Consider the following 141,120-nt stretch of genomic DNA (forward strand, 5'->3'; position numbering starts at 1 on the left):
CAAGAAACTTACTTGCTCAGTGTCCCATGGTGTCTAAACAGGGAATAAAATCCAGATCAAAAGGCAGTTTTCTTTCCACTATAGTCTGCTAAGTGAAAGTGTATTCTCATTTTCTTCTAACATTCATGTGTTTATCTTTTTTAAACAAAGAACTAAATCATGCTGTTAGAAAAATGAAATCATTGAGCTGTTTTCAGATGAAAATCTAGTAAGAGTCTGTAGGGATGTTAAAATAGCTTTTTAAAATAGTACTATTCAAGAATTCCAAAGATCCTGATTATCTTTTGACAGTAATAATCTCCATCAGCAAAAAAAAAACCCAAAACAACAACAACAACAAAATATTTTATTAAACACCTACTGTGTATAGAATATTGTGCTAAGTGCTAGGGGAATACAAAGTTTAAATTAAATCCTAAAGAATTTACATTCTATTGGGAGATACAACTCATACACAAATAAATGTAAAATAACATGGAGAAGCCAAGAGCTCTACTAACAAAGGAGAGAATGAGGGAAAGAAGGCTTTGCTTAGGCTGCAGGGGTACTTGAGCCAAATTTCAGCATATCTGATCTAAAAGTGGAAGGGGCTGCAAAGGCTGTTTTTCCAACCCCTTCATTTTGCAAAAGAATGAAATGAAGCCCAGAGGTTTGAGGTGCTTTTGGCCAAGGACACACAGGTAGTAATAAGCATCAGAAGTGGAGTTTGCAAATAAATACTCTTAATTCCAGAATCATGATGACGAAGAAATATGTTTCAGCCATAGAAGACTATAAAAAGATGGAAGATGAAATTCTGAATTACAGAGGTAACTAAGGTTACAATTTCAGTGAAATATATTATTTCCAAAAGGGAGTAAGAGGAAATGAGGTTGAAAAGGCAAGTTACCATAGGCAACTGGATGGTATAGTGGTGAGAGCACAAGACCTGAAAGATAGGAAGGCCCAAGTTGAAATACTGCCTCAATCATTTTTTCAGTCATGTTTGACTCTTCCTCACCCTATTTGAGTTTTCTTGGCAAAAATACTGGAGTGATTTGCCATTTTCTTCTCCAGCTTATTTTAACAAATGAGAAAATTAATTAACTGACTTGATCCCAGTCACACCACTGGTAAATGACTGAGACTAGATTTGAACACAGGAAGATGAGTCTTCCTGACTCCAGGCCTGGCACCATCCAGCTGCCTCAGACAGTTTATTAATTGTGTGACTTTGGGCAAGTCACTTGACCCCGAGTCCCCTTAACTGTAAAATGGAGGTAACAATAGCCCTTCCCTCACAGTGTTTTAGTGAAGATGCAGTGAGATAATATATGTAAAGTACTTTGTAAACTTTAAAATGTTAGATATTATTAAGTTGGGGCAAATCTGTAGAAGATTCAAATGACAAGCTGAGACATTTATATTTTATCCTAGATAGGGACACCACTTGAGATTGTGAGAGTTACTTGTGCTTTAGAAGACTATTTTGGCAGTTTTGTGGGAAATAAATTAGAAAGGGCTGAGACTAGGAACAGGAAGACCATTTAGAAGGTTACAATAGAAGTCAAGAAGCAAAACAATGAGTCAATGCTCAGGTAATGTCTGTGTTGAGTAAAAAGATGTGGGGCATGAGATGCAACCAGATGGGGCAGTAATTGTCATCTCATTAAAACACAGAGAGAGAGCAAACATTTAAGGACTGCTCCAAGACTCCAAACCTGGGTAGATGGGAGGGTGCTCAGAAAAGAAACAGCATTTTGGACAATGGCCAGGTTTGGGGAAAAGAGAATTCATTACATTCAGCATAAACTGATTTTGAGATGAACAAAATGCTGTTGATGGCTTTTTTTGTTGTTGTTGTTGTTCAGCTTTCTTTCTTTTTTTTTCCTTTTTTTTTATTATAGCTTTTTATTTTCAAAACATATGCATAATTTTCAACATTCACCCTTGCAAAACCTTGTGTTCCTGTAACGTGCTGTTGTCTCCAGAAGCTGCCAATCACTCTCTGGGAGGAGATCTGCTGTGTCAACTCAAATCTCTCAGACAGATTCTTCTTCCTGTAGAGAACCGTTGTCTCCAGACAGTTGCCGTCAACTCTGGTCCAGAGAAATGATTTCCCTTCCTGCAGAGAGCTGCCTCAAGTCTGGTCTAGAGCAGAGACTCACTTTTCCTCCAGAGCTGCCCTCTTTTATCCTCCCAGAGAATGGGCGTGGAATAATGCAAGGGCTTCTGGGAAGAACTACTTCAACCAATGAACTTGCTCCTCCTAAGCATGCAAGCTCTTCCCCAGAAATTCACAAGTAAAACTCCCAGTAAAGGCTGGAACTAGAGAATTGTCAAGTACTGACTTAGCACTTAGTAAGATCCTAACATGTTCCAAATTTTTTTCCCTCCTTTCCCCCATCCCCTACCTTAGACGGCAAGTCATCCAATATATGTTAAACATGTGCAATTCTTCTATGCCTATTTCCAGTTACAGTGCACAAGAAAAAATCAGATCAAAAAACGAGAAAGAAAACAAAATGCAAGCAAACAATAACAGAAAAAGAGTGAAAATACTAAGTTGTAATCCACACTCAGTTCCCACAGTCCTCTCTCTGGGTGCAGATGGCTCCCTTCATCATCAGACCACTGGAACTGACCTCAATCATGCAATAACCTCTTGCAGGAATACTGCAGAGAAGGTTCTTGTCCCGAACAGGTTGGACTACATTGTATATTCTAATTCTCAAAACCTGAGATGCTAATGGAACAGTTAAGTGGAGACTTCTAGCAGCCAGCTGGCAATATTGACTAAACTAGGGCTGGATACATACTTATCTGTACAGTGATATAAGGGAAACCATGGAAGTGGAGCTCACCAAGGAAGAAAGAAAAGAGCAATCAACTCAAATCCCACTCTCTACAGGAAGCCTTCCCTAGCTTCTCTTAATTCCAGTTTTCTCCCTCTGTTAATTATTTCCTATTTATCCTACATATGTCTTGCTTTTTGTATGTTTATTTGTAAACATACAATTTATGTATGTTTAATTATATTAAATTAGTTATTAGATTGTAGGGGTTGCACCAAAGAGAAATGCAAATTAAAAAAAAAAAAAACTGACAGCTTGCATTGAACAAACGGGCAAAGGTGGCAAAAAGATAGAAATGATGTTGGAAAGACTTCTTTCCAAATCTTTGGAAAAACAAATTAATATAATTATGATGGAATTGCGAATTAGATCAATCATTTTGAAAAAAAAATTGGAATTGTGTAAGAAGTCACTAAACTACTGATACCTTGAACCAAAGAAGTCTACTGCTAGACAGTCAATAAACATTTATTCAGCCCATACTTTATCCCAAACAGTGTGCTAAGCACTCGGGATTTAAAAAAAATAAAAATAAAAAGCAAAAGAAAGTCGCTGATCTCAAGGAGCTAACAATCTAATGGGAGAAACAACATGCAAACAACTGTGACAAACTCGCTATAGAGAGGATAAATGGGAAATAATCAACAGAGGGATGGCACTAAAATTAAGAGGATTTAGAAAAGGTTTTATAGAGGTTGGATTTTCTTTGGGACTTGAAGAAAGCTAAGAGGAAGAGATAAAAAAATATATATATTCCAAACATAAGGGACAATAAATGAAATGCCCAGAGATGAGAGATGTTCCTTTTATTAAAGGAACAGTAAGGAAATTGTTATCACTGGCTCAAAAAATTCTTGGGTACAAGGTGGGAAAGAAAGAAGAGGATATAAGGTATATAATACGACTTTAAAGGTTGCAAGATGAATAACTTTGAACATCGGAGAAATGTGTATTTAAGCCTAGGAGTGATAGGGAACTATTGGAGTTTATTGATTAGGGGAATAAAATGATTAGACGTGAGCTTTAGGAAAATTATTTTGGTGGATAATAGAGAATGGCCTGGAATAGGAAGAAACTTGTGGCAAGCAGACCAATGAGCAGTCTATTGCAATAGGCCTGCTATGAGAAGATGAAGGTTTGCAAAAGAATAGAGCAATATCAAAGGAAAAGAGATGTTACAAAGATAAAATCAGTCTTTATGAAGCGGGTTGTGGCCCCTTTAAGAAATTGATTTGTGATCCTTTCAATCCTTTGATTTGTGATTCAGATTACTCCCAATCCCTCCTGGCTGATGCATTATCAATTCAAGAAGCTAGGACTCTTGATTCTCAAATCCTGGTCAAAAGCACCCCTTTGAATTCCAATAGATCTGGGCTTGTCCCAACCCCACTGGATCTGAGCCAACTTGGGCTCTCACAGAACCCATCTGATCTGAGCCAACTTGGGACTCCACCCACGGGCTCCCATTAGCTAAATCTCTCATTTAAAAGGAGCCAAACTAAAACCCTCTCTTTGCAGAGGTTCCAAACATGCCATGCTAGACACACCAAGGGTCTCTGCCCACTGGAATACTGTTTCCAGTGCCTCTTTACTCTCGTTTATTTCCTTAACTAGACTTTAATCTTACTTCCAATCCCCATAATAAACCTTTTTTTATCAATTTAGGTTTTCGGGTCTATAAATTCCTTTACAGGGGACTCTTGTGCAACCACTAGACCTCATTTAACTCCCTGACCACCAGAAACCCTAACTTCTTTTGGGTACCCCAAATCTAAACCTCATCATTTGCAACAGATTGGATATGGGGACTGAGAGACTAAAGAGATAGATAATAACCAAGTTGGGAACCTGAGAGACTAAGAAAATAGTGGTACTCTCCAGTGTGAAAGGGAAGTTTGAAAGCAAGGACAGTTGGCATCTTGGGGAGGGGGCATGCTTGAAAGTTGAGTTCCTTTCTGCATATGGTGAGTTCAAAATGTCATGATATAATCATCACATCAAGTTCAAGGTATTTAACAGGCAGTGTTGAACATATTAAAGTTTAAATGAGGTAATCTGTAAAGTTCTCAGCACTGTGCTTAGAACATAGTAGGTATAAACAGTTTCTCCCTTTCCCCCTTCCCAGATATAAAACTGGAGTTCAGCATATAGGTTAAAGCTATATAAGGAGATTTGAGAATCATCAGCATAAAGATGATAATTGAATGCATGAGAGCAGATCAGATCACCAAATGAAATAACAGAAAGAGAAAAGGACCCAAGAGAGAGCCCTATAGGGCTCCCACAGTTAATGTGTGTGACCTAGATGGAGATACAGCAAAACAAAACAAGGAGACTTTTTTTTTTAATTAAAGATTTTTATTTTCAAAACATAAGCATGGTTAATTTTTCAACATTGACCCTTGCAAAATCTTGTGTTCTAAATTTTCCGCTCCTCCCAACTCCCTCCCCTATATAGCAAGTAATCCAATATATGTTAAACATGTTAAAATATATATTAAATCCAATACTGTATTTATATATTTATACAATTATCTTGCTGCACAAGAAAAATCAGGTCAAAAGGGGGAAAAAAATGAGAAAGCAAGCAAAATGCAAGAAAACCAAAACAAAAAGAGTGAAAATGCTGTGTTGTGGTCCACACTCAGTTCCCATAGTCTCTCTCTGGGTGTAGATGGCTCTCTTCATCACAAGATCATTGGAACTGACCTGTATCATCTCATTGTTGGAAAGAGTCACATCCATCAGAATTGATCATCATATAATCTTCTTGTTGCCTGTTAAGGACCATGGCTAAGTATGAAAGAGCAGGCCGATTCTCCAAAAGCCTCCACAGCTGTGAATCATAATACACTTGAAGGAATTGCAAATCAGCCTTTGCTGACCCAGATGTTGCTTGTAGATTGGGAATGAAATAAATTGGAGGCAAGAGAAGAGGAGAGAGATCAGAGAATGCAACTGCCTTTCAGTCTCCTTGTATCGTTATCTTCCTCTCACATGAAGGGATCTATTCTGCTGGTCAGAATTAGATCCCCAGCAGCTAGCAGATGGCTCCCATGACAGTTGCCGTGTATAATGATCTCCTGGTTCTGCTCATTTCACTTAGTATCAGTTTATGTAAGTTTCTCCAGGCTTCTCTAAAACCATCCTGATTGTTTCTTATAAAACAATAATATTCTATAACATTCATATACAATAATTTATTCAGCCATTCTCCTACTGAAGGACATCCACTCTGTTTCCAGTTTCTTGATACTACCGAAAGGACTGACACAAACATTTTTGCCATGTGGGTCCCTTTCCTTTCAAGAAGGAGAAATTTGATAGTTAGGAGAACTAAGGAAAAAAAGTGACAAAAAAATCTAAAGAGAAGAGATTATAAAGAGGGAAAGAAGCAGCTGTAGAGAGGTCAAAAAGGATGAGAACTGAGATAAGAGCATAAGCCTTGGCAAATAAAATATCACTCATACCCTTAGAGCAGTTAGATGGTACAGAAGATAAAGCACTGGGCTTAGAACTACCAAGATGTGACCCTGTGCTACTCACTTAGCCTGTTTGCCTCAGTTTCTTCATCTGTCAAATCACCTGGAGAAGGAAATGGCAAACCACTCCAGTATCTTTGCCAAAATAGGGTCACAAAGAGTGAGGCACAACTGAAACAACTAAACAACTTTAGAGAAAATAACTTCAGTTGAATAATATCAGCAAACAGTGTAGAGAGCTAAATTATGAGAGGAAAGTAAATAGTCATCTATTGTGATAAGGGAATTTCAGAAGCATTTGTGAAGGATGCCAAGATCAAAGGTATGGCTATCTTTTTATATGACTAAAGAGGGGTAGAGATCATGGGGAGTGAGTAAATTGAAGAACTGATAGGTTAGGGTGTTTGGAGCTGTATCAGCAGGTATAATGAAAGTCCCCTAATATGAGTACAGAAGTTGAGGAGGAAAGATTAAGTCAGGCATTGAATTTAGTAAGGGGGAAATCCTGGAGGTCCACAGATAATTGATTAACAGGATTTTGAATGAAAAGTAGATATGGATTGTGAGAATCTCAAAGGAGAGTTACTGAATGATGGTTATGGGGGAAAATCTGGAAGTGACAATGGGAAACAAGAAATATTCCAACTCCCCTACTTTGACCAGTGAACCAGCGTTCATACAAGGGAGTATGAGTGAAAGTACACCTAGTGCTGAAAAAGACAGATAAAGAAGCTGTGTCATCAGGCAGGAGTCAGGTCTCAATGAGAGCTAGAAGCTAAAAGGAGAAAGGAAAAGATTTAAAATGAAAGCAAATTTATTACTAATGGAATGGAGAACCCAGAGAGTATAATTTGGTAGTCTGGGATTGGAACATGGTTGGGGATGATGGTGACGGGAATGGAAAAAAGAATTGGATCAGTGTTATATAAAGAATAGCGTTTGAAATGATGATCCCCTGAAATGGGAAGGGAAGAGGTATAACCAGATTGAATTCTGTTAATCATTAAGGGAAATTTTTTTGAAAGATTTTCAATGTCAATAGTGTTATGAACTCCGGGGAAAGTCTTTTCAGATCTCTGGGTAGTTCATGCAAAAAGAGCAACCCATGATACTCTCCTAGGAGATTGAAATGATAGAATGGCACTTCTCTTGTGAGAGTAAATTGGGAGACAAGACAGGAAATGAAGTGGCTGAGATGGAATAACTAGAATGGTACCCTCTCTCCTCATCATAGCAACAGGAGACTAGAAAGTTTCTTCTTTCCTAAGGGAGGCTGGAGATCGGGCAGGAGATGCACAGGACACAATAGTAAGGTACCCTCTTTTCACCCCAATTCAACGAAGCTGGTGACCAAGGAGACTCATGAAGACTAGGCAGGAGAGAATAGCTCAAGATGTGCCCTTCTCTTTTCTCTCCTACTGCTGGTACATGCCACAAAGTAAAAGGCTGAAAGATCCCAAATATATTCAAATATTCATAGTAATTTTTAACATTATAGTCAAGAACTAGGAGTAGACCGGGTGGCCATTAACTGAGGAACAGCTGAATAAAGTATTGCATATGCACATAACATATTATTATTGTACTATAAAAATCACCAAAATGAAAAATTCTGGAAAACTTGGGGACTTATATGAACTAAACACAGAAAATTAAGTAGAACCAGAAGAACAATGATATAAAGCCAACATGACATCAGAATCGACCACTAATGACTGCTAAGAACTGAAATGAAGCATTCAGGATGAAGCACTGGCTGTCAGATATGGCCAACACGCTGATTTGTTTTTGCAGGTTTTTTTGTTTTCGAGGAGAAGTTTTAATAAGAAAGTCTAGGAAGGAAAGCATTATTGGGAAATGACCTGTTTTTACAAAAACAATAAAACATTTTATTTTTCAAATAATGAATTTTTATCCCAAATGTTGGTATCTTTGGGTTTGTCAAACACTAGATTGCTATAGTTGTACCCTTTTTTGTCCTTTGTACCTAATCTATTCCACTGATCGACTAGTCTATTTCTTAGCCAATACCAAATGGTTTTGGTGACTGCTGCTATATAATATAGCTTTAGATCAGGTACACCTATACCACCTTCCTCTGACTTTTTTTTCATTAGTTCCCTTGCAATTCTCGACCTTTTCTTCTTCCATATGAATTCTGTTGTTACTTTTTCTAGGACATTGAAATAGTTTCTTGGGAGTCTGATTGGTATAGTACTAAATAGATAGATTAGTTTGGGGAGTATTGTCATCTTGATTATATTCGCTCGGCCTATCCAAGAGCACTGAATGTCTTTCCAATTATTTAAATCTGACTTTTGTGGCAAGTAAAACATTTTATTTTATTTTTTAAATAAAAACAAAAAAAATCAATAAAACTTTTTAGAGGACACAGTAGAGAATAATGAAATCAGAGACTGGGATGTCAGAGAAGGGTTCATGGAAAACCCTGCATCTGAGCTGTGCTTTAAACCAACAGTCAAAACTGAAGAACATTCACAGGTCAGCATGGTATCAATCCCAACTCCTTCTTCACTTTTCTTTACTTACAGATAAAGAAATCAGGCCAGAGATCAAGTGACTTGTCCAAGGTTACGCTAAAATGCAAACCCAGCCCCCAGAGCTAGCACTCCATTCATTTCTGAATTGTGACGGGCTAAAGAACACAAGACTCATCTCCAGCGCCTCCCAGATGTTTAACATGTGCTGAATGTAGCTTGGAGCTAGAAGAAACCTTCCAGGGCATCCAATCCAACCATTTTACAGATGAGAAAATGGAGGTTGGAAGAGGTTCCCCCCACGTACCTCAGGCACAGCTGGCGCTGGAATTCAAAGCTTCTGATTCCAAATTTGACTTTACCGTGTTACTCATCGGCCAACCAGACGGGGAAATACAAAGCATGTTAGGGGAGAGGTGGAAGTGAATTGTTCATTTTGGCTGCCAGAAAGTGGTGAAATAGGGCGCAAAATAAGGCAGCAGCAGGATGTAGAAGGCCCCACATAAGAGGCAAAGGAATTTAAACAGGAGAGAAAAGGAAGTCACTAAGGGCATTAGGAGATTCATACAATCCCATGCAAGGAACCGCAAACAATGAATCGCAGAACATACGATCCATAAAGAACCTTAGATCCCCCTTCCATTTCACCAAGGTGGGGAAGAAGCCAGGCGGCTTCTAAGACAAAAGACAGTCACCGTCACCCATCCCACTCCCCTGGGCCACTTGAAGCACTTCGCGTCACCTTTCCGGGCTTATTATGGCTTTTCATCCACTTTAATTTCTGGTCAAGACGGTCCATAGGCCATTCCCTAAGGTTGGAGCTTGCTTCCCAGACTCCAGACCAGGGGTTCTCAAACTACAGCGGACGTTTATGGGGCCTCCGGGTTATGGCACACGGGCTGAGGGGCGGAGACAGAGTGGAGGCTTTTGTCTTCAGTCCGGCCTCCCACAGTCTGAGGGACAGTGACCTGGCCCCTATTTAAAAAGTTGGAGGAACACTGCTGCAGACCATCCCCCCTCTCATCACCATCACTCGGGATCCTTCGTTACCTTCAACATTCACTTCAAGTGTCGCGTCCGTCTTTTCCCCTCTTCCTCGTGTTCTCTCCTTCCAGATCTAGTTACAAGTTACTTAGGTGTGTCCCGCGTCACATCCCACAAGCAGAATTTAAGGTGCGCTATTTTTCAGCTTGGTCTCCTGAGTTGCCCATCCCCCCACTTTTAGCACGTGCCTCGTCTTTTACCAAGTATTTATGAAGCCCCTACTGTGTGCCAGGTTCTGGGCCAGTTGTTGCGGAAACAAAGCCAAACAGTTCCTCCTCTCGGAGATTACATTGTAAGCTTTGTGTTTACTTTTGTATTGTCAGTTAAAAATAAATATAAAATATATACATAGTAATTTCTAGAGGAAAAGAACGGGGTAATAGGAAGGGAAGGCATGGGAGGATGAAGAGGCGGGCTTGGGGGCGGAGTCCCGGGGGCGGGAGCTAAGAGTGACGGCCGCCTCTCGATGCCCGCGCAACTCTAGAAAAATGGCAAAATACTGGTTTAACTGACGTCCAAGGTCCCTTTCACCTCTAAAGCTAAATAAACCTTTGGAAAGGGAAGGAAGGAAAACGTTCCGCTCGGAGGCAGTAGGATGGACAGAATGACCCGTCCACATAACCACCCACTCCCGATTCCTCTGGCCCGACAGTCTTTAGTCTTGCACGGTCCTAAGGGTAGATTTCCCCGCTCCCGGTCCAAGAGTAGATCCTGCCCTAGCCTTCCTCCTTCTTCTCCAGCTTTTCCACCCCCGCCCCCTTCCCGCCGCTCTCCAAACTTTTACTCCCCAGAACTACAACTACAGACCTCGTTCGTTTTCGCATTTTCGACACCTGTACAGAAAATCAAACGAAAAACAAAGGGAGAAATAAAAACTGGAAACCAAGCCCCACCTGGCGCGCCTTCCCCCCCAATCTCCTAAGTTTCTCAGAACCACCCCCACCTGGGTCGCGAATTCCTCCCTCTCGCCAGTGTCGAATCTGCGTTTCCGTGTTATAGACATCGGCCACCGGAAGCTCCGTCATCCCTCCGCCGGAAATGGCGCTCCCGCCATTTTGTCCTCCGCCATGGCGGCGGTGTTGAGGCTGCGGCCGGGATGTGGCGCTTCTGACTGACGGGGCTTGACGGCCGAGGAGGGGACAGCGGGAGCATCCGTGCGGCCGCCGGGGGCGCCGTGCCCGCCGCCATGTACGGGGGAGGCGGCGGCGGCGGAGGAGGCGGCGGAGGAGGGGGAGGCCGCGGGAAAGGCGAGCGGAAGACCGGCGCGAAGGAGGAGCCCGGGCCCGGCGGCGGCGGCAGCGGCGGCGGCGGCGGCGGAGGAGGAAGTGGAGGCAGCAGCGGCACCGGCGGCGGCGGCGGCGGCGGTAGCAGCTGTCGCGTGGAGCTGCTGGTGTTCGGCTATGCCTGCAAACTCTTCCGCGACGATGAGCGGGCCCTGGCGCTGGAGCAAGGACAACACCTCATCCCTTGGATGGGCGACCCCAAGATCCTCATCGACAGGTCGGTGCCTCCCCGCCCCTCCCCCTCCTTGTTCCCCGCCCCTCCCCCGCCGCCGGCGCCCCCCTTTCTCCTCCCAGCCCCCCCTCTTCTCGCTCACTTGGTTCGGTCCGATCCAGCGCCCGTCCGCGGCGGGCGAGAAGGGCATGAGGCCGCCCCTTCCCTGCGCTCGAGGAGCCGCCAACCTCGGGACATCTTCGGCCAGCTCTGGCCAGCTGGTCTACCTTCTGCCCCCTCCCCCCCGTGGGGGGAGGGCCTCGGGCCGGGGGGAGGGGGTCACTCGGATGTGGCCTCTCCCTCTCCCTCGCTCTCTTTCTGGTCGTCTTTGTTGTTTGTTTTTTTAAACGAGGCTGGGGGCGCCTCCCGGGGCAGCGGGGGCGTCGGTCGCCTTGTTGTTGAGGGTCGCGGATTTGGAGACTGCGGCCGGAATCCTGCACCCCTCCCCCTTTCCCTGAGTCGGTGCTGTGTGAGGCTAGTGGCCGGTCTGTAGACGGGGCTCGGGCCCTTCGCGGTCCCGCCTCCTGCAGGTGACCTTGAGCCAGTCACTGCCCCCGGGACTCATTTTCCCTCCCTCTCCTCTTTCTCTGGACCCTCACTCTCTCCCCCCTTCCGACTTCTACCCTCCCCCGTCCCTGCCCGTTTCCTGGGCCTCAGTTTCCCCCTTCGTTTTTTTCGGCTTCCGTCTCCCCTTTAAAAATGGAAGGGTTTGCAGCGGTCCTGGCGAGGAGGCGTGAAGGCCGTACGAAAGTTGTGCTTGGTTTGGGCAGCTGGGCCCGGGCGCAATACTAGAGAGAGAGTCCTTGAAGTGGAGGCTGTCTTTGAGGGGAGCCCGGCCGGCCCGGGGCAGTGCTCGGAGCCGCCCTTGGGGGCGGGGGAAGCCGGCGCCGGGGCTTTTCAAATCAAACCTGCCCGAGGGGTTGCGCTGCTCGGTGCCGGGAGGCGACGCCCGAAGGTCTTTGATTTGAAAACTGTGACATTGCATGCTGTAGAGTGTTTGCTCCCCCGCGTCCCTCCTTTCCTTCCCCTTCGGGGGCTCTGAAGCGGGTTTGGCAACAGAACTTCTTGGGCCCGGATTGAAAACCTAACAGTGTGACAACTATTAGACTATGGAATAGTATCTCCAAGGGAAGGAAGCCCATCGTTTGAGACATTTAGAACTGGATTCTACAAAGCCCTGGAAAATGTACTGTAGGGAACAAAGGAGAACTGGCCCGGGATGGACTTCAGTAATGGCCCAATGGGTCTTTTCCATCTCTAACTTGTCTGTTTGAAATTAAATGTAGAAACCAAGGACACGAACAGGGAGATGGTGTGACAAGTGAGATCAGACCAGAATCAGATGTCTTTGTGTTCTGCTAAAACTCTGTTGTGTATTAAACTACGGTTTCTATTTCGTGGTAACGCTCATCCTTGTGAGAGCTCATTCTTCCAATGCTCTTATTTGTTACAAATCAGTTCTTAAGTGTGGTCATTGATGAAGATTGAACTCTTTATACGGTTTTATGCCATACTGCATATGATTTGGGGTAGGCCTAAAATTAATTGGGGAGCAAACTCTACACATGTGAATGTATAATATTTTTAAAATAACAATTTACATTTGTAAGTTAAGGAGGTTTACATCTAAATAAAATTCATTTTGAAATTAAAAGAAATGCAGTAACCCTTACTGACTCTGGAGTTTGAGGTCTTGGGTTCAAATCCTGCCTCTGGTGCTTCTCCATGTGGCCTTAGGCAAGTGGCTTAACCTCCCTGGGCCTGTTTCTTCATATGTAAACTTGAGGTCCATCCTAGATCTAGATGACTTGATGGTCTTGTACTTTGGATTTTTTATATTTTCTAATACTTAAATGATGAACAAGTCATCGTTTTTATTCATGGCAAACTCATTAAAGATTTAGAGCAGACTTTGGTTTGTCATTTGAGTCTTTGAGACCAGAAACTCTGGGTATTTTAAAATTTGCAAACTCACTCATCTTATTTAATATCTGAGAGTTGGCTCCATTAAGAGACTTTGGTGTAAAATTATGCATGGCCGAGAACACTATCTGTAGTTTGCATTTAGCTGGAGTCTTATCTATCAGTTCTTGAAGGTGAACCACATAGGTGATATATTTGTGTGTCCATTTCCTTGGGGTGGGGGAGGCGGTGATCTGTTTAGAAGAAATAAGCTCTACTGCATCTTCTTATAGTTTTGCTGTATATCTGGTGAACCTCCTTAAACTGCATGTATATGTTACTGTTCCTATTGTATGTGTGTCTCTCTATCACATAACCCAGAACTTATTTCCTCAGCCAAATGGCTAGGGGACGAGCCTAGCCAAGATTTTACCTCCAATGGACGCAAGTTTCTTTGGTGAAGATCTCTCCTGAGAGTTCGGGACTAGCAGAAAGAAGCGAGGAAATTTCGACCGTTTGGTTCTTTCGGATAGGTATTTATGTACTCGGGTTTGTGTGAATGTAAGCTACAGTATTTGACTTTTCAGAAAAAAAAAGTTTTTGTTGTTTTTTTTTTTTGCAAGTGACATTGAATGGTTGGCAAAACCATAAACGGTAAGAACTATTATTGAAATGGATCCCATTAAACTATTAAAGGATTCTTTGCCTTTAATTGTTAACTTTATCATCATAGAAAGGGATTTAGACTTTTATTAAGATAACTTGAATTTAACAATAGGCAAGAAGTAATTAGCAAAATTAAATATAAATCTGAGATGAGTGGCTGTGTTTAGTTTAAATGTTTTTTATTTCTTTATTTGTAAAGGGTAAGTATTTTAAATAATCACACACAAAATCTTGATCTTAATTTCTCTACATTGACCAGTTTGTTCATATTACAGATATGATGGACGCGGTCACCTGCATGACCTTTCTGATTATGATGCTGAATATTCCACATGGAACAGAGACTACCAGCTTTCTGAAGAGGAGGCACGAATAGATGCCCTGTGTGATGAAGAGAGGTATTTAGCCTTGCATACGGACTTGCTTGAGGAGGAGGCAAGGCAAGGTACTGCTCAAGAAAAACTTACTTAAGCAACAAACTTTTTTTAAAAAATTAAGTATTAAAAATTTACTCCCACTCATTTTTTATACTCACTCTTTCTGATATTATCTTGACAGTACCCAGTGGATTGGAAAAACAGGAGTCTTTGCGTATCTGAGAGGACCTCAGGATAGTTTATATGTAGAGCCACAAAGAATTTTCCCAGCTTTTGAGGGCAGACTGGGATTTGAAAAAAAAAAAACAAAAAACAAAACAAAACCAAAAAAAACCTCTTTAACTGTTCTTCTTTAACAGTATCGTATCAATTAAACTTGATGTTCTTGTCTTTGCCTTAACAATCTTTACTACAGTTCTTAATCCCCAAGTTTTCTTAGCAGGAAGAAATTTTCCACAAAAGACGTGTATTCTGCTATCTGTGGGTAAAAATGTACTGGCAGAAAGTACATATTAATAGAAGTGATGTGTAAACTTATAAATTCTACACCTCAAAATGAGGTTGAAAATAGTGTTGTATGCTTTATTGATAGCAACAACTTCTGACATTTGCAGTTTTCTGTAGTCAATTTCCTTTGTGTTAATAAAAAAAAACCTCATGTTTTTGTTCAAGAGGAAGAATATAAGCGACTGAGTGAAGCCTTGGCAGAGGATGGAAGTTATAATGCAGTAGGATTCACTTATGGCAGCGATTATTATGACCCTTCTGAACCAACAGAAGAAGAAGAACCCTCAAAACAGAAAGGTAAGAACAGAAAGAGGTAATGGGATAAAAAAAAATTTGAGAATTAAAGAGGAAAAGGATTTTTTCTGTTTTTGGAAGCTGTCCTGTGTACAATAACACTTTTTAAGAAATCTTAGTAACACCAATGAAAAGTAGTTAGAGACTAAATGGCAGCATTTTCTCTTCTGATAAACGAAAGAGGACATTACTTAATTAAAATTTCCCTCAGTCTTGCAATATTAGACCAAGTTGCCATATTAATTTGTCTCTATCATTGCAGATTACAATAATAATAATAAGCTCACTTTCTGAGTTCTGTGTGTTATCTAATGAATAGCACTGAGATGGATTTTCTTGTAGGACTCAGTTTTTTATCATGCCTTTTACTTTTCCTACCTTGTGGTAGCCTTCAGTTTCCTAATGAGAGAGTTATATTACATGGCTTCCAAGATCCCTTTCAGCCCTAAAATTGTTTTGTAGTGGTGGACACAAAGGTGATTCTATCTGAATGCTTTAACATGGCAGAAAAGCCAAGTTATCTGCACAGAAATGGTTTTAATGATACCTGATAATTATATAGAACTTAGTTTAAAGTTCAATTCAGATGCTACTTCATGAGCCTTCTATGATTAAATAGTCATAGTATTTACTTTGCATCTTGGAGGTTCTAGGCACTGGGCTAATTTCTAGGGATACCGAGGCAAAAATGTCCCTTCGAGGCACTTAATATTCCAGAGACACAGATATTCATGTGTGTATACATGTGTACTACCTCTTTGGGGAAGCCACTGGGACCTGGGACTTTCAGGAAGTGCCTCATGGAGGAGCTTTGAGCTGAAATGAGAACGAAACAAGAGCTTTTGAGAGACAGCAAAAAGCCTAGTGTACATTCCAAACCTGGGTAATAACCATTGCAGAGGCAAGAGATGGAAGTCCTATGTGCAAAGCAAGAAGGCCAGGTTGGCTGGACATCACAGTAGACAGGGTCCTGTTTAATGAAGCAGGGGAGACAAGTCGTGAAGCATTTATTAAGCATCTTCCCTGTGCTAAGCTCTGCCCTCTAGAAGCTGACAATCTAGTGGGAAGACAGTACTGAAAAAGAAGCTGAAAGGGAGAGGTAGAGAATATTGAGGGTAGAAAATAATCTGAGGAGGTGAGTGTTTCAAAGTTGATTGATTTCATCTTGCTGGTGAATGATGAGTTTCTGGAGGACATGAAATCCAGGATAAAATGTCTTGATTGTCCTCTTTAAGAGAATTAGCAACTCCACTGTCCATCCTCCACCTTCCTCAATCAGGACATAGTTAGAGCCAAGTTTTATAGGAATTTGAAGATCAAACAGCATAATTTGTGTTTGAACATAGATCAAAAGAAATCACCAGAGTTTATTAAGCAAGAGAGATCAGAACTGTTTAACAGTTCTGTAGAGGATGGATTGGAAAAGAAAGTCACTTGAGGCAGTGAGCCTAATTATTAGACTATTACAATTGTCCTAGTGATATAAGCCTGAACTCAGCTAGTGGCTATGTGAATGGATAGAAAGGGGCAATGGCAAAAGACATTACAGGAGGTAGAAATTGTAAGACTTAGCAATGGAAGATTAAATTACGGATGACTCCAAGGTTGCAGAACAGGACAAGTGAAAGGATGGTGGTACCCCCAACAGAAATAAAAATATTTGAAAGGAAGCAGGTTTGGGTTGAAAGATACAGAGTTCTATTTTGGATAAATGTGACATGTCACATTTCAGATGTCTGTAGAACTTCTAATACAAATGTTAAAATAGTTGTTGAGGCAAGACTAGATAGAACTCAGGAGTTTTAAGATTTTATACACACACACACGTATACACACACATATATACATATAGGTGATAGAGAGACAGACACATCTAGAGAGAGTCAGTGTGATAATTATAAGATAATTATAACCCATGAGAGCTTCCAATGAGGTCACCAGGAGAGATTGTAAAGACAGAAGAGTGCTCAGAGACTTGTGGGGCATCAATGGTCACAGATCATTTTGAATCTTTTTGATGCGCTAGCATATAATACAGCATATTATTCCCAACTGTATTTATTTTATTTTATCTCCCTATCAGTCTTTGAGATCTATGGGGATCTATGAGGACCTATTTCATTTAAATTTGACTTTTTGCCCCTTCTTCCCATTCTCCTACCACAATGTTATAGGTGTAGTAGATACTTGATTAATGTTCCTTAATACTGCCATTTCAAAGGGGTGTCAGTGGATTTGAAATCTGGTGGCCCAAAACAGATATAAATATAATTGGATAATGTTTAACAAGACAAGTGAAAATGCAGTATAACATAATATTTGAGGTTTTTGAGGTTTTCTGAATCAGTATATAGAGGCTATATATTGTTTGACATCACTTATACAGTGTTGATGAGTTTGATGTTATTAGATTAATAGTTCAGAGGTATAGTACATCAATTTAAAATGGACATTTGTAAGGTTTGCAGAACTAGGAAATAGATATGAAAGTTTGTTGTTCTTAGTTTTCTATATACTCACCTCTCTGAATTCTTTCAGTATTAAATATAAAATAATGCTTAATGTAATATCTTAAATATAGTAATACCTTATTTATATGAAACTTAACTGTCAAACCTCACTATTCCTAAAAACTCTACCAAGAAGTACCAAGAAAACAAAGTCTCTGGATAGCCATAATAAAAGTCATATAGCCTATATTCTTTTCTCATAGTTGAGGCTCTTAAGAGCTGATTTAAGGTTACATACAATTATAACAAACTTGTATATTTGGTTCCAAAACCCACAACTGCTTACAGTCAGAAAATTAGTGAAAGATGGGGATGTAGACACAATGACTAGTAAAAATTGACTACAGTCATTCTAATGCCAAATAAGTAGATTTTTAAAAAAAATTCAAAAGGCTGTGTTTTGATATCATGGGGCAAATAGCACACACCTCAATTGTCCTTAGGACATCGCTTTATTGTTTTTGTTTTTTTTTTTAAACAATGTATAAATAATAATTGTTTACAATGATAGCCTTGAGTACCAAAAAAAGGATTAGTTTCTTGATTAGTGTATCTGAGTAGAGAAATGTGTACCATTCTACTAAAATGATGGAAAATGTTTAGTTTTTGTATTTAAGGGTGTTAAACTCTCATTTACCGGGGGGGGGGTCCATCTTTCCAGAGCATTTTATTCTCTGAGGTTTTGTGAGGCAAGGTTCTACTATAGTACCCTGCTTCCAGAAACTACCAAGCATTTTCATACATTTCATTTCTTCTTTAACTCATTATCCTAAGACAGAGACTTAGAAATATCAAATGAAACATGGAAAAAATGAAACAGGCAAGAAGGGAAGGATAGTACCACTGCCGATGTCTTTATTGTCATCTGTAATATTAGCTTCTCACCAATCTAGTTAGCAAATCAGATAAAATAGTGGAATATCAATTAGCCAAAGACAGTTCCTTTGTAGATATGTGGGAATGGCATGGGGTGAGGTTGGAAGGGGGTGTAGGATTACTTCTGGCTTGGGTGTCATTTGGAAACTTTCCAGCATGAAGGTAGGCAGTTGATCTCTAACTTAGTCTTAATTGCCTATGACACTAAGAGATGGAGTAAATTGTCTTTAACTACACAGCTGGTCCATGTCTAAAGCCAAGCTTGAACCTCTTCCTGATTGAGGTCAGTCTCGTAGTCCAGTACAAGTGGTTTTCTAGAGAGGCTTCCACATTTGTGCTATGAATGTATGTTTATATATAGAGTAACAGCAAAAAACATTTTGTGCATGAATGTAATGAAATTGGTTTTCATTGCATGAAGTTGGATTTCATGAATAAATGCACTTCCTCTTAAAAAGAAGCATATTTGGGGGAAAACTGTTGACTTCCAAATTAATTTTTCTTTCATGGTTTTACATGTATTTTAGACCATATCCTTTTGCAACAAGCCTTTTGCTTGGTGAATGCTGAGAAGCAGAAAAGCATTGCATAGCATTATATATAATGACCTTACGTGAATATAGTAGAACATAAGCTTCTTAAAGCTTATAACTGAGTTTTTAAGCTTTATATCTCCAGGACCTAAGCATGGGCCCTGTTAGACAACAGAACCATTAAAATGCTTATTGGGTGAATGAAACAAAATAGAAAATACATTTTAACGCTGGTGGAAGAAGCACAACTCCTTTGATAGAGAACCATTTGTATGGTTACTCCAAATGATCTTTTGTACATAACTGACTATGTGTTATCTGTCATGTATTGTCTGCATCTATCTAAAAACTAAAGTCACACTACTTTACAGCCTGGCTAATGAAACATAACCAAAGCACATACAGTAAAGAACTATATAGAACATTATATAGAAAATACTGAATCCTTTATTTCACATTATGCTACAAGAATTCAAAGAAGGTAGAGATCAGTCCATAGAATTGGGATTCTTAGAAAGAATGGTCTCTAAGGAGAGAGAATAGGCATAAGATAGTCAATGTAAATAATAAGAGAAGTGGCCCAACAAAGGAATATGAAGTTAACTTCTCTTCTTTCTCCATTTGTAGTTTTAAAATAAACTTAAGTTCCATTTTTGAGAAAATTTTAGTGGGCTCAATTAAAGAGTTCGACAGTGGCGAAGTTTGTTTAGTTGTTGATTTATGCATGATACAAAAGAAAAAAAAATTGCTTTAAGTAGTGTGGGCAATGACTTGCTGTTTTAGTTTGTGTTGTTTACTGAATTTATTCATTGTTTTAGATTGATTCAAGTTTTCTTTCTTTTTGCAGTTGAAAAAATTGAGGCAGAAAACTCAGAGGAGAATGAAGAACCTTTCATTGCTCCTTTAGGATTGAATGTGCCTTCCGATGTGGAATTGGTATGTGAACTTGTGTCTAATAAGAGGCATTTGTTACAATATTTTCATAATATTGTTATTATTGTTGTTATTATTGTTATTGAAGAACTCAGATTCCTTGCCTCTCTTTTTTTTAAGAGTGCTTGCAAAAGAATGAGTTTAGGGAAACAAATTATTCCTGTCATTTTCCACTGAAGAAACAAAAGGAAAAGTTGCAACCAAATAACTTGATTTTTCTCTCATTCCCACCCTAGACCCAGGGGATTGGGAGAGGAGGAGGAGTGGAGAAAAGGGAGGGAGGGGAGAACACTTTGTAATAATATGCATAGTCAAGTAAAACAAATTGCCACGTTTTTATGTCCAAAATTGTGTTTCATTTTTAATATTTAGTCTGATACCTCAGTGTGAGGATGTGAATAGTGTTCAATTGGTCATTGCATTGGTTGGAATTGTTAGTTCTTTCAAAGTTGGTTCATTTTTACATTGTTGTTTTTTATAAAATCATTTCCTGGCTCCTCTTACTTCAAACTGCATTACTTAATACCAGTCTTCCACATTTATCTGATGCTGTCTGTTTTATCACTCTTATACCACAGTATGTATGCTATGCAGCCCCTCTATCATATTTTGTTTAGCCATTTCCAAACTTAGATCCCCTTAATTTCTAGCTCTTTGTCACCACAGAAAGAGCTACTATCATTACATTTCAGCTTTTCTTTGATTTCATTCATGTGTAGGCCAACTGAGTCTTATATCATTTAGTAACTTCAGGGACATATTAGCAAGTTTTTTTCCAGCCTAACTGGACCAATTTACAACATATGAACAAGCTCCTCATACATATAATTGCAAAGTACTTCCACTCCACAAAATCCTGGTGTTTCCTCTAGGTAGGTCGACTCCCTGTTTTATATATGGGAGAAACTGAATCATAACTTTTCTACAACAACTGGTTAATGGTTAGATTAAGACTAATCTAAACAGTCCTCCTAAAGAGTTTTCTTTCTATTAAACTGATGCTTTTCAATTAAGGACGTGTTAAAATTGGCTTTTCCGAAATCACTGTATGGAATTTTTTAAAGGTTACATCAGAGTGTGGGCTACCAGATATGGTAGAAACTTTTTGTCTTGCTACTCAAGGTCCTGCTCTGAACTCTAGTCTCCTTCCCCCTCTTCTTGTCTTTGTAAGCATACTTCTTTCCACCTTCTAATCCTCTCTGTGTTCTTCTCTTGACCTTGCTATTTTTATGTCAGCTCTCCCCTGACCTTTCCCCTGATCCCTCTCCTTCAGATTATCCAGGGCATTTCACATCTACCCATTGTATTTTTCACCTGCAAACATTTTGTAGGTAATTTTCCAATAACTTTTTTTTTTTTTTTTTTTTTTTCAAAAAATTTTATTTAAAACCTAAATACAAAATAAAGGCAAAAAACACATTGCCTTGAGCACAGCAGAACATAAAGAAGGATTTAAAATATAAAGCAATAAAATTACATTTCAAGAAAGAATATATAATAAATGTCACACATTGTTTTCAGAGCTATCTTTGCTTCCTTGTAGGTTTTCCCTTGTTCTCTACTGTGTACTGTTTACTTTGTTCTTTTTCTTCCCTTCCCACAAGCTACAATTATGCACCAATATATTTGTACATATATACATACATGCATGTGTGTGTATGTATAATCATACTGTGCTAGTTTGTCCTGTTTCTGTGAAGATAAACTTTCCATATTCTAAATCCACCAATTCATTATTTCCCGTACTGCAGACACCATTCCAGCCTTATATTGTCTAGTTTAAATAGTCTAAAAGAATAGAGTGATATGGCTGACTTAAAGTGTAATGTTCCTGTTTTTTTCTTGTAATTAAATCTATTTTTAGCTTTAACTTTGAGATCATGATTATTTTCGCAGATTTTTTTACCTAATAAATTATATTCCTGATCTTTAGTATTATGTTTGAACTACTAGCTTTCTTCCCTCATCTAATTCCTTTGTCACTTTTTCTTCTTGGACCTCATTTATATAAAGGATTTAATTCTTTTTACCTTTTTTCTACACAATTTTGCTTTTTAGGATCATAATATACTCAACTTTATCCCAATATTTCTTTTAAATTATCCAGTTACTAATGACATATTTAAACATAGGGTTTACATTTCCTTGTATAAAAAGTAAACAGTTTCTCCTTTTTGAGTCCCTTGTTAATTTGTTTTTGATGTTTATACTATATTTTTTGTGTATTAAATTTTATTTTCTATTGTTACAGTCTTTTTACAGGAAAATCATGAAAGTCTGACTAAATGTTGAATGTTCTTTTTTCCCCCTGTTCAAAATTATTCTTAACTTTGCTAAGTATTATATTTTCAGCCAATTCTTTTGCTCTTCAGTGACCTGCACACTTTTAGTGTAGCCATTGCTGAGTCTTATGTGAATCTAACTTTGGTTCTGCGATTTTTAAAATTTTTTTTCTTGTTCCTCACTTCCATACTCCTTCAAAAGAGTCTGAAATTTTCTGTTCTGTGTATAAATACTGCTTTTATTTGAATTTGTCTACCAGAAATCTCCTGTTTTAAAAAAAAAAAAAAAAAAAACTAAGTAGAAATTATTAAAATCCCAGTGTCCCTTATCTTTCAAACTGATAAGCTATTTTTATTAGATTCCTGCTTGCCCATGCAATCTTGTTTAGAGCTGTTAATTCTTTGCATAGTATGGATAATTATGGTAATACCATAATTGCATTTCAAGACTTTTGCTTATTGCTTGCTGTCTTGAGGATGGGTATGGGGAGCTTAGGGAGAGAGAGGGGAAAAAAAATTGGAGCTCAAAGTCTTTCAGAGATGAATGTTGAAAAAAATACATGTAATTGAAAAACACAATACTATTAAGCAAAAAATTTTTTAGAAAAACTTCAGCTTTTGTAGTGTCTTTATCTATAAATTAAAGTGATTAGTTTAGATGACCTCAAAAGTCCCTTCCAGCTCCAAAAAGCTATTTCCTTTTGGAGAAAAAGGTAGTATAGCTGTAGAAAATCATACTGTGATCAGATCAGAGAAAAATAGTGCTAATACTTATGATTACAATTCCGGGCCCCTGCTTTTGAATTTTCTTTTAGAATACACTGTCTTACTATGATATTTGACAGAACTGATAGCATGTTACTAAAACATTCTTCCCATTTTTCTGTCATCCTAGCTATTTTGTAAAATTGCCAATAAATTTTATTTTGCACAGCTGTAGATATATTATAAAAATGTCTGATTTTAAGAATTTTATGATTAATGAGAAAATGTTGGTCAGCAGAAGCTGAATTTACTAAGGAAAAGTGATGGATGTTATCAGAATATGATTGTTCCTAAGAGAGACTTTATCTAACAGCCTTTTGCTGTTAGTCCAAAGGATCTAAATTAGTCTTTCAGTGTTTCATCAAACACAGTGCAAGTTTTACATTAGTAATCTGTTTTAGTGCTGAAATTCATAGAAACAAATATGACAGAATATAAATTGTAATTATTTATCCTTTTTAAGTACAAAACTTGATTGGTTGAGAAATTAAACTTTATTTTATGGAGAATCTGAGCAATAAAAGTTAGCAAGCTTCTTAACTTCCTAGTTTTAATGAGTATTGTTTCTAATTTCATTTTTGAGAGCATACTAGATGTAGAGGTTTAAATTATATTTTGTTAAAGATTTACTGTCTTCAGCTCAGCAAACGTTTATTAAATGCCTTCTCAGCAAGGGAACAGTGGAGAGCATTGACAAAGTATGCCCTTCTTGTTGCACATTTGTGAGCCTCAGGGTCAACCTTCCCTGGTGACTTTGGGGAGCTCAGGATAGTATAGACCTTGTCCCAAGGAGCTATAGTTGAGCTGGTGTGCCCCTAAAGTGCTGCTGACCACACTTGTGAAGATGCTTGTTTTTCTTGTAGCCACCAACAGCCAAGATGCACGCTATCATCGAGCGCACCGCCAATTTTGTCTGCAAGCAGGGTGCTCAGTTTGAGATCATGCTGAAAGCTAAGCAGGCCCGCAATTCCCAGTTTGATTTTTTGCGCTTTGATCACTACCTCAACCCTTACTATAAACATATCCAGAAGGCAATGAAAGAAGGGCGATACACTGTTCTGACGGAGAGCAAAGGAGAAGAGAAGAGAAGTATGTATGCCTCCTTTTGTTTTCTTTCTGAGCTCTAGACTGTTGGTTGGACATTTCCAGCCAGTTTTAGTGTTAATAACTGACCAAAAACAAAACCATTTCAAAGCTCCATGGATTGAACTTTATACTTTAAAATTAAGAGACCGTATTTCCTTAGGTCAGTGTTCTCCAGATTGTTTATTGTACATCCTATTATTTCTAAGAAGCTTGAATGGTCTCTCTAGTATATGTATATTTAGTTATTTACAAGCTACATATGAATATTGCTGTACTGATAATTATGTACTTTATAAAATAAATATTTAAAAAGGATAGGATAACTAGAGAAGCATAGGCAGATCTATGTGTACTAAGGTGTCATTTTGGCTACTGTGATGGAAGGTTTGGGTAAGGGTACTCAAGGCAGGGAGAGCTTACAGAGATACCATGAGATGATGGTGAACTGGAGTGATTGTCATGGATAGAAAAAAACTTGTTTGAGAAATGAAAATAGAATGTTAGGATTGAGCAGCTGGTTAAACATGTAGAATGAAGGGTCAAAGGTGAGGGATTTGGAAGTGTAAAAGAAACTTCAAGAGTAAGAGTGAAATTTTGACTGGAGTGAGTTGGGAGAAATGACATGAGATCTGGGGTGCAGTTCACAGCCCCATCCATATCTGCTTATTCTGGGTGACAAAATGAATCATGGAGATTCAGAACTCCTAGTCACTGATAATTGCCCTCAAGCCAAATCTTACCCTTGGTCAATACTGTGATCCTGCATTAGATAATAGCAGAGAATTGTTCTTGGAACTATCTGGAGGACTGGGGGGAAAACCCCTCACCCCCCAAGTCCCTTTACTTCAGCTCCTTTCCTGATATGGAAGGTAGGGATAATAATAGAACTCATCTTCCAGCATTGTTGTGAAGATCAAGTGAAACACCATACTAAGTACTTTGTTAATACTAGCTATTGTCATTATTATGGAGGTGCAGGATATTGTGTGGGTATGTATTTTCCTGATCTTATTTGCTGATGTGAGCGCCTCATTTAAGTCATAATTGCCCTCAGAATCCATGTTGTTCAAGTGAGGAGAATAGGGGCAAACTGGAGAAGTACTAGGAGAACTATTAGGGTAGGTATAATTGTGGTGACAACATTTGTCATCATGGAGAAGATGGGATGTGTAATCATGCATCTTCCCACCCTCTGATTAGTTGGTTTTTATTCCTCCACTTTAGAGATCACTGCTTTATGATGCCTGTAAGAAATGACATCCATAGGACAGTTCATACTTTATTTTCCCATTGAATCATAAAATGAATTTGACATGCAAGAGTAACTTAAAATTTGATGCAGTATTCTGGTACAAAACCTATTTTCATTAGAAAATAAAAAGGTAATAATTTGCTTCTCTCCCTATTGTAACTACTTACTTTTGTCTATTAATACTGACTGAAAAAAATTGAAACTTATGCTATCTTTAACCCAAATGTTGAAATAAAAAATGGAATTGTGACTAGAGGGACCAGTCTTAGAGTGAGAATAATAACCTTTATACTATTTCTGCTTGTGGCACCTCCCTTATTTACAAAAACTTCTGTAAGTAAAGCTGCCCCACAAACTAGAATTGGCCAGTTGGAAAACTCCCTTTTGCCCTTCTTTCTTTCTGTTCTCCTTCCCTCTCTTCTTCCCTTTCCTCCCTCTGTCTACATAGGGTATCATATCCTTATCTACAGATACTCTTAAAAGCATTCTTTTATTTTGCACCTCTGAACTGGCTAGAGTTCTTTAAAACCATGCTTTAAACCAAAACTGATTCTCATTGGCTACCATTGGGTCCCAGGTCAAGCTCCATTTTGGTCATTTTGGGGGTACTAATTGAGTCAGATTGAACCTAAATAGCAGTCAGTTCTGCTTTGGCCAGAAACCTTGAAGGTCCTCCCCTGCCAGATTCATTTATTTATTTATGGCTTAAAGAAAGTGAGTGTCTCTCAAGCTTAGAAGAACCTAATGCAGTAAAAGAGGAAAGTTGCTAGCTAGCATTAATCACTAAATTAGTACAGCCTCAGTCAAACTGAGACTTGTTAAAGACCTTAGCTTAAAAAGGCCACGGATTGGGGGCAGCTAGGTGGCGCAGTGGATAGAGCACCAGCCCTGAATTCAGGAGGACCCAAGTTCAAATGTGGTCTCAGACACTTAATACTTCCTAGCTGTGTGACCCTGGGCAAGTCACTTAACCCCAGCCTCAGGGAAAAAAAAAAAAGGCCAAGGATTCCCACTATATACCAGGACTATCTCCAATCAACCTGATCTCTATCTGGTCACTGGTCCCAGCTGGCTTTGGAGGAGAAAGTGAGGCAGGAGACCTTGCCCAGCCCTCCCTCACTTAAATCCAGTTCACTTGCATGTCATGGTCCTCTTCAAAAACAAAAAAACAAACAGCAATTTATAATCCTGGACAAACTGCTTAATCTCATGATCCTCCAGAAAACTTTGCTGTAAGATGCAATAGCCAGAAATTTGCTCACGAGTAACTTCCTACATCAATGATGATAGAAACACAGATTTAGACAGAGATTACACACATATATGCGTGTGTGTGTGTGTGTGTGTGTGTGTGTGTGTGTGTGTGTGTGTGTGTGTGTGTAAAATTATCTTTATGGCATCATTTGAATTTTGGGATTGAAATTAAAAATCCTTAAAACTTAAAGACATTTGTTTGATTTATTATTCTTTATTCTGGATTATTTTTGTGTTCTCTTGATTCTAGAATTTGTTTGATTTGAAATCCTTACTGTGAGGGCCAGCTGACTTTATTTTAAATAAAAATTCATAGCAATCTACAGAAATCTTGTTAATTGAAAGAAATTATATACTTTTAAGATGAATTTTTCAACTGGATGGTACTGCAATCTCATTAGGGAACAGAATTTTATTATAGAACATTCTACTATGGTGTGTTGTGCCTCTCATACACTCCCCCAACTATATAGATCTTTGTATTCTATTAGATCTGCAGCCTAAAAATGTCTTTTAGAAATTATGAAATGAATTTGAGAATTGGCCTCATTTATTTTTCAGTAGAATCAGATTCAGTAAAAACATACTCTAAGACCTTTTTGTGTTATAGTGTTGACATAGCCTTTCAATCAATAATTCAAGGCTCTGCCAAAAGACTACACCAGGTTCTTCTAAGCTTGAGAAATTTTAACTCTATGATGTATTTTAGTCCCCAGGCACCAGAAGGGCTCCTCACTAGGTGGGCCTCAAAAGTACAGTTACAGCAAATCTTAAAGATAATAGGCTGCAGAGAGGTTGTAATCTGTTCAATCAGAAATGTTCCAACACTGATAGAATTACCAGTTCTTGAAGTAATGCTTGTGCTCCTAAGACAAACTCTCAGATTCAAGCAGGAGCAGCCCTCCAAAGGTTCTCATTCATCCCAATGATGGCCACTTCTTGTTCCATAAACAAATACCCCTCCATTACATTTTTTCCTAGATGTCTTGACTGCATACCGATTTTTCATTCTGTTATCACCAGACCATCCAGTGGTTTTACTTTGCCAACCCCTGCCTTAGTTGTTGACTTGATTACTTCCAAATCACTCTAGTTTTTTAATACTCAATTTCTTGGCTTCTTTCAGTTCCAGACTCCTGAATGATATTCTCAATGTGGTAGGGGAAAGATGAAATTAATGACAAAAAGATTTGAGCTTCCAAACTTAGGATTTGTTAAGCAGTACATGACAATTGCCTAGCAAATCAGCACCAGTTGCCTTTTTCAGCTTTGGTTCTAGACCCTGAATACAAAAGAAGACAAATTTTTATTAAAAAATATTTGCTCAGTATGAGACCAATTTTTAGATAATAATATGGGTTGCTTGAGATGTATAATTCTAGGGAAACACATGGCATCTATCTTAAGATCTTACTGGGTTCCTGACCAGCATAACTTAAGTCCATAATTAAAGGTCTCTAAGCATCAAGTAGATGTGGGTCCTGTTTTGTTTTTTTTTTTTCCCAGTTTCCATAGTTGAATAAAGTTTGCTCACAAGACAAAACTTGGACTAGACTCATAATTTAATAGAAGGGGGAAGTAAGCTAGCTCCAGAATTGAGTCACAAGATAAAGTCATTTCCCAATTCCTGTCCTAATTCCCCCACCAATGAATGAAAGGGAGACAAATTTCAAATCAGTATGAGAAAGTTACTAGCACTGAGAACTGCTCTTAAATAGAATGGGGACTACTGTGGTAGACAGTGAGTTCTTTCTCTCCAAAGATCTTTGAGCAGGGACTACATGAAACCATCTGTTAGGTATGTTGTGAAAGGGATTCCTTCTTAGTTGTTACTTGGATGAGATGACTTGTGAGGTGCTTTTTGAAAAAAACTTTGAGTTTATAAACTATATAGAAAAGAGAAATTATTTCTGAGATTTTTATAAATTAAGGCTTTATTTTATAAACTTATAAACTCCAGTATAAAAAAATAATATTATTAATTTTATTAATCAGGGCTAACCCTAGTGGGATTTCAAATGGAGCAAATTAAACAGTTTTCCTGACTTCCCATCTTTATAAAGGTGAAGCCAGATTCAAATAAAGTTTAGGCTGTAAAGGAAATAGATAAGGGGAATCATTTGATTATTTGGTTCCAAATAATGTTAAATGTCATTTTTAAGCAGGAGATGGCTTAATAGCAAGGTAATAGGGAATTACTCCCAAATTAATATTCATAACAGCATATAAGCTATTTAATTCATCTACATTTTAATAGAACTGTAGCTTTCTTCAAACTTCGTCAAATACTAAAAATGTTTTTCACTTAAGCTTCAGGGGCCAACTCAGATGATGACGATGATGATGATGATGATGGTAATTACCTGCATCCATCGCTCTTTGCTTCCAAAAAGTGCAGTCGACTTGAAGAGCTTATGAAGGTTTTTAATCTTAATCTTAACTTTTATTTCTGTAGATGCTATTACAAAATTATCAGGGTGCTTGATAATTTGACCAAATCAATATTAATGTTAATATTTATGTAGTTATATCAGTAGAACTATTCATTTTTAGTGGCTTTAGTTTTGATGAATAAAGCCTAATTTTCTTGGGAGTATAGAATACTCTTTTCTTAAATATTTCACATTATTCATAGCACATTTAATATAATACATCTAAGCTTTTTTCTTTTTCCACTGCCTATTGCTCAGCCACCTAAGTTAGTCTTGCAAGTCTTTATTATACATACCTTTTGGGGGACTTAAAAAAGTACTCCAATCCCATTACAGAATTGAGATTAAAAATTTAAGCATTTTCTTGATATTGATTGAACTTAAATATTCTAGGAGTTAAAGAATTTTTTTTATTAAATTTGCTTTGGTCTTAGTTTAATTATTTTAGCACAACATAGTTAAAATGGCCATTTTAGCAGAAGTAGCAATGTAATAGATTCATGTATGGTATAATTAGCTTGTGCATGCTAATGATACCTGAGGTTGACTGAGCCTTTGTGGCAAGGCTATCCCTAGGCTTTTTGCTTAAGATAGGCATGTGGCTAGAAAACAGGAGAATGTAGAAACATTGTTTTTTCTTTGTCTATGCTGTTCGCTACAGTCAAGAATTTGTTTCTTCTCCCCAATCCATGTCATAAAGAAGTCAGTGTAATTACCCTGCCCAAAATTCAGGTCAGGCAATCTGCCAACTATAATCTAAAAGAAACAGAAATTCATCATACATACTTAGGCATATAGTTTCTAGTAAGTCAGCATGGCAGATGCCCAGAGAATGAATAATCCTTATTCATCTTTTACTGATAATACTTTTGAAACTCAATAATTAGAATCCATAGTGATTGGGTTCCTTTAAATGGAAGTTTCAACCTGTTTTACTGTCAAGAATTTTATAAATGCTTATCTATCTCTTAAGTGATTATTAATAAATTTGGAGCCACTTTGGTATTAAATAAATTCTAACTCTAGATAATAACTTTTGTTCTTCTTAACTTGACTTGTTTTCCAAAAACATTTAGAAATTTTTGAGAGATGGGGAAGAATTTTCTCAAAGTCCTTAGAAGGAGCATAGTAATTGAAAGATTTTCTAAACTAGACATTGAAAAAGAGTTAAAGTTGTCATATTTAAAAGCTGAGAGGTTACATAATATTTTTAAAATATGTCTGAAAGTGGTAAATGTTCAATTATTGTCATTTTATCTGTAGCCTTTGAAAGTGGTGGATCCTGATCACCCTCTTGCAGCACTTGTTCGTAAAGCCCAAGCTGATAGTAATGCATCTACCCCTCAGACAGCAGATGGGGCAGCTGTGCAGGCGGGACAGGTGGAGTACACTTCAGATTGTAAGTATATTGCCATGAGGTTTTAAGGGCTATAATGATACTGTTGAACAAAATTTTAAAAATACTATCTGTTGGACTCTCAATAGACAGTGTACCATTCATTATACAAAGTATAGAATTAAGATAGTTATTTTCTCCCAAATTGCTGGGCTTAAATCATTTTTATTATTTCAAGATTATTGACTGGAGTTTTGAAATCCTTTAAAAAGTCTTTAAAAGGTACCTGTCCTAGAGATCTTGGTCTCTCCTTTTTTGGCTCATTTTATTTGGTAGTTAACTATCTAATGAAAGAGGACTTTTAGCAAAAGTCACTGGAAGTCATTTGTGCCATCTGCTTGGCATGGAAATCTGAAACTGAATGTGTAGTGCTGACATCTACAAGGCAAGATTCTTTTCAGCTGGAGATTAGGAAATCAACTTCACATAGTTAAATCTGATTCAGTGTGAAAGTGGCTGTTTATTTGAGACCAAGATAAGCTTTTACTGAAGAAGCCAACTAGACTGTCCTTAAGAATTCTTTTTTATTGGTGAAGAGCAGTGTAATATCATTTGGTTTTTAAATGATAAATTAGTATAGTTCTAGGAGTTTTAGATAACTGAAAAAATCATCTAGATATACAAAAACATTTAAATTTAACTTAAAGAATCAGGTAACATTTTTGAAAATACACACTTTGTAGTGTATCCCAAAACTATAGGACTGTTGATTAGTAGGAGAATTTGTATTCTGTCTTTATTCTCGCATCACTGGATTATACATTTCTAAATCCGGGGTTCTTGATGGATTGATCAGGAATATGGTATTAATTGCATTGTTAATTTACAGTGTTTCAGAAATGTGAAACTTTTAATTATGTCAAAGTGAAGCATGTAAAATTTTTTTCTTTGATTTCTTTGTTTCATCTTGATCCTATTAGGATAGAATGAAAGTAATAAAAGGTAGCATTTTATCTTTAAAATATTCTTACATCAATGAATTGTTGTGTGCAAAAAAATGAACATTTTAATGGTCAACAGATAAGAAATCCTTGAAAATTAATTGCACTGAAAATATAAAGTAATGAATTTTGTTCTTTCACTTGGGAGATTCCAAGTTTATAAACATGAGTGGTGGGTTTCATCTCAAAAAAAATGTCATGTATCTATTTTATACCACTTAGGTTTGTTTTATTGACATGCATAAATACTGAATTATTTCTATCTCAGTTATTTTGAAATCATCTTTGCACAATTCACTATATAAATGTAAAGCGATAATAATAGAGATTGTGATCAATGTTTGTCTCATGATTGTAAAAGATTCCCCATTGCATGATTTGGAAAATGGAATATAAGTACTAGGCTTTCATTTAATGGAAAGTTTAAAATCTTACAATACTGGAGCTAGAAGAGGAACTAGTAGAAAGGATCTGATTTATCCTTATTTTTCATGGAGGAAAATATAGAGCAGAGAAGTTAAAGGTCTTGCTTCAGTTTTCCCAAATACTTCACTGGTGTCACCCAATGAATTAGTGACAAGGGTGGCCTCAAACCTAATTTTCTAGACTCTCACTTCAATTCTCTTTTTACTTATTTTACTTTGAAGTTCATTGAGCATGACTCTGTCCTTATCCTGGTGAGAATTTACTACTGAAATATCTTTCAGAAAAAAACTATGCCAGCTCTCCCTGTCCAAAAATAGGGCATTTTGCTTTGGATGGGGTTAGGTGACCCATCATTGGCTGTTTTCAGTTGAATATAACATAGAAGGGGCTCTTTCTTCCTATCAGTTTGACTTCATCAGAGGTGTCAAATAATTGCAGCCTCAACTAAATGTAACTAAGAAATAATTTTTTGAAAGTTAAAACATTTTAAAACTAAGTAAGCATACAGCTGCAAAAGTCCTTGTGTATGATTTAGACCTCATTTCTATTTGTTTGATACTACTACTAGACTACTTAGCCTCCAGGACCTTTCCAGTTCTGAAATTCTGTTAGTCTAAGAATAAGACAACTTCTTTTTATATGGTATAAGCTTTCAACCAGTTTATAAATTTAAATTTTGCAAAAGTTGAGCTTCTCTTATCAGATTTGTTATATTGGGGACAAAGAGAATATTATGCTGTTTCTTAAGACAAAGACCTGAGGTATCTTGAGATTTGGGTAGATTATAGAGTAAGGAGGGCCCAGATGGTAAAGTGAATAAACCGTATCCACAAGTTTTATACAGATTTTTTTCTTCCTTTTTTATAGCCTATATTAAAGAATTGACTATTATCTTAATATAAAGATATAATATATTTTTTTAAACAAATGTACTAAAACTTACACATCCAGATGAGTTATCTTTTACAACAGTTCTCATAGGAAACCATTAGTTTTATGGCATTGAAATGTAATAATTTATACATGAGCACTTTTAGGTTTTACAAGATACTTGTCTAACAATAGCCTCTAAGGTATGAAAAATGCAGAATACAATATTTTTTCGACATGGAGACTGTTAGGTTAAGAATTTTGTAGATCTGATTTAGCCAGATTTTAGCAAATTATTTGATATTTTTTCATACTTTTTGTGTAGACACGATGGAGAGTACAAGCGGATTTGACACAAGTTAAATGACTGGATCTATAGATGAAGCACAAAATCTCAGGATTAAAGAGGACCAATGAGATCTCTTGATCCAGCCCATGTATAGTAGTAATCCTGTTCTAGGCCAAGGATGATCAAACTTGAAATCATGAACCAGATTAGCTCCTTTTTTTCCTGGAGCTGGGAAGAACTTTACATTTTTAATGTAAAATAATTGGATAGGTGGAAGAACTACCTACATGATGAGGCTAAAAATCCTATGAACTAGGAAATAAATATATTAAATTAAAAATAATAAAATTTTATTTTAAATGTAAAGAAGATAGGATTTTGGGGGTGGGGAAGGGTGGAGATTAAGTACTTGGGAAAGAGTCTCGGTCTCAGAAGGCAAAGAGACCAGTTTGTTTGGCCTGAGCAAAACTTCCTAACAATTAGGGCTTTCCCAAAACCGAATGAATTGCCTTAAAGATAATGTGTCTCTTCATAGACATACACACCAGACTCCCATTAGAAGCAAAAATAAGATGATCATTTTTAAGTATAAATTGAACTAAATGATCTCTGAGATCACTTCTGACTCTAAATTTTGTGACTATTTTCTAGTGAAGGCCGGCCTGAGGGATTAAGAAAATCTCTTCTGTGGCAGTGCTGACCAGGAGTTAAGGAATGGAGTGCTGGTATTAAGGAAGTTCACATTAGAGAGCTTCAATCTTTTCAATATAATAATAAGCCAGGCTTAGTTTAAAATAGTTATTTGTGTGCCACTTTAAAAATTTTCATAATATCTATTGGTAGTTAAGAAATCATAGCATTGGGACAGTTAGTCCTTATAATTTGTTTTAAATTCACTTTAAATATGTATTTTCTTGGGAAATGTTTTTTTGATGTCACTTCAGTGCTCTTCTTTGTAGGAAGATATTATTGTGTTCTTTGTGTGTTCTTTGAATGTACTTTAAACTTTCTTTCATGTCTGTCTCATTCCTTGAAAAATTTTAGCTTTCCCTAACAGTTTTAATTTTATTTTGCTAAGTTTGACCAAGTTGCCTGGTTGAATCAGATATGTACTAGTTACAAATTCCCACTGAAATCAAAGCATTTATTCAAAATTTGTCTTTTCTTCCCCATTCCCCCCAGTCATAAATAAGTAGTAGATAAAGCCATTTCTGATAGACTCTGAATGATGCTGTGTTTTTCTATCTTTCATGTTATTTCTAATATAACTTTTTTTAAAGCTCAAATAAGGTGGGTATATTGACTGTCTAAAATATTTTGAATAGGCCACTGCAAATTGGCAGCAAGCTAGTTTAGAAGTTTAAAAGTATAGATTAGGTTACATTTTAAAGACTTCATCTGGCTTTCAGTGATTCTCAACTACCCTGATATCAAAGCTGTATTCTCTGGTGATGTTATGTGGCTACAAATCCTAAAACACCACAATCCCAGAAGAAACAAAATTGGAGATGATTTAGCAGGCCATAGTAATAAATGTAGAGTGTAAATTAGGTGCTGCATATTGCCAACAAAGACTTAGGCTCAAGACTGTGATGTAACATATCCTAAAAGATATGCCTGACCAGAATAAGTGTGGTCTAGGGTGTGTAGAGAGGGTGAAGGATGAACAGTCTGAGTTTTCCTGGATGAGAAATTTTGCATAGGTGGAAGAACTACCTACATGATGAGGCTACAAATCCTATGAACAAGGAAATAAATAATTACATTTGGACTAGTAGAAATAAGTCTAAAATTGAATTATCTTAAAATGTCTCAGAGGAAGCTAATACACATTTATTGATAAGTTGGTGAAGGAAAGATTGATTTATTAATCAAGATTAAAACTTACTTATGAGAGTATAATGTATGAGATTATGGATTAGTTTCATTCAGATTTTCAAAGAATTCTGGAATTGATTTTTTTTGTGTTTTTTGGGTTTTTTTACATTTTGAACTCATGTTGAGACATTATCATAGGAAATGTTTACTCTTAGGTCTATTCTAGTGTTTTTTATTGCCAAGACCTTATTACACACTAGATCAGTTCTTCAGAGTTTCTGATTTACCTTTTTACACTTAAAGAAACAATAATAGTGTCATTTGAGAATGAAAACAGACATAATGTTATTGTTTTAAATGTTAATTTCAGTCATCACAAAGTCCTCCTATAAAACCTGCACTATAGTGTAAAAGTGACTGGCTACTTAAAGTATTGCCCATGAAGTACATGCTATAGTAGATTCTGCCAAGATAGAAAGACTTCAGGGATGGGCTTGAAGACAGATTGTTTCTTTCCACCAAAGTCTAGCCCAGTTGAGTTCAGAAAGTCTTATCACCAGGAGGCTGACCACCAGATGATGAAATTTTGCTCATTTAACTATCTGCCAAGGTAGGGGTAGTTACTGTAGTGTCTATAAAGTTGGATGGGAGAAAAAACTATGGCTTTACACTAACTTTTTACTGAAATAATAGGATTTTGGGGTTTTTTAAATAATTATTTTGAAATGAAATCCATAGATTTTACTGGATAGTGAATTTGTCTACAACACATAAAAAGTTAAGAACATCTGGCATAGGGCACAGTGAATTGTTACATAGGAAGGGGTGCTTAAAGTCATAGATTTCTGACTTACTGAACATATTTCTTTAGGTTATACATGATTGACTTTTCCACTTTGCTATATTGCATCTATTTCCTCATTATAATTACGTCTTTTCAGAAATATGTAGCATAGCATTCCCATGACCTATTTCTATGATTACTTCAGAATAAGTCATTTCAAACTTCACTTTTATCATTTAAGAGATGATGCTAATACCTTATTGCTTTACAGGGTAAATGAAATTCAGAAGAGATAATGTATGTAAAGCAGTGTGCAAACTTTAAAGCATTATATAAATGTTAGCTGTTTCTACTACCATTGCAGATATCATGACTACTATTCATTTGCTTCCCTTCCCAGCCACTTCAACTATTCTGCTAGTATCAACACCTTATTTCTTAAGTGATAAAGCAGAGAAACTGACAATGATCAAAGTAAAATATATGATATATTAGAAGTACAGTCCTTTTTTAAAAAAAGAAAAAATCATCTACCTAGACATTATCTTGTGAATGCCTGGCAGCAGAACAGTAAGTATGAGCAATTAGATGAGGGAAGTGGATAACAACTAGTTAAGTTGCTGTCCTGAGAACTGAATTTGGATTTCTAGAACAAGGTTTGTACTATAGGATTGGTGGACTTTGAAGCAGAGGTTGATAGTAGTAACAAGAACTGAAAAAATGCAATGGCTGCAGTCTTTAAAATCTAGTCAAAAAGGTTTTAAGTAAAAAAGGAACAGGAAGGGGAAATACTATCTTCAAATACCAGTCAAACTCTATACTGTTGAGAGATTGAGGGCAGCTAGGTGGCTCAGTGGATAGAGCACCAGCCCTGAATTCAGGAGGATCTGAGTTCAAATGTGGTCTCAGATACTTAACACTTCCTAGCCGTGTGACTCTGGACAAATAACTTAACCTCACTTGCCTCAGGAAAAAAAAAGAGAGAAAGAGACTGACCACAGTATAGGGAGGATAGCAGTACAGATATCCAGAAAGTCACAGGTGAAGAAATTCAAGAAAGAAACCAACTTTTCTACTTTCCCCCTCCCCACCCACCCCCAAAAAATCGTTGATCTCAGAAATCTAGAAAGAGATGCACATAATATAAACATAAGAAGGGGAACTAGCAATCCTGATACAGGGGGGCAAATTTGATATCACAACCTTGAGACCTGGTACAAAGAGAGCCATGTTTGGAATAAGACTCTGGAAGGAAAAACTTCATTCATAAGAAACAAAAAAGAATTTGAACTTTGCCAGTGTAGAGTATTTGTTCTTCATTATCCTCTCTCCCCTTTTTGCAATAAAACTCATGTAGAACTTTTTTTTTTTGCTAAGAAATAAATTGCCCTGTGCTAATTCCACACTCCTTACTATACTAATAAAAGGCAAATACCATTGAGCTACCAATTTCAGAAGCAATTTGTTAAGATTTAGATAGAAAATGTTATCATTGAAGAGACATTCTGTTTTGTTTTACTGCATTGAGTTAAAGGTTTAACAATATATATGTATTCGATGTTAAAAATCAATAGAACTAGGGGACAGCTAGGTGGCACAGTGGATAGAGCACCAGCCTTGAATTCAGGAGGACCCGAGTTCAGATGTGGTCTCAGACACTTAACAGTTCCTAGCTGTGTGACCCTGGGCAAGTCACTTAACCCCAAGCTCAGGGGGAAAAAAAATTCAATAGAATTAGAAATTGATGTGGTATGATTACCAAAGCATACTGTAAACTTCCTGTATAGAAAGAAGTAATAAAGTAGTAGTTAAGGAATTTGGGAAACATGAAAGGCTTGGATATAGGTGTGCTGGCTGCAATAGTATGGTATTTTAAATCCTTGCATCTATTGAAATTCCTCTGCTAAAAGCAGAGCAGTTCTTGACTCAATTATAAGGACGGAGGAATTAACAAAGGGAAGAAATTATATTCTAGGTCTGATCTTTTAGCAGCTAGAAAGAGTCTATTCCTTGCACAAGTGACTATAAAGGAAATGTTGAAGGAAAGTAACCATAGTTTCTAATAGAAATAAAGTGGGAAAGTTTGTCAGTCTTGCATGCATCCTAATGTGGAGAAAGCCAATTTTTAGGGGCTTAGGGAAAAGGAAATTAGGATTACATTTATTAAAATTCTGTGAGGTAGGTGGCTCAGTATATAGAGCACCAGCCCTGAAGTCAGGAGGACCTGAGTTCAAATTTGACCTCAGATACTTAACACTTCATGGTTCTATAACCCTGGGCAAGTCACTTAACCCCAATTGCCTCAACAGCAACAAAAAAAAAATCTACAAGGGGACTCATATGTACTGTTATATAAACATAAGCTGTTTATTGCAGCTCTTTTTGTGGTGGAAAAGAAGTAGAAATTGAGAGATTGCCTATACTTTAGGAAATGGATAAACAAGTTATTCTATGTGAATATGATGAAGTATTATGCTATAAGAAAGGAAGGAGGAAGAGAATAGCTTCAGAGAAGTCTGAAATTATGTGAACTGATGCAAAATGAAGTGAGCAGAACCAAGAAACTACAATATCAACTTTAAGGCTTTAACACAGTGTCCAAACACAATTCCAAAGAAATAACAATGAAATCTTTCAGATAGAGAAATCATGTCATATTTCCTTTCTTTTTTTTTTTTTTTTTTTTTTTTTCTTTTAGAACTAGGCTAATTTGGTCATTTCTTTTCATGACTATACATATTTATAATTGGATTTTATTTCCCAATAGGTGGCAAAGTTTTGGAACTGAAAATAAAATTGATTTTTTTTTTTGGGGGGGGGGGAGTTTTTTCTGTTTTGTTTTTTGTTTTTCTTTTTACTGAGGCAGTGGCTTGCCCAGGGTCACATCTCTAGGAAGTATTAAGTGTCTGAGAGCAGATTTGAACTCAGGTCTTCCTGAGCTGCGCCTAAAATTGATTTTTTTTTTAATCTACAAGGGAAATCCCAGAAAGGACAGTAAGCTTTTAAAAATGAAGTTCTGAAAAACCAAAGATAATCAATTCCATTGAGAAACAGATAAAGTTTTTTTTGTTTTTTTTCCCTGAGGCTGGGGTTAAGTGACTTGCCCAGGGTCACACAGCTAGGAATATTAAGTGTCTGAGACCAGATTTGAACTCAGGTCTTCCTGAATTCAAGGCTGGTGCTCTATCTATTGCACCACCTAGCCCCTAGATAAAATTTTGATAAATCAGTTTGGGTTCACAGAAAAACAACCAATTTGGTTTTTCTTTAAGACAAAAGAGTTAAAGACAATTGATAAAGTGAATATAGAAGTATGACAATGACTTTGAAAAAAATACTGTCATGGGATTGCCTATCATCTAGGGGAGAGGTAGGGAGGGGAAAATTTGGAAAAATGAATACAAGGGATAATGTTATTTTAAAAAATTTACTCATGCATATATATTGTCAAAAAATTTTATAATTATAAATTAATTTTAAAAAAATAAATTTTAAAAAGGAAGAAATACTGTCAGGAATATAAAAAGAGATTAGAAGTGCTTCATCTTTTTGTTCCAAGAACCTCTTTGGCAGGATTTAAGCTAGCCATTAAGCCTAGAAACCTTTTCTCAAAATGATTTTAAATGCATAAAACAAAATACATAAAATTATGAAGGCAAACCAATTATATTGAAATATAGTCATAATGTTTCTTTAAAAAAAAAAAGTTTGCGCACCAGATTAAGAACTCCCAGTTTAGAATGAACTGAGGCTGATGAGAAAAGTGAAAGAATAGAACACTGATTAGAATGAATTATAACTAACAGGAGAAAAAGGTGTTAAATTTTAGTTAACTAGCTTTGTTTTCGAAGGAAAGAATGATCTTTGGATTGGGGCAAATAAAACAAAAATGATTGATAGCTTGTTGATTTCCAAAAATAACCAAGAAGGTAGTTAGGGATCATTTAATGAAAGTTAGTGAACATTTATTAAAGGCCTACTGTGTGCCAGGCAATGTGCTGATTGCTGGGGTTATAAAAAAAAGGTCACAGTTTAATGGATGAGACAACATGCAAACAACTATAAAAGAGGCTAAACTGGAGATTGACAAAAAAGGCATGAAGATTAATGAGGACTGAGGAAGGCTTCTTAAAGTAACTGAGATTTGAAGGAAAACAATAGGCAGAAATGAGGAAGAAAAACATTTCAGGGCATGGGGTCAGCCTGTGAAAATGAAGATTTGAGAGAAAAACCTCGGGTCACTGAGAAGAGTATATAGACAGTTGTAACATGTAAGAAGACTGGAAATAAATGAAGACCATCAAAAGGATTTTTTTTGATCTTGGAGGATTTTAAAAACATGGCCTCCCAATGTTTTTATTTGTCAAAATTTTGTATCCTAATTTTTCATTTAGTCTTTTTCAATTTTAAGTTATCTGCAGATTTGATACATATCTTTATCTAAGTAATTGAAGAAATTACCAGGCCAAGCATGATCTCTTGAGGTTCTAGTCTACATATCTCCTACAAAGCTGACATGGAACTACTGATGATTTCATGGTATGTCCAGCCATTTTCATTAGTTTAAAATCAACACAACCACCAGCCATCTAGCCTACCCTTCTTCATCTTTTTCATACTAACCAAAAGGCTCCGGGAATAAGACGATGAAGATCTGGATTAGGTTCAGAAGGTGAATAGACAAGAATTAACAGTTGATTGGCTATGTCCTTACTAAGTTTAAATCATTTGATCTGGATGAAGTGCACCCAAAGATACTAAAAGAACTGGAAGTTGTGATTTCTGAGCTTTTCAGTGTTTTTAGAAAATTGTAAAATGTGGTACCTCAAAACTGAAGAAGGGCAAAAATAGTGCTTTTTAAAAGAGACGCAAATAACTTCAGCTTCACTGAAGTGTCAGCTTCCCTTTACTTCCTTTTTTGCCAATTGGCAAAGTGTTTATAAATTTTGGTTAGTATGAAGAAAAGTAGGCTAGATAGCTGGTGGTTGTGTTGATTTTGAACTAATAAAAATAGCTGGGCACACCATGAAGTCATTAGTAGTTCCATGTCAGCTTTGTAGGAGATGTATAGAATCAAGAGATCATGCTTGGCCTGGTGCTAGTTAGCATTTTCTTCAATTATTTGGATAAAGATATGTTTATCAAATTTGCAGATGACTTGAAATTGAAAAAAACTAAATAAAAAATTAGGATACAAAATTTTGGCAAATAAAAACATTGGGAGACCACCTGTTTCTTTAAATTGTAATAGAGATCAATCAAAATTTTTATCCTTGGATTCAGAAAAGGTTTTATAAGAACTGGAAGTGGCATGGCTAATTAGTGAACTGAAAAGGATCTGGGATAGGAATGGAAGCAAGGAAGGAAACTGAAAGCTTAATGTAAACAGTATAATATGATGTTTACCATTTTTTAACATATATTGGATTACTTGCCATCTAGGAGAGAAAGATGGGGGGAAGAGGGAGAAATTGGAACACGTTGCAAGGGTCAGTAGTGAAAAATTATCCTTGCATATGTTTTGAAAATACAATTTTTAAAAACTGTCATATGAGACTCAAGAAATCAAATTAAATAATGAGTGCCTTGTTAAGATAGGTGCAGCTTCCAGTATTACTAGAGCACCAAGCCTGGAATCAGAAAGGCCTCAGTTCAAAACCAGCCTTAGACATTCTAGCTATATACCCTGGGCAGATCACTTAAACTCCGTGTGCCCCGGTTTTCTCATCTCTAAAACGAAGATCCCCTACCTCCCAGAATTGTTGTGGGGACCAAATAAAATAATAATTGTAAAGCACTTAGCACATTCCCTTGCACATCCTGGGCCTTATATAATGGCTTCTTCTATAGTGTTGAATTCAGTTATGAACTGGTCCTCTTTTTGCCCCCACTCAGGGCGGGGAGTAAGGCTATTAATAAGGTAGAAAGTGTTTAGAGGAAGGACTGGAAAAATTCATGGTATTGAGTTCATTTCATGAGACTTGATTAAAAGAACTGGCATTGTTTAGCCAAGAGAAGAAAAGTATTTGGAGTCATTCACAGAAGAGTAATATACTCATTACACTAGGCCCCAGAGGGGAGAATGAGGTACATTTAGTAGAAGTTGCACCAAAGCAGATTTAGGCCTAATGTCATAAAATGGCTCTTAAAAAAAAAACTAGCCAAAGTGAAATCAACTGCTATTATATGTAGTACATTCTTCCTGGTCTGTAGATCTTCCAGCAAAGACTGCCACAGATGTTACAGGAAGGATTTTTATTCAGGTAAGGTCCTTCCAACTCTAACTTTTGTGGATCTTGGCATCTCCAAAATTATATAAGCCTCTGTATACATAAGAAACCTTATTTGGTAAGGCAAATTTTAGTTTCCTGAGAGTGTTTGGATGAAATCTATCAGAATTCTAGCATATCAAAAACTGAATTTGTAGTCAGAAGACTAGGGTTTAGCTCTCTACGGTGTATTAGGGATGTGACCTTATTTATTTTTTCTGTGATAAAAATGAAGAGGTTGGAGTAAATGTACTCTGAGGTCTCATAGCTTTTAAGTCTTTGATGCATTGCTCTATGACAGATGTAATGAAAAATTGAAAATATTCATTTCATGGAATGTACAAAACATTTTGACTACCTGCTGTCAGCATTCTATTTGAGTAACTTAACTAGAATTATAAAGTCCAGCATTCACAAAGTGCATTAGCTTAAATGTGCTTTATACACATTATCATTTTGGATTCCTCAACAATCCTGTGAGATAGGTTCTAATGTAATTATTATATCCATTTTTGCTGATGAGACACTGATATAGATAAAATGACTTGCTCATGGTCATGCAGTAAGTATTGAAGGTGATTGAACTTTGAGTTTTCTGGCTCCTATTCCAGCATTCTTATCTATTATACCTCATACACTTAAACCTTATCTTCACATGACAGTTCTTTCCATCCTGCTTTGTTATTATTTTGTAAAACCTGAGAGCTATGAAGAAAATACTACATAATAAAACTAGGACATTTTAAGGTCTATATTTTCAAATGGAAGTTTCATTGTTTAATGTGTCGATATAATTAATGCTTTAAAGAGAAAGAAAACTAATTTTAGATCAATTCTAATCCATTGATTGTAGTAGATAAAACTTTTTGTTATTCTGTAGGTTATCAGTGGTATAGCAACCAGACTAGCAAAGGTAGCAGTTTGGTTTTTTTCTTTCTTCATTCTGTTTTGATGGCTACCACTATCTCAGTGGCCTAATGACTTTTTTTTTGACTCAATGTCCTCAGCTTTCCAGTTTTGTGATATCACTTAGTATTTCATCATTACCTAGGAACTCGTGCTGTCGTTTCTTACTACTTGCTTTCCATGATTTGAGATTTTCTTAAATTTTGATTGGCTTGGAGAAATATTTATCTGTTAAATAGGAACATTATCGTACCAACAAATTGTTAAGATAAAAACGTAATACCAAACCAGCTTTCTCAAAAGTTGCATTTTTAACCTGATAATGAACTGTTTTTTCCTTATGCACTGTTATTACTCCGTTTTCCTTCTGCTTTATTGTTGTAGACCTTCACAGTAAAGGTTAGAATAAAGGAAGTGAATTATTCAGGAAGAAGTAATGAGTTATTAAGGCTCAACATACTGCTTGCTATTGTGGCATACAATTTAAAGGGGAAAATGCCAGTCTACATTTGCTTGATGACAAAGCACAAAGGAGCACTTAAGTGAAACATTGCATCTTGTTAAAAGTTCTTTTTAGTTGGTCTTGCCATTCACTCTTTGTGGAATTAGCCTAATTTTAGTGCCTGCAGTTTTAGGCTTAACATTTTAGGAAGACAGTGTTTAAGTTGGAGAACATATAGAGAACCAAAGGTAGGATGACAAGTCTTCAAGGTGTGATGTGTGGACATGTGGAGGAAATTTAGGAATATGTACCAGAGGAAGAACTCCTTTGGACAAGGTCTGCTTGTCCCCAGTCAGCTTTCCTGGAAACCCTAGGTAGAAGCTACAAAGAGGGAAATATAGATTATGCCTTAACCTCAACATAAAAACTATACAAGAGTGGATATCACATAATGTGAAATTGGCAGAAGACCTCAGAGGTCAAATTCTCCAACATGTGAAGATAGTTTACTAAATTATTTAAGCCAGTGATGGAGAAGTTCTAACTTACTCAAGTATAGGGTGGATTCAGTAGCCTCAGTTTAAGAAAAAAAAAAAAAAAAAACTTTTCTAGAACCAGAAATCTATAGGCTTTATTTACCTTGAATTTGGCAAAATATTATTTTGCAATTAAGGAAGAAAAGTGTCATAGTCTGTAGAGTTTGACCCTTGTAGCCAGGGAGACCTGTGACCCTGGGCAAAAAGCACTTAATTTCTGAGTTCCCTAGACTATTCTCTGAAACTGGAAGTTGCCCCAAAGGTGCCAAACTATATAGAGAAAGTTCAGTTTCTTAGACCAATTAAATCACATCATCTCCTTTACCTTCATTTTTAATTTTACTAACCTGTTACAAGAATGTATTTTTTAAAAACTGAATAATCTAATCAAATGTGTATATCATACTAAGTTGGAGAAATGTAGGATTTTTTTTTTTTTTAGCACATCACATTTGCTACTTTTTCAGTGACTCCTGTAAAACACCATTTTAAAAAATTTTTCTTTTTAGATTTTGATCTATTAGCTACATTCCAGTAAAGTAATATGTAATCAACGTCCTTTTTAAAGGACTGAATTGTCTGAATTTTTGTACTTTTTTCGCCTTTTAGTTTATCAGATATTTCTTGGTATGTGTAAATGGAAATCATTTGTTATATAAATATTCTTTTATAATGGCACTTTTAAGACTAAGATTTGAACTGTATTTGAAAATATTTAGGAAAAACTATGTGACATATATTGTGTCCTTTTTAGCATAAGATGCTTTTGCAATGTTTAGATCTTTTTTTTTTTTTTTTTACTTTATTCAGGGAAACTAGGTTAGCTTTTGTCAAATAATTCAGTTTAAAATATTATTTTGTATTTTAGAAATCAGAAAGAGATTTTACATTAGGTATATAACTTCTGGAAGGGAGCCTTCAGAGATTTCAGGACAAAATCAAGAACTTAAGAGGTGAAACTCTTGTCATGGGCTAAGCTATTGCTCAGATAGCAGATTCAGTTAGTCCCTGGAACCATGTCTTACCTTATGTTGGCAGAGAAGCCTTTGGAACCCAGTAAGTCACTTCCTTATTACCATAGCAAGAGGAATTTGAAGTACTGCAGGTTCTTCAATTTAAGTCACTTTGTTCTTTACTATTAATTATGTGCTTAATGATGATTATTGGATTATATGGTCAGAGACCATTACTCAAATCTGTATAATTTAGGTGGGATAAAGTTCTTCATAAAATATTATCACATCAGTCTTTCATTAAATCACCTACTATGTGTCAGCCATTGTACTGGATACTAAGGATTCAAAACCAGAATGAGGAGGCAAAACAATAAAATCTTGCAAATCAAATGAGCAGTCTTAGTTTGAATGTGTGTTAGCAGGCAGCTAGGTGGTGCAGTGGATAGAACACCAGCCTTGAATTCAGGAGGACCAAATTTGAATTTGAAAATTGAAAGGAGTTCAAATCTGGTCTCAGACACTTAACACTTCCTAGCTATGTGACCCTGGGCAAGTCACTTAATCCCAGCCTCAGGAAAAAGAAAAGAAAAAGAAAAAAAGAATGTGTGTTAACCTAATACTAGTTTCAGAGAATCTAGGTTGAATAGAATCTTTAAATAGTAATGAATAACTTTAGTGAACCATATTTAATCAAAGGACTTCTACATGAAACGATGAAATCACCACAAAAGAAAAAGTTTTTGTTTTTGTTTTTGTTTTTGTTTTTGTTTTTGTTTTTGTTTTTTTCCAATTGGGCTGAACAGCCAAAAGTATGGGCAGTAATTCTTGGCAAAAGATCATCCCCCTGATTAACTTAGGAAGGGGTGGCTCCTGACATTTACTAAAGTAATCAGCAGTGATATTTACAGTAAATCTGCATGATTCCTTTAGGGTTTTAAGTTCAAAATTAGACAGGAAGAAACATATCTAAAGTTTAGTAGAAAAGCATGAAAAGATTTTCACATTCTGTGATGTACTACAAAATGATGAATTTGTAAATTAATTAGAAAATTATCTAGATTAATAACGTAAAATGTTAATGTGATAACACTCTCAGATCACAAATGGTCTCAAATTTCTGGAAAATTTTTCACTTCGAATGTTAAGAAATTAAATAATACCTAAATCCTCAGAATGGTAAGAACTACATAAATTCTTTTCCTATATGTAATATTCTTTCATATTTCAAAATTAGATAAAGTAGATCTTCATCCAAAATTTACCTTAGACTGTGATTTTTTTGCAGGATGCATTCATGAATCTCATGATAGTAATAGTCTTAATAGTAGCTCTCAAAAAACCAGGTGGCCATTTATTTTTCTCTAAACTGTTGTAATGAATTCAAAATAATTATAGTAGCATAATACATCCCTCATCATCTTCTGAAGGATGAATTTTCTCTCTAGGTATTTAGTCCCAATGAATTTCTTGTATTTAAGATACTTTGTGAATGATTTTGTTACTCATAAGGGAATTTTTAAACACTCATTAAACAAAAAGCCTGTTAATAGATAGCTGTTTGGTAAGTGGTTAAGGGGTTTAACCTCAGTCATTTTGCAAATATTAAAACCCATATAAAGTTAGCTATTGAAACATTTCAACCATTGATTTCTAAGCAATTGCTTTTACCCACATAGTCCTATTTGCCATTTGCAAATTTGCCAAATAGTTCTGGTTGTCATATCTTATTTCATTTCCAATATTTCTAGCTTTTCTCTTGTCAGCCTGTTTTATTCATGTGGGCAGGGGGTGGTGAGTGTGTATTACTCTCTCTTACCAGAGACCATGTCATTTTTTTTTTTTTTTTTTGTTTATTTGTGAGGCATTTCGGGTTAAATGACTTGTCTAAGGTCACACAGCTATTAATTGAGATCATTTTTGAACTCAGATCTCCTGACTCTAGGGCCAGTGCTCTATCCATTGAGCCATTTAGCTACCTCAGACCACATTTTTAAAAATCACAGATATTTATTAGTATTTAACATCAAACAATGAGGTAATCATTAAGGCTTTTCTTATCTTATCAATATTTCTTAAGCAATTCAGACAGATTTTTAACTGCAGGAATAGGGAATAGAGTATAACTTAGAGTTGGGGAGATGACCTTCCATTTCTGACTTTTTATTGGTTATATGATCTCTTGGCAAGTTACTTAACCTGTAAGTGCTCCAGAGAACTTTCAAGAAATATTACAATGAAACACAGTATCTGATTTGTGTTGCTAGAGAGAATTTCATAGGGAGTTTCTGTACTAATGAAATGTCAGATGCAATCAAAAGATTGTTGGTAGATGGGTACAAAGATAGACAGACAAGTGGATAGTTAAAGTACATGGATAGATTTACTACATCACAATTGTAGTGGTAGACCACAGTAGATGTTTTGATATTGGTCAGAGAATTCACAGTAAATCAAAAAATGTCTTTCTGGCTCATCTGTAAAACCAATTTTATCTAGAACTGATCAAATTATCAAATCAGGCTCATCCCATGGAAAAGCAGATTGATAAAGTGAAAAGGCCACAAAGCTTAAGAAACATGGTAGATTCAAATCCTGGCTTCTACATTTACTAGTTGTAAGAATCAGAATAAGATATTTCCTTTCATTCTCTCATTTTTCATTTATGAAATAACATAACATAACAGTGTCAAGACTACCAAATCAACCCAGAGTTTATATGAAGAAAATAATATAGGATTCTGTCGTCGTATAGCAATAGATGTTTTCTAAGACATTTTTGTTAATTGTTTTTTTCTGTCTCAGGTTTATTTTACAGTTACTGGTTGTAAGAATCAGAGTAAGATATTTCCTTTCATTATCTCATTTCTCATTTATGAAATAACATAACAATGTCAAGACTACCAAATCAACAGAGTTTATATGAAGAAGATAATATAGAAATCTGTCATATAGCAATAGGTGTTTTTCTAAGACATTTTTGTTAATTGTTTTTTCTGTCGCAGGTTTATTTTATGACCTGTGTAAATCAGTAGCTATATCTAATTCTTGTTTGGAAAGAAGTGAAGTCTTATTTGAGAGATAATACCAGTGTAATATATAATGCCATCAAATTAGGTTTCTTCATGTTGCCTATACCAAAGTGACCGTTTTCTTTAATTTTATAGAACTTGTTTGTTTGTTTTTTAATTGTTAAAAAAAATCTTGTCTTAGATTGCAGAAAAATAAAATGATCAGTTTAAATCCTGGTGCTTTCAAAGCAATATTTGCTGATTTTTTTTTTTTTTTTAAGTAAGTTAGGTATTTTGTTACGAAACTGAAGCAAAGCTATATAAACAAGACACTATGAAAAAGAATAAAAGTTTTTTTGTTGTTGAGGAGTAATATATGTCATGAACAAATATGGTTGTCTCCATGAGGGCAGGTATTGTTAGTATATTAAATAACATGCTTATTTTATTTGTACTCTCCACTCAAAGATAATAGTAAAAATCATCATGGGTAGGACATTTGCTATGAAGTACTAATTCTAACCAGAGGTCTAAATTTGCACAGATTTATCTATATGTACCCCTGGAAACACATTTGTGTAACACATTTAGAATAAGGAAGATAATCTAAGTAGAATCAAAACTAATTGACCCATTCAAGAATTGGACTTTTGATTTTAATGTGGGAACATATAGCTTATTAAAATAGAAAGCAGCCTGATTAGAAATAAGGTGAAACTATGATCATATACTTTTCAAGCAATTTATTAGCATGCCTCCCTTTGAACAAGGCATGTCTGCTCTGGGCCTAAGTTTCCTCATCTATTGTATGATGCTGTTAGGCTAGACAATATCCAAGGTTCTTTCTCATTTTTTTCCCTCCATTTTAAGTGGAGCAGGTTGCATTTGCCTTCTTTCTTCCTTACATATGGCCTTGAAAGAACTACATGTGGTTTCAGAAGTTCAGTCCATACTTCTTACTTAAAAGTTCCTGTTGTTTGGCCTCTCTACCCTTTTGGTTTGGGTTGGGAAGGTGGGAATGGGGGAGGGTGGAAATTATTTACATAGAGTTTTGGTTATTTCATGATGGAGATTTTAAAGCTAAATTTAAATTTTGATAGGAGAGTTCTTTTTGAAGGGCTTAAATAAAAAACATTGCTTTTTTGTGCTTTCAAACAGCTCCTTTCCCTCCCATGCCCCAAATAGTACTATCCAAGGACTTTGGTCTTGGCCTGTAGTTCCATTGTTCTTCCAATCCAGGGTCTTTCTTTAAAGATTGTCAACTATGTGATGAAACGAATTATTTTCATGCTGGAGATAAATGTGGTGAGTAAGTTAAAGCTACCCACCTAGTTTTCACAAATAAAAGTGTTGTTTTCCCCATGCACCAGCAATATATTGTGCCAGTATGACAATTAAAAATCCATATATGTATAATTAATAAAATAACTCATTAACAGCTGTGAATTTGGGGGGAGTTCCAGGCTCTTGAGGGAGCAATCTTCATAATTTTATTGTGCCTAGAGCACAGATGAATTTTGCAATCTTTCTAATTCTCAATAGCAAGGATATAATTCTAAATGCTGTTGCTGAGATATGTTAAATTGACATTCTTTTTGATGTTTTGTTTTTCCAGCACAGCAACCTTGCTATAAAAATGGAGAATGACCGATCTGAATTTGTGAAAATGAATATTAAATATCTTAGGTTTTCAAATTATTTACTTAGAAAAATCTTTTTCATCATTCATTTTGCTAAGATAAAATTTAATCTTTTTATTCAGGACAGTTATTTCCAATATATATTTTAAAGTAGTGCTTCCGATCTAAAGTGACCTCTATACTTTGATTTATACTGATTTATAAAATTTTTAATTTGGCCAACAAGCTTATTTTAGTAATGAAGAATGTGGTGCTTACTAAATAAGAAATTATTTTATATATGTTCCTATTAATAACTGGATACTTCTGATTTAAATAGATCTTTTCCCCTTTATATACCAGAATATTTATAGTATTACTCTACAATATTTAGAACCCTTACCTTCTTTAGAAAGAGCCCCTATATTAAATTCCTTTTTACATATGTACCTTGAATGCTTCATGTCTATTCACTTTTGATTGGTTTTGTATGATGAGTCTTCTTTATTTAGCTTTTAGTGATTAGACATGAAAAGCATATGACAAGTTAGAAAAATAGATGACTGGTTAAAAAAAAAAAAGAAAAGAAAAAGAAAAAACAGGAGACACTACATTTTCCAGGGTATGAAAGGCTCCTTACGTTTCCCCCAGAATACATTGAATGTACACTCATTTGGTGGTATCACTCTCTCAGTGAGTTTGTTTTCTTTTAACAGCAACAGTGGCAGCCATGTATTATAGCTACTACATGTTGCCGGATGGAACATATTGTCTTGCACCTCCACCCCCGGGAATTGATGTTGCTACTTACTACAGTGCTCTTCCTGCAGGGGTTAATGTACCTACTACCACAGGAGTAACAACCGTGCCTCCCCCTCCTGGGACTACGCCGCCCCCACCCCCAGCTACAACAGAGTCCAGCAGCGGGCTAGCTTCTGCCACAACTCCATCCAGGTAAATGTTTCTGTTATAATTTTATCGTTTTTGCAACTAACTCTGCATTGTAACTCACTGTACATCTTGTAGCTCTAGAGTTTTACTTATAATAAATGCCTTTTCATCCATTCATTGTAACCATCATACTATGTCAATATTTTTACTAGATTTGTAATGTTCTAGCTTCTATTAATCTCAGCTTAATATTTGCTAATCTTTAAAGAACTTTTTGAAATTATTTTGAGTTCCCTTGTGAATGTAAATAACAGGCATCTAATATTTTCAGTACCCTTGCTCCAGTGGTTGCCATTATCCCTCCACCTCCGGACATCCAGCCTGTAATTGACAAGTTGGCAGAATACGTTGCTAGGAATGGAATTAAATTTGAGACCAGTGTTCGTGCCAAGAATGATCAGAGGTAAGATCAGCTGTTTTTATGGTTTCAATTTGGGTTTTTTTGTTTTGTTTTGTTTTTAATGTCTTTGGTACAGGTTTTTTTGGTAAATACATGTTGTAATTATCCCTAATAGGCTGAATTACTTAAGATGTTTTTGGTTTTTTTAACTATGTTAATATTACCTACAACACAAAGGCCAGAAGTCACACTTTTTCAAGAGGTATTCTAGGAACTGGAGCACAAACTAGTTTAGATTTTAATAGTGAATGGTATTCCATGCTTTAGGTAGAGAGGTAGAATTTTTTTGGTCATTGCTTTTGCTATATTTTTGTATTGTTAACAAATTATTTCGTTATTTTGTTAATAGGTTTGAATTCCTACAGCCGTGGCACCAGTATAATGCCTACTATGAATTTAAGAAGCAGTTCTTCCTTCAAAAAGAAGGGGGCAACAGCTCACAGGTACATATATAATGATCAGTATTAATAAAGAAACTACATTTTCACCTAATTTCTATACACAAAAAATGAATTTACAAATTTCTCAGCACAAGTCAATTTAGGAAGACCATTTTGGTTACATACATAGCATGTAAAGTTTATAATTTTACTTTCTTCAGGATAAAATATAATGAACATTATTTTTTAATGCCTGCTGAGAAGGGATTTTGAAAAAATGACCTTCTACAATGGTAGTATACTGCTGATACCATATCTCAAATTTACTGTATCATCAAAACTTGAACTGGGATCAGGGTTGCTGAAGGAGTCATTTAAGTACAAGCTCTGCCAAGTTCTACCAAAGCAGAAAGCTTGCAAGAATGGGTCAGAGCACAGGTGACACTACTTACAAATACTCTAAGCCAAATTTGAGGTGAGTGATGAAGAGAAAGTTGGCCAGCAATCCATGAAACACTTGGGAAAAAAACTTTTTCTGTGACAGAGGGGCAAAGTCGATTAAGAGACAGTTTCTATATTAACCTAAAATTTAACGATTGACAAACTTAATGTGAGATCTTTGCAGAATGACCAAAACTATATTCATACCTACATTCTAAAGAAACCAGAAAGCATAAAGAGTTGCAGATACTTAAAAGGAAAACTTATAGCTGAATAAAATTCACAGCTAAATAAAAGTTGACAAAAATTGGTTCCATCATACATCTAAATGTAATAAGAAACTTCATTTTAAATGACAGTCATCTCGCCATTCAGTGTTTATATCAAGTGGGAGCAAATTAACATGAAGCCAATTAGGCCAGGGTAAAATCACAAAATCTGACTTTGAAAGAACTTTAGAAACCCTTCAGTCTAATCCATTCTTAACCAAGAGTCACAACAAATGGTTGACCAGACATTGCTTGAAAATCTGTGAGAGAGGGCAGAACCACAGAGGATTAATAAAAGTAGCTCATTCTACTTTTATTTAGCTTCAATTCTTAGGCATTTTTACATTGCATTGAACCTAAATCTAATTCTCTGTAACTGACTAATTGCTTCTAGTACTGTTTTCTGGAGCCAAGCAGAACAAATCTTATCCCTCGCCACATAAGAGCCCTTCAGATTTCTTACATCAGCTATCATTTCTTCCCTATCTCCCTTGCTAGACTTCTCTCTCCAGGGTAAACAGTCTCAATTCCTTAAGACTTATCTTCTATTGGAAGAATCTCAAGAACATACACCCCTAAAAGCTCTCCAACTTGTAGTGTCCAAAGCAATAATAGCTTATTGTTTCTTAAAAGAATTGCAAAGCACTTTGTTCATGATAGTTCTCTCATAAGTATTAGATGTAGCATTATCTCCATTTTACAGATGAGATACTGGCTCAAAGAAGGAAATAACTTATCTGTGGTCATATAGCTTATAAATGAGTGAGCTGTATTAACAAAGTTCCTGATTTCAGTTCTGATGTTCATTTATTGAAGAGAATGAAATATAAAAATTTGTTTTAAGAATCTGTTGTATCAACATACACCTTCACATTCAGTCGTTTTCATGCAAAGGTTGACAGAGGAAGATAACATAAGATGTATTGGGAAATGCAGTCCATGGATAAGAAATTTAAAAAGTCAGAAGTTTATAGAGTTCTCAGAAAATTCAGGCCTGTACATTATGAATAGTTCACTTTAAAAGAATGTTAAGAGTGAATGAATGAGAGAAAGGGTTATTAAAGACTTAGGATGTACCAGGCAACATGCTGAGTTCAGAGAATACAAATACAAGTAAGCAAGAGAGCCCCAACCCTTATGTGGTATTTACATTCTAAGACCATACATTCATGGAAATGGTAGAGAGAAGGTACAATTGACTGGATGAGAAAACATTAAAAAATTATCAAAGCCCAGGATCTCAGGAGTTAAGTCCAGTTTTCATGCAGAAGGAGAATGCAAGCTGCATGACAGAAATATCTGGGAAAAGGGATGGTGGGCCTGGATGTGAGCAAAATAAGATCAGCTCTCCGGTCAGAGCTCTGGTACCAGGAGGCAGCCGAGAAGAGTAGATTGGAGACAGCAAAAATAGAATTGATTATATCTTAATAGGAAATTACTCATTGTAATCAATGCAAGCCTCTTTCAAAATCAACCATATGCAATCAAATCATAAACAACTTAGAGCAAAGGTCAAGATTAACACTGAATTAAATAAAAGATAAACATCAGAAAATAAGTCTGAATACAATACAAAAATTCTGGCACAACCTACTTAAACAAGCTATTGACTAGGAAAAATGAGAATTGAATAAAATTTAAGACTGGCTAATATTTACCAATCCTAAGAGAAATATGGCCGTGTAAATGAGTCACTACAATAAGGATGCTAAAAATGTTCCAGAAACCATCTCAGCCAGCAAACTGCACTGCTGGTCATTGCTTTAGAGATCTTTTGCAAAAACATTGTTGATAACAAAGTGTCTCTTTGCAAAACAAAAGCAAGTGGGGGAAAGTGAGCCCAGAGAAAGCATAACATGAGACCCAATTTAAGTCATCTTCCTCAGAACATTTATATAGATAAGAAACTTAGGACAACAAATTGAAATGAAACAGAACAATTTTCCATTCAGTTCATTGCAGAAGTAATATGACCTATTTGTATCATTAATGGCAACAAATTACCTCCTTTAAATGCTAACATCTCAGTACTCACTGTGCTCTTTGAGAAAGTGGAGTTGACAGGAAGTACTCTTGGACTAAATAGAATCAAAAAAATATAGTCCAGCTGCTAGAATTTTAAAAGTATAATTCTTAAAGATGCCTCAAAAGAGGATATTCCCAAAGAAGAAAATAGAGTGGTATTACTACTCAGCTCTCCACAAATAAACAAGTGACCAAGATAATACCAACAATTATTGCTGTATTTGGTTTTCTCATTTCTATATAATCTTGACAGAAATTGCACATGACAAGGGTGTCCTTGAAACAAAGAGAACAAGTAGGCTTTCTTCAATCATTTCCTACAGTTAATCACTCCCTTCAGAATTAGAGTATTGAGAGGTAAAGAGAGTAAAAATGTGTTTTGATGACTAGGAAAAACAAAACAGTCCTTTGAAGGCCCCCTTCCAACAATGTATGTTCCATGCTTATACACTCTATTTACAGGATAGATAAAACCACAGACAATTTTGTTCAGTGGTCATCTGATAAAGAATAGCAAGTAAAGCATAAAAGAGATGGACATGGGATATAAAGACAAAAAGAAAACTCCTTGCCTTCAAGGATACTAGGATAGGAATTTAATCCCCAAATCAACTGGTCAGCCTGCTTCTGCTTAAAGAATGATCTTTGGTGAGGCAGTACTATGAGGGGAATCCCACCTGTATTGTTGAGCATTAGGAATTGTACTTTACATCACATTTAAATTTGCTCTGAAGCTTTTTAGCCATTATTCTTACTTCTGCTCTTTATAATCAAACAAATCTCTTAATTCCTCTCCATATGACAGCCTATCAGATACTATAAGGCATCTATCATGTCCCTAAATATTCATGTGAAATGATATTAAAGCATTTCTTGTTTTCACTCTTTGGCCAGTCTCCAGATTATTGCTGGTTTTTCCCTAAAATACAGTATTCAGATGTGTTCTGTACAAGGCACAGTATAATACAGCTGGAAGTTCCTATACTTTGAACATTATCTCTCCCTTAATATATGTTATAGTCATATTAACTTCTTTTACTATTATATTGTATTTATTTATTGAGCTTATAGTCTACTAAAACCCTCAGATCATTTTTACAAACTGGTTTCAAAATTTCTGGTACTTATTAAACATATCCATCAATGATCTCAGAGCCTGGTTTGTAGTTTAATTCAGGCCTGATGACTTAAACTCATTAGTTAGTTGGATACTCTCTTATTCCTTATTTACCTTAGGTTTCAGTTCCTCAGAAACTTTTCTTCTGTCTTTTATGCAGAAGATATTAAATCATAGGAACACTGCTTCTATGATCGATTTATTTTTCATTGTTAAGTTATTTCACTTGTGTCCTGACTTTTTCTAAACCCTTTTGGGGTTTTCTAGGAAAGATACTAGAGTGATTTGCTATTCCAGCTTATTTTACAGATGGAGAAATTGAGGTAAATGAAGTTAAGTGGCTTGCCCAAGGTCACATAACTAATAAGTGTCAGAAACCATATTGAATTTTCCTGATTCCAAATCCAGTGACCTTTCCACCACACTGCCTAGCTCCCCTTATAATCTTTAGTCATCCAGAAGAGATTAGCTTGGCAATCAGGCCAGGAAATTGCCCTTGTTAATGAAAAGTACCTTATTGCCCAAAATTTGGTGTGTTGCTGAATGGTCAGTCCATTAAGTAGCCTCTGAATGTGAGCCAAGCCCAGAATCTAATACAAGGAAATCATAGATCTAAAAAGTAACCGACTGCATTATTTTTAAGAAATTGTACTGCATTGTTAAGGATTCCAATTCTTCCTTTTAACATCAATATTCTCCTTATACATAAATCCATGTGACTTCAAATTAGAATACATCATGATCTTAGAAATTAAATTGGCAGTATCCCAAAAGGCATGGTAGATGAAAATAAACTGGAATATATTACCAATGACAAATGATATTCACAAAGTGATAGAAAAGATATTGAGGACACAAAAGAAGAAAAGATGATGAGCTAGTTGAACATTTAACAAGAATGAGCAGGAACCAGTGGAAAAGTCCAAAGATGTATTTACCTCCACAAAATATTATTAAAAACCCATCAAAATTCAAAAGTAGGATGGTATAGTGATATTTCATTTGTTATTATATATTTAGGTTTTTTAAAGGTCAAACTTATATTTTAAGTCTAAATCTTTTTTTTTTTTTTAATTATTTTATATTGAAATTTTTTGTCACATTAAGCACCTGCCACATCTGTAAGATTTTTACCATTATTGAGATAGTCATAATGAGAAAAATAAGCTTTCTCCACCCCATTGCCATTTCTTTTATCTAGTCACCTTCTCAGGCTTTCCCTGACTTTAGTGTCAGTCAAAAAAACTGCTATTGTATCCCTAATCAAAGTTTTTTTTTTTTTTTTTTTTTTTTTTTTTGGTCCTCATAGTTTATCCCTCCTTATTGGCCTTTCTTCTGTTTTTATTCTCAACAGCATGGAAGCCCTAACTTTTTATACCTGTTTTGGCGGAGGGGTGAGATACAACTTGCTTATCAGTAGATGTCTGCAGTCCTCTATCTTTGAATGTCCAGACTAAAGGAAATTGACTCATCTGAAGGAGATGGGGATAATTTAGCATTCTAAAATCAAGCTTGGTAATCAGAATCTCCAAAGAAAAGATGTTGAACAATAGTTCACAAACTACTTTAGTCTTAAGGAAGAATCCAAGGGCATCAGACCTTGTGAAAGAATAATTTTTTCTTCCTTTTGTTTTTTTGTCAGATAAAGTGCAAACTGTTACCAAAATGCTAGTGTCAAGCTAAATGTTTGCCTTATTTCTAAATTTTAAAATTATAATCATATCACTCAAGTTACAATTGGATAATGTATAATCTCTGTAGGTTATAGCAGCAACAGTTGTAGCAGAAGAGGCTCCAGCAGAGCCTGCCCCTGAAAGTGCCCGTGAAGTGGTAGAAGATGGTACGTCTGAAGATACTGCTGACACAGGAGGAAAGGGTGCCTCAGGGGCAAAAAAGGAGTCAGCTTCCAATAAAGTCATCAGTGATGGAAAATTAGTGAAAGGTAAGTTGTCATAGTTCTTAAAACTGAAATCTGATTCTATTCCTTTGTTTCAATTATATAGCAAAGAAGAATTTTAAATTATATCATATACTCGCTTGACACTGGTTGTTGTTGGTAACTCAGTATATTAATGTCTCAATTCCGATAGATGCTTGTCTAAAGCTCCTTAGCCAATCTATTTCAAATAGATTGAGAATGGTAAAACAAATTTTCAGATACTTTCAAACAGTTTAGAAGCAATAGGATATTTATAAATAAAGTGTCTATAGTGCTCTAAGACATAGAGTGTATTTAGCAGAGCAGAAAACTCTTGAGAATTAGAAGTTGTGAAACATTTGTTGATCTACTTTAGGAGAGGGAGTCTCCTCACGAAGACCTCCACCCTAAAAAAAAACCACTTAAATGAGTCAAAAGATATTAAGAACCTACTGTGTGCCAAGAGCTGTACTAGTAACTGAGGGTACAAATAAAAAGACTTTTTTATATGAATATGAAAGACTATATATCATTGAATTGAACTTTAAAGAATGGTTAGGAATCCAGTGGACAAAAAGTGGGAGGAAAACCATTACAGGAAGAGAGAAAAATGTGAGCAAAGATATGGAGGATTGAGAATATTTCTTCAGGCAGAGAATATTCATTTGACTGAAGTACCCCTGAATGAGAATTACATAAGATAAAGCAAGGGTGATATCAGATTGTTGAGGACCTTAAAAGTCAGGGAAAGAAATTTAAACTATACTCAGAAAGTAATAGAGAGCCACTGAAGACTTCTGCAGAAAGAGCATAGCTATCCCAAAATCTAATTATTCCAGCAGTGGTATGAAAAATGAATTTATAGCAGACATTCTGAACCAGGAAGTCTTCAAACTTGTTTGAGAAAGTATCCATAGACTTTATCAGTCCATAATACAAAAAAAGGGACAGGAGCCCTTGGACTAAAATAAGTCAGAAGTCTTTTTAGATTATAAAAGCCCAGGCAAGAGGTCAGCAGTGTAGTAGAAAAGAGGATACCAAAGAAGGCAAATTGGGATCAGTACAACATCAAACTGTCTTAAGTCCTTTAGTCCCAGCTCTGAAGATGCCAAAGTACAAATTTGGCCTCCAAAGGGACTGTTCAAAGTATCAATACCATTTCACTGAAAATATTCTCAAAGAACTTTCCCTAATTCAAACAGATTCTTCCACCATTTTTTCAAGCAGTGAAATATTACCAGATTCACAAATACATGAAACCATTGTAATCAAGGTAGGGGATTTCATTAGCTCCCAAGAGATATTGTGTAATTTCAGTCTACATTTATTAAGCCCTGTTTTGAACCTTCAAGGACCTCACATTTTTATATGGGAAAACAGTATCTACACATAATATCCTAGTGACACAAAGAGGTGGGAAGCGTATGAACCACTGGAGACTTCAAAGACTCCCATCTGATCAAAACTCCAAGGCAAAAGTGAAGAGGTGAAGAGTTGCACCATGAGGGATTTTGTATATAAAGTGCAGAGATAGGAGATAGGGCACTGTTATTCTGAAGTAAAGTCCCTTCTTGGTTCTGATGTTTTTCTGATGTTAGATAACTGCAAACCATTGACCGCCATAACTGCTAAAGAAACAAAGTTGTTGATCCGGGAAACAGAGTCATGGTGGGAAGGAGTAAGTTGCAATCCTTGACCAACAAGTTATTATGTGAAAAGAACATTATCGGTGCCCAGCAATTGTCAAAAAATAAAAATAGAAGAAAGACTAAAAGATAAAGCTCTTTGTTTTGAAGAAGCTCACATTCTAATAAGGGAGACAATGTCCAAACAATTATGTACAAAATAATTGTGAAATAACCCACAGAGGGAAGACACTAGAAAAAAAAGAGGAATTTAAATAGGCTTCATATGGAAGGCAGGATTTTAGCAGTTGCTTGAAAGAAGCCAGGAATGAGGATAAACAGATTCCCTGGGATGAAGACAACCAATAAAAATACCTGAAATTGGGAGATAAAGTGTCTTGAAGGGGCAGCTAGGGGGCACAGTGGATAGAGCACCAGCCTTGAATTCAGGAGGACCCGAGTTCAAATGTGATCTCAGAAACTTAACACTTCCTAGCTGTGTGACTCTGGGCAAGTCACTTAACCCCAGCCTCAGGGAAAAAGGAAAAAAAAAAAAAAAAAGATAGTCTTGAGGAACAGCAAGGAGACAATTGTCACTAGACCACAAAATAAATATAGGAGTGTAAGGTAAGTAAGGGAACTTGAGCTTATGAATGGCTTTGAATCCCAAGAAGGAATTGCAGTGTTTTGAGTAGGGGGATGTATCATCCCTGGCTGGAACTGAACTTTAGGAAAATCACTTTGGCATTTCAGTGGAGAGAGACCAACCTGTAGGCCGTTACCGTAGTGTGAGGATTAGGAGAAAAGGAACAATTCCAGGGCATTGACAGTATCATAGTAAAGGGGACATATTCAAGAGATGTTACAAAAATAATATCAACAGGTCTTGCAACAGATTAGATTTGGGGAATGCCTGATGAGTTATGGATGACAGGGGTTGTAAGCCTGGCTAGTGGGGTGGGAAGGGACTGGGAGAAGGATGGCAGGGAAGTTTGGAAGAGTGAAGGTTGTGGAGAGAAAAATATCAAATTCCGTTTTAGACCTAAGGAATTTAAGATTTCTGTAGGACATCCCGTTTGAAATCTCTAATAGGCAATTGGGAAATGTGAAATTAGAAGTAAGCACTGATTTGAATTTGAAGCATCAATACAGAAATAATACATTGAAACTATATAAGTTATAAAGGGAGAAGAAAACAAAGCCCTGAATAAAGCCCTCTGGAACACCTACAATTAGGAGTGTGACCTGATGAGGATCTATCCCAAAAGACTGAGAAAGGACAATCAGATAGAGGAACCAGGAAAGAGTAATGTCCTGAAAACCTAGAGAGAAGGGAAGAAAAGTATAATCAACACCATCAAAGGCTGCAGAGTTATTTATCCAAAAAGAAGAGATCATTAGAGATCATTGTTAATTAGCCAGATTACAAAGAGTTGAGAAGAGAGTGAGAGCAGGGGAAGTAGAGGCACTTATTGTATAGCATCCTTCTCAAAGTATTTGAACATAAAAGACAGGAGAGATACGGGATCCTCTAGCAATGATGTCTATACCAAATGAAGATTTTTTTTTTGAGAATGAAGGGAAGTGGACATGTTTGTTCACAATAGGATAGTAGCCAGTACATAGGAAGAGATTGAAGGTAAATGAGAGAATAGAAATTAATTTATGGGGCAGTCTGTTGAAGAAGATCCCTTGTATACATAAATATTAAACCTTGTACACATAAAAAGGTTAATGTTTGCAAAGAAAATATTAGTTTACCATGTAAGACAGTTAAAGGGGTAAATAATGTCAAAGACATGAATGAGACTGAGCAAAAAAAAATCCTTGACAAATGCCCTCAATTTTTTTCTGTCAAGTAGGAACAAATTTTTCCAACTAAGAATGGGAAAGAAAGTGAAAAGATTTGGAAGAATCACTCTGATGAATGAATTATTAATTTAGAGAGGCATAAAAGAATTGTCTAGCAATAATGGAGACCCAAGTAAGATTGGGTAACATAAATTTGTAACGGACCCATTCAAAAGTTGCATGGTGTTCTCCATTATGTAGCAGCACATGTGTAAGCATGAAGGTGGGAATACTCCAGATAGGACACAGAAGGTGGTATTATAAGAGGGCAAGGGAATCAAGAAAAGAGGACAATATAGAATTGAATTCTGCCAAACTCTGCCTTTCATCAGTAGGTCAAGATGTATGATAACTTTATTATGTAGGTTGGTCACATGACCAGAAGAAAAAAAGGCTGGGGAATGAGGAGATAGCTCGATTGTTCCCTTGGTGTTTTCACAAAATCATGGAATTAAAGGAAAAATCTTATCACATCAAAACTGCCTTAGATAAAGTTGTAGGAGAACAATTGCAAAGGATGAGTAGTCATGGTTATGATTTGGGTCACTAGAAGGAGTAGACACATCCAGATCAAAATCTGTTGGATTCTGATAGTATAATTAAATGAGATTTTTTTTTTTCCTTATGTTGAGCTTAAATTTGCCACTTTGCAACTTGTACTGCTTCAAATTCATCCCTCTAGATAAACCAAATAAGTTTAATTCCTCTTCCAGGTGACAGTTTTTCAAATGCTGGAAAACACCTATTAACATTCTCTCTAAGTCTTTTGTAAATCAGGCATCTCAATTCTTTCAACTCTTTCTTCCTGTTATTAAGACCCCCTGTATCATTCTGCTTTCTTTTCTATGAGTGCTCTGCTGCATCTCAATGTCCCTCATAAAATGTGATTTCTGGAGCTGAGTGACATACTAGTGATGTGATTGACCAGAACAGAATGTAGCTTCACTGTCACCTTAGTCATGGAAAATGTACTTCAAATAGCCTGAAATTGCATTAGTATTCCCACTTACCATGTCATAATGTTGACTCATATTAAGCCTGCATTCTACCATAATTTCCAAAATCTTTTTTCAGACAAATTTCTAGTTTATCCATGCCTCCTCAAGCTTGTGCTTTTGGGGTAGAATTTTTTTCATGTAAGTATAAGATTTTCCATTTATCCATATTTAATTCAATCTTAGGGTAGAGAGCCAAGATGGCAAAGCAGAAGGAAGTTATACAGCAAGCTCTCCTCAGAAACTCCAAATAAATCTACAAAACATAGAGCATATTCTGATGAGGAAATCCAAAGCAAAGCCATTTTTTCAACTCAAGTCAGCATAGAAAAGCAGAGGGACCCTCCAGAATACCACCTGGAGAGCATTCCAACAGAAAGAGATTATTTATCAGAACAAACAGACCTTTCCCAAGGATCCTCAAACCCATGCAGTGGCACCTTAACGAGGACACAAGTGCTAACTTACGGCTTTTTGTCTTCTACCCAGTTTCAAGTCACTGACTCTTGGCAGAGTGGGGGCAAAAATTAAATTAAAATCCCTGGAAATGAAGCAAAGGTTTAAAAAAAAAACAACTGACCTGGAAAACAGATCAAGGAGAAAACAATTCTAAGATCAGACTACTTGAACACTAAGGACCAAAATAAGAAATATTTCAAGAAATCTTAAAAAGAAAACTTTCCAGACCTCTTAGAACCATAGAACAAGTAGAAATAGAATCTACCAATTATTGAAAGAAAACCTTAAATTAGTACTCCCAGGAACATCATAGGCAAAATCTAGATCTTCTAAGTCAAGGAGCCAAAAAGCAAGAACTTAAGTATCAAGGAGCCAGAGTTGAAATCACACATGATTGTAGCAGCCATCACTTTTGAGGAAAGGAGAACTTGGAGTACCCAACTCCAAAAATTGAAAGCTAAAGAGTTGTGATGAAAAATAACTTTAGTGAAATTGAATATAATCCTTTAGAAAAGAAAGGGGTCTTAAATTAAATAGAAGATTTCCAAGTAGATGAAAAAAATCTGAGCTGTGTAGAAGCTTTTTAAGTTCAAACACAGGATTTAAGAGATATGTACTTAAGAGGTGACAAAGAACAAAATGAGGATAAATAGTTTACATTATAATGTGGGATATGGTTAAAATCTATTGTCTTCAGAGGTAACAGATTCTGATTAAACAAGAGGCCTGGGTGTAGTTTTGTTAACCTTAATGCTCTTAAAAGAAGCCTGGAGAGAAAGGGAAGAAGAATAAAAGAAAACTTAAGCCAAGTTACCCTTTATAATCATCTAGATGGACAAGGAGATGGACAGGGGCTGATAACCTTAACCTAAGGCCATCTTTTTTTCTACCTTTACGCAGCTGCACTTAGTGATCTTATTACCTCACATGGATTTAATTGCCATCTCTGTACTAAAGATTTTTTTGTAAAATTTTGTGTTCCAAATTTTTCTCTCCCCAAGACAGCAGACAAGCTGATATAAGTTAAATATGTGCACTCCTTTTAAACATTTCTATATTTATCATATTGTGCAAGAAAAAAACAGACCAAAAGGAAAAAGAAAAATAAGCTCGAGAAAAAATGTGCTGATGATTCTCAAATCTCTACTGCCCCAGTTTCTTTGGTGACCCCTACTGTCTTATTTGCATTTGCTTTTCAAATATCTCAAACTGATTATCTGGTAGATATTTTAATATGTCCAACACAAAGCTCATTATCTTTTTCCTAAACTCTTTTCTTCTCCCCTATCTTTCTTATTAATGTAGAATGTAACTCCATCCTTCTAGTAACTGATCAAGCTCACATATTAGGAGTCATCCTGGACTTCTTGTTCTCATTTAGCCCCATGTCCAAGCTGTTGCCAAGGCTTGTTGATTTAATTTCTGTAATATCTCTCAAATACTTTCTGACACTGTCACCACTCTTATGTATGCCTTAGTCACCTTGAATCTACATTACTGCAGTGGTTTGCTAGTGGTTCTGTTTGCCTCAAGCCTCAAATTTATACCCCTTTAGCCACTAAAGTAATTTCCTCAAAGTTCAGGTTTGCCCATATCATCCCTTCTACTCAATAAACTTCAATGATTCCCTGTTGCCTTCAGGAGCAAATAAAAAATCCTCGAAGTCCTTGATACCCTGGCTCCCCTTTTGCCTGTCCAATCTTTTTATACCTTACTCCCCTACATGTACTCTTCAGTATTGTGATCCTTGCCTCTTGTCTGTTCCATTAGCAAGATAACCTGGTCTCTTGACTCCAGGTTTTTTGTGGCTCTCCCCATCCCTAGAATAGTGTTTGAATCTTGGATTCTCTCAACTTCCTTCAAATCACAACTAAAATCCCTTCTACAGAAAGCTTTTCCTGAGCTCTGTTAATTATTTCTTATTTTACCCTGCATGATATAGCTTCTTTGTATATATTTGTTGCATGTGATCTCCCCTGTTACGTTGTAAACTCTTTGAGGCAGAGATTAACATTTTGCTTTAAAAAAAAAAAAAAAAAACTTCTAGCATTTTGCACAGTCTCTGGAACATAGTAGGCAATTAATAAATGTATTTGGATGGTAGATATAAAATATACATGTATATGTATTTTTGAAATAGGATATTAATATTAATAATGATAATATTAAAGAATATTAAGATTGAATATCCATTTAAAGTGTATTATGGGATATGTTATAAGATGTTAGTTCAAGACTAATTTCTGTCATACTGCTTTCTAGCTTTCCCAGCATTTTTTTTAATCAAATAAATACTTTTTCTAGGTAGGTAGTGTTTTCCACTTTATCAAACCCTAGGTAATTGAGTTCCATTGTTTCTTCTCATTCTTGCTTGTCTAGTTATTTCCATTGATCTTTTTTTTTTTTTTTTTCCTGAGGCTGGGATTAAGTGACTTGCCCAGGGTCACACAGCTAGGAAGTGTTAAGTGTCTGAGACCAGATTTGAACTTGGGTCCTCCTGAATTCAAGGCTGGTGCTCTATCCACTTTTCCACCTAGCTGCCCCCTCCATTGATCTTTTTTAACTAGTCCATCTTTTCAGTAATAGCAGTTAAGACTTTATGAAGTTTATATTTAATTGAGATAGCACAGTGCCTCCATGGTTTAACACTAGCTTAATAAACCCAATAAAAATAAAAAGTAGGCCAAAAACGATTTGCTAGCTCTCTGTAATCACTTCATATTCTGTTCATAACCCATAGTTTTGATATGTTCTGTATTGCCAGGAATTAAGTCATACTCACTATACTATTATTTACATAATCTTTTCTACTTTAAAAAAAAAAAATGGGATCTCTGCCTTTTTTCAATCCTTTGGCACGTCTTGTTTTCTAGAATTTTTCAAGTCACTCATGCTGTCTCAAGCAATAATACTTTTCAGTTTCTTTAGTAGTCAAGAATATGGTTCTTCTGATCCAAATAATTTGTACATGGGAACTGATTAGGCTTTTATTATTTCCTCAAATTATTTTCAATAACTACTGCTGAACTCAGGCATTAGACATTTACTGGCTGTGTGACCCTAAGCAAATCTCTTAAGTCCACTTTGCCTCTCCCCCCCACCCACCGCCACCCCCCCCCCAAAAAAAAAAAGAAAGAAAACTCTTATAAGACAGGGACTGCCTTTTTACATGTATTTGTCCATGTCTGGAGCTTAGTAAATATTGGTTGCCTGATAAAAACTTTTCAGATGAGTTTCTTTCTACCTTGTCTAATTGAGAGTTCTTTGTTTTAATCAAGTTTTCACTATTCTTACATATTCTCTTTATCTTTTTGCATACCAAAAATATCATGAAACCTGTTAATAGGTTCATTGCTCAGGAATAGATTATAAGAATTGGCAGTTGTGAAGGAAAGTGTTTTTGGTATAGGAAATAGCTAATACAAAGGAAGCTTGGTAAATATAGAAGATAGTATAATGTAAGATAGTAGAGGATTGAAAAGGAAGGAAGGGATCGAATTGTTACTAGTTTTGGTTGCCAAACAAATGACTTTATATTTGGCCTTGGAGATAGGTGATAACAGGATCATTGGCATTTATTGAGCAGAGAGGGGACGTGGTCAGACCTATGCTTCAAAAAATTCATTTTGGCAGCTCAATGAAGGATGGCTCTTTTCCAATTTAGGGATTCTCCCCTCTGACTAGACAGTCTGAAGGTAGAGCACTTAACTCCCAAAGCTTTCCTTTGTAGAAGGCAAGATATCCATCTGCGTCTCTGCTTGGTTTTAACTCCACAGAACAAGATGCTCCTATGCTGGGTAGCCATCTTATTCCATACCTTTCCAGCTTCCTTTTGTGTATAATCTTTGTTTTATCTATTTAAATGTAAGCTCCCTGAAAGCAAGGACTTTGTATTTTCAGGCACTTGGCACATTGTAGGAACTTAGTAAATGTTTACTTAGTTGAATTAGTTTGGAATCAAACGATGTAATTATGGAAGTCTACTGCAATAGTGTAGGCAAGAGGACTGAGTGAGTGAACTAGAATAAAGATTGTGTAAGTGGAGGGAAGAAGATATGCAAGAAAATGGAATTGGAGAAAATTGTAAACCCTAATGAGGTTCACTATAAATTTATATACACACACATGCACACTCTCATCTTCAGTTATACTTCAGTATAACAAAACAATCTTAATGATCCTCTTTCCCAGTCACAACAACTTTTTCAGATCTTGTCTTTCTCCCATATTGCCCTCCCCCTTTCTCTGCTGAAGACTTTGACTCATAATTTACTCTCCCCCCCCCCCCAAAAAAAAAAATTTGAGGTCATTAGCCAAGAGTTTCTTCTCTCTTTATCTCTTTTCATCTCATTGTCTCAAATTCTTCTGACATTTCTTCACTCAAAGACCAATCCACACGTGTATTCAGTGAACCCTTTCCCTCTTCTTAGAGGCAAGTGGGATTACTCCTACTGTCACTCATCTTTAGTATTTCCCTGTCTGTTGACTCCTTATTTCCCACAAGCATGATGTGCCAAGCACTTTGCTAAATTCTAGGGAAACAAAGTCAGATTACCTTTGCACTCCACAAGTTTTTATCCTAACTGGGGATCCAGCATGTACAAGGAAGTGGTGAAGAGGGAAATGTGCTTCCTCAAGCCATGAAGTCAAGGAATAGCCATTGGAGCCATAGGGTTATCATTATTGTCATTATGTCATAGATTGACATACATTTACAGAAACAATATAGAATTAATTTGATTGATGTTTCCATTGGGGGGAGGCGCTATGTGTGAATAGATTTAGTTCCCTCCACCCCCAAATAAGATTCATATCACTTCCATATACAAGAATTCTGAAATCCCCTAAGTTGCTTATAAGTTATTTACTTTCTACTTTTCTCTCTGCCTACTCACATCAGATCCTATTCTTTATCCACACTGTGACTTCTAATCCCTCAACCCCTTAGTTCTTTCCTAGGCCATCACCCTTTACTACTGTACTTTTTTCTTTTTCTTTTTCTGTGTGTGTGTGTGTGTGTGTGTGTGTGTGTGTGTATCATACTTGTCTTTTTATTTTATTTTTTTTAATTAATTTTATAATTATAACATTTTTTGACAGTACATATGCATAAGTAATTTTTTACAACATTATCCCTTGTACTCCTTTCTGTTCTGAATTTTCCCCTCCTTCCCTCCACCCCCTCTGGCAGGCATTCCCATACATATTAAATATGTCATAGTATATCCTAGATACAATATATATGTGCAGAATCGATTTTTTTTTGATATATGAATGTTATTGTTATTGTTGCAAAGGAAGAATTGGATTCGGAAGGTAAAATAACCTGGGAAGAAAAACAAAAAGTGCAAACAGTTTACACTCATTTCCCATTGTTCCTTTTCTGGATGTAGCTGATTCTGTCCATCATTGATCAATTGGAAGTGGATTAGCTCTTCTCTATGTTGAAGATAACCACTTCCATCAGAATACATCCTCATACAGTATCATTGTTGAAGTGTATAATGATCTTCTGGTTCTGCTCGTTTCACTCAGCATCAGTTGATGTAAGTCTCTCCAAGCCTCTCTGTATTCCTCCTGTTGGTCATTTCTTATAGAACAATAATATTCCATAACATTCATATACCATAATTTACCCAACCATTCTCCAATTGATGGACATCCATTCATTTTCCAGTTTCTAGCCACTACAAAAAGGGCTGCCACAAACATTTTGGTACATACAGGTCCTTTTCCCTTCTTTAGTATTTCTTTGAGATATAAGCCCAGTAGTAGCACTGCTGGATCAAAGGTTATGCAAATTTTGATAACTTTTTGAGCATAATTCCAGATTGCTCTCCAGAATGGTTGGATTCTTTCACAACTCCACCAACAATGCATCAGTGTTCCAGTTTTCCCACATCCCTTCCAACATTGATCATTATTTGTTCCTGTCATTTTAGCCAATCTGACAAGTATGTAGTGGTATCTCAGAGTTGTTTTAATTTGCATTTCTCTGATCAATAGTGATTTGGAACACTTTCATATGAGTGGAAATAGTTTTAATTTCATCATCTGAAAATTGTCTGTTCATATCCTTTGACCATTTATCAATTGGAGAATGGCTTGATTTCTTATAAATTAGAGTCAATTCTCTGTATATTTTGGAGATGAGGCCTTTATCAGAACCTTTAACTGTAAAAATGTTTTCCCAATTTGTTACTTCCCTTCTAATCTTGTTTGCATTAGTTTTGTTTGTACAAAAGCTTTTTAATTTGATGTAATCAAAATTTTCTATTTTGTGATCAATAATGATCTCTAGTTCTCCTTTGGTCACAAATTCCTTCCTCCTCCACAAGTTTGAGAGGTAAACTATCCTATGTTCCTCTAATTTATTTGTGATCTCGTTCTTTATGGCTAAATCATGGACCCATTTTGATCTTATCTTAGAATGTGGTATTAAGTGTGGGCCCATGCCTAGTTTCTGCCATACTAATTTCCAGTTTTCCCAGCAAATTTTTTTTCAAATAATGAATTCTTATCCCAAAAGTTGGTATCTTTAGGTTTGTCAAACACTAGATTGCTATTTTTATTCACTATCTTGTCCTGTGAGCTTAACCTATTCCACTAATCAACTAGTCTATTTCTTAGCCAATACCAAATGGTTTTGGTGACTGCTGCTTTATAATATAGCTGTAGGTCAGGTACAGCTAGACCACCTTCATGTGATTTTTTTTTTTTTTCATTAATTCCCTTGAAATTCTCGACTTTTTCTTGTTCCATATGAATTTTGTTGGGGCAGCTAGGTGGTGCAGTGGGTAGAGCACCAGCCCTGAAGTCAGGAGGACTTGAGTTCAAATCTGGTCTCAGACACTTAACACTTCCTAGCTGTGTGACCCTGGGCAAGTCACTTAACCCCAATTGCATCATCAAAAAAAAAAAAAAAGAATTTTGTTATTTTTTCTAGGTCATTAAAATAGTTTCTTGGTATTGCAGTAAATTGTTATAGCACTAAATAAATAGATTTGTTTTGGGAGTATTGTCATCTTTATTATATTCATTTGGCCTATGCAAGAGCACTTAATGTCTTTCCAATTATTTAAATCTGACTTTATTTTTGTGGCAAGTGTTTTGTAATTTTGCTCATATGATTCCTGACTTTCCTTTGGTAGATCTATTCCCAAATATTTTATACTATCGACAGTTATGTTGAGTGGAATTTCTCTTTGTATCTCTTGCTGTTGGATTGTGTTGGTAATGTATAAAAATGCTGAGGATTTATGTGGATTTATTTTGTATCCTGCAACTTTGCTAAAGTTATGAATTATTTCTAATAGCTTTTTAGCAGAGTCTTTGGAGTTCTCTAAGTATATCATCATGTCATATGCAAAGAGTGAAAGTTTTCTTTCCTTAATACTTACTCAAATTCCTTGAATCTCTTTCTCAGCTCTTATTGCCGAGGCTAGTGTTTCTAGTACAATATTGAAATGCTTTTTCTGTATCTATTGAGATGAGTTTTTGTTAATTTTGTTATTTATATAGTCAATTATACTAATAGTTTTCCTAATATTGAACCAGCCCTGCATTCCTGGTATAAATTCCGCTTGGTCATAGTGTGAGATGGTCCGGTCTAGCTCCTCTAAAGGGCTCAGAATAAGTCCTTGTCAGGATAAGGAAAAGTCCTTGCCCCACATTGTGGACGCCAATATGTAATGTGCTGTTGTCTCCAGAAGCTGCAAATCGCTCTCTGGGAGATCTGCTGTGTCAACTCAAATCTCTCAGACAGATTCTTCTTCCTGTAGAGAGCCGACTTCCCTTCCTGCAGAGAGCAGCCTCAAGTCTGCTCCAAAAACAACTCCCTTTTTCCTCCAGAGCTGCCCTCTTTATCCTCCCAGAGAATGGGCATGGGATAATGCAAGGGCTTCTGAGAAGAATTACTTCAACCAATGGACTTGCTCCTCCCAAGCACACAAGCTCTTCCCCAGGAATTCAGAAGTCAAACTCCCAGGAAAGGCCGGAACTAGAGAATTGTCAAGTACCAACTTAGCACTTAATAAGAACCTAATATCTCATTATCTCATTAGCACTTAGTAAGAAGCTAACAATAGTATATTATCCTGGGGATGATTTTTCTTTAGTTTTTTTGCTAATATTTTATTTAAGATTTTAGCATCAATATTCATGTACTTTTTTCTTCATCTTGACCTTTGGTGAGCAAGTTTTAGTCTACCCTGCCCTCCTTAGTTCCTGGCCCCTTATCGTAACACCAATTCTGCCTTGCCAAGCCTCTGTCTTGAATTGTTCCCACTTTTTACCTTCACTAGGATGCTGAACAAAAGTGGAAAAATTACCTGGGTCAGGTACAGATCGATGTTACAAGACCTCACTTGAGCCCTCACAGCTGCAAAGCAATCGTCTCCTGTCTCCCTTATCAACTTATTCTCCTAGTCCACAGTGGTTCCTCCACACTTCATCCTTCCTCAAACCTTTCCTGATTTCTCCTCTCCCCAGGACCGTGTCTCACCAGGGTGTCCCATTTCTCCTTTGTTATTGCTCAGATGCCTTCGGCCCTTCTCTGCTCCTTTACCTCCAGCTCTCATGAAGGGGAAGGGGCTTATTCCTTAGGTTAATTCCTCTGCATGTACAAGTGATCTTATTCTGTTCCATCTCCTCCAACAAATGCCTATTTTTTCATTCCCGCTCTTTTATCTCCAATCTCTTTTGCCTACAAACATGCCCATACCTTCCCCATCCACAAAATTTTTTCATCCCTGTTAATTGTCCTTCCAAAAGGCAGTCTATAATAAGAGCTTACATTTCCTTTATTGTCACTTTCATCTACCCTGACGCTTGAGCTTCCAACTTTATCATTCTACCAGAATTGAGCCCTCCAGACTTTGTAAATTGAATGTCCAATAAGCATCTTGAATTCAGTGTGTCCAAAACCGTTCTCGCTGTCTTTCCCCAAACCATGCCCAAACTTGGTGGTGTCATCATAGCCTCCCCCATTCACCAGGTTGGGGTAATCCTGAGTTCCTGTCTGCTTCACTTTGGCAGCATCTCTTCAACGTGTCTCCTGTCTTTTCTGATCCTCCCTGGTGCAGATCCTCATCACCTCAAGTAGGGACTGTTGAAGCAGCCTGTTGGTGGGCCTCTTGCCCACTCTAATCCACCCTTAATTCAGCAGCTACAGTGGTTTTCCTAAAACTCAGGCGTAGTTCCCTGTCCTTTCTAGAATCACAGGGCTATGCACCTTCCTTCTGCCTCTCTTTCCCTCTCCCACAAGTCTTACACCCTGGGACACCACCTGTGCAGCAATACCAGCCTTCAGGCTGTTCTTTATCTCTCAGTTCTATTGTGCTTGCTCTCCTTCCTCAATTTTGTCCCCTGGATTTCTTGAAGTCCCCTAAAATCCCACCTTCTCCAGGAAGCCTTTCCATATCTCTCTTCATTCTAGTACCTTCCCTTTAATCATTTATTTATCTCACACATAGCTCATTTGTGTAGATTTGTTAACTTGTACCCCTATTGTATAGTGAGCTGCTTTTTATGTACCCTCAGCTCCTGGCACATAGTAGGATAAATGTTTAATGATTGGCAGATTAACAGTGGAGGGAGAGGCATAATGGTCAGGGATGGACATCTGCTAGAGCTCTCTGCCAAACAAAAAGTACCTAATGGTTTCTTGATATTCTACCAAGAAAAGAGAATTATAATTAATCATGAGTCTTCTAGAACCAAAATTGGTCATTGCAATTAACCAGATTTTTCTGACTTTATGTTGTTGTTTTCATTTACTTTATTATCATAAAGTGGTAGAATTCACATATGTTGCATATCTTGTCAGATTTACTTGCTGTGTGTGTTGGTTTTTTGCTTAGCAGCTTAATTTTTTGTTTCCCCCCCCCAAAAAAAAAAAAAAACCCAAGAGGAATAGGAGTAGGTATATTAGAAAAGAGGAAGCTTAAAATGGGGGTAGTATTACTATCCAGAGAGGATTGGGCTTTAATATAGAAAACAAATTGGCTCAGATGGGATAAAATTTTAAAGTACTTTGCAATCCTTAAAGTGTTGTATAAATGCTATTACTATTATTAGCTATGACTTTGAGAATAAAAAACAGATAACACTAGACTTTTAGACTCTGTTTCTGTTTCCTGCATTGAATAAGAACATTCTTTCATGTGAAAAGGATAGAACAAAAATGGCTAATCGGGAAAATATGCCCTTGTCCTTGATGAGTTTGTCTTAAGGCTTAGAGTAACTTTAGCACTGAAATACTTGTCAGAAAGCCATATTGTTATTAGTATTTCAAAGAAAACAGAAGAGCTCTTATAGGACTGGAGAAGGTTAAATATCCAGGTTTTCAAAAGGGAAAAGAAAAAAATGGAGTTTACATACTAGAGGCTGTTTGAGCTTAACTTTAATTCTTGACAAAATTTTATAAAAGGGAGAGAATAGATATCTAGAAAAGCAGTCACTGCCTACAGTCAGGGATTATTCCACTCCTGTTTTTGTATTCACAGTACCCTAATCAAGTTTTGTTGAATTGAATCAAGGACAGATGATGACAACTAACATCTTTTCAACCAAGTTACTAACTTTAAAACTTTAAAAAAAAAAAAAAAACACCTAGATTTTAGTTGAGCAGATAGGGTAAGTTCAGTGAATAAATAGCACACCAGGCCTACAGTCAGGAAGACTTATCTTTCTGAGTTCAAATACAGCCCCAGATATTTCCTAGCTGTGTGACTCTGGGGACATCATTTCATCCTGTTTGCCTTGTTTTCCTCAACCTGGAGAGTTGAGAATGAAATAGAAAACTACTCCAGTGTCTTTGCCAAAGACCAAAGACCAAAAAAACTTTAAATGAGGTTACAATAGTTGGACACTACTGAAATGACTGATGACTGATCATCAACATGTTTTACTTAAGCATTTTTCATTCTCTTATTTTATACTTAAGAACATATTGGGAAAATACAATATCTTGGGTACAGAACTAGAATTTGAGAGCTACAAATAATGTTTTTATCAATTACTAGAGGTAACATGGTGGATTATTGGGGGACACCAAGATGTCTAGCAATCTTTCTTTTGCTCCCTTCATTTCATAGCCTACTTCTACTAAATTTGAAGTCTGAGATTTCTTCTCACAAGACATACCATTCAATAATCAGTTTAGCAAGCACTTATGAGAGGCATTTATGTTAGGCATTAACAAAATTAGGCAAAGCTGGAAAAGTCTTCTATAAAGTGATGCTAAGTGAAGTGAGCAGAACCAAGACAACATTGTACACAGCAACAACAAGATTATGTGATGAATAACTTTGATGGACTGGACTCTTTTCAATAATGTTTGTTTGTTTGTTTGTTTGTTTTTTCTTGTGTTTCTTTTTTTCTTTTTGATCTGAATTCTTTTCCACAGCATGACAAATATGGAAATGTTTAGAATAATTGAGCATGTTTAACTTATATTGGCTTGCTTGCTGCATTGGGGAGGGGGTAGGAATGGAGGGAGAAAAATTTGGAATACAGAGTTTTTCAAAAGTGAATGTTTAAAACTAATTTTGCATGTATTTAGAAAAAAAATAAGCTACTATTAAAAACAGTTAGGCAAAGACAAAATTTTAAAAATACCTGTCACAAGATTTACATTATTTTAAAAAGGGATACCCGTGTGGACCAACAGACTTTGATCATATATGTTCTCCAAAATTCATAAAGTTACCATCATTTATATGGGGGGGAAGGGAGGGAGAGGAAAAGAGAGAGTAAATAAATAAATAATGAATCGGATGAATGTGATTTCACTGATGTGGGTACTTTCTCCCATAGAACTATCTAGCCTTATCTTTTCATTATCTTTTCATCCTGTCTTCCCATCAGAAGTAATTCAATATAATAGAGGCCTTTCTCAAGTACTTAACATTCCATGGATAGTAGTCTGGCATGTAGGTTTGTCACTATTACCTCATTTACCATCTTCAATTGATATCTTTTTCTCACCCATTGTTGATGGGTGATATATTATGTCACATCTTATATGCAGATCATCGCTGGTAATATATCATAACTACTTTATCTACAATATCTCTTTCTCCAGTGCCCTCCAGCTCCCTTATAATTTTAATTAAAGATTAGATATTCCATGATTACAGGCCATAGATCATTAGAATAATATTCAAAAGAGGCTTCTTTTTACAGGGTACAACTTGGAACGTTGCAAAACTTCCTTCATATAGCCAAGTCCTTTCTTTTCCACTTTAGTTCTGGACCCATTTCATTGTCCATCTGAAGTGTTTTTCTGTGGTACATATCCAGATTGACTATCTATAACAAATCCTTCCATGTGGATTCAGTAAAAGATATCCTTCATGACAGAGACAATCCTACATCTCTTTCTTGAGGGATGCAGCCACAGATCTTTCTTCAAGGATTTTTTTTTGTTTTTTAAAATAATCTTAACATGTATGGCAAACCCATTGTAGAAGTGGAAACTGTGTGGAATTACAGTGGATTTTACCCTATGCCTTAATTTTAATTGTGGGACTGAAAATGTACTATGAAAAACTATTTGCAAAAACACCTACTTAATCTCATTATTTTCATTAATTATAGCCTTGTAAAATGTTTGTAGGTCATTCCAAGAAAGATTCTATAAAAATGAGAAAATAGCTGTATTGGCCAGTGATTATTGATGTCCTTTCATTTGTACTTTTTCTTGTTCTAATGCCATCTTATTTTTTTCCCCAGTCATTAAGTTTCTCCAACTAACATGAAAGTTGATCTTTCATGCTTTCAAAAAATTTTCCCCTCCAGCACTTATTTCTAATTGTTCTGGTTCAACTGCTTTTCCTAAATTCATTTTCTTAAGTACTATGTAGGTTTTATATAGCACATCAAGGAGTAAGGTGTTAGAATCAAAATGTGGTGATCCTACTCTCAGCAAGATATCTGAGGATGTGGACGAAAGCCAGACTCAGGAGGAACAAAATATTCAGTATTTTGGTGTGTATGGACATCCTATGTGTCTCTTTAACTTTCTGAGGATATACACACAATAGTACAGTTATGGGGCCAGTAAATATGAATCATTTCTTTTCCAAAATCCTAAATTTATATACCAAATAGATGAACTAGTTCAGAGCTCCATCAGTGCTATATTAGCATTCTAATCATTGGCTGTTTACATTTTTAGTCATTTTTGACAGTTTATTTGGTATTACATTAGAGTGCTGGGCCTAGGGCCAAGAAAACCTGAGATACCCTGTAAATTGGAACAAGTCACTATACCTTTGTGCTTCAGTTTCCTCGTCTATAAAATGGGTATAATAACAGCAACTACTTCACAGGTCACTATAAAGATCAAATGAGATCATATGTGTAAAGTGCTTAGCCTAGTGCCTGGCACATAGTAAATTCTATATAAATTATTGTGATTATCATTTTTATTGATGATAGTAGTACTGGTGGTAATAGAATGATTCTGAGCATATTTTCATACAGTCATTTATAATTTGCCTTTTAAAAATTGTTCACATCCTTTAAACAGTTTTGGTGTGAAAGAATTAGCTCTTGCGAAGCAACTAAATGGTATAGGGGATAAAACTTGGAGTCAGAAGGACCTGAGTTCAAATTTGGCCTTAGATACATAACCAGCTCTGTGACCCTGAACAAGTTACTTAACCCTAATTGGTCCAAAAAAAAAAAAGAGAGAGAATTAGCTCTTGAAATATTTTTCATACATGAAATCCAAAAAGAAAAGTTTATAAGAAAATTAGAGAACAGAAAGAGCCAAAGCAAAATACATGCAATAATACATGCAAGTCCCCAGTCTAGAGTAACAAGACATTGTTTTCTTCCTTTCAATACTGAATATTTACATTTGATATGAGTTTATTAACATTGAAAGAAATTTTTTGGCTTGTGTTATGGGCATTCTGACCCATATTGTTGAAGAAAATGTAGCACTACAAGGCTCAATAAAGTGTGGTATGTGTTTGTGGTGAAATAGTATTGTTCTGTGGGAAATGATGAGCAGGATGATCTCAGGAAAAAAAAAATCCTGGAATGTCCTCCATAAACTCAAGCAAAATAAAATGTACTTTCCACAAAATGATAGCAATGTTCTGGGACAACCAGGTATAATGACTTTGTTGTTCTCAGTAGTACAATCATCCATGGTTACTCTAAAGAATTTATGATGAAAAATCCTATCCATACCCAGAGAACAAATTGATTGGGTTTGAATACAGAGTGAAGCATTCTTTCTCTGTTTCTTTCTCTCTCTTTTTTTTTTTTTTTTTAAATTTTATTTTTCTTGAGAGTTTTTATATTCATTAGGATGAGAGATCTATGTTTTCTTTTACAATATGACTTTTATGGAAATGTTTTGCATAACTTCACATGTGGTTTCTTAATTGTAGGTAGGGATAAGGGAGAGAACCTAGAACTCAAAATTTTTTTAAATAAATATTTTTAAATTCTGTTTTAGATGTAACTGGGGGAAAATATTGAATAAATCAAGTACCATAAAATAAGTAAATAAATTATTGATCCTAGAGGATGTAATTGGGGAAGGGAGTTAAACCCACTTTTTAAATTTAATATTAATAGTTATTATTTTTCCAATTATATTTAAAGATGGTTTTTAACATTTGTTTTTGTAAAATTCTGAATTCCGATTTTTTTTTTTTTTCTTTTTCCCTTCCCTTCCCTCTCCCCTCTCCATGCTACCAAGCAATCTATATGTGTACATTCATTTTTAACATAGTTTCCATACGAGTCATGTTGGGAAAGAAAAATCGTAACCAAAAAAAAAACCACAAGAAAAATGGTGAAACCAGTATGCTTTGATCCACATTAAGTCTCTGATGTGGATGACATTTTTCATCCAAGGTTTTTTGGAATTGCCTTGGATCACTGAATTGGTGAGAAGAGCTAAGTCTATCAGTATTGATCATCTCACAGTCTTGCTGTTGCTATGTACAATGTTTTCCTTGTTCTACTCACTTCACTCAGCATCAGTTCACATCTTTCCAGGCTTTCCTTAAATCTGCCTGTTCGTGATTTCTTATAAAACAATAGTATTCCATTATATTCATATACCACACCTAATTCAATCATTCCCCAATTGATGGGGATCCACTCAGTGAACACTCACCATTATATAAAAAGAGCTACTCCAAGCATTTTTGCAATGTGGCTCCTCTTTTGTGATTTCTTTGGGATACTGACCCAGTAGTGGCAGTGATAAATCAAAGAGTATGCACAATTTTAGAGCCCTTTTGGCATAGTGAGAATATAGTTGGTGTTTTTTATTATTGTTATTATTACAGCTTTTTATTGGCAGAACATATGCATGGGTAATTTTTCAACATTGACCCTTACAAACACTTCCGTTCCAAATTTTCCTTTCCCCACTCCCACCCCTAGATGGCAGGCAGTCTCATACATGTTAAATGTATTAAAGTTAAAGTATATGTTAAATACAGTCTATGTGTACATATTTATCCAGTTATCTTGTTGCACAAGAAAAATCAGATTTAGAAAGAAGGTAAAAATAACCTGGGAAGAAAAACAAAAAGGCAAACAAACAACAACAGAAAAAATGCAAATGCTATGTTGTGGTCCACACTCATTTCCCAGTGTTCTTATGCTGGGTATAGCTGGTTCTGTTCATCACTGATCAATTGGAACTGATTTGGATCCTCTCATTGTTGAAGAGAACCATGTCCATCAGAATTGATCAGCATATAGTATTGTTGTTGAAGCGTATAATGATCTCCAAGAATATAGTTTTAATGTAAATAGCATTACTAGTCTAAAATGCTGTGAACTGAATGATTTGCATAAATTTATTAATATTGTAGTCTGTATAAATCTAGTTAATTAATGTTTTCTTTTTTTGTCTCTCTATATGTAAGGTAATGATTCTTTGCCTTCAAAATGCTTCTTTGTTATTTCAAAGTATATGCTACAACTCAGCATTGTCACTTTAATGGACTGATACTAGACTTCAATGTGCTATAATATTAAAATGTTCCACAATACATATCCTGCAAATCACTTGGTTCACTTTAATAAATACGTAGTAATTGATATTAGATGCCAGTGCACTATGCTAGGTACTGAAGATACAAAAAATGAAAAAAGTATATAAGTCCTTGCCCTAAGCATATTTATAATCTCATAGGGGGGAGGAGAAGGGAAGTGAACCGAGAAATAGTTTTAAGAGCCAGTCCATGAATAGGGTTGTTTTAAGAGGACCAAGCAGTGTTTGAAGAGATTCAAAGTAGGAGTATATCATTTCTATATATGGGATTAAAATTTAATAACAGGAGTGGTTTTGAAGGAAGAAAAATATTTTAAATAACCATATGTTCAGAAGTTGATTGTGTTTCAAATATATTTAAATTTTATCTTTACTACTATAGTTGGTTATATAATCCCCTGGTTTAGTGTTTAGTTTTGGGAAGGTGTTAAGACCAAGTTACCTCTTAAAACATGTATGTTTAAGCATATAATATAAAATTTCTTTGTTTTGTTACAAAAAGCTTTGTTTAGGCATATCTTTACTTAAAAAGCTTATGAGGTAGTATTTGATTAAAAATAAATAAATAAATAAGGCTGGTTGATGTCCCTTTCTACAGACTTTTTTTTTTTTGAAGTAGATAATCCAATGAAAATTTTTAACTCTTTTTGCTAAAATCTTAACAAAACATTTTAAATTTTCATCTTTTCTTCTTAGCTTCATTTGCTCCAATAAGCTTTGCAATCAAGGCCAAAGAAAATGATCTGCTTCCCCTGGAAAAAAACCGTGTTAAACTAGATGATGACAGTGATGATGATGATGAAGAGGGCAAGGAAGGCCAAGAGAGCTCTACTAGTTCTGCAAACCCTAACCCAGCGCTTGTCACACCCTGCGTAATTGTTGAGGAGAAGAAACCTCAGCTTACCCAGGAGGAGCTAGAAGCCAAGCAAGGTAAGTAAATGAATATTTTATTCCTTTGAAAAATAAGAGCTACATAATGTGAGGTAAACTGAAAGTAGCTATTTGCCTTTATTTGCTATTGTTTTAGAAAACAAAATCAGAAATATTCCTTGGTTCTTATGGGTTTTTATTTTTCAAGTAGAAGTTGCATGCTTTTTATAAATACATTTTCATTTTCAAAATTCTATATCATTTTTGCCTGCAACTCCTCAATTAAATATATAGTCTTTGTTCCCATTAGTATTTTGTTTTGAAATTAGTAAGATTAGCATCCCTAAATACAGCAAATTAATGTCTTCCAAAGAACTCTAATGGACAAAGCATTTCTTTGTTTTAATTGCCATTCTAGAGAGAAAGCTTTCCCAAATCATATTTCTTTATCAAAATAGAATCTATCTTTTAAGAGTTGTCTTACCCTAAAATAACTGAAAGTTTTTATCACATTCCTAAACATATTAATAGCTTCACAGTATGGAAAATGTGCTCCCTAACATGGCACTAATAGGGAATAACTTTTGAGAATATCATCCAATTTTTGGAATTAGTATTCACAGTTAATTTAAAGAAGTTTAAAAAATAGTTTAGCAAGGTTTAGGAGTTTAGCAAATCAGGTTATGCTGGAAGTCTAAAATTAGTTAATTCATGTTTAATTGTTAAGTGAAAAATAACACTTTTAATTTTTACAGGTTTTGGTTTTGGTTTTTTTTTTTGGTTTTGTTTTTGGGGTTTTTTTTTTTTTTTGGTATGTTTAGATGAGTAGAACAAATGACATTTGTAAAAAAGTGATTTCTACCATATTTAATCTTAGCAATCAGGATTTTATCTTAAACTCTCTTCATGATTTTATCCCAAGATTTTGAGGTCATGTACTTTTACAGGTGTTCGTATAAGATAAACAAGGTAATGAATCATTTGGAACAAAGTACTTCTCATAGAATAATTATTGGCTAGTTATGAGCTACATTGTATAATGATAGTCATTTTGAACTTGATTTCTCATTTTGTAGCAATGTATTATGTGGAATTATCCTAAATTGCTTTCATTATTTCTAAATTTAAGGTGGAAAATGTCAAAAACAAATTTAGAAACAGTCAAAAATGATTTAATTTTTATTTCTCTTAATGATTATTTTTATATAATAGAAAATAAAAAGAGCTAGATTGTAGAGTGGATTTATCTCAGAACCTATAGTCAAGAAAACCCAAATACAAATTCTACTTCAGACAAATAGCTATGTGACCCTGGACAAGTTATTTAACTCTTTTCATGCCTTTGTTTCCTCATCTGTAAAATGAAAATGATTTGTTATGAGTATCAAATGAGAGTAATATTTATAAAAAGCTACATAAATGGTAGATGTCATTAGAAATAATATGTGGAATATTTGAGGAGCCAAGGTGGCAGATTAGAAACAACCCAGTTGAACTCTCTCGACATTTACTTCCAAATAACTTTTTTAAACTGTCTCAAATCAAATATTTGCATGACAAAGTTGGTCAAGGTGAGATAATTTTTCAAACTAAGAAAACCTGGATTGGCTGGAGAAGTTTGTGATGCCAGGGTAGAAACCTGTCTGGAACCCATGCACACAGCAGCAGCTTTGAGAGGTCACAGCCCAGAAAATGCCTGCTGACAATGATTAGCAACTCTTGGCCATACATATTTCTGGATTTCAGTCCTCAGGCAAATAGGAGACTACATGGGCCCTGGTCACAATTCCAAGGCAAAGAGAGTACTAGTACTTGCGGTTGAAAGGAGTCAGTGGCCCTTCCTAGATAAACCAGAGTACAAATTAGGACCACAAGGACCATATATAACTCTCCCTCATCAAACCACATTAAAAATATCAAAAACTTGGAGATTCCCCAAAGAGTAAAGCCCAGTTTTAACATAAAGTTCAAGAACTAGACTGAGAAAATGAGGAAAACAAAAGATTTAAGCATAAAAGGCTAGAACTCAGAAGACAGCAACAGTGTAAAAACAGCTATAAGCAAAGCCACAAAGAAAAATGTTGGGTTTTTTGTTTGTTTTGTTTTAACTTGATTTGGATATAAAAGCTGATACCATAAGCAAATTAGAAGAGCAAAAGATATTTACCTAACAGATCATTGGAGAAGAGAGGAATTAGAGAACATAATGAAATACAAAATGGACAACTTTTGTTGCATTAAATTAAAAAGGTTTTGCACAAACAACTAATACAAACAAGATTAAAAGGGAAGCACAGAGCTGGGGGGGGGGGGGGGTGGAGGTGGATTTATAGCCAGTATTTCTTAAAGGCCTCATTTCTAAAATATATAAAAACTATATCAAATTTATAAGACTATAAGTCATTCCCCAATTGTGAAATGGTCAAAGTTTATGAACAGACTATTTTCAAATGAAAATAGTCATATGAAAAAATGCTGTAAGTCATTATTGATTAGACAAATGCAAGTTAAAATAACTCTGAGGTACCACTTCACACCTCTCAGATTGACTAAGAAGACAGGAATAATGATAAATATTGGAGGGGATGTGGGAAAAACTGGGACATTAATACACTGTTGGCAGAGTTGTGAAATGATCCAACCATTCTGAAGAGCATTCTGAACTATGCCCAACCTATGCATACCTTTTGACCCAGCAATGTTACTACTAGGTCTGTATCCCAAGGAAATCATAAAGGAGGGAAAAGAACCCACATGTGCAAAAATATTGGTACAGCAAGTCTATTTAAGGTGGCAAAGAATTGGAAAATGAGTAGATGTCCATTAACTAGGGAATGGCTGAGCAAATTATGGTATATGGAAGTAGTAGAATATTATTGTTTTGTAAAAAATGATGAACAAGCTGATTTTTAGGCAGTTTATGGAAGAAGAAATTAAAGCTATCTTACTCATATAAAAATGCTATAAATCACAGTTGCTTAGAGCAAAGTAAATTAAAACAATTCTGAGGTATCACCTTACACCTATCAGAAATGACAAATGCTGTTAAGGATCAGGGAAAAATAAATAAACTAATAAATTGTTGGTGGAGCAACTATTCCAGAAAAGAATTTGGAACTGTGAATAAACCTTTGAGCCAACAATGACACTACTATTTTTATATCCCATAAGGATCAAAGGAAAAGGATCTATAGGTACAAAAATGTGTATAGCAGTTTTTTGTGGTGGCAAAGAATAGGAAAATAAGAGGGTGCTCATCAATCAGAAAATTGTTGGACAAGTTGTGATTTTGACAAGAGTACTATTGTACAATGGGAAATGACAGGAAAGAGTAGTTGCAAAAAAAAAAAAAAAAAACATGACAAAACATGAACTGATGCTAAGTTAAGTGAAAAGAACTGGGAGATCATTATGCCATTAATAGCAATGTTATAATGATCATTTTTGAAAAACTTGACTATTTTGATCAATACAATGAGCCAGTACCAGAAGACTTTATGATGAAAATTTGCTATTCATCTCCAGAGAAAACATATGAATTCTGAGTGCAAATTGAAGTATAATTTTCTCTCTTGCTTTATTTTTCTTGCTTTTTTAAGCTATACCTAATAAGGGAAAATGTTCTGTATTATTTCATATGTGTAATTGATATATTGTGTTGCTTCACTTCTCAATAGGTGAGGGAAGGAAGGAGGGAATGTGGAATTCAGAATCTTGAAAGCATGTCATAAACAAATGAATTTTTGAAAATATTTTTAAAAAAGAAATATGTCTTTCCATTTAGGTGAAGTAGATAGAATTTGCTAGCTTTCAGTTTTTGTTGTAGAGAGAACCAAATTTTGTACTGAAGTTCACTTGTTAAATGTACATTATTTTATAGGCATCCGTTTCCTTTTTTTCTTAAAAGCCAAATATGAGAAAAGATATGACAGGAAAAAATAATGATAAGTGTTGGAAGGAGTATGGGAAAACTGGGACACTAATGTATTGCTAATGGAGTTGTGAAAGGATCCAACCACTCTGGAGAGCAATTTGGAATTATGCCTAAAGAGCTATAAAATTGTGCGTACCATTTGATCTAGCAGTGTGTCTACTGGGTCTATATCCCAAAGAGATCATTAAAAAAAAAAAGGGAAAGGACCTACATGTGCAAAAATGTTTGTAGTAGCTCTTTTTGTGGTAGCAAAGAATTGGAAAATGAGTAGATTCCCATCATTTGGGGGATAGCTGAATAAGTTATAGTATATGAAAGTATTATAGTGTTATTGTTATATGAAAAATAATGAACAGGCTGATTTTAGAAAGGCCTGTAAAAAATTTCCATGAACTGATGGCTGAGCAAAACAAGCAGAACCAGGAAAATATTATATACATCAACAACAAGTTTATGCAATGGTCAGTATGAAAGACTTGGTTCTTCTCAGTGGTTCAGTGATCCAAGGCAATCCCAATAAGCTTGGAATGGAAAACGCCATCTGCCTCCAGAGAGAGAATTATGGAGAATGAATGTAAATCAACATATACTATGTTCAATTTTTTTTTCTTTCATGATTTTTCCCTTTTGTTGTGATTTTTCTCTCCCAACCTAATTCATAAGAAAATATGTTTTTAAAAAAAAGAATGTATATGTATAAAACCCCCCCCCCCAAGAAATTTTGTTTTTTACATTTAGCTGGGGGAAATAAAATTTTGAAAAGACAAAAGAAAAAATCATTACATTTCTAAGATGACTTGCTGTAAATTGCCCATATTTTTGTTTCCAAAGCAAAGCAAAAGCTAGAGGATCGGCTTGCAGCTGCTGCCCGAGAAAAGCTGGCCCAGGCTTCCAAGGAGTCAAAGGAAAAACAACTTCAGGCCGAGCGGAAAAGAAAAGCGGCTCTCTTTTTACAGACTTTAAAAAACCCCATGTCAGAAGCAGAATCTGGGAAGGTAGATGATCATCCCTTTGGTGTGGAGGTAAGCTGTGAAGGGAGTATTGTGTCTACATGATGCCATTGATGTTATTGTCAGTATCCCACCACTATTAGTTTTCTCCACTAGCATCTCATGGTGGCCTTCTGACCTCTTCATGCTTCCAGCTAGTTTGAAAGTCTTAGACTCAGCTCTGTTTTCTGTCCTTAAAATTAGGCAGATTCAAGCTGCAACTAAGGGACTACTGTAAATACTTTTTATCTAGATATATTAAGTGTGTACTTAGTGTATATATTTACATGTAATATAACAATATACTGTCAACCATGTCGATGAAATAATGATGAAGAATATTAGCTAATACCTCATTTCGTTACCTATAACAAAAACAGTTCATCTTAAATCGAACACATATTTTTGTTTTGTATTTTAAACAAATCTTGAATCTACCCTCTCCTGCTCCCCTTTCCCCACTAAAAAGAAAAAAAACAAAATCAAAATACATGTCTTAGCCTATACCCTAAATATCACCTTCTGATTTCAAGGGGCAGGCTTTATCATTAGTGCTCATTTAATTGATCAGAGTTCTTAGAGTTTCTCTTATAATGGTTTTGTTATTGTATAATTTTTTCTTCTGGTTCCATTCACTTCACTGAGCATCAGTTCATATAAGTCTTATAGGTTTTTCTGAAATAATAACCTCCATCCTTTTGTAATGCACTATAATATTACATTCATGTTATATTTTAATTTGTCTAGCCATTCCTCAGCCAAAGGCATATTTCCTTAGTTCCCATTTCTTTGCTATCACAAAAAAAACTGCTATGAATATTGTATATATGTGTCCTTTCCTCCTCTTTTTTTAAACCTCCTTTGAAATACAGACCTAGTATGGTATAGCTGAATCAAAGAGTATACAGTCTGACTTTTTGGACATTGTTCCAAATCTTCAAGATTTTTTTAGGCCCTCCTATCTGTCAGATCTTATGCTATGCAATAGAAATAAAGGGGCAAAATGAAACAATCTGTGCCCTGGAAGAGCTTCTGTTCTAATGGAGAGTGGGAACAGGGTAACATGCATAAGTAAATGCAAAATGTGAACTACATAAATAATAAAGGAATTTTGTGGATAGGCCAGTAACAACTAGAGGGAGGGATTAGCATGAGATGATCCTTGTGCTTAACCCCAAAGGAATTCCAAGAGTTAGATAATGAGGGCAGTTACTCTAATATGTGCAGGACAGCTTCTGCAAAGGTTTAAGAATGGGAAATAGTATATCATGAATATGGAAAAGCAAATAAGATAGTTCCTTTGCAATGTTTCTAGAGTTTATGAGTAAAAGCAACATATGATTATTTGAGAGATTGGAACAAGATTGTGAAGAGCTTTAAGTACTAAAGAAGGTTCTGGTTTATTCTAGAAACAATAGGAAGCCACTGAAGCATCTTGAGCAAGAGAATGAAATGGTCAAACTTTGCTGTAGGAATGTCATTTTAGTAGCTGTATTGAGAGGCAAAATACAGGGAGACTAATAGCAAAAATTGATAGGGGCCTAAAATAGAGTAATTGTAGTATTAAAAATAAAATTTGACAGTTGTGAGAGGTGTTACAGAGATATAACCAGTAAGATTTGTCAGCTGATTAACTATGGGGAGTGAATGAATGAATGAATGCATGAAAAGCATTTATTGAGCACATTCAGTTACATACTGATCTAAGCATGGAGAATACAGTTAGCAATTTACAAATTGGAATAACTAGGTGGTGCAGTGAATAGAGCAGTGGATAGGTTCAGGAGGACCCAAGATCAAATCTGGCCTCAGACACTTAACACTTCCTAGCTTGTGTGACCCTGGGCAAGTCACATAACCCCAGTTGCCTCAGCAAAAAAGAAAAAAAGAAAAGTACAAATTTAGAGACTCCCTTCCCTGAAGGAGGTTATGTTCTAATTGGGCAGGCTGCCAAGAGGCAAATGGGAACCGGGGAAGGGAAGCATGTGTCCCATCTCATATGTGTGAACAACCTTAACTCCTCCTTCAATTGGTCTCTTGATTCTCAAGTGGCCTTTTGGAGTAGTAGTAGCCCTAATGTCAAAGCAGAAAGATGATTTGAATCATAGTGGTTCCTTCAGCAAAACTTAGGAAGTTAGGGAAACGATTATGTGTATTTGTAGGCAAGATAGTTTTGTTTTAGACGTCACTGGAATTGATGTACTTATGGGACAATCAGATTGCACTTGGACATGTAGGATTAGAACTCATGAGAAAGAAGGTCAGATTTGTAGGTTTGAAAGTCTCCTTCAAAGATAGTTGAACTTTGTGGGTTGATGATAGTTGAAACTAGTAGAGGTTGAAGAAAAGGTTCCCTGGATAGGAAAAATGATTGAATGAAAAAGCATTTATTAAACCCTTTCTTTGTACAGCAATATTGCCTAGGAATATATAGACAAAGATAATTCCTGCCCCAAAAAGCTTGTATTCTAATTGGGGGGACAACAGTTCTAAATCTATCATTCTTTGGTCCACTATTAATAACCAAATAAAATTATGTTCTATCTTCTTGTCTTGCTGACTATTGAGGTTTTAGAACTTTTTGCTGTTTTGAATTTGAAGCAATCCAACTTTTCTTTTTTAACTATTTCTAGAATATCAAGGGACCTTTTGAGCTTAGAAGCATTTTTGTGACCTACCAATTTTTTTAAATGACAAAAGATAATAGAAAATGACCAGACTTTCATTTCAGAGCATAATTATTCTCATATCAGTAAATCATTACAATAAAACTGTGGCACTTTAACATTCCAGAATGACTAAAGAAGCTAGTACTCAGAATTAAAATCAATCAGAGGACTACTTTGCATTTAAACTGAAATTTAGAATGAATTATGGTTGCTAAACTTAGATATAGTGTTAAGTACAAAAAAATAGTGCTTCTTCTGAAGCGAGAGGTAAAAATAACAATTCTCATCATTCCCAAAGAAAGGAAATATTCTCAAGACTATTTTAAAATTAGTGGATACAACTTGTATTGACATCTGTAGTAGCAATAATCCTATGTTAATTTTAAAATGCAGAGCTATCATTAACTAGCTCTTTGAAGCCCCAAGAGGAAGGTTTCTAAAACATGACATTTTGTTGTTATTCAGTCTTTTTTTTTTCCCCCCCCTTTGGATAAATCATTTGGAGTTAAGTGACTTACCCAAGTCACACAGCGAGGAAGGGTTAAGTGTCTGAGGTCAAATTTGAACTTGGGTCCTCCTGACTTCAGGACTGGTGCTCTATCCACTGGGTCACCTAGCTGCCCCTCATTTTCAGTCATTTCTAACTCTTTGTGACCTCATTTGGGCTTTACTTGGAAGAGATACTGCAGTAGTTTGCCATTTCCTTCTCTAGCTCATTTTATGGATGAGGAAATCAAGGCAAAGGGAGTAAAGTGACTCTTCGGGGTCCCATATAGGAAGTGTGTGAGACAGGATTTAAATTGAAGCTTTCCTGACTCTAAACCTCACACTTGTCTACCGTGCCATCTGGCTGCCCTGAAAATTATGACATAGATGACAACAAAACACTAAACTGGGTACAGGTATCTATCACAAGATTTCAGAATCTGAAGTGTGGCTGCATTTTCTCTTTGTACCATCTTTTTCCCAGATAAACTATACTACTTTGAAAATTATTCCTGGCTCTACTGTGATGTTGCCCAGAATTGGCAGTATACACGTGTCTATGTAAACATTTTTGTACCATTGAAATGAAGGGAAACAGAAATTGAGGGTATGATGTAAAGGTATAGGATAAATCTTTCATCTTTCAAATTACTACTCATGGTTCTTGAGTACCACTCTTCTCCACAAATTTCTAAGACAATATATCTGCCAGTATACATCCATCCCCCCAGTACAAAGGCACTTGCCTATCTTCAGCCATTTAAGTTCTGCTTTTGTTTATCTCTGTTCCTTTGTATTTCAGTTGTTTAAGATAAGTATTGCACTCTTAACTTTAGGGGATGATTTCTGAGCATTAAAAACTTATATAGTAGAACCTACACTTGAGATGTTTTGATTATATTTTTATTGAATTTTAACCACAACTAGTTATAATTCATTTCTTTGTCTTATCTAATTTTCCCCCATATTTTCCAATATTTCATCTCCTTTTGTACAGAACTTAACATCTGACTTCTCTCATCTTTCTGATTCTCTGAACATAAATTATATTGAAAGATTTTTTTAAAGATTTTTTTTGCTTGCTTAAAAAAAATCATTTCGATAATTCTCCTGGATATATAATCACACAGATTATAACTAATAAAATATGCCCACAGAAATGGAATTTTAGTAACAGATGGTGATAAATATCTTTAATTGCTTCTCAACAAAAATACTTGTAATTAAGTTTGAGTTGCTATAATTAATATACAAACTCTAAAATATTTTTACTTTAATGCAGTTTCTGAGGTTATATATTATCCTTGACTTTAGACAATTCCGATGAAATTTTATATACCTAATGTTTTATTTTAGAGTTATAAGGGACCTTAAAGTATCATCTGGTCATTATCCTTTTTATTCTACAGATTTAAAAATTGAGGCTATAGAGGTGTAAAGGAGCTTGCAACTAGTTAGTGGTAGAGCTAATACTGTGCCCAGTCCTATCAACTTCACCATATTTCTATAGTTCTTCTCAAGCCTCCTTCTAGTTGTTTGGTTAACTTACCAGATCAGACACTTTGAGATTGGATAGTATTTTCAAGATGCATAGTTTCTGGTTGTTCTCCATAATGAAAACTTGATAATGTACTTGTTGGGAATTTTTCATTTCTTAAATCCCACAATTCGTAGTATCAATCAGTCATTCTTCTTTGTTGTATCAGGAGTCAATAGTTTGGAATATTTCATCTGTGGAAACTAGTCTTGAAATCAGTTTCATATGGAGTTAAATCATATAGGAAAAATGCTGCATCCATGATAACCTATACATGTGAATAGTTTAAGATAGCAAATCTGTCCAAGGTTTTCATGTTGAATATTTTAATTGTTAATAAAAACTTATCTCAAAAGCTGGCAGAAAGTAAACTCTGATAGGTTTACCAGACTAGAAATGATTTGAACACATGCTGTCAAGTCTGTTGTAAGACTAATCTCACTAAGTCAAGAGAATCTTGTCTTTAGGTAGATACTCAGTTATTTTGTAGATGATGGAGAGTTAATCTCTTCTGGCTTTGTGTCTTGGCTTTCCCTGAGTCCACAATATTTCTCTATTTCTCTATTGACATTTTCTTCTGTTTATTCATTCTTCTAGCTTGACTTGGAATTTTGTATGAACTTTTGTGTTCTTCTGAAGGGCCTTCTTTGGTATTGATTTGGTATTATCTGGGGTCTGGATCATAGTGTGATCCAGGACATCATTGTCATCCCTGTCTCCCTGATTCAGGACCAGAGGCATAGAATAGCATAGCTCAGATTGTAGTCTCCCTGCCCTAGATATGTATGTAGCTTCAAGAACTTCAGGCTGTGCCCCTGAGCCACCAGACTTTTCTAGATAATCTCTTTATGAAGACATCAGCTCACTTAGTATAGTTTCTTCTTGAATTTTGTGATTATTTCTGTTTTGTTTAATTTCCTTTAGTCCTGTGACGAGAACGGGGCTGTTTTGCTTTCAGTCTTAGGGAAAGTCTATAACAATAACCATTTATAAAGCCATCTTACTAAGGTGTATAGAATTCTCTTCTCCATTAAAGGAAGATCACCTACACTGATGAAAGCCCAGAGCTTATCATTTATTGAAGTAAGCATTTAAATGCTGATACTGTAGATCCACGTAAAATTTTAAAAAAGAAATAATAAGGTAGCAAACAATTAAGTACAATTGAGTGTCTATCATATTTAAGCCGATTGCAGTATAGGAAATTGGGAGGAACTTCAAAAAGTAAATACGCCTTCTAGCTTTCTAAACACAAAATATCTGTAAAAATTTGTAATAATAATAACCTAACTGTGAAGTATTTGGAAACCATTAATAAGAAATTTATCAGCACTTTTTTTTTCCAAGGGGAAATTTTACTTGATAATTTAATGAAATTTCACAAAAGACAAGAACTTAGAAGTTTTTCTTGTTTAATCCTGTTTTGCAGCTAATATGATATTTCTTGATAAATACCATTATATTTCTTCTCTGAAGTAAGGGTTAATCTGTTTTTCAGCAGTATTTTTTTACAGCAGAAAATATTTCTTGTTAGTTTTTATTGCTTGCTAGTTGACAAATACCATATTGTGGTGAGAGAATAAATAAATATGATTTGCTGTGTTATAACTTTTACAATATTTCATTGTTCTCTTCAAAAGTTAGCCTTTGTTATAGTCTTCTTCTTTTTCTGCTGATTTTTATTTTAGTCATTTTCATTTTGGCATTAAAAAAATAGCAGCTCAGACTATCTCTAGAAGAATAATTTGCCTTTGGTCAATACTTGTAGCAATTATCATGCTCTCCTACAAGCTTTTCAAACAGTTTGTTATTGATTTGGTTTCTTTTTAGAGTTCAAAAAGATACTTTAGGAAGCCAAAGAAAAGATGTTAGACTGGAGTTTTGAGGATGACCATTTAACTTGTATTTCAAAGTATTCAAATATAAAAAAAAAAATTTAGATTAGCAGTTAAACTCAAGATTTCATAAATTAAGCTCAATTCAACATTTAAATTGAGATACATTATCTTAAACATTTTAGATTGTTTTCTCAAGGAAGCAGCTAGCTAATTTAAGTTCTTTATTCAGGGAATCAAATGATGGGACTGTATAGAGGTATGTTTTCAAGCAAAGCAATGATTTTGGATTATATTGAGTTTAAGATATTCAATAGGCATTTATTGATAAGAGATTGGACATAAATCTGCAGAGAGACTGGAGATAGATTTGAGAATCATCCTCCTATAGAGATGTTAATTAGAGCTGATAAAATCACCAAGGGAAGAGTAGAGTAGGCAGGACAGAAACCTGAGAGACACCTTGTTGGTAAAGATCATGATCTGGAGGAGGATCTAGTAAGGAGATAGAAGGGATGGTCAGAATGGTATCAGGAAAGCCAGGATAGATTTGTGATTCCGATAATTTTTTTCATGTCCAATGATTTTTTTCCCCACACCTAAACTCAGTCAGCTTCAGATAATGAGTGTTGTCCAGCACTCCCACATGCTTGTTTAGCACCAACTTCACCCTCTCTTTGAGTGAAAATACTGGGAGGGATTAGTGTTGAGTAGGCTTTGGTCTTGTATATATGTTTATAGTTCTCAAACTATTAGCGTTTTTTTGTTTTGTTTTTAAAATATGGCTATTGTCTTTACAGGGGCTATTTGCTATTAGAACAATGTGTCAGGTCTATGCTTGTTTACTTTTTTTGTCCCCAAAATCAATTGTTGGGAGTTTGCTTTTAATTATGTTTTCAGTCCTGAATTTTCCTTTCTCCTTCCCTTCCCCCACCTATTGAGGTATTGTTGGTGGTTTATTTGGCTGTATGTTTTTTGTTTGGTTGGTTGGTTAGTGTTTTTTGGTCTTTTGTTTTTGGTGAGACAATTAGGATTGAGTGACCTGCGCAAGGTCACACATCTAGGAAGTATTATGTGTCTAAGGCCAGATTTGAACTTAGGTCCTCCTGACTTCAGGGTTAGTGCTCTATTCACTGTGATGCAGGCGTAGCCCCCTTTAAGATTCCTTGTACTTTTGATTTACAAGATCTGTATCTGAGCCAGTTTGGGCTGTACCCAGCCCCCAGCTGGCTTGGGTTTCATCTCCTATTCTAATGATCTGAAATTCCTTTCTGGGGAGAGACTGAAGGAGATAACAATAGAGAATTTTTGTCTTATTTACAATAATAAAAAAATTCCTGTCTTATTTACAACAACAGAGAATTCTTGTATTATTAACAAATATCTCCGGAACCTCTTGGATAACATCTCAGTGCAAACATTGTTTTGATGACTCTAGTTATGTATATAAAGAATGTTGAAAAAATGAAATCTTTGCATTTGGTGTATACCAGCCAATGCCCGTCAACTGACGTCCCCTTGCAGGCAGTCTGGTCTTCCTGAAAGCCAAATGCCTGTCTATCCCTTTACTATCAATAAAGACTTTGTTTCCATACAGCATTGAATAGCAAATTCCTTTGCTGCCAAACCCGATCAGTTGGTTATTTTGGGGAAGGAGAGAGAAAAGGAACTGACCCATCTCGGTTTATACCTCAGTTTATTCCTCATCAACTGCACCAACTATTTGCTCCTGTTATTATGTATAATTCTACAAAACAAATTCCCAAGTTAGCAATGGCCAAAAAATGATGATAGTGATCATGAAGAAGAAGAATGGGGAGAGGGAGAAGGAAAGTGAGTGAGTTTTGGAATTGTGGTTAATCATTGTGCTGATTGGATATGGTCTTTCAAAGTTGATTATCTTTACAATATTGTTATAGAATAAATTCAAGTTATGTTCATTTTTATTTTGGATCTATTCTTATAAATCTTCCAGGGGTTTTTCTGAAACCATTCCTTTTATCATTTATTATACCACAATAAGATTCCATCTTATTCATATGCCATAACTTGTTTCTCCAAATGATGGGCATCTTTTCAGTTTCTATTCTTTGCCACCACAAAAAAAAAAAAAAAAAAAAACACTTCTATAAATATTTTTGTACATTTCTTTAATCTCTTTGGGAGATTATAATAGCTATACTACTACGTTATAGGATTATGTATAGTTTAATTGGGAGGAGGAGGGAGGCAGAAGGAGGGATCGTGCATAACTCCAAATTGCTTTTCAGAATAGTTGAAGTAGGGGGCAGCTAGATGGCGCAGTGGATAGAGCACCAGCCTTGAATTCAGGAGGACCAGAGTTCAAATCTAGTCTCAGACACTTAACACTTCCTACCTGTGTGACCCTGGGCAAATCACTTAACCCCAGCCTCAGAGGAAAAAAAAAAAAGAATAGTTGAAGTAGTTAACAGCTCCACTAGCCTTGTGTTGAAGTGTCTGTTTTCCCACAGGCCCTCCACCATTAATCATTTGCCTTTTTTGTCAGTTTAGCCAATCTGATAGGTGCCAACAATTACCTCAAAAATTATTTTGATTTTTATTTCTCTGATTGTGATTTAGAGATTTTTTTTTTCCCCCACATGATTCTTGATAGCTTAGATTTGTTCCTCTGAAAACCATGTATTTGTATCCTTTGATTATTTTTCAAATGGGGAATGGCTCTTATTCTTATAAATATGACTTTATTTTCCATATATCCTAGAAATGAAATCTTTATCAGAGAAAAATGCTGCAGGCATTTTTTACCTAATTTTCTGTTCCTCTTCTATTTTAACTGTCTTGGCTTTGTGCAGAGATTTTTTAATTTTGTGTAATCAAGCTGTTTGATTCTTATGAACCCTATCTGTCATTTATTGGTCACAAACTCTTTCCCATCCCAAATCTGATAGGAAATTTCCTCTAATTTCCTCTAATTTATGGTATCACCCAGTATGTATAAATTAAATACTAATTTGGAGCTTCCCCCCTCCCCCTGAGGCTGGGGTTAAGTGACTTGCCCAGGGTCACACAGCTAGGAAGTGTTAAGTGTCTGAGACCAGATTTGAACTCGGGTCCTCCTGAATTCAAGGCTGGTGCTCTATCCACTGCACCACCTAGCTGTCCCCCAGTTTTTGTTAAATAGTGAATTGTTATCCCAATAGCTGGGAAGGAGGGAGGGAATGCTACACAGGTAGAACCTGATCCAAATTGATATAATGACCAGTTTCAAGTGCATACATCAAAATCCTGTTTTCCCTCTAAGTGTAGAAGATCAGTTATTTGATAGTATTGTGGAACCTATTTCTCCCTTCTACCCCCATATCTTGATTACTGTTATATGAAAATCTCGATTGACTCCCTTGCTTAAAAACAGAAAAATTCCAAACATAAACAGTTAGCAAAAAAAATCATTGTATCATTTTCCCATAAAAACTAGTTGGTATAATAATAAGATCCCTTATTCAAATAATAGCTATAGCTTTTAAGTATTATAAGGAATTTTCTCCATCTTTCTATAAAGAAGATATTTCGAATATTATCCCATTTTGCAGATAATGAGATATATTTACCATTTTAGCTATAATCCATAGCTAAAGTCATGTACATCTGTATTTCTGTGCACTGTAATTGAATGTATTTGTGTGTGCCACAAGTTTTTTATGTATGGTATTTGTCCTCAGTGCCTTCCTCTCCTCCCCCATACCAGAAGCACTGCAAACTACATTTAGATGTCATACTTTTCTGATTCCTGTGTCTAATACATCACCATCAGTAGGAAGAATTGCTACAATAATGATTATGTCTCTATTCATGTTGATTTTCCCCAATAGAACAATGAGCTTATTTTATTTTTGCATGTGACCTCTGTACCCTAGCATCATAAGCAGGCAGGCAGGCAGCAATCATTTATCATACACTATTTGCCACACATTCTTCGATTAAGGACTAGTAATTCAAAGAAAGACAAAAACACAGTATCTTTCCTCTGGGAACATCACATTCTAATACTAGAACTGTTCTAGATCCTATTAGAATATTAGAATTGTACTATATATATGTAATCCACATGTGGTTAATATGACAAATCAATTACCAAAATGTTTAACTAGACATTTTTTCTAGCCTATTCAGAATGATAGATTTTACTGCTTATGATTCATTCTCTTACATGTTTCTCACTTTTAGTCTAAATATATATATACATATCTGAGGAGTTGGCTTCAAAGGTTGTTTCAAAGGAAAAGTTTTAAAATAATAACATCACATTAAAATAGTAAAGATTGTTTTGTTTAATTTTAATACATATGCTTGTAAACCAGCTCTTTCCTATATTATGAGAAACCAAGTTGTTAATTTTAGTGATAATTCTCAAACTATTTATGATTCTTCAAACAGGTTTAGCATTATTTTAGTGTGTTTTGTAAATATTACAAAAATAGTCCCAAAACAGTTGAAAATAGTAATTTTGGTTAAAATTTGGTATAATGTGAATCACATATGGCTTATATTTATCCAAATTTTGGAGGGCATTTCTTTATAATAATACATATTTAAATAGAGAAATAGGAAGTACAACTTAATTATCAACTCTAATTTACAAATTCCATGCTTTAATCTGTTCTTGTTCTCAAATTAGACTTCCCCAGTTTTAAATAAGGGAAATGTCAGGATCAGCATAGTGGAAATTATAGATAGATAAATATGATTTTTTTCAATTCCTATGAAATACCAGCTTGGAAGTGGCAGAATTTGAAATGAAGGACAAACCTGTAGTTCCTGCCTGACTGGAATTGTTTTAAATAAACCTTATAGCAGAATTCTCTGAGGCACAAAATGATAAATTGCAGATTTCTTAGAATGTCTTGAGGTGTGTGATGGTTAATTGACTGTAGCTAAAATTATTCATATAGAATGAGTTGAGGAATGACCTTTCTTATCTTTAATATAAAGGTGTTTAGGGGGCTGTCTACCTTTTGCTTTTGTAGTAATTACCTTAAAACAGAATGTGTCTTATTTTAAGTTTATTCCTTGATGAGAAATAATCTTCAGAGTGTTGTTATGATTCATAAAGGATACTTTATCACATTAACAGAAAACAGAACCTAATCACTTTTTGTAAGTAAATTGTTAATCTTTGTTTCCTTGACAAAGATGAAATGTAGACCTCTTATGGAATGTCAATTAGAACCATGTGGTGAAAGTATGTTAGAGCTGGAAGGGAGTATCCCTTAAAATTCATCTAGGCAGATGCTGGCCCCCATTTTAGGAATTAGCAACACCCACAGGTCCCCAAGGGGACCTGAATTGCTTGCCTACACACAGTGAGCAAGGTAGCCAGTACTGTTCCTGATGTTCTACTGCCTTTGTCTTTAGATAGAACACTTCACTCTTGGCCTGCAACTGAATGTCATTTTTACATATCTGTTGTCAGTCTTTAGCACTACAGGCTTTTAATGAGTATGCAGTTGAGGAAATTGATATGTAGGAGAAAGATTTCAAAGAACTGAAGCTTTTTTCCTCCATGTCCAACACTGAAGAATTATTTGGTGAAACACTTTTGATGTCCCTGTTTCTTACCCCCACCCCTGCCAAGATTTTTTGGGGGGTTATGATTGCATTGACATAAAAAAACCCCCATGTTAAGAAACCCTCCCAACCAGTACAGATTGGTACCTCCCCCAGAAGTTAAAACTTTTAGAGAAACTCTCAGGGCACTGAGATACTAAGGGACTTGACATGGGTTATACAGCTAGTATGTGTCAGAGCCAGGACTTTGACCTTGATTGTTCTGACTCCAAAGCTGTTTGTACACTAAACTTTCACTCTCCCCACAGATACATAAGTGGAAATGTTTATAAAATCTATAAGCTTTATCCTGAGAGTTTTCGGCTCTAAAGTACATTTTCATTTTTTCAAGTATATATTTAGTTAAACATGTTATTCATGCCAGGTGGAACTATATGTATATTTCTGTCTAAAATCAGCCAGTGAGTGAGCATTTAATAAGCATTTTCTATGTGTCAGGCATTGTGTTAAGATACAAAGGGATACAAAGAAAGTCCTAACCTTAAGGGAACTCACAACTTAATGGAGGAGATAATAAATAAACAACTATGAATAAATAGCAAATGATTAACAGGGAGACGACACTGGCATTCAGAAGGGTTTGAGATATGCTTATTGTAGTAGGGAAGATCATAGTTGGAATTTGGAGAAATCCAGCAATGACAAAAAGATAGGAGATGAGGAGGGAGAGCATTCTAGGTATGGGGGACAGCTAGAGAAAGTGCCCTGAGCCTAGAGATGAAACACAGGGGATCAAAGGGTATGTGGTGGAAATACAAAGTGGAGGGAAGAGGACTAAGTTATGAGGGCTTTAAATACCAAACAAAGGGTTCTAGAGTTTGTCAAGTAGGAGAATGACATGGTTGGAACTTCTCAGTTAGGAAAAAATGATTGGCAGTTGAGTGGAATGAGGGGGTTTGTGAAAGGCAGACCAGCAGGCTGGTGCAGTTGATAAGGGTCTCTTCCCAAAAGGTCCCTTTTCAGGAAAAGGGACCACGCAAGAGATTGCACAAAGGCCAAGTCAGTAAACCGTGGCAGCAGATTTGAAGAAACATGGGTGACATCAGAGTTTGGAGGGAAAGATAATGAGGACAGTTTGGACATAGTGAGTTAATATGTCTAGTGTCTGTTGACATCTGGTTGGAGATGTGAGATTGGTGGTCAGCAGAGAGGTTGGGGGAGTGAAAGGTAAATTTCAGAATTCTCAGCATAAATTAAGGGGCTAGTGATTAAACCCACTGGAGCTGATGAGACTATCCAATGAAGAAGTGCAGAGGCCCCAGGACAGAGCCCTGAGGACACCCATGGTGAGTTGGTATGCTTTGGATGAGGATCCCACAGAGGAGACAGAGGAGTGGTCTTGATAGAAGGAAAACCTAGAGAGAAGAGAGTACCAAAGAGAGTTAATTGCAGTATCAGAGGCTGCAGAGAAGGAGAATGAAGAGGTAGAAAAGGCAAGTGAACTTGGGTTCCAAAACATCACTGATAACTGGAGAGAGCCCCTTTGGTAGAATAATATGGGCAGAAGCTGAATTGTAAGGAGTTGAGAGAGAGGGGAAAAAAGAGAGGCAACTGTTATAGATGGCTTTTTTGAGGAGTTTAGCTGCAAAAGGCAGAAGAGATATGAAGGATCTCAAGTGAAAGTTTTTTAGTTTGGAGGAGAGGTGGACATATTTGTAGGCAGTAGAGGAGCAGCCATTAAAGAGACAAGCAGAGATAGAAAAGGCAGTCTGCATCTGGAGACAAGACGAATTCCTTGTTCCATATAGAGGAGTTAGCCTTCACATGAGAAGAGGCACAAATAGTACCAGATGTCATTGGGGTAATGGGAAATGGGAGTGAAGAAAAGAGCTCTTGGCAAATGGCCTCCATAATGTGAGACAAGGCCTTTGGCTGAGAGAATGGGGAAAAAGGAGTCATGGGAGATTTGAGGAAAACTGAAAACAGTTTAGAAAAGCCAGTATGGAATAATGAATTAATTAGGGAAGTGTTGAAAATTCTCTCACAGAAATGAGGGCCCAGTTGAGTTTCTGGAACATAAGTTTATAGTGAACTCCCTCAAAATGGTTATGTAATTGTCTCCATCTGCATTCAGCAGTAAACATGGAGTATGGTAACATGATGGGAGTAACCCAAAACTCAGGGGTACCAGGGACTCCAACATCATTGAGTTAAATAGGTTCACCAAGGGAGCAAGATAGAAGAGCAAAGGAGTGAGTGTAGAATAAAAGTGACTGGTGTGAAGGGTTATTCTTTACATTGGGGTTTTTGCTTAGATGCTCAGACCACTACAGCAACTTTTTTAACAGCCAGCCATTGGTTTCATTATTTCAGGAAGTCAGTAATATGCCATGCACTTTACTGACTGGAGTGAGACCTCTGCCAGCTTTGGAAGTTAAGCCACCAGAACGGCCTTCAAGCAAAAGTAAAGATCCTCCCCGAGAAGAAGAAAAGGAAAAGAAAAAGAAAAAGCACAAAAAAAGGTCTCGGACAAGATCCCGCTCTCCCAAGTACCATTCATCATCTAAGTCCAGGTCTAGATCACATTCAAAAGCAAAGCATTCTCTTCCCAGTGCCTATAGAACTGTCCGACGGTCAAGGTGAGTCTGCAAAAAAATAATTTTTTTTTTTTTTTTTTTTACTTTTCTGATCATTTTGTATTGAGAAAATTGGAGTGTTTCATTAAATCTTTGTAAATGTAGCTCATAATAATGAAGAAAATTAGGGTTTTTCTTTTTATTTTCAATTCATTCAAAAATAATCTTTTTCATTCCATTAATATTTATTTAGTGCTTAGTATTGGGGAGTTTCTTAAATGATACAGAGATAAATAAGATATAAAATCTGCCTTAATGAAACTTATAGGCTAGGGGGAGAGATGTTCAATACCTCCAATAAAAACAGTTTTAAAAAATGGTTTAGATTTTGTCAACTCATCTGTCATTAAATAGATTAATGAATGTTGTCCCACACAACGTTGCCTGGAAAATAGAAGGCTTTTAGAGTTTTTTTTGTTTGTTTGTTTGTTTTGTTTTTTCTGTAAGCTCATCTTTATTATCTCATTTCTTTTGATGCCAGATATCAGTACCAAAGAAATCTTTACTAGTAGAATTATAAAAATGTATTCATTCTACATAGGAAGGTGTGTGATGAAGAATTCATGAGGTTTTAAAAATTATTATAAAAATGGTTTTTCTTTTTCTTTTTTTTCTTTTTTTTTTTTTAATTTGGCTTATTTTTAAAGTTGTTGGTTTTTTTTTTAATCTCCCTCTGGCAGTTACTATCTTTTCTAGTGGGGGGGGGGACTTCCTTGTAGGAAGGAGTAAGATCCTTCTCTTTAATCTGGTGATTGAAGAATTATTGGCAAATGAAATAAAATTAAAACTTCTGACAATGTAAATAAAAGACATTCAGACTTTTTATAAGTCACAATATTCAGTGATTTGTTTAAGAGTGATAGGAAGATGGAAGGGGATCTCATATAATTCAGAGTTTTATTCTTTAAACTTTTTAACTCGTGTTCCACATATTCTTTGACTTGTATATATTTTCTTTTCAACCAAAAAGGATGGATTTATTCTGTCTTCTTTTTAAAAGTAGGCTTATTACTCTAATATAGAAGCAGTTTAAAATTCCATGATTTAGGATAAGTGCATCTAAACCTATTGTGACTCAGAACAAACCTGAAAAAGACATATAACAAACATGCTCTGTGTGTAGTAATAGCAAAGTTTGGAAAGGGAGAGAGGTTAAGGAGAAGGATAATGAGTTCAAAAGATAATACCCAAACTTGTCTCTCTTGGATATTTTGATAGTGAAATGACCACTGACTACCTTTGCTGTTCCTTTTGATTCTTTTTGAAAGCTCCTAGTGAGCATTATTGTTTTCTTTCTCAGGTGAAAATACTACTTAAACAGTAGTATATGGCTGAGGACATGTACACAGATGTAGAAAAATCATTATAATCATTTATAGCATGTCCAGTGGTACTCTTTCTAGAGGAACAGAGGACTGCAGTTTATACAGCAATTTCTTTATTATGGGACTCAGAAAGTACACAATCAAAAGGACTGTTAATAATATGAATAAAATAAGATGGGTTTTTGTTGCCTATGTATGAGAAGTTGGTCTTAGGAAAATCTTCTTTCAGAGTTAATTCAAACATCTTTTAGTAAATTTTTTTCATTTGCAATGTGTATATTTGTTCTACTTGCTCTGTTTAAATTAAGAAAATGATGCTGTGACTGTTATACATTTTGTTTTCCAAGTGGTTATATTTAGAAATTAAAAAGTATTAATCTAAAACTTAAACTATAAGTTCTTAGCTTTGGTGTAATTTTATTTATTATCTATAAAACATTAAATCTGTCTTTGTTAATAAGTGTTGATGCAGCGCTGATATAATCAAGAAGCATATCCTTAATTCTAGATTTTACCCTTTTGTGTAAATTGTTTTTTATAGGCATGAAAATATTGTATCAAAGTAATAGTAAAGCATTTCTATAACTCTAAACACCATTCTTTATAGTGATGCAAAAAATAGTCACTTTAGCTAATACATCAGCAAATCAATCAGCTCATTAAAAATCATCAATCAAATCAAAACTGAATTGACTGATCCAAGATCAAGGAGGCTTTGCTTTTTTAGGCATAAAGCGATGTCAGGAAAATTGCAGATTAATATAAATAACCTAAATTGATGCCTTCAATAATAATTAATAAGGTAGACATTTTTTGCTGTTTAACATTTTACCAAATAATTACCCTTGGAAATGATAACTTTTCCTTTATCTTTTTTTCCCCTGTTTTCCATCTTATAAAGAGGGTCCCATGGTACTGAGTGACCTATTGTAATCCTAATTATCCAGCAAGGGCCTAAGTGAGAGGAGCGTAAGAGCCTCAATTGTGCTAAAGGGCCAGTGCTGACTTGTAAATGTTTCCAGAATCCAAGGGATATGAGTTAAGCAAGCTCTTGCTTCCCTGCCTTTAATTACCTTTTTTTATGCAGGTTCCTGGCTCAGCCTTCACAGTGTCGAATGACTGCTTTGAGATGCTTTCAGTATTCCTTTCTTTTCTTTTCTACTGGTAGCAGCCCTTGGCCACCTAATTTTCTTCATTTACATTCTACCATTACCTAAAATGTTTTTTGGAAATCTGAATAAAATAAAAATTCAACAGTTCTAAAATGGGGCAGAGAGGGTCACTTTTCACAATAATATGTAAAATATTCAAAGGTGTGAATAGGTTTTTTTCTCAGGAATTTATTAACCATTGATGATAGTCTCAGAACTTATAAATACTTTTCATTCAAATAGTTTAATCCATTGCAGATAGATGAGTCTACATGTAACAGAATAAATAATTTAGGAGTTCTAGGCTAGTTTAAATTACATGGTGGTTCTGAAAGGAGTGCTACCAGCTGAAAATTAAAGATACCATCTTCTGTGATTTCTGATTAGATGGGGCTGTGTTGCAGTTGAAATGTTTTCATTTGGAAATTAGCTGGTCTAAGCAATAAAGTGTGTCATGCAAAGTGAGATGTAGTCCAGCATATATTCTATTAGTAAGAGTGAGGAGTGGGGAGAGAACCCTATTACATCATTGTGTACTCTAATATTTATGAACTTATTGAAGTTCTGTGTATTACAAATTTTTGCTATAAAATACCTACAGATCCCAAAAGTAAAAATTTCATAAATGATTATGCATTTTTTGGAAAAGTATAATACTTCTCAAAAAAGAGAATGAAAATGAAATGTTTTTTCTTAAACCAACATTAATTGCAAAGGTTTTTTGGTTTTGTGTTTTGTTTTGTTTTGTTTTTCACTTTTGAATTGTTTTTGTTTTCATTTTCTGAGTCTCATTTGTGCATATTTCCTTTGTCTTTTGGAATAAATGATTTTAAGAAATTTATCACACAGCTTAATAACTATTACCTAAAGTTTAAATTCTTTACTTTTAATTACTAATAAAAATTATCTTTTCAATTCAATTTTCAAAACTTTTGGTAAGAGAACTTATAGTTTAAGTTGTCTATTAGTAGTTCATAGTCTCTGAATTTAACTTTGGAACTATTCTAATTTTGTTATCTAGATCTTGTTTTACTAAGATACTTAGTTCCTTGAATTTCCTGATTTTAACTCAAAAGTTTGTCAGCTTCTATGTATAGAAGTCCTATGTGATTCTATATTTATGTTTATCGTATGTAATTTGTTTCTCTAAATGTTTTCATCTCAGCTTCACATTTGGCTCCTTTAAATATTAAGGTAAACATCAGAAACAACCAGACTGAAGCCTGCAAAAGCAGGATCATATGTTAGTTTGGGGGATCTAAGCCAAAATAGCCTATGTGGAGAGCTCAATCTCCTGATTATGCAGATAGAAAAATTAAACTTATAAATAAAAAATGCGCACTGTGTTCATGTGAGCACACATCCTTTTGAAGCCAGACCTCTAAAGCCAATTTGTTTATATATGTAGGAAAAGAGAGCTCAGCAGCTAGTAAAAGAGGAATGATTTGTCGATTAAACCCACCTCCACCATTTAAATTTAAAGAGAACTAGAAGCTGAGAACATCCCAATATTGTTCTTGATTTATTATCCTCCCGATTTTGTGTTCAGTAAACTCAACTTAATCATCTGCAAGTCTTTAAGTAGTAATATACATTAGATGAGGTTAGTGAAAGAAATTTTGAAAGTGTTATCATTTCCTTCAAATCAAACTTTTAAAAAGTTTCTTTTTTAAGTAATTTAAGCACATCTCAAAATGATAGTTTGTTTTATTCATTTTTAAAGTAACATTTTATCGATGAAGTTGAGTTTTTGCAGAGATTATGTTTGAAAGACTGCAAATTCAGACATATTTTTTGAAAACCCCTCCATTTACTTTAGTTGGGTAGTTTACTAATAAGATAAAATGTCAGTTCTTTAGCTATGTTGTGGTTTTCAAAGATTTGGATATATGGCCATTGTAAAAATCTAATTAGTAGTATACGAAGCATGAGAGCTGCTGTAATTAATATAAAACTTTAAAATGTTAGTTTACTGAGCTGAATTTTTAAATGGCCTTTTCTCCAGAATGATTTGAAATCTAATGCTAGTAACTATTTCCATTTCAAATTGCTACAGAGAATTACTGGGGTACTCGAATCATACATTCACAAGTGCTAAAAGCTAAGTGACTTTGCTGATGATATGAGGGTTCTTTCTATTAGACTTATACATGTAAGCGCTCCATAAGGTGATAATAGAGCTTTGATTAAGGTACAGAGCTTTTTCAGGATTCTAGTTAACACCAAATCTAGCACATTTTATTCTGAATGTGAAGTGTGTGCCTCCATATCACAGACCCACAGCCTCCACAGGGACACTGAGCACGGAGCCATGTCAGAGCAGCTCATCAGTGGCAGCAGCAACAGATCAAGACAGTTATCAGGCAGCCTCGACAACGAAAAGATTTGACTCCTGGAGCTCTTTTGAGGGAAAACCTGGTAAAATGTCAAGGTGTCTAACTGACCTCAACCTTTGTAATCTGTTTTATAAATCTTAAGAAAGGTCTGAAAAAAAAAAATTAGTTTTCTAAGTTATGAAGAATTACATGAGAGAAGAGCTTAAAACTGATTGGATACCGTAGTTTGTACCAGAAAGGAGTCTCTTCCATTTGCTATATTTCCTGAAGAATGGCTCTGCTTTTTCTGTCTGAATTTAGAGGGTGGAATGTGATTATAATGGTATTTTAATGCATCATTGATCTCTGCAACAACAATACGGGTTTTTTAATTGTAAGTAAAATGAATCAATATAGGGTCTTCTTTTTTTTAAGTGGCAAAATCAGGCTGCTCTTCTTAGATTGTTTTCAAGTGAGTTGTTATGGAAACAAGGGAAGAGATGATTTTTTTTTTCCAATTGATTATTGCATGTGTTCCTGAAAATGTATAATTTTATTGAATGAACAAAAAATGCAGTAGAGAAGTCCTAAAGCCATTGTTTAATGGCCTTATGTTAAGGACCCTGGCCCTAAAGTGGGTTAGTGTCCCAGGTGGAAGTACTGTTCACAGATTATTGTTGGTTTACGCAGGTTGTGGTACTGGATGAATAAAAGACATTTCTCTCAGACACATGAAAAGTATTGCCAAAATTTTCATTGGAGTAGATAATTTCCAGGAAGACTTATTAGCTTAAAAACAAAGTGGTGCTTTAATGTTAATTTGGAAAGATATTCAGAATTGGGTTGAAGTATTTAGGCTTCAAGCCAAAAGAAGAGTTGGGTGTTAGAGAATTGGGTAAATTCCATGCCCCAGTGAGAACTGCTGCCAATTCTTGATTATCTTGATTATCCATACTAATGGGACAGAGGGATAGCATGAATGAATGAAATTCATAGGTAATTCCCAAACTTTATCCTAGTCTTCTCTCCAGGCAAACCTTTTACTTGAAATTGCAGCAAATAAAATTAAGTACTTTCAATTGTAATGTCTTTCCCATGTCCAGCCTGTAGAAAATCTGCTAATAAGCAGGAAAAAAAAATAAAAAAAAAAAAAATAGGGAAAAATGGAGCCAAAGACCTAAATAATCCGTAACTTATATCATCAGATTTTGTGTAATCGAGAATTGACTAAGCAGCAGACAGTCCCAGTTTCAATTATATATGGATTGAAAGTTCAGCACAGATCAGAAATCTACTCTATAGATTTAGGTGGTTAAGGGAAGAGGAAGAGAGAAAAAAGAGCTCTTGTGAACCTGGAAATGGGGGTAGTGCTGGCATGGCACAGACTAGTCAATGTGGAGAGCTTTTTAATAACCACATCTTCAAGAACCTTCTGTTTAGTTCTTTGTAGGTTTAGATGATGTCTGATTACTACTGAAATGATAAAGAAGTAATGTGATAGTCAGATCGAAACCAATCAACAGTAAATAAAGCTACTTGATCTTCATTCAGGTCACGGTCAAGGTCGCCCAGAAGAAGAGCTCACTCTCCTGAGAGAAGAAGAGAAGAAAGAAGTGTTCCAACAGCCTACCGTCTGAGCAACAGTCCAGGAATCAGCAGGAAACGCACACGATCCAGGTGTGTTGGGGGCTTTTCTCCCATTTGAAAAAGAGTTGAAATATGTATGCCAGCTAATAATAATTCAGCATTTATATAGCTCTTTAATATTTTACTTATAACAAAACAGTGACAAGATAGTGTCATTACTACTTGTTATTTTTTTTTAATCTATAATCTCATCCATAAGATTAAGTACGGCTTTTATAGTCCTTCAGAAAGAATAGCTAGTGTCCCATAAGCCTCCCAGTTGATCTTTTAATATTTCAAAGATATCATTGCAACATTTGGGGCATATATCTATTCTATTGTCTATCACATGACTTCCCACTCCTGTTTTACGGATAAGGAAACTGAGGCCCAAAGAGATAAAATGTCTTACTCATAAGTAAAGCTTTTTATTGCATTATGCTAACTTATCATAAAAGCGTTTGGGGAAGGGGGATTGATTAAGCTGGGTTGTTAATCAAAGAAAAATAAATAATGTGGGCCAATTCTGGTGGCTGTAAAAGGCAGGAACTATTTTAAATTGCCACTTCCTGTCCTCCATTTGAATATCTCAACCTGAATGTGGTTGGGTAAAGACCTAGCCTAATTAATTTATACAGTCCTTTAGTAAAGGGCTTAAAATGGGAGCATCATTCCAATATCATGAGTCTCATGGCTTCTGATGGTCCACCAGCATACCTCTGTGTGCCTGCAGACATGAGGAACCAAACATTCTCTCCAGAGAATGTTCTCATTTGTTCCTGTCTAAGAAATCCCATTTTTAGCATATATATATATAAAGGCTCTAGCCTTTTCTCCTAGGATGTACCATATGAGGTTTCCTAAACATTTACATGCTAACAAAGAACTTAAAAGGAAGAAACTCTTTAAGTTTTGGAAAACCTCTCCTGATCTAAAACAAAATCACTGCTTTTAGCAACTGAATTATAAAAACTTCACAGCATTATTTGTGCAGGATCACCACAGCATTGCTCTTGTGATTGAGAAAGGTAATTACCTCTACTTTTAGGAAGATTGGGGCTAGTCTTTTCATTTCTGTCTATACCATATGCTCTGCTCTCATGGCCGTCACCCTAACTTAGGCCTACCTGAGATTATTGAAGCAGCCCACAAAGGGTTCTGGCTCCCAGGTCTCTTCTTCTTTCATCCTTCCTCTACTTACCAAAATGACTTGATTAACGTGCAAGTGTTATGTATCACTCCCCTACTTAGTCAACTCTAAAAACTTCCTAGAATAAATCTAGAATAAAATGTACATTCCCATGTTTAACCCTCTACAACTTGGCCCCCACCTGCCTTTCCAGCCTCATTATTGTAACTACTTGTCACATACTCTTCAGTCCATCAACCACACTGGTCTCTTCACTGGCATCCCCTGTACTTGCCATATAGAACCCTCCCTCCCCTTTGTTTAAAAGATCAAAGCCCAACCCAATAGTATCTTTTCCATAAAATTTTTCCTGGTTCCCCCAGCTTCAAGTATGTATGTATACACACACACACACACACACACACACACACACACACACACACACACACACACACAAAATCTCTTCTTCTGTATATTTGGCACATATGTAAATGTGTACAAATTGTCTCCCAAATAGAATATAAGTCCCTTAAATGCAGGAGCTACATTTTTTTGTCTTTATTTTCCCTGCAATTGGCACATGGTAGATAGTTAATAAATGGCTATTGCTTAATTAGTCAACTGTATTCTCCTCTACCTCCCAGCACTTAATTTAGTCATTATGAATGACTTTTTTTTTTTTTTTTTTTTTAAATAAATTTCTCTGGTCTTTTTTGTTAGCTTTCTTTTTTTATATTTTTTAATAATCATTAACAATATTAGTCTCTAGTTCTCTTTGCTTTACATCTTATGACAATATTTGTTTCATAAAAGAAACTTGGTAGAATGCTTCCTTCCTTAACTTTTGAAAATAATTGTTATAAAGTATTATTCTTTAAAAGTTTAGAAGACTTCTCCATCCTTGTAAAACATAGTATGCCTCCAGAGTTACATATGATTTGTTAAAGGAGCATATTATATGGAATTAATATATGACCTTATATTCTTTAAAATGGGCTTCCCAACCATAATTCCTTTCTATTCTTTCTTCTTAAACATTAGTGACTATTAGGCAGCTAGATGACATGGTCGATATAGCTCTAGCCTTGAAGTCAGGATTGCCTCCTTAAAAAAACATTAAAGTCATTTTACTATGACAAAAATCTACTAAATCTACTACAAAAATATTAAGTTTAACTATAAATTTTTTAAAGTAGGTTTTTATTGATGTCTAAAGATAAAAAGAATAGATCAATATAGCCAATAAAGACCTTAAAAAAAAAAAGAAAGAAAATCTGTGCAATATTTGCAGCATTCACATTTAATTTTGAGTGTGAATGATTATTCTTTCCTTTAATATTGTTCTAATCATTGAAAAGATTGATTTTTGAGGAGTCTTCTTACTTCATTTTGCATCACTTCATGTGGCTCTTTCCAGACTTTTCTATATTCATCACATTCATCTTTTCTTGTAGCACAATTAAATTATTAAGTTTCTGCTTATTCCTTGTTTAGTCTGTTTTATTGTTCTGTCTCTGTTTTGAAGCCAATGCAAGATGGTTTTGTGAATGCTTTTTTATGTGAATGTTATAAAGTTTGTTTTTGTGGTTTTTTTGACAATTTGATTATAGCATTACAAGTATAAATCAGCTTTGAAAGTGTTACTTTAATTATGTGGCACAGTCTAACCATGAGCAACACATATTTCTCCAAATATTTAAATTCCTTATTTCTTTAGAAAACCATGTCTTTTATATACATCAGTAGATTCAATCATAACTTTTCTAAGTATTTTCATGAAATTATCTTGGTATGAGTAAGTAAAACATTTAATAATAAATGACACTGTCTGTAAGATCTGAGGGGAAATTACAATCAAGGTCATCATGATAATTTCACTTGGCTGCCTCTTGCCCTCAGAGGGGCCTTGCTGATTTTGGAATATGATTTTTTATTTATCAGTCAGTAAATTACCATGTTGGGCATAATTCTAAATAGTAAGAATACTTAAGGGGGGGGGCTCAAGAAACTCCTATTCCCTCAGGGAAAACAATATATAAATTATCAAGTGCATATAAAGTACATGTATAAGAAATAAATGGAAAGGTAACCTGAGAGGGGCAGTCACAACAAAGTCTGAGAACCAGAAAGGACTCCCAGTGGAAGATGGGACTTAAACTGATTCTTAAAAGGAGCCAAGGAAAGCAAAGAGCAGAGATGAAGAGAAAGCCTTCCAGCCCAGCAGCCAGTGAAAAGTCATAGATATAAGAAATAGAATATTGGGTATGAAGAGATAAGAAGGTCCATGTAGCCAGATTATAGAGAGCATGGAGGGGATTAAAGGATAAGATGAGAAGGGCTTTAAAATCCAAATGGAGTTGATATTTGATGGTGGGAGTAATAGGAAGCCGCTGGAGCTCATAGAATAGTGAAATGTCATGACCAAATGCTTCCTTCAGAAAAATCACTCTTTTGACAGTGAAGTGATTTAAGGCAGTTCTAGTAGACTTGTAATGGAAAGTGCTATCTACATTCAAAGAGAACATTGGAGACTAAATGTGGAACCACAAAGTTTTGTAAAGGCAAATGTTGAAAACTTCCTTTGCATGTATTTGAAAAACAAAAAACAATTTTAAAAATAAAACAATAAAAAAGAAATTTTTTAAAAATCTACTGCTAAGGTGAAGAGACTTGAGTTAAGGAATTAAATTATAAGGCTAATAGAAGAGTCCATGGATGGGTGACATGTGGGTAGTTTTTTTTTTGAAGGTAAAAATGACATGGTTTGGCAACAAATTGAGTATGAGTGAAAAATTAAGGAAGACACTGAAGTTCTTAGTATTGATAAGTAGGAGGATGGTAGTACCCTCAATAGTAATATAAATGTTGGGAAAAGGAAAAAGTTTGGAAGGAAGGTTAATAATGAGACAGTTGGTGATATATATATATATATATCTGTAGCTGAGAATAGCGGCTAGAGCTGATTATCCAGCTCTGGGAATTATCTGTGTAGAGATGGTAATTGAACCCATGGGAGCTGATGAGGTTACAAGTGAGAAATTAATAAAAAGGAAAAGAGAAAAGGGCTCAGCTTAGAGCCTTGGGAGATAAAACTGTTGTTAGTGGACATTATAACAAAAAAAGGGGTCCTGCAAAGACCGAGAAGGGGAATAAAGAACCAGGGAGCAAGGGTAGGAAAACTCAGGAGAAAGTAAGTGATCGACTAAGTCTGATGCCACAGAAGGGACAAGGAGCATGGAGATGGGGGAAGGGACCCCATACATAGACAAATTAGAATTGGCGATTAGGAAAGTGTTGGTGACGTTCAAACACAGTTTCATTGAATGGTGAGTTAGGAAACCAGATTGCCAAGTGTTTGGAAGACAATGAGAAGAGAGGAAATGGAGAAATCTAGCCAACATAGACACCTTTTCCAGAATTTTAGCCACAAACAGGAGGAGAAATATAAAAAGATAACAAGCACAGATGGTAGTAAATTTTTTTTTTAAATGAAATCAAATGAAAAAAAATTTTTTTTTAAGGATCCAAGAGACATGGGCATATTTGTAAGAAACAGGGAAAGAAAAACAGAAAGATGGAAAGTGAAAAAAGAGTGGGAAGAATGGTGGGAGTAATTGGGACAGATGAGCCAAACCAGATTAAAATGTCATTGGGAAATTAACAAAATAAATTAAAAATACCATAAAACATGGTTAAAACCAAGTTATTATATGAAACACTACTGCTCTTGAGGTATTTGCTTTGGAATGGAGATGTACCATCTTTCAAAACCCCAGAGCAAAGGAGAAAGGGGAACCTTTTTTATTGGCACAGTATGAGGCTAACTTCCCAAACAAGAGAGCGAAGGGTTGGGGTACTGTGGGAAGCCTTTGATACAAAGCTTGGAACAGCCAATGTAGAAAAGAAATGTTGATTAATCAGGGCCCAGTTGAGAACGGGTGACATAAATTTCTAGTGGACTGAATCAGCACAGTTTCATGATTCCCTCCAGACTGTTCAGTATCATGTGACTAGGAACAAGGAAGGTGGATGGTGGGAGTAACCTAAAGCTGGGATTTGGCAGAAGAAGACAGGGGTTGATGAGCAGCTGAGAATTAGGAAGGGAGTACTTTCTAGGCATGGGGAATGACTAGATCAGTAAAGGCTACAGGTACAGGAGGTAAAGTGTATGAAGGAGAGGCAAAGTTATATGTATATGTATGAAGGAGAGGTTCAAGTTATAAAAGGCTTTAAATGCCAAGCAGGGATAAGTTACATATTAATTTAGAGCAGTAAGGAGCTACTGGAATTTATTTATCAAATACAGGAATGCCGTGGGCTTACTTGTAATTTAGAAATTTTATTTTGACAGCTGTGTGCAAAATGGATGGAGATAGGAAAAATTTGAGGCAGGGATACCACTTAGAGAAGGCTGTTGGAATAATCTTGGTGAGAATGGTGAGGGCCAAAATCAAGGGAGTAGGTGTGTGAATTGAATGGAGGGCGAGTCTGGGGTCTGATGTGAGAGATTGTAAAGATAGAAATGGTAAGATAGGGTAGCTTATAGGATGAGAGAGATTGAGCACTTTAGGAGAATGCCAAGATTATGAACCTGAGACACCAATAGATTGGTGGTGACTTTGACAGACATTTAGGAAGAGGGGAGGCTTTGGACAGAAAGATCATGACATCAGTTTTAGACATGATGAATTAAATGTCCCTCAAGTTTGAAATGTCCAATAAACAATTGATGGTGCAGGATTGTGGCTAAGAGGAGAATTGACATCTAAATATATAGATCCAAAAGTCATCTTCCTAGAGATAATATTCAAACCCATAACAGCTGAGATAGAGTAGCAATCAATAATAATTTAGTAAACATTACTTTGCGTCCACTAAGTACCAGGCATTAGGCTAAGCATTTTACGAATATTACCTTATTCTTCATAATGAACTTTCAGGTAAGTGCTGTTATCCTCATTTTGCAGGTGAGGAAACTGAGGCAAACTAGTAAAGAGACTTGCCATAGGTTACCAATAGAGAGAAGAGGGTGCTGGACAGAACCTTGGAAAACACCCAGATTTAGGAGCCATGATAGAGTTAATGACACAGGAGAATGTGAGGAGCAAGGGTTAGATTGGGAAAAACCGTTTGGAGCAGCATAAAAATTTACAGCCCTTCTTCCCCTCAGACCTCTATCTTTTTGGCTTTTTTTTTTTTTTTTTTTTTTTTTGTGATTGTGTTTTAGGATCCTACTTTATTGAGGCAATTTGCACTGAAACCTACAACTTGTTTCTTGGAGAGGATTTTCCTGGCTCCACTTCTTCTGTTAGTTGTCCTGTTGGGCCAGAGTTCTTATACCTTCATTGCTCTCATTTTTTAAGCTCTACATATCTAAGCAACTGGTGGCAAAACGAACAGAGTGCTAAACCTGGAGTTAGGAAGACCCAAACACAAATCTGGCCTCAGACCCCTGGGCACGTCACTTAATCACTATGTACAGTTTTTCCTAAACTGGGAGGAGGAAAAAACAGCATCTACCTCCCAGGGTTGTTCTGAGGACCAAATGAAATGTTTGCTTTCAAGAAAATCTTAGCACGATATTTTGCATATAGTAGGCACTATATAAATGTGTTTTCCCTTCTCCCTGAACACTTCTGTAGTTCACAGCAAGTAGGAGTCAGACTTGACATTTGCCACAGTTTTATGTATTTAAATCATGAAGCAGCTGACAACATAGTGAGAAAGGAGTGTTGAGAGTTGAATTGTTGATGATTGAGAAATTTAGATTTGTAAGGTTTCGAGGTTAGGGTATTTGAAGAAGAGATTTGATGAAGCAGATGGGATAGCAAAACCCTTAAGATAATCATTTCTCTGTTATCTAAGTTAACATTTTAATATGAGGCCGTTATCTCCTAGCAGGAATGTTAAGTGAATAGAAGTTTATTTTGGTATTAACATAACCACTTTGTGGTTGGGAAGGTGATTATTGGAAATATCAGGTGGACCTTCCAATCCCCAATAAAGCTTTTCTAATTCTGTTTATTAGGGGAGAGAAAATGTGGAACTTTTTTATTCTTTTCAATAGTTGAATTATTTTATGTAGATAATAGTAATCTTCCATTGACCCCACACACACACACACACCCCAAGTATAGTAAATTATAATAAAATTATGACCTAGAATAGTTTATTTACATGCTCCTAACCAGAGGCCTAAAATTAAAATTACTACTCTGTTCATCTCACCTCATTCTGTGTGAACTAAACTCTTTTTTTTTTTTTAGGTCTAATTTAATGGCAGTCAAGAAAACTAAGGCTATCCTTAATTTAATTGGTATCATCCCTGAAGAAGTTGTATTTCAGTGATATTGTACTCCACTCTGCTTGATGATCTTTTTTTCCTGTTAACTCTTCATATTGATGCCATGTAAAATAAATAGTTTCCTCTAAGGCTTCATCACTCATATCCAACTAGTTAGTCAAAGTGACAAAATATGTAAATGGTCATAGTAGGGAGTGGTTATGACTTAATGATTCAACTATTTTGGAAAGCAGTTTGGATTATGCTTTTTAAAAATTACTAAAATGTCTATATCCTTGACCCAGAAATCCACCTGCTAGACATCCATCCCTAAGAAATAAGACAGAGCTTATAAGATTTCAAAATATTCATAGCAGCACTTGGTATGATAGTAAAGAATGAGGCACGTGGATTTTCCAAACACCTTAGGAAAAGCTAAACCAATCCTATAATGTGAGTACAACAGAATGGGCCTTAAGAATCAACCAGCATGAAAAATCCAGAGAACTTTAAAAGATACAAACCAAAATAATCAGAACCAGGGGAAAAAAGATGCACAATGACTGCACTGATGTAAAAAAGAATGAAAAAAGCTCTTTGGTTATAATAACCCTTCCTGGAGATATGTTGAGCATGTACTTACCTCCCTTTTTAGGGAAAAGTTTGCTTTCCCAGACCAGCAACTTTTTCTTTTTTATTCTTTGTTATAAGGGATGCCTCACTGGCTAGAGGATGAGCTATCTTCAAAACTTGAGTGTTCTATAGAAATAAAAGTTATCTGTTGTACCTGATTCCTCAAACGTGTGAGTTCTAAAATGTAATGCCTATTTCCAGACTGTCATATACATGCTGCACATAAAGGCATTCTCATTTATTCAAAAGCAAGAGCAATGGTTAAATTGAATATCTAAAGGCAACTTTTCTGTTTCCTCTCAATGCTGTTAGGTTTCAGAGAATGGCATAGTCTGTAGTTGATCTCTCCTCTCTGATCCCAAGTGAGTTAAAATTGCAATATTCTGAGCCATACCATGAACACAAATCATCATTGGCAATTGACTATGTGCAGTTTAGTCTGAGAGAAAAACAACATTTTACATTTTTCTTCCTTATAGCCCCTTTAATAGGATTCTGTTAACAAAACTTGTGCTTTGTTATCTCAAAATCAAGGTTGTTGTTACTACTATTCATTGTTAAATAATTTTCTGATCATTAAGTTATAAATACTTAGTAATTGCCATTAAGTTCAGTTATTCCTTACTAAATGAAACAAATTAAGGTGACAGATAAGTCTAAGAGTTAGGATAACTAGTTCAGCCTTTTACCAATTACAGCATTTCTAACAGTCTCTAGTCTCTTCATTCAGTGACAGACATTACACTACCTTACATAATGGCATATGACACTTTGGGATTGAAAAGTATTTCCTTTTTGTATATCCTTTTGTTGATTCTCATGATCTGTAGAACAAGTCTTCAATAGAATAGTTTCTCTTCTTCCCCTCCCCCCTAATATATTTGAAAGCAACTTCTATCCCTCCATCTTTTCTTCAGACTAAAAGTTTTCATTTCTTTCTGCCTTTCTTCATAACATGGTTTTCATCTATGTGAAAATGCTGTCCCACTGTCTCCACTTAGCAAAATTTTATTCACCCTTAAAAGTCCTGCAAAACACTATGATAGGAGCTGGGATATTTGGGGGGGGGCAGTGGTAGGGGCTTTAGTAAGTGCTTACTCTATGATGAGTACTAGTGTTCCCCAAGAAAAATAAGACAAAGCATTCTGAGCTTCCATTCAGCTATATATTCTACACCACAGTTCTTGGCTTGCATGTTGTAGTTTCACTATTAGGTAATATAGTTTAAAAAAAAAAAGAAGAAGCAGCAGCAGTAAATTTTTTGAGGGCATAGAAGAATGTCTTTATTTTCCACACAAGACATTTGATAAACATCAATAAGTGTTCATTGATTTGACTAGAAACGGTAGAAGCCACACTGAAAACATCATACATAGGATATGTGTATCTCTCAGGGATGTTTCAGTGGCAATTCACTGCTGTTGATTCACAATAATTGGTAAATCATACTTTAAAATATTAGTTTAGCTCATCCGACTTTACAAAGTAGAAGCTATATAATTTTCTTTCAGGAAACTTTTTAAACACTATGCAAAACTATTAAGTGCTGGCTGAGACTTAATGTTTAGAAGAGACAAGCTTTAAAGCTTATGTAAACTTTGGTGATTAATTATCATACATTTCTTAAATAAAAAGGCCTGCTTGACTGAACATACATGAGTGTTCCTTAAAATCTTCAGATAGTTTCTCAAAATTGTTTACCCAGTATGGTGTCTTCATTCCAGGTGACACTTAATCACAGATTTCTTAAGCCATCAGTTCAATGATTAAGTAAAAGTAAATAGCTTTAAAATAGAGTTATACAGTGAGCAGTAAAATCAATCATGTGGTTATTCTCATTAAAACGAGTTTCTAAACCAGACCATGAGCCCTGACTGAACTTGTACATCATTTGGAATATAAGTTTTTGTCTTTAAATAAAAACTAATGCTTTCTTTTCAGAAGTCCCCATGAGAAGAAGAAGAAGAGAAGATCTCGGTCACGCCCCAAGTCTAAGGCAAGGTCACAGTCAGTGTCACCGAGCAAACAAGCTACACATAAGAACTCGGCCCATTCAACCAGCATCTCTCCTGTGGAGAGTAGAGAATCCAGTCAAGAGCGCTCCAGGTAATAAGTTCCTCTCACAGCACAGGAAAAGGCAATCCTTGACCTTGGGCATGGGTTGGGCCCTTTGGGTGAAATGCCAATTACCAGCTTACTCAGTGAGTTCATATTCTCTTAGAGAAGAAAGATGCTTTAAAATGTTCAGTTCCAAAGAACTAAATTCCACTATTCCATTTTAAAATGCAGGGATTCCTTCCCAGTCTCATTTCTCTCAGTCTTCAGACATATATTTGTTTTATTTATTATGTCGAACTTAACAAATATGTTTTCCATGCACAAACTAATGTGTTCTGTACAAAAAGTGATTAAATCTTTAGATGAGACACATTTTCTACTCTTGTGGAACTTAGATATTCTAGAAAGAGGGCATAGCATATACCCAGAGAGAGAAATTGGTAAGTATACCAAATTATACATGACAGGTACATTAGGGAGGTACACAACAAAGTACTTTGTGCAGTCTCAAAGGAAAGGGGTCTTTACCAGAAAGGGGGGAAAGTCAGGAAGGACTTCATGAAAGAAGAGTAGCATTTCATTTGATTCTAAAGAATGAGGAGACATTGAGTGAACGTCACAGCAAATGAAAAGGGGGAGGGTGGACAGGTTAGAAAATGACACAAGCGAAAGAAAGGAATTGGAAAAATGTGGAGGCAGACATAGAATCTGGGTCAGGTGGGTTAGTAATGTAGTGGGTTAGGAATGCAGTATGTGGAAGATAGGGGAGGAGGTACAGCATGATAGATTATGAAGGACTTTCATGGCCAGACTTAGACGTGACTTGGTGGTAGCTGTGGGAGTGAAGAGAAGATAACTTTGGAGCTAGGGTTATCAATAATTGACAGCTACTTGTAGTGATGGCGATGTCAGGAATAATTCCAAAGTTGTTATCCCAGATAACTAGAAAAGGGATGGTTCCCTTAATAGAAATAGAGAAGTTAGGAAGAAAGATGAATTTCAAGGAGAGCGTAATAAGTTCTGCTTTAGACCTGGTTAGAGATGCTTGTAGACTATCCTAGTGAAAATCTATTAGTCTAGCTAATAGATTTGTAGTCATTTGCATCAAGCTAATTAAACCCATGGAAACTGACAAGAACAGAAGATCTTGGAATAAACTCATACATTGAAGATGGGACATGGATGATAACCCTGCAAAAGAGTCTTAGAAGGACAAGAAAAGAACCAACAGAGAGCAATATCAGAAGGCTGAGGAGGACTGGGAAAGAGATGCTGTTCAGCAGTATTAGATATTCCACAATAATCAAGATGAGGACTGAGTAAAAGCCATTTTTTTTCCAACAGCTAAGAAATCATCAAAAATCTTTTTTAAGACTAGTCAGAATCCAGATTACAAGGCACTGATAAATGAACTGGATGTAAGGAAGTGAAGGGCACAAGTTTAGACAGCTTTTTCTAAGAGTGTTATTATAAAAAGAGAAGAGATATCTAATCCAACAAAAGATGTTAAAGTTCATAAAGAAGAGCCAACTCACTTCCAGTTGATCAATGATGGACAGAGGTAGCTACACCCAGAGAAGAAACACTGGGAAATGAATGTAAATTGTTAGCACTAATATCTGTCTGCCCAGGTTACATGTACCTTCGGAATCTAATGCTTATTGTGCAACAAGAAAATGGTATTTACACACATGTATTGTATCTAGGTTATATTGTAACATAAGTAAAATGTATGGGATTGCCTGTCATCGGGGGGAGGGGGGGGGGATAATTTGGAAAAATGAATACAAGGGATAATATTATAAAAAATATATATAATAAAAAATTATTTAAAAAAAAAAGATGTTAAAGTTAGGTGAAGGTTTCTTTAGAATAGGAAACAAATGCGATTTGTGGACAGCAGAGGAGTCTGGTGGACAGAAAAATGGAGAGAAGAAATCAAAGAGTGTCAAGCTTTGGAGACCATGGGAGCAGAGGTCTTGGCCTTGATGAAAAGGAAAAACTATCTTCTCAAAGAAAAGAATGAAGGGTAACTTGTGGAGCTTCAAGTATAAGGCAAAATGCTCTTGCAACAAATGCTTTTGTCTTCAGAGGACCAACCATGCAAGGTACAGAGGAGTTCATTTGCCAAAAGGGCAACCTCAAATGTTGATTTATTTTTAACCATGTCTGGCCATGAAAAAGATAAAAGTATAAAATGATTTCCATTCCGGGGCAGCTGGGTGGCGCAGTGGATAGAGCACCACCCTGGTCTCAGACACTTAACACTTCCTAGCTGTGTGACCCTGGGCAAGTCACTTAACCCCAGCCTCAAAAAAAAAAAAAAGAAATTATTTCCATCCCAAGGTAATAGTATGACAGAGAAGCAGAAGTATAATGGTATAGGGTAATAATTTTTAGACTGTCTCCAGATGTTATTTTACTATTGTTTTTCCTGATAAGAGTATTTGTCCAGTCATTGATAAATATAGGTTCAATTGGAAGAACTGAACTACAGTCATACTTGGCAATCTCGATGTAATTTCAAAAAATAAAATAGTTTTAAGAGCTGAATAAAGAATGTGGTAGAATTGTTTTCATTAAAAGCAACAAAAAAATATTCTTTCATTAAAAGGAATATGTGATCATCTCAGTTTGCATTGCCAGTAATGAGTATCAGCAACTAAATATCCATTAAGTCACTTAGCAGCTTATTCTTAACAGTGCTCATCACTGCTGATGAAGAAGACAGGGAATTCTGTGAAGAGACTGACAAGATCTTCCAACAAAGTCAACAGCCCCTTGATATTCTGTAACTTCAATGCAAAAATAAGCAGAACCACCAACACTAAAAACTGTGTTGAGAAGTATAGTTTGAAATTAAAAAATGAAAAAACTCAAATACTTAAGAGACTTAAAAGCCTCACCTCATGAATTTGGAGCCTCCGGATATTGATGCTTCAAAAACATTTTTTTCTTAGACAAAAAACAGCTGGTTAAAGGTTTAACAATTATTATATAACTGTACTTACTCTCTTTGCAGTCAAATCATATAGATTAATTAGAACAAAGTCATATGCAAACAGAACAGAAAAAGGATTGATGAAAAGAAGGTAGTAACTGTGATTGGCTCTGTCGTGACCTGTTTAATCTAGAGATCTCAAGTAGCAATGAAGAGCTGGACTAGAGTGAAGAAGTTGCCTCAGATCCCTTGTACTGTATGACCTTAGGCAGGACCCTTCACCTCTGTCTACTGCATTTTTTCAGGGACTGAGCATTTGCCTTTCAGAGTTTTATGAAACTTAAATAAGATGGTGTTTGTAAAGCATTTTGTACATCTTAAAGCACTACATGAATGCTAACTATTACTGTGAAAAATGAGGAATATACAAAAGTTAGGCTATCACCATTAAAAAAAAAAAAAGTTTTAATTGATGGAAAATAGTTGTCACAATGAAGAGACCAAGACTACCTCAACCAGGAAAAAAATGTTCTTGTCCAGAAGAAAGAAAACCGTACTGATTTGGCTTATTAGCTCTTTTGTCAAACATTACAAAATAGAGAACAGAAACCAAATCAAGAAGACCACAGATAGGGCAGAAAAGTTAAGGAGGAATTCAGGCTGCCTAGAATCTGTATAAACTAAAGTATCCTGAAAACATTTGTAGTGTAAATGAGGACATTTACAAATGCAACAGGTCTGCCATGTTTAGTAAGGTTCATTGCTTATTGATGATGCTTATAAAATGCCACATCAGCCCCTGACATAAAAAAAATGGCAGTGATATAAAGAAATAATTACCATATAAAAGAAATTTGTGCTGAAGGTGACCGAGTGTAAAAGGCAGATCTGTTTTCAAGATATGTTCAAGAAAAGGAGGGAAAATAGGAAAGACAGACCTTTTGCCAAAAAGGAATGGATGGGAGAGGTTGAGGAGACAATAGCACCTATCAATTTGCATGCCTTCTTTTTCACCTCTACATCAAGCTCTATGAGAATGGTCTGTGCCCACATTCAGGGTTTGCTTGAACATATAAGAAGTGAACACTAACACCTTCACATTGCCTACAGCAGATCATGTTTCTGTTCACCTAAATGCCTGGAAGATACACAGGATCCAAGAATCCACTGTTTGTTGATTTCTTTGTAAGCATATGTTTGGATGCAACAAAATGCATTCTTTAGGACCTTTTTTAACAAGGCATCTCCTACTCAAAGGTGTAAATAATTCATGATTTTGACAGAACTAGAGATATCACTTTGTTTAATCATCTGTTGAATATTATTACATGAAGCAGATTTTGAACAAAGAGAGATTCTCAAGGAAGACTTATGTCAGTATTATGGAAGATTTGTCCTCCAGGTGCCTCTAAAGAGAATTCTTCATCAACAATGAGATTGTCCAAGTGGTTGTCTGCTGCTGACATTGACATTACAGCAAGCTATAAAACCTCCTCATTGAAGTAGGCCTCTCTCCACCCACACTGAAACAAAAAAAGTCATCCCTCAGACTAATGTGCAGCCAGATAAAACATTACAAGTGGACAAAGATCTGAGCCTAGAATGAAGTTAGGGGAAGATTGTACAGATTGCAGAAGATAATAATGATGATTGTGGCAGTGATGATAATGATAACAGCAGCTAACATTTACATAGTGGTAAGGACTGTACTAAGTGCTTTAGAGATATTTGTAACCTATAGGTATAGGTTAGAATTTGTTCTCTTTTTTAGAAAATTAGGACATTCTTTTGTTATATACATTTGCTCACTCTCCGCCTGCCCAATGTGTATGGGGGAGAGGGTAAGATGGGGGCAGAGAGAGATTTTTATGTATGTGTGGGTACTGTAAATTATATATAAAAAATAGTTGCATGCATAAAAATACAAATTTGAACTTTTAGAGATATTTGCAATAGCAAAAGATAATTTATTTATATAAAGATATACTAAAGAGTTCCTTCAAATTGTTAAGCATTTTTATAAATATAATTATTTCCAAATCCTTGAGTAGTAAAACATCAGGAGATTCCCATTGCAAGAAACCTCTGCTTGTCAGAACTCAACCAGAAATTAAGACAGAATATCTAAGAAATTATGATTCAAGTCCAGAAATTCTTGGGCATGGTACTGCAGACTAGCAGACTGCTAGATTTTCAAAGCAATGCCTGCCTCTTTTGTATGTTAACTAAGTTTTACTTATTAAAATATGATACAATGTGATATCCTATTTTGAATTTATTGAGTTAGCCTTTTATTTTCTTAGAAGGAATAGAAATTACTTTTCTCATCCTACTCTTGAATGACATGTCATAATTGGTATACTTAACTGGCCAGAGTCCATCTAAAATTAAACCTTAGTATAGCAAAAAATTAGACATCTTGTTCATAAATGTTAATGCCCTTTTATTCCCAGTTAAGAAATGGATTTTGGTTTAGGTTTTTCTTCCAGAAGTCTTAGTTTTTCATTAAAAGTGTGTCTTTGATTTTCCCAAGAAAATATTGCTTTTGGTATATTTTTAATAAATTTTCATATTTTTTCCATTAGGGGAGTTTCTCAGGAAAAAGATGGTCAGATCTCTTCAGCAATTGTGTCTTCAGTGCAAAGTAAAATTACTCAGGTAAGAGTCCAACTATTCTAACCAGAAAACATTTTGTCATTGTATTGCAACTTCAGCTTTCTGCTCTTCCCATTATTTCATCTTAGGTTTGTTTATACAACTTAATTACAGAGTTCTCAGCAAATAATAAAGGTGTGCTTGGCTGATGACCTGGACTGTTGATACTGAAATTACGCCAGGTTCGTCCACAGTAATAAAAATAAGAGACACAGAATATAGTTCTTTAGCACCTTTCTTTTATGTATACAAAGCCTTTTTATTTATGCAGTGTAGCACTTTAATTTTAAAATCAATTTTGCAAGGCTGGATGAATGAGAAGGTGACTTTTTGATTCAAGCTACATCCTCATTTTACACAAGTGGTACAGTAACCAGCCCCTAAGCTTCCTTGTTTTCCACAGAGTATATGGATCATGTCTATCTGTAGCCTCTGCTTGCCTCCGTGAACCCTTTTGGAATTATGAGTATGATTGCACCAATGAAGAATTCTGCAGAGAGCTGGTCAGGACCCCATTTCTGAATATTTCTCTCTTGTGTAAGCTGGTGCACCATTCTCTGTTAGCTCATGGTTGTGTTTGTCACTTAAAGAAATTCCTGTTTTGTGTTTGTGCCTAAAGCATATTCAGAAATCTTTTCACAGTATGAATTATTTACCTACTAAGGTTATCTAGACCAATCTGTTTATTTTAATGGAAAGTTATGAAAATGTTCTCAATCTTCTCTCCTTTTTAACAGGATCTAATGGCCAAAGTGAGAGCAATGCTTGCCGCTTCCAAAAACATACAAACTAGTGCCTCCTGAGACCCAGTGAACTGACCGTTCCTTAGGGCAACATACGGGAGGGGATTTGCAGTCTCCATTGCCTCATTGCAGTTGTGGATCAGAGAACTCTTGAGATTTTGGTCCACAGCTCCCTTTTGTGGAAGGTTATTGGAATTAGAAGATCAGAAAAACCTTATTTCTGTTCAGTCCTACCCTCACAAGCGCTGCCAGATTTTTCCACCCTGGATCTCCCTTGGACATTTGAAGGTTTTTGTAAATTGATTTTTGATGACCTCTTCAGTTTAAGATTTTTGACCAGCAGTCTCTTATCTGTATATTTGTAAATAATATCATGTTTCTGTGAAAATGTATTACCAAATAAAATGGGAGAAAAACACCTTTTCTAGCTAGCAACTTTTTGGCAGTTTCTTTATTCCGGGAGTGGGTGATTTATTTTTACCATTTTACTCTCTGCTGTATTATTTTGAATTTAGTACCAGTCATTACTTAGTTAATTCATTAGTTTGCATACCACCCTCTCCCTCAGCATCCCCCAGGGGTTCATGGTAGATATGTTGTATCAATCTGTATATTTTCTTATTTGCTTACAATTTACTGTATAAGTAGTAAAGAGAGCCTATTTTGAGCTTTCCCTAATAGTTTTCTTATAATACTGATAAAAATCCAAATTTGCTCAAATAATTTAATTCCAGCATTTCACTCAATTAGACTTTATTTTCCAAAATAGATCCAGTGCTTAATATAAGATACAGCCTATTCTCTTGCTTTGAAGCAAAACTTAGCCTTGAATTCTCATAAAATTTTATGTCTTGCACATTGCAATCCTAAGATCAGAAGTCTTAATGTACTTAGTGAGGAAGTTCTCTGCCTATATCAGATCTCTCCAACCTTCTAATAAGTTTTCCTCCTCCTCCCCTCAATCATATCCAAAGGGCATTTTTTGAGCAATTCTGTCCAAAAGTACATGTCCCTTGCCTTAAGTAGCCAACGGTCTAGTTGGAAACAAGATACCTCTATCCATGAAACCAGAAGTTGACTAAAGGGCAAAGCGACTGATGAAGGTAAGAAGGACTCTGGTCTTCAAAAGGTCTGGATGAACTTGGTTCCTTGGGCTCTAGCTTATGCTGGAGCTAGGATTTAAGAACATCAATAAAGGTCAAAAAGTTTTTAGGTGAGTCATGAAGCCTTATAAGCCATGCAGGGCAGAGAGATACAGGTAAGTGAATCTTGTGTGAGGGCCTCAAGGACAGGAAGGAGGCCCACGTGGCTGGAAGGAATTGTCATTTCCTCCTAAACAGAAGAAAGTTAATGACTTCATACATATGTCTGTAACAAATTGGTATTGGTCCCACAGAGAATGTTCTAAAATGTTTTCATTTTGCTATTTTTCCCCTGCAGGGAAAGGTTGGGATCATTAACCAGAAATAAAACTGCCTAGATAAGGAAACAGGAAGTAATTATATTGGTACAAAATTAACTAGTCCAGTTATTTTACTAGTTCAGCTGTAGGAGGTCACTGCTAGAGGTTCATATAAACTCTTTGGCATTAAGAAAAAAGATACTGGAGGAGGATTTTTTTTTTTTTCATTATTTTTATTTCTGGTAATTTACAGTAGTGATTTCTGTTGTTTTCCCGTTGCTTTTTTGTCAGCTCCTATTTGACATTGTTTATCCTGTTTATTCAGAGCCATCTCTAGCAGGGATAAAAAGTTATGGCAGCTTTCATGCTGGATTTGATTTAGTCATCCTGACTGCTTCATCAGGGTCAGAACTCTTCAAGGATTGCTTCATTATAATAGTGAAATGTAGTATTTAAATAGTTATTGTGGGCCCACAAAGGAAGTTGGAATTTACAATCCAAGGGAGTTTTGAGCAGTCTCCTGAAACCTGATTACCCATAGATCACACAGCACAGCAGGCTTTTTATATTTTCCCATTTGGGAACGCATGAGCATAGCAAACCATGTGGATGTGATTTTATGGAGAGCAGCTATAATACCTGAATTATATCTCACTTTGTCACTCTCTTGGTGCCCAAGATATGTCCATCTTTGTCTAAGGACATTCTGGTTAGGTCACTTTCCTATTCATTCTCTAAACAAGGAGGTAAGTCCCCAGATCACCATATAGTTTATTACATGGTATAGGTTAAGGAGGAGATGCAGTTTATATGTACCACTGGAGAAGAGGAAGTTTGCGGTTAGACTGGCTTTTCAGAAGTGTTTGCTTAGATAAAGTAAATTAAGAGAAGGAAAAACTAGCATTAAAAAAGGGACTAAGATGAAGAAGGGGAGGAAAGAACTTCTTTTCTATTTAGCATGATGAGTGAGTTTATAGGTTTATAGGTAAATGGTTTTATTCATTCGGGACCAAAGGTCTGAAACCCCAAGAGGTGACTTTTAGCCCCAGAAGTTTTCTGGCAAGTTTGACCCCATGGAGATATTTCCAAGCCCAGCCTTAGCTTTCTTCTTACTGGCAACTCGGGCCTTAATTTTAAAAAGGGGGAGGGGGGAATAAATCTTTGAATTTTCAAAGAATCTTTCTCTCAGCTGGTTCCAGATTAAGATAGGCAAGAACATGTCAAAACAAGAGAGAATACTTCTTTTCTTGGTTGATTTCCCCCTTTCCTCTCCCTCCCCCTGAACTAAAATACACACCAAATAGCCTTTCATTAAGTGTTGGAGACATAAGGAAGCCAGAAAGTTCTATGTGTGTTTGTGATTGTTTATTAGGACTCCTTTCTATAATTTTTTATTTGGGATCCTAAGATTTAATTTAATTAGCTAAACCTTCATTAGTAGGTGTTCAGTAATTATTTAATGAGTCTCAACAACCTTCAGTTAGTTTTTCTTGATTCACACCATTGTGGATTTTGGCTAACTGCAAAAATGAGATATTTATCCTCTAAATTGATTAACGACATCTTGACCTCACCAGCACAATCTGACAAATATCTAAAACCCTACTGTGTGCAAGTCACTGCTTGCTTTGGGAAAGGGGATGGGGATAGAATGCACTATGTAAAAGTTAAATATATGCAAGATAATTTGAAGAGAAGACAAAGAACAGGAAAGGCTTCCCTTGATAAGTAGCTCTAGGATGCATTTTAAGTGGCCTCTTATAGCCTATTTGCCACTATTAAAAATTATTTTACCAGTCCACTGTAATTTTAAACAATCCAGTCAAATTCATTTCCTCATCTGAGAAGGATTGTAATTTTAGTAGGGAAAAATAGCAATATACATTGACCTATTTTGAATATGTGAACTTTTAATACAGTTCTATTAATCAAGATAGATTAGGAATATGTATATTAGAATCCTGAAATAAAGCAACTGAAAAAACCATTACAATGTGTTATCTTCGTTATCACTTTGAAAGTAGAGATGAGTATACTTTAATTTCTCATTCTTATGCTGAAGTTCTCCAGATTTTTAAATCAAAATTTTTTAATAATATATAATAAAATAAATAATAAATAATAAAAGAAGACTTTAGTGCCAGAATTACTGTAGTCTGAATATATGACACCTTGAATCAGTAAATAGATCAGAATCCAGTATCCAAAATGTCACAAAGGATACATCCTCTCTAACCTGCTCTGCAAGAATTGTACTATTAATAAGAAGGGCTGTACCTCCTTTCCTGGGCCCCCTACAATGTAGGGTTGATCTGTTACCTCTGGTAGAAACATATTCCTCCAATATTTGACCAACCTCTCCTGGCTTTATATATTATATACCTAGACAGTCTTGGTGGATACACCAACTGGGTTCTGAGGGTCCAGGGAGAGAAAAACTAAACTGGAGAAAGGCATTTTTTATCATAGGGCTAGAAAGACCTTAAAATGTGACTGCCTTGTTTAAAAAATGCATCTAGAGCTGGCGACTGTTTTTATTACTTCAAGAAAGAAATATTGATATATTGATCTGCACTATGAATTCTAGTTGATGCTTTTATTAGTAAGTAATGCATTTATTAGTAAGAATGCATCTTTTCTCTTTGGCAGTAGAAGTATTGGCAACCTTACAATTGCACAAATCAGCGGGGCTTATGTAGGAACAGGTTTTATCAGCCACGTGGGGTACGGTAAGATCAAATTTGGCCTTAGCATTAAGGGTCCTCCCAGGCCATCCATCTGTACTTGCTGCTTTCCAGCCCTAGGTATAATTTCCTACCCATCCCAATGGCTTCTGCCATAGTCCATTAAGGCAGAGGTTGTTGAGTACAGCAATGAGACACTACAGTGATAGCATGCTAGTATTGGGAAAGGTCGGGGACCAAAGGAGGAAGTACCCAGTAAACATTTCTACTAGCTATCGGCTTTATCAGGCTGTTAAAGTTAATGGCTTTTAGAATTCTTACAAAAGAAGGCAGAACCTAGTCATATTTGTTTACTTTTTATAAGTGACATTGTAAAAGCTCATCTCCTTTCAGAATTTGAGGGATTATAGGTATGTAATATTTATGCTGTCAGATTCCCTTGATGTGTTGGTTATGCTGCTTTTTCTTTGTTATAAAGACATGTATGGCTTACTGGTCAAAAGAGGGAATGAAAATATGAAAACAAAAGATTTCAATATAATATTTAATTTCTATTATCTTGGTTTTTAAGTATATAATAAATTCAATACTACTACCAAAGTTCATGTTTCTTTCTGAACTTTATTTCTGCACATTTTTTGTGGGTTTTTTTTTGTTTGTTTGTTTTTAATTTTAATAGTTTTTATTTACCAGATATATGCATGGGTAATTTTACAACATTGATAATTGCCAAACCTTTTGTTCTAATTTTTCCCCTCCTTCCCCCCCCCCCCCCGATGGCAGGTTGACCAATACATGTTAAATATGTTAGATTATAAATTAAATACAATATATGTATATATGACCAAACAGTTGTTTTGCTGTACAAAAAGAATCGGACTTTGAAATAGTATACCATTAACCTGAAGGAAATCCAAAATTCAGGTGGACAAAAATAGAGGGATTGGGAATTCTATGTAGTGGTTCATAATCATCTCCTAGAGTTCTTTCACTGGGTATGGTTGGTTCAGTTCATTATTCCTCTATTGGAACTGATTTGGTTCATCTCATTGTTGAAGATGTCCACGAACATCTATAGTATTGTTCTTGAAGTATACAACGATTTCCTGGTCCTGTTCAATTCACTCAGAATCAGTTTGTGTAAGTCTCTCCAGGCCTCTCTGAAATCCTCCTGTTGGTCATTTCTTACAGAACAATAATATTCATATACCACAATTTATTCAGTCATTCTCCAATTGATGGGCATCCAAGTAGTTTCCAGTTTCTGGCCACCACAAAGAGGGCTGCTACAAACATTCTTCTGCACGTTTGTTTTGTTTTGTTTAATTTCAATGACCCTTTTTCCTTTTTTTTTATATAATCCTTGTTAAAAAAAAAAATTTTGCCTTGTTTACCATATACAAAAATGTGTCTCATTCTGCATCGAGTCTACTATCCCTTCTAAGATGGTAGTAATAGATTTCTTCATTTCTCTAAGAGTATGGATTGATCATTGAATTGATCTGAATTTTTGTCTTTTAAAGATAATTTTTCTTTACAAAATTGATGTCTTTTTTTTATATCGTTCTTACTATTTGTTTCCAAGTTTTGCTCACTTTGCTCTGCATCAGTTCATAAAAATCTTCTAAGATTTCTCTGAAATAATACCCTTCCTCATTTTTTTAGAGCCAAATAATATTCCATTACACTTATATACCATAATCTGTATAGCCATTCCCCAATTCTCTTTTGTTTCCAATTCTTTGCTATAATAGAAAGATCTGCTCTAAGTATTTTTACACATATATATGGGATTGGCCAGTGGTCTTCAAGGAAAAGATGTGTAGAATTTATTATTTTGTGGGATGTAGTTCCAAATTGTTTTGCAGAATGGCTAGACTAACTTATACTGCCAACAAGAGAACATATCAGCCTGCTTGCCTTGCCAAAGTCCCTCCAACAATTGTCAGTTTACCTTTTTTTTTTTTTTTTTTGTCATTTTTGCCAATCTGATAGATCTCGGTCGTTTTAATCTACCTTTCTCTATTTATCATCCTTTAGAGAATGTTTTCATAAAGTTAGATATGGATAGAATGGATTTTCTTTGAGAATTTCCTGTTTAAATCTTTTGATTATTAGGGAATGGTCATAATCCCCTCTCCTCTACCCCACAGAGGCAAAGATTGCATTACCCTCCTAAAAAGCAGGCTAAATCCATAAGGGTTTTTAAAGCAAGGAAAAGAGTCTTTAGCAATTAGCAAGGGGAAAGACTAGGTCCTTAGCAGAGATGCCACATGGCAAGTGGGAAATTATGGGGTTAACCCTAAAAGTTTGAGTTTAGGGTCCTAATCTGTGTTAGCTGTTGTGACCACTAACCCCAAAAAGGAGTTAACGAGGGGGAGGAATTACACCATTGAGTACTGGGATAATCCTAAAAGGAATTTAGAACCCTAAAAAATGTTTTGGGGGGGGGTTAGAAGTGAATCTAAAAGTAGAAATATCACTTTGGAGGTTGACATCATAACTTGATTTTCTGATTGGATACAATAACTGTGGGGTTATGATTTTGTCAATAATGGCTGTAATTCTTACACATTTGTATTTGCTATATTTAAGAACATTATCAAAGTTTTTCCCCCTCCACTCTCATTTTAATTTTAACTGGATTGATTTTGTTCATGCAAAAATCCAATTCTATGTATACAAAAATGTCCATGTATCTTTCCCCAGCTATAGAAGAGAAAATTACTCATTTCTCATTCCTCAAGTTTTTTTATGATATGAGATTTTGTGCCTCATGTGTTTTTTTGGAGCTTCTCATGATATATGGTGTAACATCTAAACATAAGTTTCAACATATTGTTTTCCAGTTTTCCTAAAAGTTTTGAAGAATGAGGAGTTCTTACCATCAGTATTTGGAGTCTTTGAATTTAATGAACACTGCTGCTATGACTACTTTTAAATGTTATATACCTAAACTTTTCCACTAATCAAGCTATTTAATTTATTTAAATTTAATTTAATTCAATTTTTTTTGTTATATTTTTAGTTCCAAACTGTCTTATCTCCCTCCCAACTCCACAGCAAGGAAGGCATTTGACATAAAAATATTGACATAGATATATAGATAAGTAAATACTTGTACTTATCAGTTCTTTGGTAGTGGATAGCATATTCCTTAAGATAGCATAAGTCCTTTAGTTGATTTGACCCTTTTAATTTAATGTAATTAAAATTAACCATTTTATATCTCACAATGTTCTCTAACTCTTGTTTGATTCGTGAATTTTGTCTGTAAATCTGATAAGTAATCTGTTCTATGTTCTCCTAATTTACTTTTGATAGCTCCCTTTATATCTAGGTCATATCCATTTTGACTATATCATGGTAAATGTAAGAGATTGGTCCATATCTAGTTTCTGCCATAGTGGTTTCCAGTTTTCCCAGTAATTTTTACCAAATGGTGAATTCTTATCTCAAAAGCTTAAATCTTTAATTTGTTAAGCACAAAGTTACTATTATCATTTATTACAGTATATTATGTGTCTCTTCTGTTTCTCTGATTCATCTTTCTATATCTTAGCCACTACCAGATTAGATTTGATAATTTCCACCTTATAATGCATCTTTTGTCTTTCCAGACTAATTTTTGTTATTATTTTTCTAGTGCAACAAAATAATTTAATTGGGTTCAGATTAAATAAATAGATTAGTATAGGTAGGGTTGTTATTTTTATTATAATAAAATGCCCAATCATGAACAATTCAATTATTTTTTTTTTCTATTTCTGAGGCTGGGGTTAAGTGACTTGCCCAGGGTCACACAGCTAGGAAGTGTTAAGTGTCGGAGACCAGATTTGAACTGGGGTCCTGAATTCAGGGCTGGTGCTCTGTCCACTGCGCCACCTAGCTGCCCCACAATTCACTTACTTAAATCGACTTTTATTTGTATAAAAAGCGTTTTATAATTGTTATATACTGCCAGATATGCTTTCTACAATTATTTGAAATACTGATGATGTATTATTTTGCGTCATGCTACTTTACTAAATTTTTTAATTGTTTCAACTAGCTTTTTTAGCTGAATACCTTAAGATTTCCGAAGTACATCATCATATTTTCTGTAAAAAGGGATAGTTTTATCATGTCATTGCTCATTCCGATTCCTTTAGTTTATTTTTTCTTATTTTATTGCTATTGCTAGCATTGAATAATATCAGTGATAATTATTCAATATGGGCACTGTTTGGACACCTTTATTTCACTACTGGTCTTACTAGGAAGCTTCTCACGTATCCCTAATACAATTTTAAGTAGATGCTTATCATTTATCATTTTAGGGAAAAATCCATTTGTATCTATGCTTGCAAATGTATTTTGTCAAAAGCTTTTTTTCTGCATCAATTTTATAATCACATGATGTTACTTTTGTTGTTGATGTGATTAATTATGATTAGTGTTAAACCATTTTAAACCATCCCTGAATTCCTAGCATGTATGCCACTTGGTCACAGTGTATAATCTTTGTCTCCTAGCTAGAATTTTATGTAAAAATTGATTAAATTGTCAGGTATCTTTCTGTTTCAGGTATCAGATGCACTTTTTTTTTTTTTTTCATTTCTTTGCCTTTATTCCAAATAATTTGTTTAACATGGGAATTAGTTGATCTCTGTTTAGTAGATTTCACTTTGAAATCCGTCTGGTCCTGATGTCTATCCTACCTCCCCAAGATGCTCATTTATGATGTCCTGTTTAATTTGTTTTTCTAAAATAGGTTTATATAGATTTTGCACTTCTTCAGTTATCTCTAGATGGTTTTTATTGTTGTATCCTTCCATTGCATTTAAATTTTTAAATTTATTGGCATATATTTGAGAAAATTTGAGTCCTAATCATTTCTTTGATAACCTTTTTTTAATTAGTACTAATTTCAGTGATTTCATTTTGTAGGATAGTGTGAGATTTGATACAACGAAATAGGCCCCCATCTTTCTGACCTCTTTTCATTATTTCCCTTTAGATTCTTGATCCAAGATCAAAATCAAAGTTTCTCCAGGCAAATATTATTTTTTCTACTTCTAAAAGTAGTCTTTTGGAAGTTTGATATGGCAATAGGTAAACAAATTAATTTGGGAAATACTTCTCAATATGACTACTTATGCCTACTCATTAATATTTCTCCATTTATTTAGGTCTATTTTTATTTTTTCTGTAAGGAACATTTTGCAGTTATATTCACATAGCCCCAATAGAAATTGTCTTAACTTCAGTGTCTTATATGTGTTGGCATGAAAGGTCAGTTTAATAAATAACAGTTCACACTTACATAGTGATTTATGTTTCACAAGGAACTTTCCTTACAACCTTGTGAAGTAGATAGTATTTGTATTCTTAGGCAGGCTTCCAAATATTTTATAACATTGGCAATATATAAAATATCAAAGAATGAAAAAACAAAAGCTTTTGAAAGAATGTTTAAAACACGAAGAACAGTTATAGGTCCTGAAAAGTTCTCCCTTCTCTCTGCCTTTCTTTAAGAGTTACAAAAATCCCAATTTTTTTTTTAAACTGGAAACCTTTCTCCACACCTTTCAATTCCAAGTGCTTTCCCTCTGCTAATTATTTCCTATGTATCCTTTCTTTATATTACTTTGTACAAATTTGCATTTATCTCCTCCATTAGATTATAAACTCCTTGAGGGCTGTTTGTTTTTTGTTTTTTGTTTTTTTCTTTCCTTTGCCTGTTTCTTATATTCCCAGGGCTTAGCACAATGCCTGGCACATAGGAGGTGCTTAATAAATATTTGTTGATTGATTAGTTTGATTGATTGACCTAGTCTATCCGATTTTAGAAGAGCAAAATGAATCCCAAAAAGGAACAGTGACTTCCCACTTCTAGTCATTAGCAGAGCTGATTTTCATATTCAAACTTTATGGTTCCAAACTCTTAAAAGACCTGGAATGTAGTCTCAGCAATAATACTCACAAAGGTGCCAAACCTCAAGCATGTCACTGCCCCTCCAGAAAATTTGGACCCCCTAATCTCTGGTTAAATTAAAAAAGAAAAATCTTAGCAAACTTACTTCACTATGTTATGAGGAAAATTCCTTGTGAACTATAAATCACTATGTAAGTGTGAAATGTTATTTATTGAATCGATCTTCTGTATATATCAATTTCTATGTATCTTTAAAAAACACCCTTGTGATTTAGGGCTGAAAAGGTCCTTATATGTCATCTAATACAATCTCTTTAGTTAAGGCCCAGAAAAAAAAGGTACTAGTAATAAAAAAGCTAACATTTTGGAATAGGCTTGTTTTATAAGAAATGATGAACAGGTTGATTTTGAAAAACCTTGAAAGATTTACATGAACTGATGCTGCGTGAAGTGAGCAGAAATAGAATGTTGTACACAGCAACCGCAAGGTTGTGTGATCATCAGCTGTGACAAACATAGCTTAGATACAGTGATCTGAGACAAGTCCAATAGATTTTGGGTAAAAAAATACTAATCCACATCCAGAGAAAGTACTATGGAGACTGAATGTGGATCACCGTTTTTTTGTTGTAATAGTGGTGAATTTCTCGTGAATTTTCCCTTTTGTTCTGATTTTTCTTTTCTAACGTTACTTATATGGAAATATATTAAAAATTGATTGCACATATATAACCTATATCCATTTGCATGCTATTTTGTGGAGAGGGTGGAATAAGAAAGAAAGGGAGAAAAAAATGGACCTCAAAATCTTACAAAAATGAATGTTGAAAACCATCCTTATTTGTAATTGGAAAAATAATATATCTTTAAAATAAAAAAGTGTTTAAATCTAACATTTATATAGTATTTATCACGTGCCAGGCACTGAGCTAAGCCTTTAATGAAAGGGGGAAAAATGGAGGAAGGGGAAAAAAATTTGGAGCTCAGACGTTTACAGAAATGAATGTTGAAAACTATATGTGTAATTGGGGGAAAAAAACATACTATTGAGTGCAGCAAAATGAAATAAAATTACTATTTAATTGGATCCTTACAACAACCTTGGGAGTGAGTCACTGATTTTACAGATAAGGAAAGGAAGGCAGAGAGAAGCTAAGTGATTTCGTCAGGGCTGCCCAGCATCGGAGGTCACTTTGGAATTCTTCCTGATTCCAGGTCTTGTGCTCTCCCCAATGCACCACCTAACCACCCTCCTAACGTTCCTAGCTCCACTGAATATGAGAGCCAGGAACTGAATCCAGTTGGACATCCTGGTGGCACAAACTGTAAATGGAACATTGCTGTGCTCTAAGAAAAGTTGACTGAGGAATCCAGAGACATTTGGGGTGACTAATGTGGAGTGATACAGGAGACCAAAGGGTCCAATGCCCGCAGAGAGCCAGTTCAGCCCGGCTCTGCTCCAGTTCCTTATCTAACCTGGATTCCAGAGGATGGGACCAAGCACAACAGGCTTCTCCGTCTGGCCTGAGTCCACATCCTTGTCTTTGCCACCTATTACCTGGGACAAGTCACAGACTCTTGGAAAGGGGGATTCATATTGACTCCTGTTCCCATTTCCACCACCTCCAACCCCTGCTGTGGTTTAGCACTCTGCTAGAGCCCAGACCTCTGATGAGACTCTTGTCATTCGATGAATATGGACAAGGACCTTTGCTCAGACCCTTGCCTCCTAGGTGAATCAGGAACACCTGCCATCCGCAGACGCTGGTCACCCATCCTCCCATCCGCTTCTTTAGCTGATGTGGTCCCTACGGCAGCCTCAGGTCTCTGGGCTCAAGCCCAGATGGCAAAGCGCTGACCAAGCTTGGCCTGCCTGCCTCCTGCCCCACGGCCCTCACAAGTCCCGTTTGTAGTGGAGGATGCCAACAAAGGCTCTCTGCGATCCATACAATCAGTCCTTTAGACTATTGATCAAGTGTAATGGCAAGTCATGGATCCAAAAGGATCAAAGTGAAAAATACTACTCTCTTCCGGCCAGAAGGGTGATAACACGTGAAAAGAGGTAAATATTTTTGGATATGGGTAACTTGGAACTCTTATTTTCTTGGACTATGTGGTTATATATTCACAGTTTTAATTTTTTTTTCAATTTACTCAATTGGAGGGGAGATAGTGTGAGGGACAGGCTAATTTTTTTTTTACAAATTTTTAATTGAAAAAGTAAAAATAGCGAACTGTTTAAAATACAATGAATTTTTTTTTAACTTTTTAAAGAAGTCTAGCATAAAAGACATTATTAGGGAAAAATGAGACTGCCAACCTTGCCCAGCCCTCACTGAAATCCCGCTCACTTGCTGTCATGGCATCCCCTCCCTGATGTCATTGTCCACTTTGAAAAAAGACAAACAATAATTAAATGAGTGCAAATCCAGCTCTTGACCCGGGACAGAAATAGCCCTCATTTAAGCCCCTCCAAATTCTCTGTATCCATCCCTTAAGTCAAGGGCCAGAGGGCATCAGGAATACTGAACCAAGAGATGGAATCTTGTCTATATAACAGCGAGTAGGTCAGGGTCACTGGGTGAAGAATATGTGCCAAGGAATAAGATATAAGCTCAAAAGGAAATTGGAGAGGGGAAGAAGAGTAGGCTATAAAGGGCTGGGTAATTTGCCCGGAATAAAAAACTAGAAAGTTCTGTCTGCCCTGTCAGGAAGATCTGAGTTCAAATCCAGCTCGGACACTTATTAGCTGTGTGATGCTGGGCAAGTCACATTTGCCTCCCTCAAAAAGACAAATGCCTAATGTTGCACGGAAACCTCATGCACTAATTTAGGTTATAAAACAAAGTCTGCAACACAGAGGTGAAATGAAGGAAAAAAACCAGGTCTATTTTGCATCAGCTGAAGTGAAGAGGCAGAAGTGTCTGGCAATCATAATCTCAAATGAAACCAAAAGCAAAAATAGACCTAATTGAACAAGATAATTAGGGAAAGTACATTTTGCTAAAAGGCACCATAGACAATAAATTAATATCAAAAAATTCTGCAGCAAGTTTCTTAGAGGCCTCATTTATCAAATATGAAGGAGACTAAATCAAATTAAAAAAAAAAAAATAAGTCATCTGATTAATAACCAATGGATATAGATAGGCGATTTTCAGAAAAAATCAAAGCTATCTATAGTCACTGGAAAAAATACTCTAAATCACTATAGATTAAAAAAAGGAAAATTAAAACAATTTTGAGCTGTGTGAGGTACCACCTCACACCTATGGGAAATGACAAATGCTAGAAGAGAGGAGGGAACATAAGCACATTAATAAATTGTTGATAGTCTCCATTCTAGAGAACAATCTGGGACTGTGCCTAAAGGATTACAAAACTGGGCATACACATTAGCCCGTCGATACCATTTCTAGGGCTATCTTGTAAAGAGATCAAAAAAAGGGGGGGGGAAGGGCCTATGGGTACAAAAAGATTTAAAGCAATGATTTTGGTGGTGGCAAAGAATTAAAGACTGAACAAGTTGTAACCTGATTGTGATAGATTGTACCATTGTACTGTAAAAAATTATCAGGGGAAGTTCAGAAAAACATGTCAAGATTTTTATGAACTGATGCAAAATGAAGCAAGAGATCATTGTACACAGTAATAGCAATGTTGTAATGATGATCAACTGTGAATGACTTAACTGTTCTGATTAATGCAACAATCCAAGACAATACTTGACTTATGATGAGTTATGATGAAAAATGCTCTCCCACTCTCAGTCTCAGGACAGATTGAAACATAAATTTTTCACTTCATTTTTTTACTTGCTTTTTTTTTTTTGCAACATGGCTAATAAAAAATGTTTTGCATGATTTTACATGTTTTGTTGATACCACATTTCTTACTTTCTCAATAGGTTTGAGAGGAGCTAAAGGGAAGGAGAGAATTTGGAACTCAATTTTTTAAATGAATGTTAAAAACACATGAATAATATAAAAAATAAAAAAAATAGAGAATGTAGAAGTAAGGCCAAGTGTTATTACTCATGGATTTCAATCGTGTCCAACTCTTTGTGGCCACATTTGGGGTTGTTTTAACAGAAATATTGAAATGTTTTGCCATTTCCTTCTCTAGTTTATTTTACAGATGAGGAACTCAAGTAAACAGAGTTGAGTAACTTGCCCAGGATCATCTAGCTTTTGATGTGTGAAATCAGATTTCAACTTAGAAAGGTGAGTCCTCCTGACTTCAGACTTGGCACTTCATCCCCTGCTCCACCTCACCTACCAAAGCAACAAAGAAGAGAAATATATTCATGGCACACGCCTCTAAAAATAGTGTCAGGAATGATAAAGTTCAGAATGAGCTGGAGAGAAAAGCTAAAGACAAAAGGAATTTTCAGTTATAGTAGGAGAAAGGAGAAGGTGAAAGAAGGAAAAGAATTTTTGTTGAGCATGAATGGGATAAAGCTATTGGACAAGACAGAAGAGCTGCTCAAGAATTATTTGTTATTATCAAGAATAATCTTTGATTGGAAGTGACAAAAAAACAAAAGACTTATAAGAAGTTGATACCCAACACAAGTAAAGAGAGAGAGAGAAAAGGGCAATGACAAACCATTCCAATGTGTCTGCCAAGAAAACCCCAAATGGGGTCACAGAGAGTCGGACGTGAGTGAATTCCCTGCATAACAAATAACAAGACTTGGTCTTGCTTCCATGTTGGCTGCCCTTCATGAATTCAGGTCACCCAGCTTAGATGAACTTCTTCCAAGGATCCTGAATGAACAGGGCAGATGTGAGGGCTTAGCCACCATCAGAGATGTCTGAAAGAACTAAACTTAACTAAACCATTTGAGAGTGGAAAATGGGAGAAAGATACCCATTGGTATCATACATACATACATACATATATATATATATATATATATATATATATATATATATATATATATATATATATATATATATAATAGAAAGGTTGGGGGAAAAAATGTTGACTGATTGAAAGAGCAGTTCCATCTCTTAGTCCCATTTTCTGGAAATTGATGGGTTTTCAATGTCGGACATATATCTCAAATCAGTGGCAAAAAGAAAATTCTCATATTTGATGCTGTTCATCCTTTGTTTTCAAAAAAGGACCAATGATATCTTGAGTGATATCTTGACTTGATCATGAATTAGATTTTTTTAATATTTTTATTTTTCCCCTGTTACATTCAATGAATTAAATTTAAGAGAAGCATAATTGCACAAAGTCATCAGCTTCTCCCTCTCTTCCCAGTGGCAGGACAAAAGTCAGAATGGGATGTGCATCTTTGATGTCTGACCAAGCTCTACAGATTGCACAGCACCTGCTTCATATATTTATGTGTTTATAAACATACACATATATAATGTGTAGCATATTGTGATACAAGTATACTATATAAATATATATACCTAAATATGTATTGTATCATGTATGAAATGTTAGTATATTATATAAATAGGCAATATACAGTCTTATAGATCATGTTATATAGACACACACATATATACACATGTATGTTACATACGTGTATGTGTATTTGTATATAGGGCAACTGGGTGGTAATATGGATAGAATGTGGGACCTTAGACCAGGAAGACTTGTCTTCCTGAATTCAAATACAGCCTCAGTCACTTAATAGTTTTATGACCTTGAGCAAGTCACTTAACCCTGTTTGCCTCAGTTTACTCATCTGTAAAATGATCTAGAGAAGAAAATAGCAAACCACTCTAATAGCTCTACCAAGAAAATCCCCAATGGGGTCACAAAGAGTTGGACATGACTTCAATGGTCTACCACCAATAAAGTGTTGTATACATATTTATATAAATGTATTTGTATACATAGCATGTGACATATTATTTATTATGGATTATATTTATGCCATACAAATATTATGCATATTATTATTTTCATATATGTATATATTGTGACTCCAAGGTTTAACACACAGCGAGCGCTTCATAAATGCTTGTGGACTCCATCTTTCTCATCGCCCTTGCTTCCTGAGCCAGCTGCCGTTTCCGGAGAGAACACCCTGCCTCCTGCATCCTTGGACTATAAGGCCGCTGAAGCAAAGGCTTAGGTTTGGAATCAGTGTTATGGACTTCCCCGAGAACTTTACAGAGAAGGATGTCAGGGTTGGGGCTGTGGGGGAGGAGGGTTTTTGGTTGGCGTTAGGGTTTTGGTTTTCTGCGGGGTTTTTTGATTATTGTTGTTTTAAGAAAAAGATGGTTTGATCTTGAAAAAAGACTTCTGCTTCCTTGTTACGGCACAAAAATAACTCTTCCTTATCGATTATAAACAAAGGTAAAACAGGCTCTTCTCTGCCTGAGGCTATAATTTCCCTCCTTGAAAGCTGGTGAAATTTGAATAGTCAACTATGATAGTAAAAGAAACAATCCCAATGCTGGATCAATAAAGATGATAAAGATACTGCCAGGTGTGGGGAGGACTTGCCAAGAAATCCTCCCTCAGACATTGCCCAGCCTGTCATCCCTGCACTTGCGCTTGTGACCTTTGCATCTGGTGCCATGGAGGTTAGTGATGACCACAGAGTCAGCCAACCCTCTGCGCTAGCAGTCAGTGTGACCCAATGGACCACGCAGAGGACCTGGATTCAAATCCGGCCTTGGAATATCCTCCTTGGACTTCAGGTGTATCTCCGGCACTCATCATAGTGCCTGCCACTGGGAGACCACTTAGAACATGTTTGTCGACTTGTTTTGACGAATGCTTCCTCCTGTGTGATCTTGGGTAAACATCTTATTTTCCCTGACTCTCAGTTTTCTTGTTTAGATCGTAAGGGGCTGCACATTTGACTAGTTATCTCGATTCATGATTCGAATGCAAACTTATGTCTCATTTCTGATCTATGGCAGAAAGGGAGGGGCATTTGGGCTGAGTTGGAATCCCCTCATTGTCCCACCCCCAAAATGGTGGTGGAGGTCCAGGTCTGCTGACCGAAGGGAAGAAGCCAAATAACTGAGGATGGGTGCAGGAATCACCAACAGCAGAGAATGTTCATGTTTATGGGAAGTTTTTGTTTTCATGTCACCTGCATTTTTAAGAGTCTCTCTCCCTCCACCCCAACCTTATGACTCGCCCCACAGAGCAAGGAATAAAAAGGGGAGGGGAGGCAAAGTTAGTAAAATTAATCAAAATACTTACCAAGTTTGACAGCTTATACAATATATCCATAGTGGGGGGCAGCTAAGTGGGACAGTGAATAGAGCACTGGGCCTGGGGTCAGGGAGACCTGAATTCAATTCAGCCTCGAAGTGAAGTGAGCAGAACCAAGAGATCATTCCACACAACAACAAGATTTTGTGATGCTCAATTCTGACAGACGTGGCTCTCTTCAACAATGAGGTGATTCAAGGCAATTCCAATAGATTTGTGATAGAGCCATCTACATGAAGAGAGAACTGGGGAGACCGAGTGTGGATCACAGCATAGAATTTTCACTTTTTTGTTGTTGTGTTTGTTTGCTTGTTTTTTTTCCTTGTGTTTTTTCTTTCACCTTTTGATTTGATTTTTCTGTGCAGCATGATTTATGTAGAAATATGTTAGAAGATTTGCACATGTTTAGCTTATATTGGATTGCTTGCTGTCTGGGAGGGAAGAGAAGGAGAAAGAAAAATTTGGAACACAAGATTTTCTAAAGGTGAATGTTGAAAACTATTTTTTGCATATATTTGGAAAAATAAAAAACTATTATAAATATATATATATATGTGTATGTGTATGTATATATATATATATATATATATATATACACATATATAAAGCAGCCAGACAAGACTGAAAAATGACTAAATGACAATATACCCATAGTCCTCCAACTCTACAAAGAAAGGGAAAAGTTACACTTTCTTGCCTCCTCTTCAAGACCAAGTAGCCGATGCATATCACCTCCCTCCCTGGGTTATGAGGATAAAATGAGCTATTTGTAAAAAACATTTTATAAGCCTTAAAGCTCTATATAAAATGCTAATTGTAATAATATTGTTATTAGGATTATAGTAGCATCTATCTCTTTTTTAAGGATCCCATGAGATATTTGCAAAGCACTTTGTAAACCTTAAAACACTTTTTAAATGAGGATATTATTATTATTAATTATTATTTCTCACCTCTATAAAAATCTTTCTAAAAATGATCTACATGTACATTAAAGGTATCCTTGATGAAATATGAAGAGAAGACAAGCAGTCTTTGGAAAATACTTCTCTGTAATTAGGCCGCATCTTCAGAGTCACATGACTAATTGAAAGCTATGGAGAACACAGGAGCCTACTTCATTGATTGTTAATTGGTTCGATAAAGGTCTTTGACTCAGCAAGACAACACAGGGCTCAAGCGTTTCCCATGCATGCATTGGGTCATGTGAAATTCCCCTAGAGATGTGACGACCAAGAGATAACAGTTCCCATCACAAACAAGTCTTTAAACAACAGATGAGACATAAATCTGGGAAACCCTCACCTAAGATGCTTGTCATAGATGACTGATAGCCAGCAAAACGTCCCAGAAAAAGGGGATTCTCTATAGATCCTGAAGTTTTTCAGCTGCTCTTTTTATAAATGACAGTCTCTATGCAGGTGCAGCAAGCCCCCAAAATATTATCGGGCTTCCTGAGTTAAGATATGTAACCACTCAAAGGAGACTAGCTTAACAATCCACACAGGAAAAATCAAACGGATGAAGAATGTCGTCCATCTATAACATACGTGTAAATGATAGCCCAGCAGCCCATATTCTGCGCTTACCCATGCAATGTTCAGATACGGGTTATGGGAAGTGCCCCAAATTAACTCTGGCTCATACACCACCCAGATTCTCTCCTGGGAATATCAGAATATTACTGCTGTCTTCTTGTAGTCATGTCCGACTCTTTGTGACCCTGAAACCATGGGATTTTATTGGCAAATATACTGAATTGCTTTAATGTTTCCTTCTCCAGCTCATTTTACAAATGAGAAAACTGAGGCAAAAAAGGATCGAGTCACTTGGCTAGTGTCTGATGCCGCGTTTAAACCAAGATTTTCCTGACTCTAGGCCCAGTGCTCTTTCCACTGAGTCACCTAGCACCTTCAGTCACGTCAGGTTCTCCACAGATGTTGATGAAGGGGCCCTGAGCTTTGCTGCAAGCACTCAGACTAACAATATTTATCATAAACAGGACAGTTCTCCTTTCACTCCATGGAAAGAATTAAAATACACCAATAACTTACAGGAGCCCGTAAGCTTGGAATTAATTCAATTTAGCAAATACTTAGGAAGTACATTCTCTATAGCAGACTCTATTCTAGTCACTGGAAATACAGAGATGAGAAACAAGATGGTTCCAGCCTTCTAAGAGCTTACCTTTTGCTGGGAATGCATCATGCGTATTGATGAGTAGACAAAAGAAATATAATCTCAATTACTTTTTTTTTTTACTTTTTTTATTAAAGCTTTTTATTTATAAAACATGCATAGGTAATTTTTCAACATTAACCCTTGCAAACACTTTTGTTCCAAATTATCCCCTTCTTCCCCCCACCTCTTCTCCTAGAAAGCAGGTAGACCAATACATGTTAAACATGTGAAAATATATGTTAAATCCAAGATAATACAAAGTTACTTTGGTTGGGGCACTAACAACTTGGAGCATCAAGGAAGTCCTTGTATAATAAATTGAGACCCAAAGGGAGCTGGAGCTTCTAAGAGACAGAAGTCAAAATGGAGAGTAGCTCTGGTGTGGGATAGAGCACATACAAAAAGGTAAGGAGGCTGGAGTTGTATAAATGGAACAGCAGGGAAGACAACCTGTTTGTAATGGGGAGGAAAAAGATATAATTCAGCTCCATCTGGAAAGATAGGCTGGAACCAGACTGTGGGAAAGTCTAAATGTCACAGAAGAGAGATAGTATTTTATCTTAAAGGCAAGAGGGAGCTACTAGAGCTTCCTGAGCAGGAGAGTGGAATGTACACTATGCTTT

General features: G+C 35.7%; 1 protein-coding gene across 5 annotated transcripts; it reads left to right on the forward strand.

Moving 5' to 3' along the window:
- Positions 1–10,910: 10,910 nt before the first annotated feature.
- Positions 10,911–121,541, forward strand: SFSWAP (splicing factor SWAP). Of its 5 annotated transcripts, none has more exons than XM_074299739.1 (19): positions 10,911–11,358; positions 14,196–14,365; positions 14,970–15,101; positions 19,865–19,953; positions 23,861–24,086; positions 28,900–29,009; positions 30,285–30,420; positions 49,998–50,235; positions 50,504–50,635; positions 50,982–51,075; positions 56,626–56,806; positions 78,445–78,678; positions 83,384–83,574; positions 97,989–98,254; positions 103,003–103,158; positions 104,594–104,719; positions 114,655–114,819; positions 120,298–120,370; positions 121,105–121,541. In XM_074299739.1, exons 1-19 carry the CDS (start codon positions 11,045–11,047, stop codon positions 121,168–121,170), a joined length of 3,099 nt encoding a protein of 1,032 aa, XP_074155840.1. In that variant the 5' UTR covers positions 10,911–11,044; the 3' UTR covers positions 121,171–121,541. The 5 variants fall into 5 exon arrangements, with proteins under 5 accessions (XP_074155840.1, XP_074155850.1, XP_074155860.1 ...); XM_074299749.1 differs by having other exon boundaries at positions 10,912–11,358; positions 50,112–50,235; XM_074299768.1 differs by having other exon boundaries at positions 11,220–11,358; positions 14,196–14,318.
- Positions 121,542–141,120: the final 19,579 nt, after the last annotated feature.

This window comes from Sminthopsis crassicaudata, chromosome 1, assembly GCF_048593235.1.
Source record: "Sminthopsis crassicaudata isolate SCR6 chromosome 1, ASM4859323v1, whole genome shotgun sequence".
NCBI lineage: Eukaryota > Metazoa > Chordata > Mammalia > Dasyuromorphia > Dasyuridae > Sminthopsis > Sminthopsis crassicaudata.

Coding starts and splice junctions, on each gene's coding strand:
- SFSWAP (XM_074299739.1), top strand. CDS start 11,045: ATGTACGGGGGAGGCGGCGGCGGCGGAGGAGGCGGCGGAGGAGGGGGA. Junction 50,236..50,503: donor TCTGCCACAACTCCATCCAG/GTAAATGTTTCT, acceptor TAATATTTTCAG/TACCCTTGCTCCAGTGGTTG. Junction 104,720..114,654: donor AGGAAACGCACACGATCCAG/GTGTGTTGGGGG, acceptor CTTTCTTTTCAG/AAGTCCCCATGAGAAGAAGA.